Below are 121896 nucleotides of genomic sequence, written 5' to 3'. Positions count from 1 at the left end.
TTTGATATAATCCAGGTGCCTTGACACTGCTGTTTTTCTGTCCGTTTTGAAAATGGACTTAATAGAACTGATGTGCTGGGCTGGGCCATCAGACTGAGGTGAAGAGCTCCTAACCCGCCTCTATGATCAGAGGTTTCGAGTCTTCATTTCAATAGTGTGTGCTTTAGCACCCAGCCCAGGTAGGGCCTTGTATGGGTATCTAAATGCTGGTTTAAAGCACAGGTAGCAACTGTTTTCAGAACTCTGAAGGTCTAACAGGATGTCTGCATTGATTTAATATCTATTAAAATTCAAAGGTGGATACCCTTTGGGAGAAGGAGGAAAAGGAAATAAAAAATTCATTTCTCCCTAACCCCAAAACTGAGTTAAATTACTGTGGTAGGAGAGAAAGGGTTGCAGGAAGCCTAGTCCTGGGAGAACCCTGAACCTCACGTATTCCCCAGTATGTTGGCCAGATGCAGAATTGAGAGTTGGAGCCTACCAGGGCTGCTCCATAGAGTAGGAAAGAGATCCAACTTTGAGTTACAATTAGCACCTTCATTTAAGAACTCAAAGAAATGACTTTCAAACTCAAAAATGCATGAAAGTCCTCTGAAGTGTTTATTTAAAATGCAAAGACTCTGAAATTTCTTCTGCCCCCTTCACACAATTCTGTGTATTGGGTTGGCCAAAAAGTCTCTTTGGTTTTTCCCATAAAGTCTTAGGGAAAAAACAGAATGAACTTTTTGACCAACCCTATTATATGACGTAGGGCTGGGATTTTGTATTTTTAACAGGCAAACTAGGTGATTTCAATGCAGGTAGTTCAGAATCCAGCCTTTGAAAAAAACAAATTCATATCTAAAAAAGTAAGGAATACATGGATTGTAGACTCTTAATGGCACCAGTGTTGCAGAGTTCATCAAAGTCCATGTTTGGGTTCCTCTGCACGATCACCCTGTAATGAGCTGAGCCATGCCTCCGTCTCAAGACTATGCACACCACAGCAATCGTAACCTGATTGTCACCTCCTCTATGCACAAAACAGGAGATATTTATCTTTGATGTACTACTACCCGTTTTTATTACTAGCACTTTCTACCCTCTGAGTATATCTATTTCTAATAAAATGCCATGTCATCTGATACATGAAAAGTAAAGTGAAGTCGCTCAGTCATGTCCAACTCTTTGCGACCCCATGGACTGTAGCCTATCAGGCTCCTCTGTCCATAGGATTTTCCAGGCAAGAGAGCTGGAGTGGATTGCCATTTCCTTCTCCAGGGGGTCTTCCCGACCAAGGAATCGAACCTGGGTTTCCCGCATTGCAGGCAGACGATTTACCGTGGGAGCCACCAGGGAAGCCCTAGCCCCTCTCTTATACCGTATTTGTTTTCTCAGCTGGCTAACCAGGGTCATCAACAAGTCATGGTGAAGAATGAAACCCCTAAACTTCATCAACAAAGATCTAAAATCTTGCTCAGTACCATCAAATAGATCAGCTAATCTATCAGTTTCATTTTCTTCTTGGAGACATCAGTTCTGATGTCCTCCATCCTCTAATTCAGGGGTCCCCAACCTCTGGGATCTGAGGCCTGATTATCTGAAGTGGAGCTGATGTAATAATAATAGAAATAAAGTGTACAATAAATGTAATGCTCTTGGATCATCCCAAGGCCATCCCCCCTGCCTCATTCGTGGGAAAATTGTGTCCCACGATACTGGTCCCTGGTGCCAAAAAGGTTGGGGACCACTGCTCTAACTGCACTCTGGAGTGACTGCTCTCTAGGCATGCTGCTCGTCCTTCTCGTTACCCTGTGACAATCCCCAGCTTCCTGGATGCAATGTTTTCCACTTACTTGGTGTGGATCAGTGGTCTTCCAACTGGGATGTGTGCATGTATCTCTTCCAAAAGGTACAAAGGCACAGATAGTTTAAGGGAATCATTTTCTAGATCATTAATTCGCACATGAATGTGTATTAACAGTGCTTGTGAAGCAGCTCAATGCTGGTTCGTTCTTCTCACCTCTACATTCACGATTGCCCTTTGCCCATGGCAGAAAAGGAGCATCTCCCTAGTAGTGCAATAGAAATATGGCTTATTGCCCCAGGTGTAAATGCCTTCAGGATGCCAACAAAAGGGCATTTCTAAATACTAGTTTTATTTAAGGATTTTGTCTGTTCCACTCCTCACAATTACAAAAAAAAAAAAAAAAAGCAGAGCTCTTAAGGAATAGCTCCCGAGGACAAAGCAAAGAGCTTTTGTAAGATACATCCGTGGCTATATGGCACTTTGTTTCTTGTCAAGGCTTCTTACCATGAAAGAAATCTATCAAAATATGGAAGTAACATTTTTATCAAAAATAATTATACAGGCAAAGTATATATAATTAACGTTTTTATTTTCCTAACCCTTTCTGAGTAAATGAGCTGGACAAAGCACCTCCGAGTGAAAAGGTGACAGTTACAGCGGTGATTCCAGTAGCTGGGTAAAAAAGCTGATCCAAATCAGGTTTCCAATTATTTGCTTGCAATAAAATTAATCTAGCTGAGTTGTTAACTGATAAGTCATTAAAATAATATTTAACAGTAGATCAGTGTGTGATTTTTGGTGTTTAATTCAGAAGGAATTTCAGTGATATAAAAAAATCCCTTCCATTCATAACCACTTATTTACGCAAACAAGTTTTCTCAGCATTTATGTCTGTAAAGGCAAGAGCTAGGATTAAAAGATGTGGAATCCTTTGTCTTTCTAGAAATAAGAATTATTAATTCATGAATACATAAATTAAGGTGGGAGGGAGCCAGTCACCTCATTAAAAGAAGCATTTCTAGAAAGACTTTGTCTTTTATTTAATAAGTATTTATCAAAATATATAGTATTTATGTAACACTGTCCTAGAGAAGAATCCTCCAGGGTCCTGTCTGGAGGGTAAGACACGTGCTGGTAGCATTCTGGAAGTACAGTCAGAGAAGGATAGTGGAGATTTCATCATCACTACACTTGGTTTTGGTTCTTCCCACTCCCTGGTGTGTGTGAATCCAGAGCCTTTTCAGAGAGGAAACCTATCTTGTGCCAGAATCCAGAGGTGGCCTATATCTGGTGTCTCCAATTCCTGGTCCTTTGCAAATCCTTCACTTCACCTGTTCCCCACATCCATTCACTGGATCCCTCTCCCTCTGCCTGGTTTTTAGTATCTTTATTATTGCTCGCCACTTGGGTCCTGTGATTCTTCTCTGGTCCAGTATATGATTGCCTTACCCAGTATAGTGTGTGCCTTACACACAACCTGCTTCTTCCACTGGGTGTCTTTGAATGTTCATCACTCTGCCTCTTTCCCTTGCTTTAAATATCTGCCCAAACTCCCCTTTGTGAAAGACTTCCCTCACTAGACTCCACTCTATTCCATCAATGCAGTAAAAATAGGTCTTTGTACACAATCCTCCCTTGATCGATCCCTTACTGTATGTGACTTGGCTCAGCTATCACCTCAGGAAGCCTTCCCTGCCCTGCTAGTCAGAGCTCTGCAGTCCCTAATCCCTCCCATAATACCATGGACTCTTCTTCCTTGTCACAGGAAGAGTCCAGGCACCCCACTGTAATGGCCCATTTATTGGTCAGTCTTCTCCAATGTGCACCCTCCTAGAGGACCAGGCTCATCTCTGTATCCCCCACACCTCACAGGGCCTGGCATTTAGCAAGTCCCCAATAGTTGTGAAGTAAATATGTGATTAGATTAAAATAGAAAGCCATCAGACATAGAATCAAAGCTATGTGTTTCTCTGTTTGATGTGTTCTCATTTCTCCTGTGTGTATATGGCACAATACCTGGCACATGGTGGTCCAAAGCAAATACTTGTTTTATTAAGTTATTGTTACAAAAACAGAAGACAGGAAATAAAGTAAACTCACTTGGGAAAAACCCCTAAATAGGAAATTGATAGGTTTATTCGATTTTAAATATTTTCAGTCCCCTAAAATAATTTTCATTCTGTCAAGGATCTCTTACCACTTTCTTACTCTTTCAGAAATCTCTCACATCTTAGGAAAGAACTTAAACACCTCTTAAATCTGCCTTTAAAGCTGATTCAGAAAGAGCACATGAAGTTTATGGAAAATCAAAGCAGTAAACCTTTTCCTTTGTCTCGTATTGGTTCCCATCCATTTTCCCCCCTAATCACCAAACTCTGGCTTCCAGGATCAATAGCAGTTCAGGAGCCAATGTACTCATAAACTCAGATATGCAAGAAATATTTTTCCTGAATTCACTTTTGATTTTGAGTCTGCATACTGCAGGAATAATAAAAAACCTAGCCTCAGTAAAGCTGGGGTTTACACCTTCCCCCTTTCTCCCAGGTTTGCATATAAATTCCAGGGAAGCTTATGTAATACCACAATGTTAGCTGTCTGTGCTGACATATGCTGAGATGTGCTATAAGTTCCCTGGTCTGCAGGCATCAATCCACACAGTGTGCTTCCAACCTGTCACTTGTTTCTATCAACGTGGCACCTTTGGGCTGGTCTTTCTGCACTAACACCTCAGACACAAATCATTCTGCTGCTACTGCAGTATGCTGGAGCCTGGGGACCTCTGGAAGATGCTTAGACCCATTTATCTAAAGCAGAAGATGTCAAACTGGCAGCCCATAGTCACTCATATCTATATGCATGCTTTTTTGACATAATTGTATCAGTTACCTATCACTGCTTGACAAAACACCCCAAAACTTTACTGGCATAAAATATGTCATTCTATTTACTCATAATTCTGTGTGTCCACAATTTGGGCTGGGTTTAGCTGGTGGTTCTCCTGCTGGTCTCACCTAGGATCACGTATGTGTCTGCAGTCATCTGGCAGCCACACTGCTTCATTCACACATCTGGCAACTAGTGCTGGCTGTTGAGTGCCTGGACAACTCAACAAAGGCAACATGGTATAAATTCTTCAAGAATCTTATTTCCTTATGCCTGTATCTCTCTAATAAGAGACCCAAAAGTTATTTTATCCAGGTGGTATCTCATTCTCTTTGTCCAGATGGTATCTCATTCTCTTTGTCCAGATGGTATCTCACTCTCTTTGTCCAGATGGTATCTCACTCTCAAGGAGGCTAGCCTGCATGGTGGTCTCAAGTAGCAAGAAATGGGAAAATCCTAAAGCACAAGCATTTTTCAAACCTCTGCTTGTGTTGTGTTTGCTGTTAGCCAAAGTAAGATTCAAGGAGATAAGTTAAAGACTCCATCTCATGTTGGGAGGAGCAGCAAAGTCACATTGCAAAGGAGCATGTATACAAGGATGAAAGGAAATTGTGGGCATTTTTTACAATCTGTTACAATGGCTTCATTCATTCATTCATCCATTCACTTATGTAAGTTGCCAGTGTTTAAAAACTGGAACTTCATTTATATATCTTTAAAACTTACTTAGCCTACCTCACCCATTTACATGTTCTTCCTGGTCTGCTGCACTTGAGTTTACGATAATAAAGCCTGGTTTACAAGATTGTTTTTGTGCAATTAAATGAGGTAATGTCTGTGGGAAAATCTGGCATGACAAGCACTCAATATATGGTTTCTTCCTTCCTGAATGCCATTAGCCATGAAGTTGATACCTGACCATGGCTAAGGAGAGTAGCCAAGATGAAGGACAAGGGAGTCATGGAAAAGTGGCTGGAAAATAACCCTTGGGTCTCTTGTTAGAGGGATACGTGAACGTGAAGTCGTTCAGTCGTGTCTGACTCTTTGTGACCCCGTGGACTGTAGCCTACCAGGCTCCTCTGTCCATGGGATTTTCCAGCCAGTAGTACTGAAATGGATTGCCATCTCCTTCTCCAAGGGACCTTCCCAACCCAGGGATCGAACCCGGGTCTCCTGCATCATAGACAGACGCTTTACCTTCTGAGTCACCAGGGAAGTCAGAGGGATACAAGCATAAGGAAATAATATTCTTAAGGAATTTATAAGAACACTAAATACATTTGAGAAATTAAGTGGAACAACAGTAAATATCTAAATTGGCTTTAACTGGAGTGCTTCGCTCTGAACTGTTCACCCAGCTCATCCCTGGGAGGCAACTGTGGAGAGCTGCCCAGACCCGGTCCATGTCTCGGGCAGCTATGTGAAAACACCTGTGTCAGGGCACAGCTCGTTTCCTCTCTGCTCTCAGAGAGCGAACACTGCCGTGTTCCTTCCTGGCCTCAGTCAGGACTGAGTGGAGAAGCCTTTGCGTCACACAGCAAGCACTAACTGCCACAGTTCCTCTCACAGAGAGCTTTAAATTCTCTGCCTTTAGTGATGAGCCTCCTTCCCTTACCTGAAACAAATAACTGATCAACCTCTATCTCTGGTGAAAAGGAGACAGGCCTCTGCAAACTCTTTAGAAACAGCCCAGGTTTAATAAAAACCCAAGGCAGTTAGGAAAGCAGTTTGGGAACACGCATGCTGGACTTTCTCCCTAGCGTAGCCCGGTTAGGAAATGCCTGTGACTGATCTGAGTGACCTGCTGGCCAGTGAGCGCAGTGAAGAAGTGGAATAACACCCAGAGGGTGGTTTGCAGGAGAAGCAGAAGCATCTGGGCCTGGGTTTCCCGAAATCATCATACCTGCAGCAGAAGGAAAATGACTGAGTTGAAGGTAAGAAACTATCTGGCCAGTTTGCTGTCGTTTCTTCAGCCACAATTCATGGAAGCTTCTGAAAATTTCAGAGAGTCAGGGTTAACACTAACTTAGAGAGGCCCTGGTCCAAGCTACTGTGTTCAAGGCTTTGCCATAAGCATGGCCGGGGCTGGGGGATGACAAAGAAAATAGAGACAGTCTAATTCTCCATCTCTTGTCTTGTTCAGTTCATATATTGTCTTGGGAATCTATAGACCTTATAAGGGCTCTCCTCCACTATGGACAGACACAGTTCTCCCTGTGACTGTTTGCCAGTCCCTACTCTCACACACCTTCCTGTCGCTACAGTTTCCTGGACAGCCTCCAGCCCACCAGTTAGATATGTTTAATCTATTCAGATATTTTGAGGCTCACAATCAGCCCTTGACCAGCAGAAGTCCTAGCACTTCCTCTAGGAAATAATTCCTTATTATTTAATCTGCAATTGAAAAATATGTATGGGATTCTCCAGGCAAGAATACTGGCAAGGGTAGTCATTCCCTTTTCCAGAGAATTTTCCCAACCCAGGGATCAAACCCAGGTCTCCCACACTGCAAGCAGGTTCTTTAGCATGTAAGTCACCAGGGAAACTCTTCCTGAGCTCAGTCTTAAGAGAGAAGTTGAAATTGACTAACTTAGAAGGGGTCAGGGCTAGAAGAAATAGCAGGTGCAAAGGCGCAGCACACACAGACTCTGGATCTTGTTCTGAGATCCAAGAGTCAAATTTGAGTTGCTCCAGAGATAACCAAAGATGAGATACCAAGACATGGTCAGTTGTATGTGTTTGGAACTTAGGGAAGAGGGGAGAGCTAGGAGACTAGATATGTGTCTGTCTGTGTGTGTTAGTCACTCAGTCATGTCTAACTGCCCCATGGGCTGCAGCCCACCAGGCTCTTCTGTCCATAGAATTTTCCAGGCAAGAATACTGGAGTGGGGTTGCCATTTCCTCCTCAGGGGATCTTCCCAACCCAGGGATTGAACTCTTGTCTCCTGCACTGCAGTCAAATTCTTTACCATCTGAGCTACCAGGGAAGCCCAGGAGACAAGATACAGTAGGTCATCATATCAATGATGGTAGTTGAAGCCTTAGAAGAGGGGGAGTACATAAAAACTTTATTTCCTGATGAAAATCCTAGAGGAAGTTCAGCAGGATGAAAACATCCTTACCGTTTATAAATAAATTATATATAAAATCCTATCCTGCCGAAATTTTCAAGAAACTTAATATGCACAGCACCAGCACACCAATGTAAATTGCATGCTGGTCTTTGTTCTCAGTTTCAAAGGCATTCTTACCAGCCTGCTGTCTAATCTCTGCGAGGAAAGGTTAGCTCTAGAGATCACAGATCCAAACACAAAAAGCCAGATTGCATCATTCTAATCAATACACATTTTAAGTTTAAAAAAAAATCTGCTTTTATTTATTCCTTGTAATGGATATGCCAACCCAGAGCCTCAAATGAAATCATATTTACATAAAAGCAGCACAATTGGGGGAAGAAAATTCAAAGGATATAATAATAAAATTTAATTTTAAATGAACCTCACTATGTTCTAAAGTTTTTTCACTTCTACAAGTCTTGATTTCCTCATTTCTATAGAAAAGAGATGTTTAACAAGCAGACTTTGGGCCCCAGGACTAACTATTTTGATTTACTAGGTTTGGGTCTGTATTTAACAAGCTTTGGGGGTGATTCTAATGGTTAGTTGAAGATGGGACCCCCACTCTACATAATTATCGTATCACTTTCCTGTTTCTGTTGTAACAAATTCCCACAAATTTAATGGCTTAAAATGACTAAATTTATTTTCTTCTGGAAAATAAATTCTGGAGTTCAGAAGTCTAAAATCCGTTTCCATGGATTAAAGTCAAAGTGTTTAGCTGGTTCCTTTGGACAACTCAAGGGAAGAATCCATTTCCCTGCATTTCCAGCTTCTAGAAATGTCTTGATTCATGGTCCCTTTCTTCACCTTCAAAGTGCATCACTCTGACTTCTGCTTCCATCATCATATCACCTTTTCCTCTTCTGTCGTCAAATCCTCCTCTACCACCCTCTTTTATGAATATATATGATTACATTTAAGTGAAGTGAAAAGTCGCTCAGTCGTGTCTGACTCTTTTCGACCCCATGGACTATACAATCCATGGAATTCTCTAGGCCAGAATACTGGGGTGGGTAGCCTTTCCTTTCTCTAGGGCATCTTCCAAACCCAGGGATCGAACCTAGGTCTCCCGTATTGCAGGCAGATTCTTTACCAGCTGAGCCACAGGGAAGCCCAAGAATACTGGAGTGGGTAGCCTATCCCTTATCCAGCAGGTCTTCCTGACCCAGGAATCAAATCGGGGTCTTCTGCATTGCAGGTGGATTCTTTACCAACTGAGCTATTAGGGAAGCCCTGATTGCATTTAGGGCACACCCAAATAATCCAGGACATTTCCCCATCTCAAGATTCTTAATCACATTTGCCAAGTCTCTTTTGCTATATAAGGCAACCCTCACAAATTCAAGGGATTAAGACATAGATATGTTTGGAGAGCCATTCACTCTTCAGCCTAGTGCAGTTTAATCCACTTGCAATAATCGGCAAGTTCACCTAGCAATCTATAATCTATGTTCCCAACAGGGTTAACTAAAAATACTGGACCCTTTACAAAGGAGAAAAAGGTAGCTATAGTTCCATCTCTGCCCTGACTTCTCTCACTTTTCCTCATGCCCTGTAAAAGGAGGTGAGATACACCATCTGCTCATCCCATCAGGGTGTTATCCAGAATCAGATTCAGGCGAAAGCACCTCATAAAACTACTCTGACAAGTAAATCATATCCTGGGGACCAAGTGAGAATTAGAAATCTGTACACTAGGGAACTGCCAAAGAACTGACGCTACTGAAATGATATGGAGTTCAGTCATTTGTTCTTTAGAAGGGATGTGGAAAGGATGTGTATAATTCTCTTGGAAGGAAACAAAATCATATTTTTATGTTAGATAAAATTATTCAGAAATCCAGATTGAAGAAAGCATATAAATACACACACTTAATGTCAGATTTATTTATTTATTTATTTATTTGTATAAGATGTATTTGTATAGTCACTGAATCGGCTGGAGTTGAAAGCTTGGATTTTCACAGCCTATAGGAGCAGAGTTCAGATTCTGCCCTTGATCTCAAAGCCTTGGGAAAGCAGCTGCACAACACTGCTTCCTCCATTCTGATATATTCAGCAGTGAGGCACAAGATATTTAAAGCTCTAACAAACTCATCTGTAATTTTTCTCTCAGGAGATTTGGAAAACCAACTGGTCTGAGAATGACTCAGCAGTTTCCACCCTCCTCTTCAGCCAATGCCCCGCAGCTAAGAGTGGGAAACCAGTTCAGAACTCACACCTCTCTCCAAGCTGGGTGGCTCCGTTCCAAACCACCAGCTGTTCTTTCTACTTTCTTTTCTATTTTTTAAAGCAGTCTGAAGCGAATGCTTTAAAACTACACATAGTGAGTCTCTTTTCCTCTGTTTCCAATGTACAAATCACCCTGGACTCTGCTCTGAGGCCGGCAATTGCAAAGAATGAAGCAAGTTAATGAGCAAACCTACTCACTCCTGCCAGAGACCTCAGCTGTCTTACTCAGCACTCAGACCTGCCTGCCTCCCTTTGCAGAAACAACGCAGCAGAGGAACATAGTGAAGGCACTGTGACACCCTGTGGCTTCAGTCAAGACCGGTCTAAAATTCCATTCCACAGAGCTAAAGATAATCTGGAGTCATTACCATTTCTCAGCAGCTCAGATTCAATCCTCTTGCTGGTGAGCACGAGGTTCATTTAGAGAGAAGAAAATTGTATTCAGTGGAGAGTCATAATGTTGGATGGTCTCTGCCATTTCCCCAAAGAAATCATTCCAAACTACATGCCACTGCTGTTAACCAATCTGTGTGTAATATAACTCGCTGTTTTTAGTGCTGATAGATTTTCAAATATAAAAAAAATACTGTGTCTGGAGGCAAAAAGGAATAATTTCCGTTCCATTGCTTTCTAGGTTCTAACATTTCACATTTGATATTCCTTCCAAGTATGGGCAGCTGTTGCCCTGCTCCATGCTCACACGTGCAGGTGTATTCCATCAAGCTCACCCTTCTGCATGCTGCTGAGAACTCTGGAGGGCTTATCCTCCACCCACTTACATCCTTCTTATATCTCTTAGAGACTGTGCTCAGATGGTGGTATTTCACTCACTGAGTGAGGCTACACTTTCATCTTCATGGGCTAAAACTAAGTACATTTAAGAAACAACTATGGGAAGAAAACAGCCGTTTTTGATGTTTAAGTGAGAGAAAAGAGTGTGGGGGATTGATTCTAACCCTACTTGGGCTTCCCAGGTGGCCCTACTGGTAAAGAACCTGCCTGCAAATGCTGGATATGCAAGAGATGTGGGTTCAATCCCTGGGTCGGGAAGATTCCCTGGAGGAGGGCATGGCTACCCATTCCAGTATCCTTGCCTGGCGAATTCCATGAACAGGGGAGCCTGGCAGGCTGCTTGTCCATGGGGTCACAAAGAGTTGGACTCGACTGAAGCAACTTAGCACACGCACGCACGTGCACACACACACACACAACCCTACTTAGAGCAGAATACATACTCTTGCGTTGGCATAGGCTTCAAAGGGAAACTAAAACAATAGGTATCTATTGAGTACCTTCTATAAACAAGGCACAAAGCATATATAGAGGTAAACAAGATGCTGTAGTTCCAACCTTTATGGAGCTTATAAACCAGCAGAAAAGCCAGAGAGTGAACAAGAACTCACAAGTGTGTTAAGTGTTGTCAGAGTCAGTTTCAGGGGACCTACACACTTTGCTGAGAAACTCTCTTTCCCTCTCTCTGAACGTAAAGTAAACAGATGGCAGTCAGAATGCACTCCTTTGTGCCACTGAGGACAGATTCCTGTCTGACTCTTCTCCTGAAGGGTACCCATATCTTCAAATTTTGTTTTCCTGTATCCACATAGATGCAAACATATATACAAGTGCTCCGTATGTGACCCAGATGATATAGGCTTTTGCCTGCAGCCAGGTTGATTGGACGGCTTTTTCTCAAGGGTTTTGCTGTCAGATTGGATCCACACATCTCCTTGTAGCTGCTTGTTTCAGTGTACGGAGGGGGAGTGGAGCGCCAACCTCAGGGAGGATTCTATCTAGGCAAGCAAGATCTTACTAACCTGGAGTTGAGCCCATCTCCCCTCTCAGGAACTCCCTGATGGACCCAGAATTAAAGAACCTATTCTTGGAGTGGGACAATTAAGAACAAGCCCATAAATCAATTAAGTAAGTACAGCTAGGGGAGGTGAGTCCATGTAATATCCAGCACTCTTCTCCCAATCAACTGTGGGTCTTTGAAATTCATGCAGGGAAATTATCTGTCCTAAATGGGTCACATGCCAAGACATAGTAAAGATATGATGTATAGAACATGATAAACACATGTCCATAGAGAAATTTCTTACCTTCGTAGATAGTCAAATAGCAGAATACCCTTTAAGTCCCATTGATGGTGGCCTTTGTGTCTTGTCACATGCAGTACATTTCTGGATTCGGGAATGAGTGTGCCTCAGAGGACCCTCGCTGCCCAGGTGCCCTGCCAGAAGGACAGGTATGAGTAAATAAAATATTAATTAGAGAACTCTGAATTAAGGGAACATAATACCAGCCTTCAGGTCAAGTGCCTCTTCCCACCATAGCTATTGTATTAGCCTGTGAACTGTCTAAAAGTTTTACAGATTGTTAAGACAACTGGGATACTGAACAGCAATAATACAAAAATTAAAGTTGGATGATGGTTACCTATGGCAAAACACTTACCCCAAAATAAGTAAGACTAACTGTAGGGCTTTCAGGAGGATCCCCCAGGTTCAGGGTTAAGGGACTTTCTTATACTTCTTTGAACAGCATAAGACATGACAATGGGGAGAAAATAATCAGCCCTTGTTTTAAAATGTGTACACAAAGATATTCACACTAGTATTGGTTACAATAAAAACTATGGCAAACAAAAATTTTTCAAAAAAATTTGAAGACTATTTCATGGCATAAAAAACACTCATGATATATTGTTTCCTCTCTTTTAATGTGCTAATTATTAAGAAGACTACACATGTCACAGAATCCCCATTTTGGAGGGTAAGAATAGAAAGAAATATACTCATATGTCAGCATTGGGATATTTCTGAAGGGTGAGATAGGTCATAATTTATAAATTTTATACAATAAGTTTCCTAAAACATTATTATAAGAAGGATATATAGGTTGAAGATGGTCATGTGCAGTAAGTGACCCAGAGCATCCCCATCCAAGCCAGAACTTCCCCCACTGAGTTGTTTCATGGGAAGGTGGGATACCTTTCTGATGGAGTGATGTCATTTATTGCCTCCTTTGTTTTAGAATAATCCTCAAGTTTGCCCCTACAATCTGTATGCTGAGCAGCTCTCAGGATCAGCTTTCACTTGTCCACGGAGCACCAATAAAAGAAGGTATGGGAGCTATAACTAGTATTTAATTCTGCCTCCTATACTTGGGCCACAATCTCCCAGGGCTGCCCCAAATCCTGCTTCTTATAGACTGTGCCTTGGATCATAGTCAGGGAAGGATGAGTGTCATCTCCAGCTAGAATCAAGTGACTGTTGGAAGAGGTGGAGAGAACAGCTGCATAGAGTCTAGAAAACAGACATGTCTAGTTACATTTACAAATTATTGCTTGTACTCAGAAAAAAATGTTCCTCATAATCTGGACTTCTCCTAGGAATTGTCCAATTTTGTTTTACTTTTTTTTTTTTTAAATACTGATTAACTCAAAGTTACAGAAGATTCAGTGCAATATCTTCCTCAGCTGACTAGAAGTATTATGTTCTTTGGATGAAAATATTGGATAATCCAAGCATGGGTTAGATGAAAGGTCATGTATTATGGCCCCTTGTGGTTTGAATTAATAAGGTTTTTTCTCCTTGGAATTTGCCTTTGCTGGAAACCAGTACATTCATTAGCACAACGTGTCGTGTTCCCATGTCCTACAAGCCAGGTCAGTGGACACACTCCCTTGGTTAACTCCTATGGTGCAGATAAGATGCAGTAGGTGTTGTGATTTGGGGAGGCAGTTATGTGTTGTGACTTAAACAAGCCGTGTCCAGTTGCAAGAATTTCAGACCAGATGAAGGTATCTGCAAAGAGGGCTGCTACTTATATTGGAGATTGGGGGCAGAGGGTAGGCAGTCTTGTACAGCTTAGTGGAAGATGATTGGGTTTATCTCCAGAGAGTCTTCCTGAGAAGTAAATGAGACCGAGTACAAGAGCATCATGGACCACACAAATGATAGATTGTTCCCCTTACTGGTTAATCATGCCCACACTGCAGTCAGGCCTCCTGAGTTTAAATCCTGGCTCCTGCTCTTTCCAGCTGTGTGACCTCGGGCATGTCATCTACCCTCTTAGAGCCTTTTGGTTTTTCATTTGTAAAAAAGATAATAATAGTGCTTATTTCATAGTCTTGAAGAGGATTAAAGGAAAGAATGTATGCAAAGTCCTTAGCACATTGCCAGGTACCTGGTGAGTGCTCAGTTAACATTAATTACCTTAATCATCATTATTGCCACAATAACAGAGTGTCTCCCTTTAATGCATGGTATCCCTAAGAGGCTGTCAGAAAATTGAGTGGCAGGTGCTGTTATCACATCAATATCAATATTGCTTCTCTCTCGCTAGATTTGCAGATGAAGAGGGGAAGAGATAGTTTCCCATACTTGTCAAATCAGGATTAATTCTATCACTATTTAATCATCTCTCTCTCTCTGCAAGCCCAGATAGCCAAGGTAAGGTAAGCACACAGACAATTCTTGTCCATTCTAATTTATTACAGCCTGGCCTCCATGGCTATGTTCTTGACTTTATGACCCATTCACTAACGGGACACCTGGACTCCGAATTCTGCTGCCTGCCCCCATTATTCAGCAATATCTTCAGCCAGCAGGAGTAGAGCTCTGTTCCAGGAGGCTGAAAAGGAGCTGTTGGCATTTCATTAAGATGCTGGCACCATTCCCTGAATCAGAATTAAATCTCTGTCCGGGGCAATGTAGTGCTGCCTGGGGAGTTGTACAAACTCGGCTGAAAAAAAAGGACACTAGGCACGGTTCACCCATCTGTCTAGAACTCTTCAAAGGTATCCACAAGAGTTTTCTGAAAATGCTCAAAATCCCCAGGGGGAAGATGGAGCCAACCCCATCCTTGAGTGAGAAAGCCTGGTATTCCTACATTTAGTCACTACTCATCTAAACCACATGGAGAAGGCAATGGCACCCCACTCCAGTACTCTTGCCTGGAAAATCCCATGGATGGAGGAGCCTGGTGGGCTGCAGTCCATGGGGTCGCTGAGGGTCGGACACAACTGAGTGACTTCACTTTCATTTGTCACTTTCATGCATTGGAGAAGGAAATGGCAACCCACTCCAGTGTTCTTGCCTGGAGAATCCCAGGGATTGGGGAGCCTGGTGGGCTGCCGTCTATGGGGTCACACAGAGTGGGACACGACTGAAGTGACTTAGAAGCAGCAGCATTTAAACCACAGGGTTCAGGACCCCTCACCCCCACCCAAAAACTATCAGAGAGTATATCTATCAGGGGTTGGTTTTTATGATTAGTTAGCTGATCCTTTCAGTCCTGAGAAGGTGAAAGCCAGGACAGAGAACGTGGAAAATCTGGACCATCATAACAACCTAGATGATAGGGGTAGACAGATAAACAATTCAACACACATCTATTAAGTGAGCACCTACTCTACCAGGCATTCTTGGTACATAAACTCTGAATCCTGACAACAATCCTAGGAGATAAGGATGAGGAACATAAACTCAAAAAACTTGCCCAGAATCTTACAGCTGGTTCTAAGACACACATACGTGTTCTCAATTTTGTATACTACTAGATGCTAGCGAGGCATAGTTATTAGTAATTCACGGTCTGAAGTCCAATGCCTGAGATCACTTCACCTAGAGCTCGAGGAAACAAGAAAACTGAACAAATCTAGCCTGATCTCCTGAATGACTCAGTTTCAGCCCAGGTCACCTCCACCTCCTGAGGTAGACTGTCCTGGAGCTTAAAGGGCCAGAAGCGGTTCAAGCAGGTCTAATCTTCCATCGCCCCAGGTGGTATTCCTCTGCCTGCCGTACTCTGTCAGGGTAACAGCCTCTGAGAGGACGTGGGTCCCTCTTAGTGCGTTTCAGTGTCCCCCTCGACTTCTGGATGCTTCTCCTCCTGGTGTCCTTCAGGGTTCCCTCATCAAGATCATGTCTCACTGAAGCAAAGCTGTGTGTGTGTTGGTCACTTGGTCACATCCGACTCTTTGTGACCCCACGGGCCACAGTCTCCTCTGCCTGCTCACAATCTGCTCGGTCCATGGAATGAATTCTCCAGGCAAGAATACTGGAGTGAGTTGCCATTCCCTTCTCTAGGAGATCTTCCCAACCCAGGGATCAAACCCAGTCTCCCGAACTATAGATGGATTCCTTACTCTCTGAGTCACCAGAGAAGCTTGAAACAAAGCTACAAATGTGCTATAGGAAAATATGGATGGTTTTATAATTTTAGAGTACAGTTGTGTTAATTTCCTAAATCTCTTACAAATTAGCATAAAAAAGACAACCCAATAGAAAAACAGTAAAGAACTTGGGCAAGTAATTCACAGAAAAATTATAGGGGGCCCATAAACATATAGATTCTCAACCTTACTCATAAATAAAGGTAATTCAAAATAAAAATTAGATAGCATTTTTCACCTAAGGTCAAAATTATCCATAATACTGCATATTTGTAAAGATGTTGGTAATCAGCCACTTTCATTCATTATTGTTGTGAGACTAAAATGGTACAGCAATTTGGCAATTTTGCTTATTACACATTGGAAACATCTGAAAGAATATACAAGAAAATTGTTAAACAGTTCTAATGCCTCTGAGAACTGGTGCTGGAGAAACTAGAGGAGAAAGTCTTTCACCTTTTGGGACTTTTTAAATTGCTTGAATTATTTTTCTCACTGGCATGAATTAATTTTACAATTTTAAGTAAGAAAATTGGTTAATATTTCAAGACTGACAAAGAAACCACCTGTATTGTCTCAAACTGTGTGGGCTTCATTTTCCTCACTTAACTAGAGCCAGAGCAAAGATTAGGACCCAATGACATATATAAGCTAATGTTTTCCTGTGGGTCTGCCTGCACAGATATCCCTCAAGGTACTTTCCCTTCCTTTATAGTTGTCATTGGGAAAGGCAGTTCTTTCTTTGCCAGCGTGGAAACAACCGAGGGCTAGAGCCTCCAACTCTCCATTTGATGGGTAGAGCTGAAAGGTGAGAAGAGGCAGAGCTGTGGGCAACAGTGGCTATTAAGGAGCGATGCTGCATCATTGCACCTCACATTAAAGCCCACAGATCGTTGTGGACTTGAGAGTCTTCCTGATGGTGCTTCCTGAGACAGTCTGGGCATCACCCATAACATCACCCTAAGTTTTGTGTGTCCTTGTTTCCTCCCCACAGCTGGCTGTATAGGATTCTCCCTTCAGTTTGTCACAAGCCTTTTGAATTCATTGACCAAGGCCACATCACTCACAACTGGGACGAAGTTAATCCTGACCCTAACCAGGTAACCTGGTCCTATGAGTTGGAGAGCAAAGCTTTAAATATAAACATTTAAGCCTAACCTGGGTCTTTGAGAAATTAGATTTTTAAAACAAGTGCTACAGTGTATCTGTTCCTTTGCCCAACCTTGGGTAGGACTTTTGGAAGTGATTGGCCGTGCCTGTGCACATGTGTGTGTATAAGCTTTCATTTTTCTAGCTGCAGGAGCGCCCAGTGAATGAATGGAAATTATACAGGTTGGTGAAAATGCATCTACACATCTGCAGACTGGTGGATTTTCACCTAAACTGTCACCTGCAAACCTCCATTCCTTGCCTGAAAGTTGCCTTCTTTCGGTCTAGTGACAAATGGGCTTTCCCTCTGCGTATCATTTATGTACTGTGCTTTCAGTAACGAGAGACACCCAGCGCTATAATAGACTGAGCTCTTTTTTTTTTTAACCTTCTGAGCACCCGAGTGTATTCTCTTTGCTCCTGAGTTTAGGTACATGTCACCAATAACAAAAGGATAAGGCAGAAAGGAAAACAGACCTAGGTTTGCCTCCCTGGCCTTCTACTTAACCCGCTGTCTTTGACTGGTCAAGTCACTGTTCATTCTCTGAAAATCTGCTTGATTCCTCAACAGGTTGTATCTCAAATTCTCCAATTTCTCCTTTAGAGTTACAATGCTCATACTCATTTGTTTTAGATTAATTAATAGATCCAATGGCTTAATAACAGGACTCCATCATATCAGAAAAAAAAAAAAAAAAGGATGGATACCTATACTACTAAAGGATTCATGGTCAGGACAGAAATTAAACATTTATTGGATATTTGTTTTGGAAAGTTGAGAAGGTAATTGAACCACAGTAAGCTTTCTAATTCTTTTCTTATTCAGCAAAGAGAATCCCCAATTGAGTTTCTGATAGTTCTCTTAAGTGGAGCCAAATCTCATATTATACAAAGGAACAAGGTGGCTGTTAAATCAGCAAGTTAAACAAGTTCAAACCAAATCATCTCTGAAAAATCCCTCAACTCCCCATAAAGTATAAGATATGTGCTTTTGTGTGTGCTACTCTGTATGGTAATTCTTATGTACATTAAATTTGAGAACCATTGAGCTAAATTTGAAAACCATTGAGCATTAATTAAAAGAAAGATTGCAGGCAAAATCGTAGGCAGATATTTGGGAATTAAATCATGGGACCCTTAAGATAACTATCAGCCTGGTATATGGGGTGAAGAGGGGAGTTCCACTGTGCCTGCTGCTAATATCATTCACACAGTTATCCAAGACTTAATAATCTATGTACATCATCTTAGATGTGGTTGTGTGGGCAACAGTGGAGCCACACTTATGTCATTTTTGGGGGGTGGAAGGTGAAGTTTTAAACCTAATCTTTAAGGAAAATGTGAGTGTGCTGTGTAATACGCTCAGTAATATCCTTTTATTATATTGTATTTTTATCTCTATGACTACTATGATACTTGTTATTTGACATAAATGCAACCCTTCCTAATGATTATTTGGGGGTACAAGTGGCTTTTCTATGGAAGCTAACCTCATTCTGATAGAATTTTTCTGATTTTGTCTTATTATAAGAGTAAAATATATTTATAAAAACTTAAATGTTATAGAAATTAGCAAAGTAGAAAATGGAAGTCTCCCACCATCGGTGAGAGTCAAGTACATCAGTTGTGCATGTTAATTCATTATTGCATAAGTAGTTGGCACACACACATTCTGAGAGAGAAGTTTGAGGAAACTGCAGTTTTAAAAATTTAATTGAAGTACAGTTGATTTATAATGTGTTAGTTTCTATTGTACAGCAAAGTGATTGATTTATTTAGAATCCTTTTCATATTCTTTTCCATTATGTTTTATTATAGGATATTGAGTATAGTTCCCTGTACTATACAGTAGGACCTTGCTGTTTATCTGTTTTATATGTAGTGGTGTGTATCTGCTAATGAGGAAACTGGATTTAAAAGCCTGAGTTAATCCAGAGGCATCCAAATAGATGCATCGAAAGTTTCTGCTTGTTTCTAGTAGAGCCTCAATACACACTTGTTTCTTCCTCCCCTTCTCCATTTCCTTGCTTTGCATTTCTCCTCGAACTTGTTACCTTCCTCCTGTTCTGAATTCCTTCAAACACTTTCTCCACAGTGCATTTCTCCAAATGCATTTCTTCTCCAATATTTCTCCTGCTCATTTTTGACTCTGTGCTCACACAAATGGGAACAGATGTGCCCCAGAACTCAATTGTACTCTGAGTTGGACACCAGTTCCATCAACGTGGTGGTTTATCCTCCTCCGTCTCTGTAATCTACACCTGCCACCCTGCTTCCCTTGTCCTGATACACACCCTGGCTGTCCTTAAAAAATTTATCCTTTTGTCTTTTTGTTTACACCTTCTTGACAAGTTAATATCTCTTTCTAATTTTATGCTTCATTAATTAACCACACCAATCTGCATTCATCACTCCCCCCTACCCCCCAAAACCTCTTCCAAATATGTACTCCAGACTCTCACCGAGAAAGTCTGAGAAAATTATTTTTAGGTAACCATCTGACAGTCTTCCCAGCTGAAACCTGTACAATAGGTATGTCACCTGTCACAGACCCAATCCAATGCTTCATCAGCTTCACCAACTCCCTGTATTAGTCATCTCTGAGTGTTCGAAGACATGACAGTTACTTAATGTTTCCTCCAAGGGAGCATTTTGGGATAAGCTATCATCACCATCATCTGTGATTTCCTCCCAGGAAGATTGGAAATAATGTCCTCCAAGACTTCATTTTCTTTTAGTGTATATTTAATTAATCACCTAAGAATTAATGCAAACTTTGACTATATTTAGATTCAGCTGTGGACATAAATCCAAACCATTAATATCTCACATAAGATATATACCTAATTTTGTGCATCATGCACCTTCCTCTAACTTCTGGAATCCCAAAATTTAACAAACAAATATACATCCAATTTAACTGTGAGTTTACAGATTTCAATTAGCATTCCTGAATCAGCATTCCTCTTTACCAGTCAGAGTCCTTTAAAGTTTATCTTTGTTATCACTATAGCCCTAGCCCTAATGTCTTGACTGTTGGAAAATCAGACTATTGACCCAGTTAAGCCTCAGCTGAGGAAATTACCTATTAGATCTCAACCAGTATTATTTGGACCGAGTGAGAAATACTTCAAAGCTAGTAAAAGATCACATCATAAAACTCCCTCTGCCTCCAGGACACACGAATTATCATAACTGTTTCAAAACAATACATCCTTACAGAGTGTTTGATGTCTCATTTGTCATTCTTGGAGAAGGCAATGGCACCCCACTCCAGTACTCTTGCCTGGAAAATCCCATGGACAGAGGAGCCTGGAAGGCTGCAGTCCATGGGGTCGCTGAGGGTCAAACACGACTGAGCAACTTCACTTTGACTTTTCACTTTCATGCATTGGAGAAGGAAATGGCAACCCACTCCAGTGTTCTTGCCTGGAGAATCCCAGGGATGAGGGAGCCTGGTGGGCTGCTGTCTATGGGGTCGCAGAGAGTTGGACACGACTGAAGTGACTTAGCAGTAGCAGTTGTCATTCTTTAGGTTTCACTATTCTAAAAACCCCCTCCCACCAAAAATGTCTTGGATTTCCTGCCTCTTCAAGGTTTTTGCCTGTCATTCCTATTCATAGTGATTCCTTGAGAAAGTAATCTAAGCCCACTTTATCACCTCTATTCACTCCTAACCCTTTGCAATACAACCTGCCCAGATCACTCTGCTGAAAGTACTAATATGTGTACTTCCTTTAAACAACAATAATTGCTCCTTACTATTAAGTCATGTTCTATTCAAAACTTACATAAAAGTGTCAGTGCTTAATAATCGTACCAATGCAGAGTTAACTACTTCCAGTGTTTTGATTTCTTTCTTTCCAGTCTTCTTCTTTGCACATTTGCTTCTCCTGAAAACACCAAAGAGTGTCCAGTATATGACCCACAGCAACACTTTTGAAAATCCTCTTTCCCCAATTTTCCCTGGACTCCAACCCTCTTACACCACTCTCCTGAGCTCTTATCTTTCCCAAGCTCAGGCCGGGACCACAAGTACCTGGCTTGCCTCTGCCTCCCCCTACCTTGTGCCACTAGAAGATGTCAGAGAGTAGGTCCTCATCCACTTTTCACAGCACATGCACGAGCACACGCAGACAAAACTTTGATTCACATGGTGAGACTGAAGTTCAAGGATTGAGGGAGTGGGGATAAGCAAAGCAGAGTTTTCTGTAGGGAGCAGGTAAGGGACGTAAAAGAGGCTATGAATACTCTTAAATTAATGATGTTTTTAAAAAACTATATGATGTTGTCTTTCTCTAACTTCACTTAGTAGAGGTTATTATACTAATTAAATGTGTAATGTAAACTCTAATACAAATGAACTTATTTACAAAACAGAAACAGGAATTCTCTGGTGGTCCAGTGGCTAGGACTCCATGCTTTCACTGCCAAGGTTCAGATTTGATCCCTGGTCGAGGAACTAAGATCCTGGAAAACATGCATCATGGCCAAAAAACAGACTCACAGACTTAGAAAACAAGCAGGATGGGGAATAAGTTAGGAATTTGAGATTAACAGATACAAATTACTGTAATTAAAATATATAGATAATAAGGTCATACTGTAGAGCACAGAAGGGCTTCCCTGGTGGCTCAGTGGTAAAGCATCTGCCTGCAATGCAAGGGACACAGGTTCAATTTCTGGGTTGGGAAGATCCCCTGGAGGAGAGCATGGCAACCCACTCCAGTATTCTTGCCCAGAAAATCCCATGGACAGAGGAGCCTGGCAGGCTTCAGTCCATAGGGTCGCATAGTCGGACAGGACTTAGTGACTTAGCACGCACACAGTCATGCTCTAATACAATTTTACGTTCTGTTTTTTTAATGGAAACATCATATTTTATGCTTTGCCCCATGTCTTTTCAAACTCTTTTAATGTAGATGGTTTTTCATGTGGCATAATTACCCAGGACATGTTTATGAGATGATTCCTTTATTTTCAGGTACTTAGATTGTTTCCATTTTTATTAGTATAAATCATCCATGGCTAAACACAACCCTTTTCTCCCCAATATCCCCAAACCTGGAGTAGTTGACTTGCCTCTTTTCTTCCTGGAGCTCTGTCCTCTCCTGTGGTCTAGGACATCATGTAAACCTGCAAAACAGGCCATCTCCAGCGTCCTGAAATACCTCCTTGTCTCTGCCCTGTCTCCATTGCCCTCTTGGGGGAGAGAGAAGCACCTACTCTCCTGCTGCTCCTTTCCTCTTCCTTCTTGTCTTTCTTATATTCTCTTTCTTTCTTATCACCCACATCGGCCCCTCCCCTCTTTATTCTTTTGCTAGGGCTGCCTTTACAAAGTACCACCTGCTGGGTGGCTTAACCAATAAAGATTTGTTTTCTCACAGCCGTGGAGGCAAGATGTCTGAGATCAAGGTGTCGGCAGCTGGGTTTCTTCTGAGGCCTCTCGATGGGCTTGTAGTTGGCTACCTTCTCCCTCTGTCTTCATGTCATCTTCCTTCTGAACATCTTCCTTCTGAACGTTTGAACTTCCTCTTCTTATAAGGACACAGTAGGTTGGTCAGGGGCCACCCCAACAACCTCATTTTAACTTAGTCACTTCCATAAAGACCCTATTTCCAAATGTGGTTATATTCTAAAGTAGTATGGGTTTGGACTCACACATAGGAATTTTGAGGAGAAGACAGTTCAACCCAATTCGCCCTCTGCGTCTCCATTTTCTTTCCGATTATCAGTTAGTGATTCCCACTTTATTAGACTCTCTTTGCCTTAGAGGCAAATGGTTACTTGCTGTTGATAAGAAATACCCAGCTTTGGTGAACTAAGAAGAGGAATTCCTTGAGCAGCAGAGGGTTTTTCTAGCCCACTTCATTTCCCACCTATCCCCCAAATTCCCCACAAATATTCGTCTCTGCAGGCAGAAATCTAACTTTACCCAACATAATTACAGCCCCAAACTTGGTGTAACCTGTAGGCCATATTTCAGGAAGTCCATCCCAACAGTCATATTTGTAAGCCATTCTGCCTTCACTGTGGAACCTCATTTACACTCTATGATCTACTTCATCTTCCTCTCACTATCTTCCACATCTCCCATATTTTACTTTTTAAAATCTAACAAACATCATTCATTCCCATGACATTAACTATTACCTCTAAAATATGTTTTACAAATTTCTCCCCCAACTCAAAACCGCATATGGGACATTGCCATGAGTATGTCCCACCTCAACAGGATCCATACTGAAGACATCATAGTCCCAGCAAGACTTTCCTTTCTCTCAGGCTTTCTAGATCTGTTAATGACACAACCGCTCTTTCACACTCAACCTGCAATTACCCCACCACCACCCACTGCCCAGCCAGTCCTTGGAGTCATCATGAAAATTTCTTTCTCCCTTTACATTGAGTTATGTGCCATGCCTATAAGATGATGATTCCCATCTACATAAAAGTTACCGAGGTGACTTGTTGAAGACGTAGATTCCCCAGACTCTCCCACCCCAGAGATTCTAATTCAGTAGGTCTGGGATGATACACAGGATTCTCTCCAGATGATTTCCATGCAGATTGGCTCTAGACCGCACTTTAAGAAACATTGCCGTAGAATTTGCTCCCAAGATGTCTTTGGAATCTATGCTACTGCTACTGCTAAGTCACTTCAGTCGTGTCCAACTCTGTGTGACCCCATGGACGGCAGCCCACCAGGCTCCCCCGTCCCTGGGATTCTCCAGGCAAGAACACCGGAGTGGGTTGCCATTTCCTTCTCCAATGCATGAAAGGGAAAAGTGAAAGGGAAGTTGCTCAGTCGTGTCCGACTCTTCGCGACCCCAAGGACCGCAGCCTACCAGGCTCTTCTGTCCATGGGATTTTCCAGGCAAGGGTACTGGAGTGGGGTGTCATGTACTCTCCTTTCTTTTCTTAGCAGCACCTGATTTGGACTTCACTTCCTCTTACCTGACTGTTATAAGGGCCTCCTAACTGATCCATGTGTCTTCCCAACCCACCCTTTCCTACACCTACTGCCAGACTCAGCTTACTAAATTATTACTCAGAAATCTTTAAATCCTGCTGTTACCTCTCTCTCACTGCCCAGCCAATCAAATGCAGACTCCCAAGACAGGTGGTTCACTATTGTACCTTTCAAACACTTCTCTCTTCCATGTTCTCTACCCATCAGCCAACCTGGAACCGTCACCAACCTCTAAATTTTCCTACCTGGGTGCTTTATGCTCTTTCATCTACCTCGAATTTTCTCTACTTCCCTCACAAGTATCCACCCATCCAATCTCACCCATAATTTAAAACTCCCTTGTGGTGCAGCTGGTAAAGAACCTGCCTGCAATGCAGGAGACCTAGGTTCAATCCCTGGGTTGGGAAGATCCCCTGGAGAAGGGAAAGGCTACCCACTCCAGTATTCTGGCCTGGAGAATTCCATGGACGGTATAGTCCATGGGGTCGCAAAGAGTTGGACACGACTGAGTGACTTTCACTTTCACTTTCATCTAAAATACTACTTTCTTCACTGAACTCTTCCAATATTTTTCTCAGAGTATTTGAGAGTAGGAGCTACGTCTCCCTCATTTTTTTACAACCTGCAGTACCCAGCATATGCCTTCTTCCAGACAGTAGAATCCCTAGTATTTGTTGAAGAAGCTCCCTGATAGCTCCAATCCCATCCTCCTATAAATAGACTAGATTGCATTCCTCTAAATGCATTCACTGATGTTTGCCAACACCGCAGTGCACATTGCCCTGTTCAGCTCTTTTAGACGGCATGCTGGCTCTTTTTACAGTACATCTCCATCAACTTGCACTTAATTCCTTGGAAAAGATGTTGGAGCTATCTGCAAACCAGATTATTCTATTGTGTGTGTCTTTTATTGTTCATGTGTAAGAATGTTAAATATGCCCTGCACCAGGAATTATTCCTGAGGGAACATTCCTGTTTATATTTCTCTTCCAAAATCATTCCCAGTTACCCATTTCCTTGTTTTCCTATCATAATGTGCCCATATTGCAGGGTCTTCTCTTTGCCCAAGGGCAGAGACTGTCATGGTACCTAGCATAAAACCTAGCCTGTGGAGAGCGACAATAAATCATTTGAATAAATGAATATATAGGGATTGGACAGGAATACTGACCTTGAAGGACCTTAGCAGGATTTGGGTCCCAGGAGTTAGACTAGGCCGAGGCAACTCAGCCCTGGAGGAACAGTAGATAAGGGCCCAGATTAGAAGACCAAGTACAAGGCCATTAAAAGGAGCCAGAACCTGGGTTCAGGGACCATGGAGATCATGAATGGTTTTGGAAGCAGATCAAGACAGGCTGAGATTAAAGGGCTCAGGGTTTAGATTACTGAAGGAGGCTGAGAGATTGTTAGCATCAGTTTTTAGTAAAGAAAATTTAACTGCTCTGAACCATTCGTTTTGTTGCTATAAAATAGGGATAATAATAATGGAGCCCTAGAAGACTGTTGTGAGAATTAAATGTCATCTGACAACTATTTGTTGAGTGACTACTATGTTGCTTGCTCTATGCTGGGTGCTGAGTAAGGGATATAAAGCCCTTAGCTTTACACTCAAGGGCAAGGTCAAGTATCCAGGTTTCTGTGCATGAAAAAATGTCATCTAAATACAATGCTAGTTCATCTTTTTTGTCTTCTCATAAAAGACTTTTAAAAGTCTAAACAATTAATTAAAAAAAAAAACCTCTAAACAAAGTGATTTGAATCCTCTTTAACCATGATCTTATTACCTCTAAGAACTCCAATGAGTCACCCAAAGCCTGATTTCTCACCACATAAATTATGCTGCCATTTCCCTCAAATTCTAGGTTTTCCAAAGAATTTAATGAGCCACTGTTTTATTTTATCTCCCTCCCCAATCTTTCCTAGTCTGGGCTGAAACTCTCTGTAGTGAATTACCCTGAGCCTCACCTAGCCATAGCTGTTGCTAACAATTGTTTGTCCATTGTGATCACAACTGCATCTACAAGTTACTTCCAAATTCTTGGATAGATATTAGCAACTTCTAACAATATGTTTACCTCTAATCCACCAATATTGGTGAGAGTATCCAACTCATACAATTTAATTGAGTCCAGCACAACTTTGGAGGGACTCTCAGTGAAGCAAAGAAACCAACTGTGGGAGGTGATACTCAGATCATACTCCCAGTCTTCTGACTTTAGAAATACTGAGCCCAATTCTCTAGTTTCATTTACATTCCTGAGAACAAACTTCAAATCCTTATCATTAAATGTTACCAGATTCTCTTTCTCTTTTGATAAATTGAAAGAATTTTTACTTCTAACTTTAGTCTCTGTTTAAGATGCTTTTCAAGTTATTTTTGACCACCTCACTTAAACTAAGCAAAACTTTATTTTCCAGTAGAATTTGCAGAACACAGTTGCAAAATATGTAAAGTATTGACAGCAGTAAAAGGAAAAATAGATTAAATCCACAATTATAGTGGGAAACAGCAACACTTCTCCCTCAAGAGTTGATAGAACAACTGAACAGAAAATCAGAAAGGATATAGAAAAACTGTGGGGTTTCACATATATCAAGAATTGACTTTTATTTTAGAAACAATCTTAGGACTCTTAAAAACAATTTTCAATTTGCTAGCTATTGCCTGAATGTTATTGGACTTCCAAAAGTCTCACAGATTTGTTTTAGTCTTGTTCTTTGAGATATTAGCAATGTTCTCAGTGTCTTATACTTACTCATTCATTCAATCATTCAGTACAAATATATTAATATCTGCGATAGTCAAGATATTGTATTGGATGCTTCAGTGGATTTCATTGTCTTTGAAATGTTAATAATTGCATTCCATGGGGGGGGCTCTTTAGCAATAATATATAGTATGAATAAAATAAAACTGTTAAAAATTTATAGATTTACATTAGTTAATAAGAATGAAATGACTTTCCAGAAGTCACAGAATAAATAGGAACAGAGGGAGCAACAGAACCCATGTCTCCTGGGTCAGCCCAGTGCACAGTGCCCTTGGGCTGGCCTTGGATCAGAGAGTTTCTGCTCCACAGCATGCAGTTAGTCTGAACATCTGCGTTTAGCAGGAGATGTTTCCACTCTCTACTCCAGGGCTTCTTCCTGTTTGTCCTCTCCTCAAATTTGCCTCCCCATATTCAACATGATATTGCACCAAAACTCTTGCCTGAAGAAGACCCAAAACTGGCTTCTTCTTCTGGGTTTTGGGTTTATCAGAACCACCTTGGGGTCTTTATTATCGTTTGTGATATGCTGAGTATAGTAAATCCTTCCCATTGGGAAATCTAGAATGATGACTTTTCTTAGAGTCAGGATTCTAGATTGTATGATCTTCCAGTCTTCCTGGGTTACAAACTCCATGCTGCTACTGAAGAGGGAGCGGCACATAACAGTTCGTGATAGACCAAAACCTCCCTCAAGAAGCCAGTGGCACTTAGTTTTGGCCCTGGCTGATGTCAGGGGAATATCCTCCTATGTCCATGGTGCTCAACCAGGGGAAGTTTGTCTCCCAGTGACATCTGACAATGTCTGGAGACTTTTGGGGCTGTTTCAAATGGGGGAATGCTATTGGCATCCAGGGAGCAGAGGTCAGGGATGCTGGCAGACATCCTACAGTGCATAGGACAGCCCCCACAACAAAGAATTATCTGACACAAAATGTCAGTGGTGCCTGAGAGGAGAAACCTTTTCCTAGATTCTTGCTCTCAGGTCCCGCACCTCCTCCATGAAATATCATCTTTAGTGGAATTAAGCCTTTTCCTTCTTTCTGAAGCATGATTCCAATGTTTTTCAAAGCAACGTCTTACATTCTTTTAAGGTAGTCCTAGACTGTGACAATCCTGCTTTGCCTTTAAGAGATAAAGGCTGCTGTCTGACTGTGTGCATCAGAGAGGCAGGATCATCCCAGAGCCGCCTTTTCCACTCACTGTTTCCTCCCCCACCCAGCTGCCTCTCTGGAAATAACTCAATGAGCTGAACCCCATGACCTCCTGGTGGCCCAGCCTGGCTTGCCTTGACCAGGCACTGCAGCCAGTAGAGCCGGCCCTTGGGGTGCAGGTCCCTCCCTGAGATGTCCTGAGGCTGCTGGGGCTATCAAGTGCCAACCTGCCTGGGTCAGGCCTGCTGCCAAGTTGATTAATAAGTGCTGGGCTGATACTTCTAGTAGAGCTCAGACCTGCTGATTTTATTTCCCACTTGCTTAGATCATTTCATTATTAAATTAAAGGTTGTTGTGATTTAAACTGAACTGTCAGGCAGCCTGGGGACAAGCACAGGGTTTGGTGAAGAAACTGAACCCGGTACTGCACTTACTAAAGGCAATCTCAATTTTTTCTTTCTCTCAAAGAAATAATTCAAAACTCCAAGGGCTGGAAGTAAGAACTAGAACCTTCCCCTGCTGTGTCAGGAGCCCACATAGTGAGGCTGCCACGCCAGGAAAGGGAGCTGATTATAAATAGCTCAAAGAGCAGCGTCAGTCAAAACTCACTGATGTGCCTGAGCAAAATGTTAAAAAAAAATAGCTTCTGAAATAGGAAGCAAAGATTTTTTTTTATATTTTTGTAGTTTAAAATGCTAAGGAATGAAGACAGTATGTATACATATAGGTTAAACATTCTCTCTCTCACACACACACACACTCTCACACACACGCACTCCCACCCTGCATACCCACACAGAACCCAACTGAGCCCCTTTAAGGAAATGATGGATAAATTATTAAATTGAAAATAGCAAAATCACAAGTCGTCAGAGCCTCACAGAGGGAGCAGCTATCCTTTTTATGTGATTTATTTAGAAAGTCTATGGTTTCCCCTTTTGAAATAACTTTCCTGTATGTGTGCGTGTGTGTGCGTGTGTGTGCGTGTGTGTGTGTGTGTGTGTGTGTGTGTGTGTGTGTTTTCCCAGCTGCGATGGAAACCATTTGAGATTCCAAAAGCCTCTCAGAAGAAAGTGGACTTCGTGAATGTAAGTCAATACTATCCACGCCTGCCCACCACTCTCTTCTCTCCCATGGTGGGTGATACAGCCGCCTTCAGGCTGGATGCCAAGCAGAAGCAGCCTTGGAGGCAGGCAGCAGACAGAGTGCCACCCGCCTCTGCCTTTCAGGCTGGCCAAGGGAGGTCTTACTTACCAGCACCACATGGCCCCTGACACCACATGGCCCCTGACACCACATGGCCCCTGACACCAAAGGGCACTCATGAGCTGTTTACATCTCCAAACAGCCAGTGGAAATTGAGCATTTACTGACTTCAGGTTTCTTTGTTCTTGGCTAGAACAGGGGTTCTAAGCCTTTTTGTTCCAGGGACTCCTTTGATAGTCTGGAAGCCTGTGTTTTTTAATGCATAAAATAAATTACATAAAAGTACAAAGTAGCCAATTATATTGAAATACAATGATAAAAATATTCAAATAACAAATTTGGCTTGCTTTAGAGTAATGTATATGCTGCCTTTTTAATGCACTAAATCACAAGATCTATAAAAAGACCTAATAACTATGGTTATTAAATGTATGAGCATAAATGATATTTTGAGATATCTAAAACAACTATACTGTTACAGCCACTTCTAAAACCACTAGGGTTTGTTGCTTACATTCATTTACATTAATTCAAGGAAATGATAAATTTCAGTCAGAAGTTAGAGAAACACATATATCATTTTTTTTTCTCATCCAAGGTCATGAACTCTCCAAAATGGATCCCTAGATTAGAATAGCATCAACTCAGGGTGGCAACCTCGGTTAGCACAATGATGATTAGAAGTTCTGATTGGTAGTTACAGGTGCTGGGAGTATTGAAACATCTCTGCTTAGAGAAAGCATATGTAGGGGAAAGGCCAGGAGCTATAAGGAGGTGGGGCTCAAAGAAGCTGGGGGAGGGTTCTGTAGACCAACCTCAGTCTATGGCTCACTTAGGGAAGAGTCCAAGTACCCAGCCTTAGGCCAAACTGTTTGTATCCTATTAAATTCTTTATCTATATTAAATGCTCCAAGCCATGTGCAAGGCTCATCTAAATAGGCCCCAAACTTGCAAAATGAGTCAAAATACCAAAAGAAATCCCTCACCCTGGGTGAATTACGGATATCTGGAGAGCAGAGCTCCCTCCTTTCAGAAAGGCCCATGTGTTAAGGTCTTTGGGACTGTGGGTTATTAGCAGAGAGGATTACAGTTGGTCAGAATACTTTCCTCTACCCTGTTCTGGAAAGATTAGGGCTGACCCTATTTGTAAGCAGACAGCTGCCCACGTAGTGGCGTGTTATCTGAGGATCATTCATTGGGCCCTAATGCTGCATCCTTCCTCCCCAAGCTTCCTAGATGCCCGATTTTACCTCCAAAGGAAACTGTATTTAAGGGCGATCTTAAGCACTATACTGATAAAACGTCAAGTAATGAATTGATGTTCTCTAAGGTCAATTCTGATGGAGCCATTAAGACAATCCAGATCTGGGGCCATGCCTAGCAATGAGGGTGGACCGACATCTACAAAACAAGTCAGTCAATTCCAGGCTCCGCATAGGCAGTCTGGTCCCAAAGGGAAGACCCTAGTAGAACTTGCCTCTGATTCTCAGGGACCTATGGGAGGGCTAGCTGCATTCACCTTTCCCTCTTGTGCGGATCTTTCCCAGGGCCTGCACACCTTGTGTGGAGCTGGAGACATCAGGTCTAACAATGGGCTTGCTATCCACGTTTTCCTCTGTAACACCTCCATGGAGAATAGGTAAGTGGCTCAGCCCTACAGCAGGTCAGCCCCCTTCCCTAAGAGCTGCTGCCCAGAGGGTGAAGGCTGGGGGGTTGTTTTTGTTACTGCTTTTTTCTTTTAACCCCAGAGCAATCTTAATATACATTTTTAAAAAATGACAATAAATGAGCATTTCTATCTTGACTGACTCCTGTGACATAAAGAAGAATGTCCTGTGCATGTATGCTAAGTTGCTTCAGTCGTGTCTGACTCTGCAACTCCATGGACTGTAGCCCGCCAGGCTCCTCTGTCCATGGGATTCTTCCAGGCAAGAATACTGCAGTGGATTGCCATTTCCTCCTCCAGGGGATCTTCCCAACCCAGGGATCGAAACTGTGTCTCTTATGTCTCTTTCACTGGCAGGGGGTTGGGGTGTGGGGTGGTGGGTTCTATACCACAAGCACCACCTGGGAAGCAAGAATGTCACCTAGCAATGCAAGCAGAAAAGTAATAATGGGGCACTGAAAGCTGGAGGAGTCCAAGAAGCATTTAGGCTTTAACCTAAATGTCCTTAACTTCTAAGGTTCCCCAGGGCTGGTCTTGAGTCCAAAGTCATACTACCTGAGCAGCCATTAGGACTACCTGTTGGTGGCAGTTCAAACTGGCAGACTAATAACTGTGTAAGCTTAAAGATCCTGAATAGGAGAACTTACATGTTAGATTTTTTTTTCAATAAGAAAAACTTATATATAAAAGGTATTTTTCCTGTTTCTTTGGGAAGCAGAGTATCATAACAGTTTTGCCCACTACCTCTGGAATCAGACCACTGTGTTCAAAGCCCAGTCCATTCTTCCTGGCTGAGCAACCTTGGGCAAGTCATTTAACTTCTCTGAGCCATGAATCAGGGCCAAGATCATGGCCCTATGACGAGACACTAGAGATGTTCGGTGTGATATGAGGCACCTCCTCTCTCTCTCTACTTGAGCTGTTACATACATTAGCCTTCATTCATTTCCTTTTATTTTCCATCCACCCTCCTGCCTCAGAGCAGTCTTCTGCCTGGAATGTTCTCCGACATCACTCCCATCCCCAAGTCCCTGCCTAGATAATTTCTTCAGATCTCAAGTCAAACATCCCCTCTTCAGGAATACCTTGGCTGCTGCCTCAGACTAGATCAGGTCCATTATTCTTTCAGTCCCCTGAACTTGACTTTCATGGTGCCATTACAGTTTATGAGATGGTTATGTAATTGTTGGATTGCAGTCTGACTTCCTACTAGACTCTAAGGCTCCATGAAGGCAGAGATGAGGTCATTTTGCTCATCATTTTATGCCTAGCACTAAGCCTGGCACAGCCTATCTACTGAGCAATAATTTGTGCAGTGAATTAATTTGTCTGGACATTGTTAAAATAGAAAATCATAGGAATTATTCTATATGTTTCAGATGCTTTTACAATTCAGATGGAGACCTCTTGATTGGTGAGTTTTAAAGACTTCAGACCCTTTCATTGGTAATCGATCCCTAGTTATAAGCTGCTTATTAATTGTATACATATTACTGCCCTTTCATCTGTCTTATTTAATGTAGTCTACAGACTGAGGTGTAAAGGCAATTGGTGGTCTGGAAAAGATTCCTTGTACCTTCAAGCCCCTAGCCTATTTCCTGATCTCCCTGTCTTTACTCATTTCTTCTGGGCCTTTCTGATATGCAAGCTCTGGGCAACTTAAAAGAAATACAGGGTAAAATCAACATGTGATTAACTTATTGAGATAACTCTATTTGCCTTCAAACTTACCCAAGTAAAGATCATCTGTCATTGATATCTGCAAATTTGTGTAAATACAAATTTTCATGAAACCATCCAGATGGAAAGTCTAGTACGGATTTCTCTGGTCTCCTGATCCTTTTTTTTTTTTTCTTCCTGATTCTTTTTTGATGATCTTAGTACTGATATTTTGGAATGAACATTTTGATGTAAACCTTAGACATGCAAATGCCAGCTTCCTGCTGGAACTATCAGAGATGGGTCTTTTTCCATCCTATTTCTGGTGCCCTTTCTGGTCAAGCCACAGAACTGTGCAAATACAAACTCCTTATCTGGCAACCAAAAATAAGAAAAAAGCAGAGTCAATCTTTTCATTTATGCTTTTCTAGAAATAGCCAACTTAAGTTGTCAATTCTGACATTTTCCCCCATAAAACTCAATGAAGCACTTTTCATTTGGATTGAAAAAGCAAATGCCGCCCTTAAGCCTTTCACTCTTCATGAAGTGGTTCTTACATGAAAAGAGTTATTCACTGCTGCCTTGTCTTTTATGTTAGTTCCCCAGAAAGGGAAACTTCTCATTTACACCGAGTTTGGCAAGATGCTTGTTCAGCCCAACGAGATCTGCGTCATTCAGGTTGGTGATGTGTCCCCCTCTCCTCCCAGCTTTTCCCTAATTTGGGAGCAATCAGATGTTGCAGCTGCTGCTATTTCTAACTCTGAAATTTCTCTATCATGTCTGGGCAATGGGGAGGGAGTTTGAGTTATACAGAAGGCTCCCTGTGTAGAAGGATTAAGCAGGCTTCTGTGCCTACTTTGTTTTAAAATAGCACACAACCACAAAGCAAAGAGCATTGTCGATTCACTTTCCTAAATATTTATGCACACTCTGGATGATACTCTGGAGGGGACAGAAGGCAGTGAAGATGGATTTCTTTAAATTTTGGTGAAATCAGGGCACTGTTATCTCTGAACCCAGTGAGAGTGTAGGCTAGAATTGGTTTGGGTCACATATGTGATTGGAGGTTAACTTCTTTAAACTCATCTTTCAGCTGGTCACCTCTCCAACATAGCTCAGCAGACTATAGAATTATTTGTGCATGTGAGGTTGGCTGTAGCTCTTGGGCAGCTTCTTCATAACTATAGGTATGATTGGCGAGAGCACACCAGTGTCTACTTCCTGTTCCAGAGAGGAATGCGGTTCAGCATCGATGTCTTCGAGGAGACTAGAGGCTACATCTTGGAGGTTTATGGAGTCCACTTCGAGTTGCCTGACCTGGGACCAATTGGTAAATCATCAATGCAAGCTTCTAAGCCTGACTTGAAATATAGGACACAGATAATTGCATGAAAGTTAAACATCCATCTCTCCTCCTTATCTCACTCAAACTACAGCTTTCCTCTCTAGACAACTTCTTCTCCAGACCAAGTGTAGTTGGGAATTTCAGAACATATTAGAGTGCCCTGAACAATCATAGACTTCTTATTTCAGGCCTCTAAGTTCAGGGGCTCCAGGTGGTATAGTTGACCCATTTGATGAGATGATAGCTTCATTAATTAGCTGGTCAGTGCACCAGTCCATCAGCTTGTCCCAGTTCCCATGTTGTGCTGAGGGTAATGACCAGAACCACATCAAGGATGGCACAAGCCTCTTCCCATCACATACGTTCATAACAGAGAACAATCCAGCCCAACCCACAATAAATCTTTCTCTAGAATAGTATATAGACCATTGGAGAGCAAGACAATCTGTAATAGATTTCAGGTTATAGGTTATACAGTGTAAACCCTAGAGGATATAAAGTCTGGGTTTCTGTGAGCCAAGTTTCCAGGAACAGCTTCATAGCAATCATAAGATATGACTAATCCTTGATGGAAAGTTAGGAGAAATAAAGAGGAAAGGAGGAGAAGGGGACAAAAGAGGATGAGATGGTTAGATGGTATCACTGACTCAATGGACATGGGTTTGGGTGGACTCTGGGAGTTGGTGATGGACAGGGAGACCTGGGATGCTGCAATCCATTGGGTCGCAAAGAGTTGGACACACTAAGCGACTGAAATGAACTGAACTGAACTGAAAGAGGAAAGGGACCAGTTTAAGAAAAAGTGTACAAGTGGGAATGGATTTTGTGGATAGAAGAGAGACCATTTTCTTGTCAGTGGCTTGTGTGTAGACAATAAAGTGGGAAAAACCATAATAATGGCAGGGGCTATGTGGCTATAAAAAGGGGAAATGGACTGAAAGAAAGTCTATGGATGTCACATTCCTACTGAGCATCTTCTACAAAATCTACATACTTAGGAGTCAAAAAGTGTGCCTCACTCAGTGCTGTGAAGGAGCTGTAAGCCACAGCCTCCATGAGGCAGATGAAAACTTTCCAAAGTGAACCAAGGCCCCCTACCCCCGATTCTTCTGGCAAGCTGGAGGCAAAGAGGGCAGGATCTGAGAAGTGGAGGTGGTAGGAGGGGATGTTCTCAAACCATCTCTCGAGTGACAGGAGTGGTTGGGGAAACTGGCCCTTGGTTTCATCTTTGGCGTGTTTGCTGAAGGTGGTGGCCACACCTCCCAGCTCTTCCCTTTCCTTGTCAACAGATTTTTTTAGAGCAAAACAGGGACAGGCCAGCATGTGCCTTCTGGTCAGTCCCCTGGGGGATCCAGATAGTCAGAGACAGGCGGAAGGCAGCCGAGAGGCAGCTGGAGGCGCGGTGGGCCGCCGGTCGTCCTGCTCTCCAGCCGCTCTTCCCTCTTTGGTCTGCTTTCCCGCTGCTCCACAGCCAGCAGGGCCTCCAGGTGCCATGCCACATGTACCCTCTGGAAAATATATATAATTGGCTAACCAGCTGGGGGCCTATTTTTTTTTAACCCCAGGAGCTAGAAATGATAAAACACTCCCTAGGTCTCTCCTCTCAGAGTTAAATTATGTTTTTGCACTTAGATTTTTCATTTCTGGTCTTCTGATTTATTTGCTTTCTCTGGAGGGAACACTCACAAAGCAAAGGTGAGCAGGCAGGTCTCCCTCAGTGGCAGACAGATTTGTCAGGCTGCAGAGCAGTGTTGCAGACGTGGGCTGATTCTGAGTCCTGTCTAAGGAGCAGAGGCGTGCCTGAGGCTACAGTGTGTAACCTTCTCCTTCTCAAGGACTGTCGATGAGTTCTAGAGTTGTCAGAGTTTTATTAGGAAAAAAGCTCTAGTATTCTATCATATCTTCCCTTTTCCTCTTTTCTACTCTCTTCCTCTCTTCCCCTCCCGTCCCCTATAGTGGTGAGGTAATGCATGGAAAATGTTTATAAACCATATTCACTCTATTCAGGTAATGCTGGTGATATTTTCAGGATTTCTTTTTTCTGACCAAATTTCATGGGTCCTCCTCAAAAGGTACCAGACTGGGATTCCAGTGAGTCTTTCAACAAGGATAGCAAATTGTGGAATGGCTGTTGATGTGGGAGAAAGCCCTTTCTCTTTGTGCAACAGTGGCATCTTTCCTGTGTGATTTCAAAAGTGTCTAAAAGGCTTTTGGATCATTATATTCTAGGAGCCAATGGCTTGGCCAACCCTCGTGATTTCTTGATACCTGTTGCCTGGTATGAAGATCGCCAAGTGCCAGGTGGTTACACTGTGATTAATAAACACCAGGGCAAGCTATTTGCTGCCAGACAGGTAAAGTAAGTGGCTTGACAGGCAGGGGAATGAATGAATAAGTATTAAGCACCTTCTGATTGCCAGGGCTTGTGTTAAGTATTTATATACATTATTTCATCTTTACTACATCACTAAGATACTACAATAAGGTACAATATGCCCTGTTTGTAGTCATGAAAACAGTCCAGGTAGCGATAACTTGCCAAATGTCACAGTAAATGACAGAATCAGCATTCAAACCCATATCTTTCTGACTCCAAAGGTCATGCTGTTTCTATTCATCAAGCAATAAAAAACCCCACAATACCTAGGTCTCTATAAATGGTGAGGGAACATAATAGACAGGCAGGGAGGTACAGCCTGAAAAGGAAAATTAATTAATAGAAGTTCATCTAAGACTTATATTTGTCAATAGTCACCATATTTCAAACACAAGCAATGACTGATAGAAAACAAGCAAAACTCAGTTAATTAGTTTGACTTGGTTGATAGCACCAGACTGGTAAACTCAGGAGATAAGCAAAGGCATTATCTATAGCCATACCACCCGGACATGACCAATCTCAATTGATAAACAAAGGCATAGATAATAATAATTTTAACATAATAATATAATATGTAATATACATTATTACTTAATTTACTGGATATATAATGTCGTAGAATAAAGCAACCATATAATAAAAATAATCCAAATATCTATTCTATTTACTATTATTCATTTGATTTATTTTTGCCCATTTAACTTATTGCTTATATGTTGCTAAGGCCTGTTATTTTCTTATCTTAGTCGCAGCCAGTGCCTGCCCTCAGCACTGGAAACCCAGACGGTGGCCCAGATTGTCAAAGAATTGCTGGCATCCACAGATTCTCACCATTGTATTAATATTGTTGAAAAGGCACTACTTGGCCGTGTTTCTGCTGCACATGTGATCAGAGGCAGCTGTAGCTTAGGTACTGGAAGAATAGGGTCAGTGGCTTAAGGAGGACAGTTAGAGAGAAAGTGAAGCAACCATAGGATGATTCAGGGTGATATCTCTCCCAAAGGATGTTATTATTAAGTTATGCAAACAGAATCAAATCAAGAAAGAGTAATGTCAACTACAAACTGAGGAATCATAGCTATAAAAGTATTATGTGCTAAAATCACCCTTTCCTGCTTTTTCTTTTTGTCGATCAGGATGTCTCCCCATTCAATGTTGTGGCTTGGCATGGGAATTATACCCCCTACAAGTACAACTTGGAGAACTTTATGGTCATCAATTCAGTGGCCTTTGACCATGCAGTAAGTCTGGCCCATGGAGAAACCCTGGGGAGAGGGTACCTTTAGGTTGGAGAGGTCCACAGTAGACACCCGGTGTTCACAGATTCAACTTTTCCAGCATTGCCTTGGAAGCCAGAGACTTAAGTCATTTGTCATTGTGTTGACAGGAATTTGAATCATCTGCTGCAAGACTTCAGTGAAGGAGTAAATAACCTACCAGAGGGAGCTCCAGACTAGACACTCAGCATTCACCCTGCCACACAGCTCACTCACAGTAACTTTCCTTCATGGCTAAGAACACGATTTCTTCCTAGACAATGTATCCCAATAAGAAAACCAATGGCTAATGTCAGTGATGGAGTATTGAGAAAGGAAAATTCCTGAATTTGGAAATTTCTCTGTCCTGCTCGTATATACCAAAAATCTGCCTGCGCACTTCAGAGCTTCCACTCCTGGCTCTTTTTAGCTGAGATGGGACTGACAGCTCTCTTCTGAACTTACTCGTAATATTCAGTGCTTGAATTTAAACCAAAGAAATTCTAGAGTATGAACTTGGTCATATTTTTCACTCAGTCAGGGACTGCAAATAGGTCCCCAGCCTACAGTGCAGGCTCCCAAGAACCCACTTTCATGATAAAGTGCTAGTTCTGAGATCCTGGGGGAAAGTTCACTTTGCATAATAGATGAACTTAACCCACAAACTGGAGGGACAATTAGAGCAGAAGTCAAAGAACCAAAGACAGAAAGATTACTCTAAGCCAGTTCAGCTTACCTCTTGAGGCTCAAAACTACCTTTCTGAAAAGCAGCAACTTGATAAAACCAAGAGACAAGAAAATGAGGCATCATGCCCAAAGCAGCGAAAAAAAGGATGCTGAGACACTGAAAGTGCTTTTTTTGAGCCTCACTGCCTTTTAACAGTTTCAGATCATTTCTCATGACAGATGAAGAAGTATTCATTCTTACAGCATTAAGGATTTCTTGGCTTGCGTTTACACAGACAGTCTCCTTTGTACTGCGGCTATAGTCATTTTCCCAAAATTCAGACCTGATCTTTCTAACGCTACATTAGAAACCTTTGCAGGCTCCCTGTGGTGTAGGATTAAGTCTGAGCTTTGAAGCGTGGTGTCCTATGCTCTTCACCATCTGGCCCTGGACTTATTTCCCAGGACCACCTCTGCCCCTCTCCCTCCTGCCAATGCACTCTGGGCTTTAGTTTTCTTGCTTCTTAACAAAATCTCTGTGCATTTTGATGTCTTTCCTGTTTTCTATGCTTAAAATGCCTTTTTGCCTTTTCCTTCCTTTCCTTCCCCTCCTTTTCTTTTTTCCTACCTCCTTTCTTCCCTCCCTTCCTTATTCCCTCTCTGTTTCTTTCTTTCTGCATTCATTCTTCAGGACCCACCTCAAACATCACCTCCTCTGTGAAGCCTTCCCTGATCTTCTCAGGAACAGATAAGCACTCTGTACCCCTTTGGCTCTCCATCTACAAAGATAGATCGCCCTTGGCACCTTGCTGTGATTCTTCAGACACTTGTTTCATTACTCCTTCTGTCCCCGTCACACACACTTGCCGCCACCACCAGTGGTGCTGAAGGGCCAAGAATGGAGTTCAGTCGTCTTTGAATCCCCAGCCCTCACATGACATCAGGAAGCAGACCTGATCACACTGATGGCCATTAAATGTGAATCTCAGTCTTTCCACTGAAAGAGTCTAACGTTCTTTACAAATCATAACATTGTCCCTCAACCTATTCCCCTCTACACTACCACCACCCAGATGAGTGATGTATTAATATTTTAGGCCTGAGAGTCAAACAAGGATTAAAAAAAGCCATAAGGATACCGTCTAGAATCTCAGTAATTCCTCCAAAGAGATGCGCATCCTACATCTATCCCAACACTCAGATACTATTTTATTTCTATTTCCACCTCACTCTGAGCATCCCTTCTGCCAAGAGCTCCCTGCAGCACATGCCAGCTCCAGTCACTCTGACCTGAGGTTGGGAGGCAGGCACTGCCAGTTCTCAAATCCACAGGGTAGTACTTATATGAAATGGGGGCTCAGCAGTGAAAAAGCTGCTCAGAATCCGCTTAGCTACTGTTAATTCATTTTACTTCAAGCACAGCAAGAGGGGAAAGTCAGATGAGTGATTACTGCAGCTGGATGACAAGCCCAGACTTCGTAGCCTGGCCTGCAGTTTGATCAGAAGTTACAGTGTCGCTCGAAAACCCCTTCAGCATGGAGGATGTGTGTCATTGTCGGTCACTTCCCCTTTCATCGTGTCTTCAGGCTCTCCATGTCCTTCCTTTCCCAGGACCCATCCATTTTCACGGTATTGACTGCTAAGTCTGTACGCCCTGGTGTGGCCATTGCTGATTTTGTCATCTTCCCACCTCGATGGGGGGTTGCTGATAAGACCTTCAGGCCTCCTTATTACCACAGTAAGTCATTTGCCAAGTTACATTTGGGAAAAAGAGAGACGGCCGAGTGGTCAACATGACCCCTGGGGAACACTGCTTGAGGTGTTTCTAGAGGCAGGATGTCCTGCCCTGGCTGCAGTTCAGAATCCTGCCTCCCAAGGCCCAGCGCTGCTCCCTAGACTGTTAGCTTCTTAAACATCACAACTTGTGATGTTTGGCATCAAGTTGGCAGTGGCATGTTGACTCTGAGGAGAAAACCCTGTGTAATGCCTAGAGCCCAGTTCCTCTGGCCCCGAAGAGAGGCACAGAGGCTGGTAAAGCTTGAAGCAAGACATTTCTTTACATTTCAGGTGTAAAGGGAGGAGGATCTGTGGCCTGTTGTTGCTTAGTCAGTTGTTTGGGGAAAGTTCATTATCTAAGTCTGGCTCAAGAGCCAATAAAGTGTGCCTTCTCCAATGGTTTTGAAATGGAAAAGCAGATTGCAGTCCATCCCAGGGGATGGATCCTATTCTAGAAGCAGTTTCTGCAAAGCAGTTGTTGTCTAGAAGAGAACTTGTCAAATCTATTATTTTAATTTTATTAATATTATTTTTATTTGGTGAAAAGTGAAAGTGTAAGTCGCTCAGTCATGTCTGACTCTTTGCAACCCCGTGGACTGTAGCCAACCAGGCTCTTCTGTCCATGGACTTCTCCAGGCAAGAATACTGGAATGGGTAGCCATTCTTCAGGAGATCTTCCTGACCCAGGGATTGAATGCGGGTCTCCTGCATTACAGGCAGTTCTTTACTGGCTGAGCCACCAGGGAAGTTAAAAATTATTGACCGTTTTTTTATGACTCTGTAATAAGTTCTTCAAAAACATTAACACATTTAATTCTCATAACTGTTGTGAAAGATAGGTATCCTTATCCTCTCTTTCTTTTTTTTAAGAAGATGCAACTGAGCTGTGAAGGATCAAGTCCTCACAGCTAGTTAAGTGGTGGAGTCAGTGAGGTACAGGTGAAGTACTGGACATGAAGACAGCCTGATGCCAGAGCAGACAGTCATGGGCATTAATGGATGTCCCTAGCACAGTGCCCAGTGCATGACATGCATCCAATAAATATTTATTTAGTAAGTGAATGCATCACCAAGCATGAATAAGGTACCTCATGGAGTACTTAATGAAGGTGGCATTTTTAATTGTGCAGCAGCTAGCTATAAATTCAACCTAAATGTCAATGTACAATTCTCCTTTCTGGAGATTGCACTTTTGTACGCAGAGTTCTGGAAAGACTCTGAGGTGCATTTCAGCTGTGCTGCTGCTGCTAAGTCGCTTCAGTCGTGTCTGACTCTGTGCGACCTCATAGACGGCAGCCCATGAGGCTCCCCCATCCTTGGGATTCTCCAGGCAAGAACACTGGAGTGGGTTGCCATTTCCTTCTCCAATGCATGAAAGGGAAAAGTGAAAGTGAAGTCACTCAGTCATGTCCGACTCTTAGCGACCCCATGGACTGCGGCCCACCAGGCTCCTCCGTCCATGGGATTTTCCAGGCAAGAGTGCTGGAGTGGGGTGCCATTGCTTTCTTTTTTTTAAAAAAAAAAACCCTTTCTTTAGTAAACCTCAGCACTTTCTCTCTCTCTCTCTGAGGCTTTTCTCTATATGTGCCCAGGTGCCAGGGCTTTGACTAAAATGAGCAATGTAGGTGTTTGCAGAGGGTGGAGGACAAAGGCCTTCAGAACGGAAGAAGGTCACTTCATGGTCAAATGTCAGCATCGCCTTTTTCAGGTGACATCAGCTGAAAAGGATGCAATTGGTTTAATGCTTCAGAGACACCAGATGCTTTGTGAATAGAGATATAACAAATTTTGTCCTTCCTGAGAAGTATCACAGCCATCAAAGCCCATCACATGTCCTAACTGTTCTCCTCCTAGAAGCTAGTCCCCAAGAGGACCTGTCGTCAAGGCGAGAGGCTTAGTCTGGATTATAGTCTGGCCCTCGCATACTGACCCTTGGTACTTCCCTAATTCACATAGTTCTGTATGGAGGGGCTGTACGTGCCAGAGGCACTGGTTTTCAAATTTTAACAAATGTCAGTGCCACCTGGAGGGTTACAATATAGATTCTTTGGACCCACCTTCAGAATATCCAGTGTAGGGCCTGAGAATCTGTGGGTTGATTTTTTTGTTTTTTGTTTTCTAATTGGAGTATAATTGCTTTCCCATGTTGTGTTAGTTTCCGCTGTACAATGAAGTGAATCAGCTAGATGTATCCATCTACCATCTCCCTCTTGGACCTTCCTCCATGATAATTTGCATTTGTAACAAATTCCTGAGTGATGTTAAGGCCTCCAGCTGTTCCAGGAACCACACTTTGAGAGCATTCAGTTCAGTTCAGTTCAGTCACTCAGTCGTGTCTGACTCTTTGCGACCCCATGAATCGCAGCACGCCAGGCCTCCCTGTCCATCACCAGCTCTTGGAGTTCACTCAAACTCAGTGATGCCATCCAGCCATCTCATCCTCTATCGTCCCCTTCTTCTCCTGCCCCCAATCCCTCCCAGCATCACAGTCTTTTCCAGTGAGTCAACTCTTCACATGAGGTGGCCAAAGTACTGGATTTTCAGCTTTAGCATCATTCCTTCCAAAGAACACACAGGACTGATCTCCTTTAGAATGGACTGGTTGGATCTCCTTGCAGTCCAAGGGACTCTCAAGAGTCTTCTCCAACACCACAGTTCAAAAGCATCAATTCTTCGGTGCTCAGCAACTCTCACATTGATACATGACTACTGGAAAAACCATAGCCTTGACTAAATGGGCCTTTATTGGCAAAGTAATGTCTCTGCTTTTGAATAGGTTGGTCAAAACTTTTCTTCCAAGAAGTAAGCGTCTTTTAATTTCATGGCTGCAATCACCATCTGCAGTGATTTTGGAGCCCCCAAAAATAAAGTCTGACACTTGAGAGCATTAGGGGATATAAAAATCCCTTATTAGCAGAATGCTTAAAGAATGCTAAAAAATTCCCACTATCAGAGAGTTGAATTAGTTGGTATTGAGGTGGAACCTCGGAATCTGCATTTTGAACTAGCGAGTCAGGGGTTCTGATGCCGGAGCTCTACAGATCACACGCTGAGATATGCTGGCCTGGGGCTTGTCTTCCCCATCCAGGTTCCCTACTCTGCTACAGCGCTCAACCCACTGAATGACTAGTTTGTAATTCAGGCTGCCTGAAATAAGTGACCTCATGAAATACCTCGTATAACTTCTTTTTTTATAAAGAACTCTGAAATAAATTTGGCTCAGGAGAGACAGATCTCAGAAAGGCTTGATTGCCCTGAGTTAGTTGGAAAAACCACAGAACCCTGAGTTAGAAATTATTTTTTACCAGAGACATTAAAAATAATGCTTTAGCAATAATCAAAATCTTTGCTACTTTGATGTGACTTTACAGAAGTGGAGAATGATTTCTGTAGAAATATTGCCTCTAGTCATCTTAATGCACCTTAGCCAACTGGATTTAGCATTAATCAAAAAGGCAAGGTCTACCTTCCCACTGTCCTTTGAAATATAGAAGATGATGTAGAAATGTCATCACCACCTCACTGCTACCTAAATTCATATTCAGATCAAAGCTGAATTCAGTCTTGCTCTCTTCTGAAAATTAAGCCTTGAAGGTGACCCTGAGGGCACATACTAGATGGAGGAGTATGCCAGAATATTTAAGTCATGAGCAGAACTGCTTTTAAAATGTAGACACTATATGCAGATGGTGATTGCAGCCATGAAATTAAAAGACGCTTACTCCTTGGAAGAAAAGTTATGACCGACCTAGACAGCATATTCAAAAGCAGAGACATTACTTTGCCGACTAAGTTCCGTCTAGTCAAGGCTATGGTTTTTCCAATAGTCATTTATGGATGTGAGAGCTGGACTGTGAAGAAGGCTGAGCGCCAAAGAATTGATGCTTTTGAACTGTGGTGTTGGAGAAGACTCTTGAGAGTCCCTTGGACTGCAAGGAGATCCAACCAATCCATTCTGAAGGAGATCAACCCTGGGATCTCTTTGGAAGGAATGATGCTAAAGCTGAAACTCCAGCACTTTGGCCACCTCATGCAAAGAGTTGACTCATTGGAAAAGACTGTGATGCTGGGAGGGATTGGGGACAGGAGGAGAAGGGGATGACAGAGGATGAGATGGCTGGATGGCATCACTGACTCGATGGACGTGAGTCTGAGTGAACTCCAGGAGTTGGTGATGGACAGGGAGGCCTGGCGTGCTGCGATTCATGAGGTCGCAGAGTCCGACATGACTGAGTGACTGAACTGAACTGAACTGAACTGAACAGATATGCTTACAGTTGCTTTTCCCCCTCTATTTCTGCTTCATGGAGAAACAAGTAGTGCTATAATCTGGGTCTTGCATTTTCTGCAGGGGCCTGCAGCAACATTTTGGGTTCTGGGCAAAATAGGTACGACTGTTTGGGCAGTTCCACAAGGAAGAGAAGGGGACAACAGAGGATGAGATGGTTGGATGGCATCACCGACTCGATGGACATGAGTTTGAGCAAGCTCCAGGAGTTGGTGATAAACAGGGAAGCCTGGTGTGCTGCAGTCCATGGGGTCACAAAGAATCGGACATGACTGAGTGACTGAACTGACTGACAAGTATTTTGGCACTTGGCTATATTCACACGTAGGGAAGAAGAGTGGAGTATTTATCATGTCAAATGTTTAGCTTTGCAAGGTTTGCCAGTGCCATCCATATCTCTCTACTGTCTATGATTGGCAGTGTCCGCACTCTTACAGGACTGACTATCATTATGAGGAACATTAAAGACGCTGCCTCTTACTCATTTCTATCACAGTGCTTAGCACAGTGTCCATATACGCTGGTTAGATGGATAGGCAGATGAATAGGGAGGGGAATGGGCAGATGAATGTATGGATGCATAGATGGGTAGGTGTTTTCAAGGTGTTGTATTTCTTTAATTCTTGCTCTAAATAAAATGCTTTGTTTAAACAAAAATGTGAGATAGAAAGAGTGGGAACATGGTGATTTTTGTCAAATTTTGTTGATTCCAGGAGGCACAACTAGCACCACTATACTCAACTTACATGAAAGCAAATTTCCAATTGACTTGGGAGAACTTTCTAATACCCAGAGTCTTCAGTAATATGATAGGTTCCTTTGTTGAATAGAGCGCTTCAATTCACAGGAGGCATGCAGGTAATTTGTCAGGAATGATACATAGGTTATTTCTGTATTGAGTAGAAGTAGGGAATCCCTTGGGCTTCCCTGGTGGCTCAGATGGTAATGAATCTGCCTGCAATGCAGGAGACCTGAGTTTGATCCCTAGGTTGGGAAGATCCCCTAGAGAAGGGAATGGCTACTCACTCCAGTATTCTTGCCTGGAGAATCCCATGGACAGAGGAGCCTAGCGGGCTACAGTCCACGCGGTCACAAAGAGTTGAACACAAATGAGCAACTAACACTTTCACTTTTTTTTCATGGATCCCTTCTAGTATTAAGATTTTCAGGTTCTATGAAGAGAATGTCAATGGAAAAGGAATCAATCTAAGGAAGCATTTTGGAAAATGAAAGAATAAGATGATATTAGATTCAGATACAGAAGATATTTGTTAGAATATATAGTATTTATGGATTAGATATATAGATAATAAGATTTTTTTCACACAAATTATTATTTGATAATGGACTCCAGGTCCAGGGTTCTTTCTTTATATCACATTTCCATCAACACATATACACACAAACATACACACACACACACACACACACACACACACATACACACACCCTGCTTTAATTTTCTAATTTGTAACCAGAAATATGGTGATGCCCTGTACTACTGTAAGGCTATTTGGGAAGGAATTCAGATCTGGGAAAGTGGTTAATTTTTATATGGGGCTTGTAATTTTTATATGGAGTACCTTCACTCTTTATCACAATTTGCATGTTAGTTATTATTAAAATTCTTGTTTGGGGCCTACATTTCTTTAGATCTAGCATAATTTCATTCAGACAGTGGAACCTAAGACCTCTGTTAATCTACATAGCCATGGAGTAGAGCTTTTCATGCCAAGAATTCCACACTAATGAATGTTTGTGGTCGTTTTCCTGTCTATCTGTGTTCTTTATTATTTCTATGAAATTTTATGATTCTCCTCTCTTCTTGACATTCTGTGGAAATAATGTTTGAGAAGTCTGGGTGTTTGGGGTCCTTGCCTTGGATAATAAAAATACTGTTTCAATTTTCCCAGGGAACTGCATGAGTGAATTCATGGGACTCATCAAAGGTCGCTATGAGGCAAAGCAAGGTGGATTCCTGCCAGGGGGAGGCAGCCTGCACAGCCCAATGACTCCCCATGGGCCTGATGCCGACTGCTTTGAGAAGGCCAGCAAAGTCAAGCTGGCACCTGAGAGGATTGCTGATGGCACCATGGTAAGCAAGTTAGATATCAGGCTCTAGTGGCCTCTGGGACCCCCAACCTTGTTGCAAGGAATTGCTATTTCTATTTCTCCAAAGTCACAGAGAAGTCTAGAGAGGAGAGTGTCTGTATGTATGTTCCCACCTGTGTATGCACACACCCTTGTGTGTATACTAAATGCCTGATGTGTTAGGGTAAAAAGAGCTTTGTACTTGGAGTCAGGTCTAGGTTTGAATTCTAGCTCTTGGTTCCTGTGTGACCTTGAGGAATTTACGTAACTTCTCTGTGCTTCGTTTTCTCCATCTGTAGAAAAGGTAGGGCATCCAGTGCAGCTGGTGGCTGTGATTTAACCCTGCTGACTGCGCCACACTGTTCAGACAAAAGGGGGGACATTATTACTACTGTGTCAGGAGTCTTCCCTTATCTGTATGTGGCCCTGTATGTATGTATGTGTATATATATATATATAATATAATATATATATACTCTGTCTCAGAGTCATCTCCTGCTTTTTGAAGTCATCCTCCAGGACCACAGCAGCAGGGTTTGCAGCATGTCACTTATAGCTGGTTTCTCAAGCCCAGGAGGGTCAGGAAGCCTTTGCCTGACTATAGTCAGGGCTTGTGAGCAGCAGTTCTCTCCCTTTCTTTTGCTCTCCTTTGTAAAGGGATGAAACTGATGGGATTTAAAAGCTATTTTGTATTCCTCCTGTGTCATGCTGTAAACATTGAAACTGAACACAATTGCAGTTGGCTGCGGTACTTGATTTCATTTTATTTTTGCATTCTTGGAGATAGAGTTTATGAACCACAAGGAGTAATTTTATGCGATATCATATGCAAGCTTGCTTTACATTTTTAAACCAATGCCTTCAATGTTACCTGACATTAAAATCAATAGCACAGACCGGCCTGACTCCATGCCCAGCTTGCAAACTACCTAAGCAGAGAGCTTATCTGCCCCTCTACCCAACGCAACAGATTGCTCTCAGGCCCAACTCAAGGACCAGAGTCGATGAAGCTTCAGGGGCAGGGTGTGAGTCCCATCTGCCTGACCTCAGCTCTGTTTCCCCTTTCAAGGGCCTCTGCAGTTTCTGTAGAACACTTTCATCTCTGTGAGAGAGCTCTATGAGATATTCATCATCTTAAGCTACTACCTCCGAAAGTTCCTGGAGGTACACAGGCTATCGCATAGTTACCACTTGGCAACCTTGAATGCCCAACCTGGCTTTGGATAATGTTACCAGGGAGCAGTATTCTGCAACAGTGAAGCACAGGACAGGGCTGTTTTTATGAGGAACAAGACTTTGGGTCTCCCTCCCCGTTTCCCATTATGTAATTTGGATCCAGGATCCTCCATATGCCTTAGCCTTATACTATTTTGGAATAAATTAACTTTATAATACTGCCTTCATAGCTCAGCTGGGATGGGGCTTTGTTAGTCCAGTCAGACAGGAAGTCTCCTAAGAAGCAGTTAGCAAAGAGACAACAATAATTATGTCCATAATAATGATCTTTATATCTGAATAGTGCTTTATAACATGCCCAACACCTCACATCAAGCTTGTCATGGGAAGTCAAGCAGGGACCATCATCTCTATCATTTTAGACAAAAAGAAGTTAGTACATATTAGAATGTATACCAGACATTAACAGAGGTTCTCTGAGTTGTGGCACAAAGAGAATTTTTATCATCCTTTTGTCCATCTATATTTTTAGAATTTCCAAATATGAGTGCATAAGAATTGTAGGTTTTTGGGGTTTTTTTTTTAAGCCATAATTGGTCAGAAAATCAGCAGTAGGTAAAGCTGGAATGTCAAGGATGCTCAGGGCCCTTGCATATTCTTTCTGTTGCAGATAAAACCTGCCTGAACATAGAAGGACACCCACCATTCAGAACCTTCCTGGACAGGGCTTTTAAAAGTGCGACAGCCATTCCTGCTCCCTTCGTCCTGTCTCCTCAGTCTCTCTTTTCCTTCTTTTTCCTTCCCTAGCCTATCTCTTTTCAGAGTCCTGCAAAAGAAAAGCTCAAATCCCAAATCTGCAACTTCTCATTACTACCACCTTAGACAGTCACTTCCCAGCTCTGAACCCTAGTTTCCTCATCTGTTAAATGGGAATTATGTTCTCCCTCACATGAACATTGTCTGATGGGTTCTAGTCCATGGTGTCTTAGAGGTTCAAGTGTCTGCCTCTGATGCGGGAGACCTGGGTTCGATCCATGGGTTGGGAAGATCCCCTGGAGAAGGAAATGGCAACCCACTGCAATATTCTCACCTGGAGAATCCCATGGATGGAGGAGCCTGGTGGGCTACAGTCCACCTGGTCACAAACAGTCGGACTGAGCGACTTAACTTTTCACATGGACATAGCCACTGTAATGGCTCCTGAAAAGAATAATCCCAGGACTCTCCCACCTCTGCCCTTGGATCTAGCAAACTTAGCTCCGTGGTGCTACAAAACAATGTGATGCTTATGTGCCCAACTCCAGTTTGGTAAGAATAAAACTTGAGTGTCAGAGAAGCTGAGGGTTTCACGCAAGCTATTACCCACTTCTAAGTAGTAGGATCAGAGTCAGAACCCAAGGCTTGAGTATTTTCTCCTTACCATGCAAGCACATGTGATTTATTACTCAAAGAGTCTACCTACCCATATCTTTTCTCTTAACATCTAGTCAAATGTGTTTTATTATCCACCTCACTTCCTCTTTCTTGTCTCCATTTGCATTCCCTACAGGCATTTATGTTTGAGTCTTCTCTAAATATGGCCGTCACCAAGTGGGGGCTGAAGACCTCTAATTGTCTGGATGAGAACTACTACAAATGCTGGGAACCTCTCAAGAGCCACTTCACCCCCAATTCCAGGAACCCTGCAGAAACTAATTGAAACCGGAGCATGATGCCACAGTTGAGAATGGATTTGTGTGATTTCCTTCAGAATCTCATGCCCTTTGGCGGTATTCGGGGAGGGAGTTGGTTAAAATGGGAACTCACTGTTTCATAGTCAAGGAACTTAAACATTTTTAGAAATGTATTAAGTTCTGTCAGCTTAATTACTCAATAAATACTTGCTGGTGTTCCGTGAAAGTTTCAATTGGTCATAATACAGGCATTGACGAAGCAGACCCAGGGTGACAGGGAAAGGGGGTCCACGAGATTGGACCAGGTGATTAGGCTCTCCCGGAGTGAGAAGACGGGCAAAGAACGGAAAGGAATGGGAAGTGGGGTTTGTCACTACTTTGTAGTTTGAACACATTTCCCTCACTTTGTTGCCATAGTAGCAGTTTTGATATGCTGCTACCAAATTTTTATTTAACACTGCAAAATGAGAGTCAGCTATGTGTTGGGGCCTAGGAACTGGGGTTGCCAGATAAAATAAGATATTCAGTTAAATGTGAATTTCAGATAAATCATGAATATTTTTTAGTATACGTCCTGTGCATTACTTGGATATACCTATACTAAAAATTATTTGTAGTTTATCTGAAATTCAAATTTAACTGATATGCCTCTTCCCCCCCGCCCCTCACTGCACAGCATGGGATCTCAGTTCCCTGACCAGGGATCGAACCCTCACCTCCTGCACTAGAAAGACAGAGTCTTAACCACTGGACCCCTAAGGAAGTGCCACACTTGTGTTTTCATTTACTAAATTTGTCAATTCTACGAGGATATGGAGGTCAAGAGATAAGCATGGTCATTGCCCTTACAGAGATTATAGACAGGGAGACAAAATACACAAACAAAATAATTGCAAATTGAGAAACATGCAAAGAAGAAAACAAATAGGAACTGAGATGGGAATAACGAGTGGGATGGGGACGCCTTTCTTTAGGTCTTTGATGAAGTGACATTTAGCAAGACCTAAAGGATAGGACACCTAGGGCTTCTCTGGTGGCTGAGACAATAAAGAATCCACCTGCAATGTGGGAAACCTGGGTTTGATCCCTGGGTCAGGAAGATCCCCTGGAGAAGGGAATGCCTACCCACTCCAGTATTCTTCCCTGGAGAATCCCTTGTTGCAGAGTCCGACAGGACTTAGCAACTAAAACTAAGCATGATGTACAGGTGCTTTGGGAACTGGGAAAGGATAGGAAGGAGCAAGTCATAGGAAAGGTAGGGTTGCTCTGGGGTAGGGTGGGGAAAAGGAGCATTCCAAGAAGAAGCCTTGTGAATTTAAGGGACTGACGGGAGAGTGAGTGTGGGGAGCCCAGGACCAGGCCATTGCAATAGTCCAGGCAAAAGACACCATTGTCCTGGGCTAACGAAGTGACAGCAGGGACCTAGGGGATAAATCCATGAAAGCTTTGGACTAGACCTGAAAGAACTCGCTAGTGGACTGGACGTAAGGGGTGTGGGAAAGAGGAGTTGCAGATGGGGTGGAACTACTGTGGGTTTCTGGCAGTGGCATTTCTTGGTCTCAAATGGTGAGGCATTTTAGTAGCTGATGTGCCTTCCCAATGTTCCATACCATATTAAGATGTCTTTATTAAAAATTAAACATTATAAACTAGTAAGACAGTTAATATTTTTAAATAAAAAGTTTTTAAATTTTTATTTATTTGCCCAGCATATGGGATCTTAGTTCTCTGGCCAGAGATTGAACCCATGCCCCCTGCACTGGAAGTGTGAAGTCTTAACCACTGGGCCACCAGGGAAGTCCCTAGATAAATTTCTAAATTGACCACTACAGCAGGTGGCCAGTACTCACGGAGACCCCATCAGTGATCACCATCCTGTGTTGGCCAGCTGCTTCCAGTTGCCAGCAACACACTCACAATATTGCCTGAGGCCCAAACCAGAACAAAAGTTCTGAGGAGTGAATGGCCCTGGACACAGTCCTCAACCACCAGAGTTGAAATTAGTGGATAAATCTGCCAGTTCTCTTGTTCCATACCTCTGAGGCTTGTGTTCAGCTGGGGTTCCTGGCAACTTTCAGAATGATTAAGCTTCACTGCCCAAAGTGGCAACTTCTGAAAACATCCATTAGTAGCTTCCTTGCCTCTTACCTACCCACTCCGCTGTAGTGCTTGCTGGAATCTTTTCTCAAATAACCCCAAACGAAGACAACCCCTAAATGTTTCCAAATTCCAGCGCTTACGTAATGAGCTCACTCTAGCAGTGGCTCAGCAGTAAATAAAGTGAAAGTTAAAGTGAGGTCGCTCAGTTGTATCTGACTCTTTGCGACCCCATGGACTGTAGCCTACCATGTTCCTCCGGCCATGGGATTTTTCAGGCAAAAGTGCTGGAGTAGGTTGCCATTTCCTTCTCCAGGGGATCAAACGTGGGTCTTCCTCATTGCAGACAGACACTTTACCATCTGAGCCACCAGGGAAGTCCTCAGCAGTAAAGAATCCACCTGCAATGCAGGAGGTGAAGGAGACTCAGATTAGATCCCTGAATCAGGAAGATCCCCTTGAGAAGGAAATGGCAACCCACTCCAGTGTTCTTGCCTGAAGAATTCCACGGACAGAGGAGCCTGGCAGGCTACAGTCCATGGGATCACGAGTCAGACACGACTTAGCAACTCAACAACAACCCTCCTCTTATACACAAACCTAGACTCTCACCGATTTTGGTTCACTCTGTTAGTGTGCTGGCAAAACCTTTCTAGAGCTAAAGAAACATTCTGGGTTTACATCCATTTAGCATCCAAGCCCATGTACTTTATCTCCCTGTTGCTGGCAGCAGCTTGTCAGCAGGAGACAATATTTCACCCAGGCCAGGCTGTTCACACTAATTAAAAAAAAAGATATAGTTTCCTTCTGTTGTGCTTCAGATCAGCTAGAGAGATCTGTATCATTTCCTTAATTCTCTACTCTTAAAGATTCGTTTCTCTATTGTTCTCCCAAGGAATAAGCCATCTGTTTGCTTAGAAATTTAAAACTCTTTTTAAAAAGAAAAAAAAAGGCACCCTGATTAGGTTTCCTCCAATGACAGGAGTTTTCTGCTAGGTATCCTTGACATCTTTATATATTTTCCTGTTAGAGAGAATGCCACAGAAGTCGCCCTTCTTTCTCTTTTTTCTTTTTGGGAGACTTCTCAGAGCCCAGGCTACTGGCAGTGGCTCCAGACAATGGTTCACAATAAGGTGATTTTGCATCCCTCACCCAAGACACCTGTCAAAGCCTAGACACATCTTTTGTTGTCACAACTGGGGAGGGTGTTACTGGCATCTGTCAGGTAAAGGTTAGAGAAGCTGGCAAACATTCTACAGTGCACAGGCCAGAGTATTATCTGGTACTGAATATCAGTAGTGTCAGGGTTGAGAAGCCCCACGGTGGTTTTCATCTTCGCCTGTACATTGGAGCTCCTGGTAGTTTCTGAGACTCCAGGTGCCCAGGGTGTATCTCAGATCAATTAAATTAGAAATGCTGGGGGTGGAATCCAAATGAGAATTTTCTTGAAATCCCTCAGGTAATTCCAACGCGCGGCAAGGCAGAGGGCCACTGTTCTATTAATAGAAACTACCTTAAAATCAGTATCCAAAACATTCTGTTTGCCATCTTTGATTCTGGTCCAAATCTGGGCTTCTTGGGTCTACAGAAAGGAGGTGAGAAAGCTCCCAATGTTTCAGTAAACATACATTGAAATGGAATAGGATGGGGTGTGTAAACAAGCAACGACCCAGGAGGAGAAGCCACTATTAGGCAGTGGTGGGAAGGGCCACTGCCTGCCTCCAGAAAGCACACACTTTGTTGACCAGATGGGGCACAGAGAGAGATGGAGGAGGAGAGGGAAGGTAGGAAACCGAGGGCCTAGATGTGAACTATAAGTTAAAAATTAATGTGTGGTTTCTGTGTTGTAATTTTCTAGAGTGATGCAAGAGTTATTACTTCTGAGTTTGAAGCAAGTTCTGCCCTTCCAGAAAGATATTTCACTGCTAAAATGAAAAAAAAAAAAAACACAGGCTTGAGAGCTGACATTTAAATTTCTTTGTTACATTTAGTAAACAGCTAGGCTTCAATTTGATAGAATCAACTTTATATAATTGTGTGACAATCTGAAGTATATCTAAAATTTATCCTTTTGTGAGTCAGTGTAGTACCTAATTAAGAGGGCAGATGCTGAAACCAGACTGTCTGGATTCAAATCCAGGCACAACCACTTGTTAGCTATGTGATTCTGAATGAGTTATTAACCTTTCTGAGCTTTTGTTTCCTCAGCTGTAAAATGTGGATAAAGATAATACTTCATGAGGAATTCTGACTTTGGAATCCAGATGGTACTTATAGCTGAATGAGTTTGAGCAAGTGACTTAACCTGTGCCTCACTTTCCTCCTCTGAAAGAAGGAAATGATTTATTTCATAAGAATTTGGTGGGGGGTTTAAATGAGACAATGGGCTTCCCTTGGGACTCAGTGGTAAAGAATCCACCCACCAGTGCAGGAGTTGAGAGTTCGATGCCTGGGTCAGTAAGATCCCCTGGAGAAGGAAATGGCAACCCACTCCAGAAATCTTGCCTGGGACATACCGTGGATAGAGAAGCCTGGTGGGCTACAGTCCATGGGGTCTCAAAAGAACTGGGCACGACTCAGTGACTAAAACAACACAAAATGAGACCACGCTTTGACAGCACTCACACTGCTTTTGGCACCTAGTGAACATGGGCAGATTTAGATATTGTTGTTATTATTGATATTGTGATTCAGTGAATACTTATTGGTTTCTGCCTCAGCGAGGCTATTGTGTGGCCTACTATAGGATATACTGGAATGAGTAAGCCAAGGTCCTTGTCCGTAAATAACTAGCTTTTAGCTGAGAAGGAAGGCATGCACTCTTCTAATGCAATAAGTAACAGAAGCCCGAAGTGCAGAAAATTTAGAAGTACATATTGCCTTTTTCCATCATCTTTTAGATCTGAAGAAAATCATATTGAATTTCAATTTAAGATCTCAACAGTGCGTATTAATAGCTCAATTAAAGTGAAAGCTAAGACAGAATCTAAAGTGCCTTTGATATAAGTAGTTCGCCTATGACTAACTATAGAGCTTTTCCTGGAGGAGTCTTGCCTAACCATGTGGGCCTTTGGACTCTAAATAGCCTACTCTAGGTATTTTTAAAATCTAAAATTATATCACAAGCTTTGACACAACCCACTGTAGCACTATAACAGTGATACCTCACAAAATAACCAAGTGTGTGCAAGTCTAAATTCTATATAGTCGCTGGAAGAGAAATTTAGCAAATGGGGCAGTTTTGCTCATTCATGAGCATTTAGTGTCCTTATTTTGGATTTTATAAATAAAATCTGAACAATTATATTTTATAATAAATAAAAGGACATGGTATCAATTAAGAGTGCATTCAATTGTAAATGAAAATCTAACATTAGTTTAACAACTAAGACTTTATCTCATATAAGAAGTCTGAGGTTGGCGGGTCAGGACAAGGACAATCATAACATGAAGTTAGTTGGGAGCCAAGTTCATTCTGGTTTTCTGCTCTGCTATTCCTAAATATTTCATTTCATCCCCAAAGAAAGGCAATGCCAAAGAATGTTCAAACTACAGCACAATTGCACCAACCTCACCTCTAGCAAAGTAATGCTCAAAATTCTCCAAGCCAGGCTTCAACAGTATGTGAACCATGAACTTCCAGATGTTCAAGCTGGATTTAGAAAAGGCAGATGAACCAGAGATCGAATTGCCAACATCCGTTGGATCATCGAGAAAGCAAGAGAGTTCCAGAAAAACATTTACTTCTGTTTTATTGACTATGTCAAGCCTTTGACTGTGTGGATCACAACAAACTGTGGAAAACTCTTAAAGAGATGGGATTACCAGACCACCTTACCTGCCTCCTGAGAAATCTGTATGCAGGTCAAGAAGCAACAGTGAGAACTGGACATGGAACAACAGGCTGGTTCCAAATCGAATAGTGGTGCTGGAGAAGACTCCTGAGAGTCCCTTGGACTGCAAGGAGATCAAACCAGTCAATCCTAAAGGAAGTAAGTCCTGCATATTTATTGGAAGGACTGATGCTGAAGCTCCAATACTTTGGCTACCTGATACAAAGAACTGGGTCATTGGAAAATACCCTGATGCTGGGAAAGATTGAAAGCAGGAAGAGAAGGAAACAACAGAGGATGAGATGGTTGGAAGGCATCACCGATTTGATGGACATGAGGCAACAAGCCCTGGGAGTTGGTGATGGTGAGGAAGGCCTGGTATGCTGCAGTCCATGGGTCACAAAGAGTCAGACACAACTGAGAGATTGAACTGAACTGATTCTTGGATATGTCTTATCTTCACCTCACTTCCATGTTCTAGGTCAGAGGAAGGGAGGAAAGGAAAAGGGTACAGGGACAGAAGGATTTCTCTTTGGGAAATGTCTTTTATTGAAGAAAGCAAGCCCTCCCTAGTAGATTTCTCTTATGTCTTCGGTTCAGAACTGGGTTACACATCTATCCTTAGACCAATCCAGGTTCATTCCCTGGAGTGGGATCATGCCCACTTTCTCTGAGAACCAGCCTCATAAATAAACCAGGGTTCTATTGGAAGAAAAGGAAGGAGAGTGAGTGTTGATGAGTAAGAGCTGATGCCTGCCATGGATACCTTTTTATGAGAATTTAGCAAGAATAACATGAGAGGTATTGGTTTTGAATCAGATATTTTCATGTGCAAGCTCCAAGAAGAGATAAATCTTCTAATACTTGCTTTACACAGAAAATGCTCCAAATATCTGCCTGATTTCTCTCCAAATACATCCTTATTAAAGGTACAGAGATTTCCCAATACCCTCTACCTTCAGTTATGCATAGCCCACCCCATTATCAACATCCCCCACCAAAGTGGCATGGTTGTTATAACTGATGAACCTACATTGATACATCATCAACAAAAGCCCATAGTTTACTTTAGGGTTCACTGTTGGCGTTGTACAGTCTATGGGTTTGAACAAATGCATAATGACATATATCCATCTTTATAGTGTCCTACAGAGTAGTTTCACTGCCTTAAATGCTTTGCCTATTCTTCCTTCCCTTAGTTGCTTCCAGATTCTGACCATTACGAATTAAGCATCTATAAACATCCATATGCAGGTTTCTGAGTAGGCCTAAGTTTTCAACTCTTTTTGCTAATGACAAGGAGTATGGTTGCTGGATCACATGGTAAAAGTATGTTTAATTTTGTAGGAAACTAACAAACTGATGAACTGCTGAAGTGACTGTATCATTTCACATTCCCATCAGTAATGAGCAACAGTTTAAGCAGGGTTCTTGAAGAATTGGACAAGTTGTTGTTCCTATCCAAGCCTTTTCTATAGAGTTAGGCTGTGAGACTAGCAGATCTTTAACAGTCCTTCCAGCTCTAACATTCTGTGTACCTGTGAATATGCTAGAAACCCTAAGAAAGTGCACATGGGGGTCCTTGCTCTTGAAGGCACCATCTATTAATCCCTCCAGGCTGGACTGGGTGTCCTTTCCCAGTATCGGGCTTCTCATAACATCTATCTTTATCCCTTTCAAAGAATTGGTTAAAAATTTCCCTCTGAAGTCAGGTTGCCCAGATTTCAGTTCTATCTTAGTCCTTATTAGCTAGAGGACTTGAGTAAATTGTTTAACCTCTCAAAGTCTCATGATGATGAGATTTAAGGTATCATTTTAGTGATGATTTTTAAGTTATGTTGGGAGATATGTAAAGCCCTTACTTTATCTTAGTGCCTGGAACACAAGTAAAAGTTTAATAAATGTTGGCTGCTATAATGGTTCTCCATTGCGAGTTCCTCCAAGAAGCAGCTGTATCTTTATACTAATATCTTCAGTGCTTAGTAAATGACTGCAACTCAGTAAGTATTGATATATGATCAATGCAGAGGGGACTTGAGGGTGAGTATCCTACTAGAATTTAACAGGACACAGGCTCCTCCGTCCATACCTCCAAGAAACCAACCATCTCTAGAACCTGAAGACCAACAGCTGCTCCTTTTCCTTGTGGTCTGGCATTTGTCTCTCCTCCTAAAGGTCCTGATGGGACCAAGCTGCCTCTGGACCACTCTTGCAGAGCATGATTTTGGAGCAGAAGCTTGGGGTACAGCTTCTGAGACATGGCACTGGGGTTACTGAAACCCTCCATCTCCATCTACCTTCATCCAAGCTACTCCATATAAAATACCACTCTTTGATACTGTCTCCACCTCACATAAAGAATAAAACCCTTTTTAGAAAACTTTAATTCATGCGAAACATATAACATAAGTAGAAGAAAGTGTTTAACTGTGCAAATGTAGTTTCATAAGAAGTCCCATCTCCCACCTTTTCCTCCTACTCACAATTGTTTATCAGATTGCAGTCCTTGAGTCCCTCCTGTGTCGATTTCTGGAGCAGCCTTAGCCAAGTTGCCTCTTTCTCCCATCCCTAAGATTTTTCCACAGCCTAATTATTAAATATGAGGAATGATTTAAATGTGATTGGTGGCAAAGAATCGACCCTACAATGACAAGGTGATAACTCCTTGTGATTATAGGAGAAATAAATTTGAACTCTAGTGCAAGTTTGCTCAAGAAATCTCATGTTGCACCAGCCATCTGTCTCCAGGGGTATTCAGAGATCAAATGTCAGACTTTCAGCTTGACTTTAATCTTATAAATCCTGAAACTTGGCCATAAGATCGCTGAGTCTTCTAGGGATGATGGTTTCCAGGTGAGTGATACTGCTCGTTGTCCCTCCAGGCCACAGTGGGTATCAGCAGAAGGGGTCATCTCTAGCTCAGCTAGAGAAATGGCAGTAAACAGGCAGCCAAAGAGGGAATTGTTGGATATGTTACAATCCTAGTGATAGGGGACAAATGGGTCCTATAACAGAAACATCATAAAACCCTATTTGTCCACACAAAGGTAGAGAGTGGCAATGAAAGCTTTGGAAATTCAGAATCTTTGAATTTGCAGGATTATATTTTTACTAATTTAAAAATGCTGTTCATATTTTTAAACCACACATTTGATTAAGACAGATTCTTTATTTTTTTTTAATTGGAGGATTACTTTACAATATTGTGATGGTTTCTGCCATACATCAGCAAGAATCAGCCATAGGTATACATATGTCCCCTCCCTCTTAAACCTTCTTCCCACCTCCCTCTCCATTCCACCCCTCTAAGTCATCACAGGGCACCAGCTTTGGGTTCCCTGTGTCATAGAGCAAATTTCTACTGGCTATCTATTTTGCATATTATACAAAGTGAAGTAAATCAGAAAGACAGATTCTTGTTCAGAACTCTAATCTCTTCAAATACCCCATTAATGATCCTGAAGAATATAGAGATAATCAGTACCCTGTATTTTCCCCGAAGTTATGAGAAGACTGTGTGCCATGAATGAGAAAGAAGAAAAATAAATCACGGGCTTAACCCAATGGGATTTTGATCAGAGCACAAATAATCTTTTTCTTCAGGAAGGATCCATAATAAAGGGTAAAAAAAAACATAGTACGTAAACAAACCAGGCTGTTAGAGAAGCAATATTGTTTCAGAGAGAAGAAGGGATGTCATACAAGGATAAGGAATTATTAAGAAAACTGGCTCCTCACGCATGAGCATAAAGGGGATCTAATAGAGATAATATATTTAGAATCTCATAAAGCTTTTGACAGGTTCACATCGAAGTGAGTCATCCTGGGATTGGGAATGGGTTGCTTTATCCTGCACTGAGAACTATCTCAAAAATTGAAAACAATTTCCAGCCTAAAGTCTTATAACAGCCTGGTACTGGTCATCCTCCAGCCTGTTACCCCAAGATGAGTTCCTCCAGGATCCAGAATGATCTTTCAGGAGTGCAAATTCAATAAGCTTACTCCTGCTTAACACCTTCAAAGGCTTCCACTGTTTTAGAAGTGCTTTAGAGCTGAACATGCTGCATGTTTGCTTTTTCAGTCTCCCTGGCAGCTAGAACTCACCCACATCACCTAAGCTCAGCCACTCCCATGCCCTGGATTCAGGAGCAAGTGATGGGAAAATACGGTGGTCTTGAGGAACTCTTGCCAGTGGCTGTACTTGTAACAAACTTGAGTTCTTGGGCTCACAGAGGCAGCTTACCCAGTGCGGGCGTCTATGCCCAGTGCCCAGGGCTAGCGGCATCAGTCAGACACGTGGCAGCACTGAATGCTCACATAAGGTGACAGCTTCTGAGTGTGATTTGGGGCAGTTTATAATGATAAGAACACACTGTTGAGTAATTCTCAATGTTAAACAATTGTTTAAAAAATTCTGCCTATGTCTTTCTGGATACTGCCTTCTTATTCATTATTGGTGTGCTAGGTCTTCCTTGCTGTGCATGCAGGCTCTCTCTAGGTGTGGTGATCAGTGGCTACTCTTCATTGCAGTGCATTGAGATGGCTTCTCTTGTTGCGGAATACAGGCTCTAGACACAAAAGCTCAGTGGTTGTGGCATGTGAGTTTAGTTGCTCCGCAGTACATGGAAATCTTCCTGAACCAGGGATTGAACCTGTATCCCCCGCATTGGCAGGCAGATTCTTATCCACTGTACCACCAGGGAAGTCCTACTGTAAATGTTTTTCCTGTAACTAAGGTGAATTAGAATAACTCTCAGAGGAAAAAAAGATTGGTTTAATTGAGGATTAATATCTTCACCTGTCTAAATCTTAAATCACTAAGAAGACATTTTACATCAGAAAAATTTGGCAGTGGATCTGAGCAAGCAAAGAACAAAATAAACATAAATGGACAAAAATATATGAAGTTATATTATACTTCAATATTATGGACTTCCCTGGTGACTCAGATGGTAAAGACTGCCTGGAACATGGGAGACCCAGGTTCAATCACGTCAGGAAGACCCCCTAGAGAAGGAAATGGCAATACACTCCAGTATTCTTGCCTGGAGAATTCATATCTCTGGACAGAGATATGAAGTTATATTTAATAAATGAAATGCAAATTGTTTTCATTAATTAAGCTTAAAACATACTTTTAAACTCAGAGTTTAAGTTATAATAATAGTTAACACTCACCAAGACCTGAATATGTGCCACTGTTCTAAATATTTTATAATAACTCATACAATGAGTTTAATAAAAATATATTACTAGTTTATCCATTTTAAAGATAAGAAAACAGACTTTAAATATATTCCAGGTCACTTAACCAATAAGTGGCAGAGCAGGGATATAAAGCTAAGGAGGAAAAAAAAAAAAAAAGCTAAGGAGGTCAGGGGTGCAACTCAAAGTTCCAAACAGCCAGCCCCCATCGTTAGGTGTGGTTCAAAAGTCACCTTATTAACATAAGACACCTTCTTCTGTTATCTCACTTAGGAAATCCCAAGGATTTTAGGAGTTCTGTGCCAGAAACACAGACTGAATATATACTTATTATAAATCATAGAACTAATGTTAACAGGATTTCACTTTAATTTGAAGTCATTACTAACTCCTGGCCATCTGGGGTTTTTTGTACTTCAGAAGCAGTAGATAAGAGAAAAAAAAAAATGGCTATTTATACTAGCAGTACTAAATGACCTTGATTACAAGGAACTAGGGTTGTCATTACACAATGGGGGAAGAAAGGGATACCCCTGGCTCCCAAGGGATTCACTGGCTCATCTTCACACTTCCATGCTCCATGAGGAGTGTAAACAGGCAGCTGGTGCATCAAAGGCCTGAAGATGCTAGAGTAACTAAGGTTCTGGCCTTTGGTGACTCGGGCAAGCAACCTAGATCTGCTAAAGTGATGGCCAAGAGAAGTGAAATCTCGAGAGCATGGGGAAGGGAAATGATTATCAGCTAGGGCCTCAACCAGTCTCAACTGTGGACAGCAGCTTGCTCCACCAGCCCTCCTGTGACACTGTACCTAACCACCCCTTTGAATGACAGATTCAGTGTGTGCACAGAGCCAAGCTGTTCAGAGTGGAGGAGGAAATCCTATGCCTCTTGTGCCTGCTTCAATTCTGCTTGACCCATCTTCTCACTCCCATTGCTGCTGCAGCTTTCAGCTGCCTGCAAGTGTGACAATACTTCACCTCAGCTGCACAGCATGTCACCTGCTTTCTGCCCTAACCTTCCTTCATCCTCCATGAGATGCCTGTAAGAATCGTCGGCCCGCCTGAGGCTTGCTCACACCTGGCAGTACAAGAGAATTAACTGCATGAGACAACTGTGGACCAAGAGGGAGAGGGATGACTGGTATTCTTTTTCATGTCTGAGGAAAACCTGTGTCCATTCCATAGTGCTCCTCAGAAAGCCCCTATAGGAATTAAGCCCATTACCCTCAGGCCAAGAGCACACAGTTCATGGGTTTTCCCTCAATCCCTGTTTCACTCTTAGCAGTCTGCCCCTTGTTCTCTCAGATCACTTCCTAACATAAAAAGTCTGTACAAGCTTTTCTCTTGGGCTCTGCATTTTGGGGGTATTCCAGGTTCATATGAGGATCAAATGAGAGAATAGTTGTAAATATGCTTTGAAAACTAAAACCAATACACTCATGTAAGCCAGCCCCATAGAGCATGCTGTTCCCCCTACAACATTTGATTTTACTTTGTTCTCACAGATGAAATTGTCATCCAGTTTCAAGACTGAACTACAAAGCATGGGGCAACTTTCACTGAGCAATACTCTGTTACTTCATTTTCATCTTAAGAGGTAGTAGGCATTACTATCTCCAGGCCATGGATGAGGATGTGGAGGTCTGGTATTCCAACTGCTAAGCTCAAGCTAAGATTCTAGCCCAGATCTGACTTCCAAAGACCATGCTGTGTATCATTTTACTTCTGTTCTTCAGCATGTCCTCCACCCTCCCTGTCTTCTCCCTAACAGTGGTCCCCAATCTAGCCATACCCAACACATCTTACCCTTTTGTGTTCCTGTTTTGCTCTGTCAGCCCCTGTGATCTTCAGAGCCGAGATCAAATGCCATCTTCCTACACAGAACTGCTTCTTCATCAGCTTGCCTACATCACTTTTCTGAATCAATATTTTTTCTTTAAACCACAAGGTTGTAACTGTTCTGCTGCATTTATGACTGGGGCTGGAGCCAGACAAGAGCTTAGGTCTTAAATAGTACTAGATACATAATAAGCACTCATATAATAACTGTTGAATAAACACTTGTCAGGGTGTGTACTTCTAAAGCACAGGGCCTAAGTTTGTCCTACTGACTGCTATATTCTCAGCACGCAGCACAATGCCTGGCTTATAGCAGACACTCATTTGCTAAATGACTGAATGAATGAACATGAATCTGTTTCTTCATTAAACTGTGAATTCTTACAAAGTGGGATTCCACAATGTTCAGCAAATGTTTGCTGAATCCAAGTAATATTAAGAAAGAAAAAATATTTATTTAGTGATTAATTGATTTATTTAAACAATAGTACATATAGACATCATTGTCAGACTTAATACGAGATGTTAAATGTTCGATCCAATTTTCCTTCCTGGATAAGTTTTTCTTTCCTATCCTGCACAAACAGGAAAAAAAAAAAAAAAGTACATTAAAAACAATGCATTCTGGTACAATTCATGGTGTAACTCTGAAAAACAAGAAGAAACACTCCCAACCTAATTCCAATCTCTCATTGTCTAAAGTCTGCACAGTATGACTGAGGAAGCAATAATGTGAAGAAATAAAGGGATAGTAAGAAAACACTCCCATTGAAAAATATCTATATTACCCCACCAAATAGCATACACTGAAAGCAAAAGGCATATACCTTCTGGTAAGTGTGGCCTACCTTTCTGTTAAGCAATAATTTATCAGATAATGAAAATATATATACTCTAACAGGAGAGTGGATTGACCAGTTTAAGGCAGAGCTATTAACACATTGGTGGGCCCCAGTGTAGATGGCAACATGAGGCCTGTGGGCTTGGGTTGGGGATCTAGTATCAGACTGGTCTAGTGTCAAAGATAAGCTTGGCTTTCTATGCAATCACATACCCAGGCGTCTGATGGCAGTGATCCCCACCACAGGCTGCTTCTGCTACTCTATTGTTGGAATATCAATGTTTTAACATTAACTCACACAATGTGACCAATATAACTGAAATTCATGCAGAGCAGACAGGGAACATACAAAGTGATACATGTATTCTGCTAATATGTAACCCAATAAATATATCTTTAAAACAACACCTAAAGGTTAATCAGAATGGAAAATCTTAACTTCTGTACATCTAATGAGAAAAAAGCAATTAACTTTTTAAGTTATTTCTGTATTCTCTTGTTTAATATACACAGGTGGTACAGTGGTAAAGAATTCGCCTACCAATGCCAGAGACAAAAGAGACAGAGGTTCAACCCCTGGGTCAGGAAGATCCCCTGGAGAAGGAACTAGCAACCCACTCCAGTATTCGTGCCTGGAAAATTCCATGAACAGAGGAGCTTGGTGGGCTGCAGTCCATGGAGGTACAAAGAGTTGGACACAACTGAGTGCAAACACACAAACACACACACACAACTTCCTTACCTCATCTAGAATACACCAGGAAGACGCTTCCATGAACTAAGTTCAAGTCTTACATATTTAAAGGGACCAGTTCATTATTTTAAATTCTAGAGCAGCCACTAATATTAAATTTGAAAGACCAAGAAACAACTGCGGTTTTTAAGAGGGAATATTTCTACATGAGTTGAAAGGATAGAGCAATAAAACTAAACATGTAAATGAAACTTCTGGTTTTTAATTCAGTTGGAAAGCGATAAAGGTAGGAGAAGATAAAGGGAAGGTAAGAAGGAGGAGTAGAAAGCCAAGAAGGGAATTATCAAGTGAGAGAGAGCTGCAGCCTGCACAGCAGGAACCTATCACAGTCACCAAACACAAGGTTCCAGTACTTACTCTGTCAGTTTTGAAAACATAATACCAGAAGACGAGGGGCCCAATTCCGAGCAGAGCTCCTAAGAGGGAGGTCTTGGTATTGGGTCTGAAATTGGGATAGACATTTGCTGATCTTGCATAGGTCCAACGAATCAAGGCAGGATCTTCCTAAAATGAATGAAAACAAAAGATACAGGAAATGAAGTTCCACACTGAGAAGCAATCTCATCAGGACTTTTGTTCTGGAGCATAGGAGACACCCTTTCTTCTCTCCTACAGTTAAGGGTATATCTCAAATATTCCTACATAGCTTCAGAGAAGATCACACATTTCTAGCATTTGTTGACTAATTTCCTGATGATCCTGTTCAGAATTTAAAACACTCATATTATCCTTCAGCTTTCCATTGATTTAAGAATCCTAATCATTTTAAGCAGTCAGAGAAGGCACTTTTTTTTTTAATCCTTTTTTTTTTCTATTTTTTTCTGGATTGTTTTTGGCTTCACTGCCTTTCTTGAAGTATGCAGTATTTCCAATGAAGACAAACAGATTTCATATGCTCTATCATACTGTCAACTTTGTTTCCAGGACCCTTTCTAATCTACACCCATGCCAGTCTCTCCAGGCTACAAATAAAACTGCAGGAAGGATGAAGACTGAGGCAGGCTAACTCTGAACTTAAAGGTTTTTGAGCTGCCTTAGCTGGTATTTTTAGGAGCAAAATTATTACATTTCATACTATTAAAATGGTTTTTCAAAAGGATAAAGTTGTTAAAAAAAAATAATCAGATCGTCTCGGTTAAAAAAAGCAGTTGTGATGTGAGGGCTTAGTTAACTGGCAATATGTGGGTTCTCAGTTCCCCAACCAGGGATCAAACCCAGGTGCCCTGCATTTGAAGGTGGATTTTTCACCACTATACCACAAGGGAAGTCTCCCATGGTGATATTTTAAATGAAACTGTTTGCAGAGACAGTAAAGAAGGTGAAGACACAAGATACAGGTTCAGTAGGACGTGTGAGCTCTATACCTGAAAGAACAAAATATCTGTCTATTCTTATATCTATCCCTTCCAGGGCACACGCCAGCTTGGCTTTTCTCCTAACTCTGGCTATTCCCTTAGTCTCTTTCTCTCCCTTCCTACTTCTCTCTCCAATCTCTTAAGGGTGGACCTCAGACCCATGGGTCTTTCCTATCTACATTCACTCCCTTGATAATCTCTAGTCATATGGCTTTACATATCCACCTATAGGCAATTCAGTGCAGTCGCTCAGTCGTACCTGACTCTTAGTGACCCCATGGACTGCAGCACAGCAGGCCTCCCTGTCCTATAGGCAGATGACTCCCCAAAAGTATGACTCCAGCTCTAGACCTCTAGCCTGAACAGGAGACATAATATTGCACTCCCTGCTCAAGGCTGACTTGTTTAACCAGTAAAAGAAAAGTAAAAGAAAGTGAAGTCGCTCAGCCATGTCCGACTCTGTGACCCCATGGACTGTAGCCTACCATGCTCCTCCATCCATGGGATTTTCCAGCCAAGAGTACTGGAGTGGGTTGCCATTTCCTTCTCCAAGGGATCCTCCCAACCCAGGGATCGAACCCGGGTCTCCCGCATTGTAGGCAGATGCTTTACCATCTGTGCCATCAGGGAAGTTTAACCAGCAAATGTGATGCCAAATGTGATGTATCCCAAACCGATTTCCCAACATGCCATTCCACCTCCATCCCTGATCCTTTCACACTCTTCCCTATCCTGGCAAACTGCAACTTCATTCTTCACTTCAGTCAAAAACCTGAGAGTTATCCTTGAGCCCTCTCCCTCTCTTACTCTATATATCCAATCTACCAGCTAACCTGGCTGGCTCTACTTTCAATACATAACCAGAAAAGATCATGTCTTACCAACTTCACTGCCACCACCCTTGCAGCCACCATCAACTAAGAAATTAGAATACTGCAACAAGGTCCTAGTCTCCCTGCTCCTATTTTTGCTCTCCCATAGTCTCTTTTCAACTAAGCAGCCAGAGATGTTGTTAAAATATAAGTTCTGATTATGGAACATCCAACTTAGAAAAGTCCTTTCAGTGACCTATGAGACCTGGTGTGATCTAGTTCCAGGCACCTTTCCCATCTCATCTCTTCCTACTCTGCCCTCACCTTTCTCTATGTTAATCACAACAGTCTCTTCAGTATTTGGGAGATTAATGAGGCACACTCCTGTCGCGGGACCCTTGTACTTGCTGTCTCCCATACTAGAACGCTACCTTCCCAGAGAGCTAAGTGGCTAGCTCCCTCACTTCAGTTTTCTGAACTCTTCAATGTCACCTTCTAAGTGAGGCCTTTCCTGAGCCTTTCTAAAATTATAGCTGCTCTATCCCTTCTACATACACACACCCCTAATCCCCCCTTCCTTGCTTTATTTTTCTTCTCATCACTTAACCACTACTTAACACGCTAAACAATTTAATTTTTTAACTTATTACTTGTCTTCCCTCTGGAAACAAAGCTTTATGGGGACAGGAGTCTTTGCCTGTTTGTTCTCCACTGTCACTACAGTATCTATAAGAAGGCCTGGCATGTAACAGACTCTAAGCAATTACTTATTCACTGAGTAAGTCATTCTTAAAAGATTAGGCAAAGAACTTGGATGTACTGCTCAATATATAACAGTCAGGCATTAATTTATTTAGGGGCTTCACAGGTGGCACAGTGGTAAACAATCTGCCTGCCAAGGCAGGAGACACAAGAGACACGGGTTTGATCCTCAGGTTGAGAAGATTCCCTAGAGTAAAAAAGGGCAACTCCCTCCAATATTCTTGCCTGGAGAATTCCATGGACAGAGGAGCTTGGCAGGAGGGCTACAGTCCATGGGGTCGCAGAGTGGGATATGACTGAGCACGCACGCATTTACTTAACAATCAACGACGCTGGTGTAAAACCTGTTTTACATGGCAAAACTATAACTGCTCTGGGTCACAGAACTGGAAAAGTGAAAATCTGGAATTTAAATCTCAACTAGGTCTGACTCAAAAACTCTCTTTGAGAGAGACTTTGCGAGAGACTCTTTTTTTAAAAACTACATCTTACTATCTAGCATACCAAACCCAAGCACGTGAGTATGTATATAATGAATATCTCTCTCCACACCTTCTTCCAAGTGAAGGAGGTTCTGGCTGGAGACAATATAGCCAAACGTAAGAAGATGCTTTGGGTTACACGGACTACGGTTCAAATTCTGCTCTATCACTTGCCAGTTGGTATCACTCTATGACATACTTGTCCTTCCCATCTGTAAAATGGGGACAGTAATAGAGCTTAACTCTTTGAATAGCTGTGATATCTGAATATCATTCAGAAAGAGTTTCAATAGTGCCTGGCACACTGTAAATTCCCTTCAATCCTCATAACTTCCTAAAATTCCTACAGAATACCAATGTAATTGTTGGGAAAAGTGTTTTAATATCATATCTGACATCATATTTAAACAGTTCTTGTACAAAAATTATCTAAAAGCATGCTTGTTAAATAATAATACCCTTCAATTTACTGGGCATGTGCCAAGAGTGTTATACAGACTATCTCATTTAACCTCACAAGGATCTATAAAGAATGTACTAACATTTCCATAAATGAAAATTAGAAAACTAAGTTTCAGAAGGGTCTGGGATATTGTACAAAGTCATTTAGTTTGCCAGTACTTAGACCCTTGGCATTTGACTCCAAAGCACAGAGCTTCAGTAAGCTGTAGCCTGTTTGGGTCTTTAAAAGATACAAACTTAAAAATCACTATATTCCCATCAGGAGAGAGCAGTATTGCCTCAACTGTGAACTGAAATGTGGAAAACAGCTAAAAAAAAAAAAAAAAAAACACCCCTCTCCCCCCGACATTTTCTGAACACTCATCACAAGCCAGGAACTGTGCCGGCCGGTCACTTGCCTTATCTCGTTTAATCCTAAGAGCCTCATAAGATAGGAAGTACAATATTATCCCCATTTTTCTGGCAGGAAAACCGAGGCTAAACAGCAGAGTTCAACAACTTTTTCAAGATCACTCAGGCGGGAAGTGATCTAGCCGAGACTCAAAGCCAGCCAGGTGTGAATCCACAACCCGTCCTCTTTACCACCAAACATCCTGCCCAAGGTCAAAGGACTAATGAACCTGCCTGCTCTCTGGGCCTGGAAGAGGACCTATGTCTAAAATATTGTTCGGCAATGGTGACCAACCCGCTGCTGGTCCCCCTGCAGGTCTGGGCTGAGCAGTCAGATCGGACCGTCCTGACTCTGGCCCCTCGATTCCCACCCACTGGCCCCTCACTCACGATAACCCCTCGGCGACTAGGGTCGTTGTACTGAAGCTGGTATTCCCGTTTAAGCCGGGATCTTATGGCCAACCGCTCGGCTTGTGCTTTCCGGGTTTCAGAAGATATGTCGTATTCAGCTGGGTCGAGGGTAGTAGGTAGGCTGGCCAAGCGCGATGGCTCGTACTTGGGGAACGACATCTTGACGACCCGGCGCAAAATTGCGCTTGCGCGACTCCAAGGCCCGCCCACTTCAGTCTGACCTTCGTCCCGAGGAAGTGCGCCTGCGCGTTAGCCAGAGGTTGAAGATGGAGTTAAAGGAGTTGAGCTAGCTTCTTTCCTCAACCTTCCTTCCTCACTGTCCTGGCCCTCTAGTGGCAATCTGCGCTTGCGCAAGGTACTTGCCTCGCCTTCCCCCACCCCTACTTCCCTCCTCTCAGTTTCAGTTCAGTTCAGTCGCTCAGTTCCCGTCCATCACCAACTCCCGGAGTTCACTTTCCCTCCCCTACCCGCCTCCAAATCTGTCGCTTTTTTGGAAACAGTGTCAGACTTTATTTTGGGGGGCTCCAAAGTCACTGCAGATGGTGATTGCAGCCATGAAATTAAAAGATGCTTACTCCTTGGAAGAAAAGTTATGACCAACCTAGATAGCATATTCAAAAGCAGAGACATTACTTTGCCGACTAAGGTCCGTCTAGTCAAGGCTACGGAGAAGGCGATAGCACCTCACTCCAGTACTCTTGCCTGGAAAATCCCATGGACGGAGAAGCCTGGTGGGCTGCAGTCCATGGGGTCACGAAGAGTCAGAAAAGACTGAGCGACTTCACTTTCACTTTTCACTTTCATGCATTGGAGAAGGCAATGCAATCCACTCCAGTGTTCTTGCCTGGAGAATCCTAGGGGCAGGGGAGCCTGGTGGGCTGCCGTCTATGGAGTCGCACAGAGTCGGACACGACTGAAGCGACTTAGCAGTAGCAGCAGCAGTCAAGGCTATGGTTTTTCCTGTGGTCATATATGGATGTGAGAGTTGGACTGTGCAGAAGGCTGAGCGCCGAAGAATTGATGCTTTTGAACTGTGGTGTTGGAGAAGACTCTTGAGAGTCCCTTGGACTGCAAGGAGATCCAACCAATCCATTCTGAAGGAGATCAGCCCTGGGATTACTTTGGAAGGAATGATGCTAAAGCTGAAACTCCAGTACTTTGGCCACCTCATGTGAAGAGCTGACTCATTGGAAAAGATTCTGATGCTGGGAGGGATTGGGGGCAGGAGGAGAAGGGGATGGCAGAGGATGAGATGGCTGGATGGCATCACTGACTCGATGGACATGAGTCTGAGTGAACTCCGGGAGTTGGTGATGGACAGGGAGGCCTGGCGTGCTGCGATTCATGGGGTCGCAAGGAGTCGGACACGACTGAGTGACTGAACTGAACTGAGGAGGCTTATCTAGAGAAGGACATGACAACCCACCCCACTGTTCTTGCCTGGAGAAGCCTGTGGACAGAGGAGCCTGGTGGGCTACTGTCTATGGGGTCGCACAGAGTTGGACACAGCTGAAGCGACTTAGCAGCAGCAGCAGCCTTATCTCTACTGACAAACAGAGCTTATTATGTGAAGTTGAGCTAGCAGAGACGGAACATAAGGATTGACTGCGATTCTGATTCATGTGGGTTCATCTCTGTAATCTGGGACAAGTCACTTTCCTCTTGTTTATCCTGGAGATAATGACCCTTATTCTTTCTACCTAGCAAAATTGTTGTGAGAATTAAAATAAAACAGTGAATAGAATGCCAACATACTCTGCAAAACTCAATTTCTTATCCAAGAAAAAGAAAATAATCTTTGCTGTACGTTGCCATGTTCGATCCATACAACATAAGCAGAAGAATGTTTTTCATTGGCGTAGAATGATGTCTAATAGAATGATGTTAGAAATATTCCCTTCCTGACTGTAGGTCAGAAAAGAGGGGGACAGGTTATTGAATAGACCTCTGGAAGACACAATATCTTAGTTAAAATAGTAAAGCCTCAAAAAAAAAGTTACTGAAGCCTCTTAGGTAAAATTCCTAGCACTCTTCAGGGGCTAAGAATAAAAAACGTTCCACAGAGGTATGAAAATAACCATCGGGGCATTGTATCTTGCTGTGAAAGATGATTTGGGGAAGAAAGAAGAGTAACCTAAAAGGAAAAGTTCTCCATCCCTACTGTCCTTCTCTTTCCCCAACTATCACCAGAAAAAAAAGGGGGGGCAACTTCAAGTTGTATGGCAGGGTCTTTGTGTACTAATTAGATAATCCTTTGGAGAAAACAGGTGAGCAATATTTCCATAACTCAGGCAGGGAAAGCTGGATCAGCTTGGGTGAAACATCTGGGGACATGTAGGTATGTTGAGAAATGGTTGCTAAGCAGAGAAAGGATCTAGAAAATGCTGGCACTTTAAGTGATGAGGAGCAGCGCTGCTGTCAAATTCAACATTTTAATACTGTTTTAAAATATTTATTAAACACTCATTGCATGAAGCACACTGCGCACTAGTCAGTCTTAGTCAATCTTCTGGGCTCAGTGAAGAAAACACAGAAGAAGTGAAGGATGAGATGTTTGTCTGACTTCAGGAGCTGAGGAGCTGACAATCAGTCGGTACAGAAAGAACAGACGGAGTATGATAATATTTGCTAAGCAGTTTAATGTCCAAATGAATATGGAGCAAAATGGGCCCAGGAGAATACAGGCTGGGGGAATATAGAAAAAAAGAAGCTTGAGACAAATCACTCATACTCGATTTTAAAGGAGCAGGGGGAAAGTTCCATTTTTCTAAAGTGTTTAAACAGATTAAGAAAATAAAAGCAAAATGAAAAGAAGGAACAGGTTGGAAATTCTAAAGACTGTGTTGATAGCTTCAAAAACCTTTGTTAATAGATTAGACCCTGAAGAAAGAAGGGCATGTAGAAAGAAGAAAGAAGTACAGTGAGTATAAACTAACTGACTAAGTTTTTTAAAAAGACTTTAAGGTTAAGAGAGGAGGAGAGAGAAACAGAATAAATTTCATCATTTCATTTGGATGAGTTAAGGGGGTTATCTCTACATTTGCTTGATTACCATAAGGATCTCTTTAGATGATTTTTAAAAATATGAAGACAATGGCACCCCACTCCAGTACTCTTGCCTGGAAAATCCCATGGACGGAGAAGCCTGGTGGGCTGCAGTCCATGGGGTCACGAAGAGTTGGACATGACTGAGCGACTTCCCTTTCACTTTTCACTTTCATGCATTGGAGAAGGAAATGGCAACCCACTCCAGTGTTCTTGCCTGGAGAATCCCAGGGACAGGGGAGCCTGGTGGGCTGCCTTCTGTGGGATGACACAGAATTGGACACGACTGAAGCGACTTAGCAGCAGCAGCAGCAGGGTTTGTTCTGCTCTTGTACACTTAGAATTGGTCTGGCAGTTGTAATTTTTACAGCTTCCTGAGGAGATTCTTACAATATTGCGTGTTTGAGGAACACAAAAATAAATACAAGAGGCCTTCCTTTTCCCAGAAATGGCCATCTTAGAATTAATCTGTTTACATTGGAGACATGGATTCTATAGTGAAAGAAAAAAATTGTTTGGGATTTTATCTTGAAGCAATGCAACCAGTGAATTTATCTTGTATTTGTCACCTTTTATTTTCCAACTGTGTGCTAATTCTGATAAATGAAGTGTTAATTTGTGGGGATGTTATTTTTATGTACCTCATTATTCTTCACTGCATTTTATTTTTTTGTAGTAGGGCCATATTTGCAAAAATGTTGGAGGGCTTTGTCTAGTTTTCCCAATGCTCTCTCTTCATTCTTTGAAACCAAATTATTTCCTTTTGAAGCATTGATGTCATCATCATTCTTATTGATTTTTCTTGTTTTCATTTGTTACCTGGTTCAGCTCTAAGATCCTCCTGTATTAGTGACTTTGCATGTGGACCTAGCAGTTCATCAACATCACTTTCATCAGTTTCATAAAATTCCACATCTTTTGCAAGATTTACAATAGATTTCTATTGCATTTGAGGACTGGATATTTTCAAATGGATGACCAAGACTTTGATGGGGTAGATGTAGGCACTAGGGTTAGCAAATGAAATAATTTCTGTGAGTAACAATTTCACAGGTGGTCATATCATCAATGAAAATTTTATGTTTTGAAATTTTTTACTTCTCTAAGAAATCTAATAGAATTTATCAGAATTTACTACAACGTGGATTACAGAGATAAGTACATGTGTCTGTACTTGGTCAGAAGAGAGTGGATGAAGTGGTGAAGTGCAGAAGGAGAGAAGTACATGTGTGCAGAGGTGGTTAAGCTATATAAATGGGGCAGGGTTTCAGGGAGCAGAAGGTGGACAGATTAATACAGAAAGGGTAAGAAGCAGATTAAGTTCCAGCTTGCAATAGTATGAAGAATGTTTCTTCTCTTAACTGGGTAGGATATTATGTAAATTTGTGAATAAATTCTTCACTTTGTGTTGAAAGTAAACCCAATGCCCAGAGATTTAGTTGATCGGTGATTAATAGCAGTTGACATTTAGTGAGTATTCTCGATTATTATTTTTTAAAATCTTGTCCTACATTAAATGTTAACAAAGGATATACTGACAAGTGAATGAAAGGTCCTCTCTTCACAAGAGCCCTCTCTACTACCCTGGGAAGGACCCTCAAAATGTGTTCAAATGGTCATTCTGTTTTTGTAAAATTAGAAAAGGAAAGCTATTTGAATCACAGTTTTCTAAGACTGCCATCTCTCTCCTCTGTGACTTCCCCCTTCTGTAACATTTTTCACCTGTTGGGTAGTATTGCAGTGACCTTAGCTATTTGGGGGATCTTGCCCACAAAAAGTGGAATTTAGTAAGATATGTTTATTTGATTCGCAGTTATGCCAAGTGGAGTTATTAGTAGCCATCCAGGTAGAAGATGTCTTCCAGGAATACTGTCATCACCTAGTGTGCCATGAAGGTGCAGGATTAGAGTTTGTACTGTGACATAAACTTGCCCTGTGAAGACTGGCCCTGGAAATAATGAGGGTAGAGGAAGAGAACAAAGTTTGAAATAAACAGAACCAGAAGCTAATTTGTAGAAAATGGAAGAAGATACCTCCCCTCCGGCACAGCTCCTTTTCCCCCAAATGGTATAAACTTCAAGCCCCATCAAGTTTCTTGATGGATCTTCCTGTTTGTCAGTCTTGTTTAAGGCTACAAGGAAGAGACTCATAATGCTACGTGAATTAATTTAATTGCATGGAAACCAAGGAACATGAGGGTAGCAAGAAAAGTCATCTCTTCAAGAGCTGCATAGCATCCTGGGAACTTGTTTTCCAAAACTGAAATGAACAGCAGTTCAAAGAATAAGTAAAATACTCCAGAGTTTTCAGCATCCCACCTAAGCTTTTACTTAGCGTTTACTCTTCCTTTAAAAGAGGGTATTACTGAGTCAGTTTGACACTATTCAATCTGAGTTACCCCAAAGCACCACATGGGAGGTTGTCTTTCATTGTATCCAGCTCATCTGTGGTTCTTTGACTTGGGCACTGTCTGAATTAGATGTGAATAAGATTACACAATTATTTTACCCTAGCAGATACACCTAAGTCAAAGAAGCTTATCATATTTGGAAAAGACTCACATAGTACTTCCATCTTCCGAAGTAGATTGTATCCAGAAGATGATTTTAGACTACACAGCCTCTTACAAATAAACATCACTTTCTACATATTTCTATCATAGCTTTTTAATAAGTCTTGCTATCATGGAGCAAATCTCTCCATTTTATTATAGTTCGAAATTGTCTTAGCTACTTCTCTTCCCTTTTCTCTTTCAGAAGAATTTTAGTATTAAACTGTCAAGTTCCATGAAAAAATAAAAACTCCATTGGGATTTGTGTTGGAATTGCACTAAAGTTGTAGCTTGACTTGAGAGCAAACATCCTGATAATATTGTATCTTCCCATATGTATTCATTAGTTAGGTCTTTTATTTCCTTCAATCATGTTTTATAACTTTATCCATAAAGAATTCTGGTCTCTTCTTTTAGATTAATTCCTGCTCCATTATAGATTTCATTGCTGTTGTTAATTGTTTATTTTTCCTATTATATGTTCTGAAGGATTGTTGCTGGTATATAGTAATATTATTGATGTTAGTATGCTGATCTTAGAACCAGTATGCTTGCTCAAGCAGTACTATTAGCTTTTCTATACATTCTGAATAGTCAGTCATTATCTTATGAAAATAGCCGTCTTGCCTTTTCTTATCCAAGTTTTATACTTCCCTTTTTCTCTCTTACTGCATTAGCTTTGACCTTCAGGACCATATTGTACAATAGTGACAGCAGTGAACCTCCTATCTCGTTCCCAGCTCTAATAGGAAATCTTCTGTTAGCTCACTGTTAGATGTTTGCTGTGGGTTTGGTAAAATCTCTCTATCAGATTAGTAAAATTTCCCTTTATTTCTAGCCAAAAGTGTTTTAAAATAATGAATGATTGTTTAATTGATCAAATGCTGTTTCCACCTTTCTTGAGCTGTATGTTTTTTCTCTGTTAATTTGTTGAACAAGGCAGAAAACCTTGGTAGGTTTTTCTGATGTCATGTGATTTTGCATTCTAGAATTAACTCTACATCACGGTCATGTGTTTTTTTTTAATATATTGTTGAATTAAATTTATGAGCATTTAAAATGGAATTTTACCATATATGTTCATAAGTGAATTGGCTCTTCTTATTTTGTTTTTATCTACTTTTGGTAATATATTGAAATGAAATGAGTTGGATATATTTCCTTCTTTTTTTTCTTTTAGTTCTCCAAAACATTTTGTACAAGACAGGAACTATAATTCTTAAAAGCTTAGTAGATTATCTTATAAAATTGTCTGTGGCTTCCATATTTTTTCAAGGAAGACTTTTGGCTTTCAGTTCAATTTCAGTAATTATTATTGGTTTGTTCAGGTTTTCTTCTGGAATCATTTATCATAATTTACATTTTCTCAGGTATTTTTCTTTAAACTTACTGCCATAGTTTCTCATCTTACGATCTTTTCAGTCTCCACTGTCTTTATAATTATGATCCTCTTTTTGCTTATATTACTATTTATTTATTGCTTCTTTTTATCTTTCTCAATGTTGTTAGAGTTCTGTCTAGTTTGTCTTTTCAGAGACCTTATTTTTCATTTTTAAAATTATTTCTAATCAGTAATTTTTCCTCTTATTTCTTCTATTTTTCTTGAGATTATGCCAATGTTCTTTTCCTGGCTTCTTAAGCAGAATTCTTATCTCATTTATTTTTGTTTATGTGTGTTTTATAATTTTTATGCATGTAATTCTGTATATTTTCATTTTAGCATCATCTCTACAAGTTTTACTAGCATTTTCATCATCATATAGCTCTGAGTATTTCATAATTTCCACTATGTTTTGTCCTTAACATGTGATTTAGAAATGCACAGGATGTTTTGCTTTGCCTATTTTTTTATTGTTAATTTCTAATTTAATAGCATTATTGTCAGATAACTTTATATAATATTAGTCCTTTGGGACTTCATATGTGATCAGATTTTTGTTCAGTTTGTTTTGTTTTTTAACACACCAGTTTTTAAAGCTTTCTATTTTATAATGGAGTGTTGCCAATTAATAATGTTGTGATAGTTTCAGGTACACAGCAAAGTGATTCAGCCCTATATATGCATGTATCCATTCTCCCCTATCCAAGCTGCCACATAACATTGAGCAGAGTTCCCTGTGCTATACAGTAAGACCCTGTTGGTTATTCATTTTAAATATAGCAGATAGACCATTTTTTGAAGTGTAACCTACATATGCACGTGCTATATATATATATATATATATATATAACTGTCATAAACATAACAGAGTTATGGCTCAGCCACTAGAGAATTTGCCTGCAATGCAGGAGACCCAGATTCAATCCCTGGGTTGGGAAGATCTCCTGGAGAAGGGAATGGTAACTCCAGTATTCTTGTCTGGAGAATTTCATGGATAGAGGCACCTGGTGGGTTACAGTCCATGGGGTCACAAAGAATCCAACACGACTGAGTGACTAACACTTTCACTTTCATGTGAGTACTGAGTTGCTTCAGTATTGTCCAACCCTTTGCGACCCTATGGACTATATAGCCTGCCAGGCTCCTCTGTCCATGGGATTCTCCAGGCAAGAATACTGGAATGGATAGCCATCCCCTCCACCAGGGGATCATACTGACCCAGGGATTGAACCCACGTCTCTTGTCTCCTGCATTGGCAGGTGGGTTCTTTATCACTAGTGCCACCTGGGAAGCCCAATCTACATATAGAAAAATGCATAAATCGTACATATGATAGTCAATGAGTTATTACAACGTGAACACACCCCTGTAATTGCACAGTTGTTTCTTAATTGAAGTATAGTTGCTATACCTTATTATGTTGCAGTTGTACAGTGATTCACAATTTTAAAGATTAAATTCCACTTATAGTTATTATAGAAATTATAAAATATTGGCTATATTCCCTGTGTACACATAGTCATTTTTATAATAGTTCTGGTGTAGCTTTAAAAGAAAGCATATTCTGTATTCACTGAGAGCAAAGTTAGATCAGGCTCGTTAATCATGTGGTTTGGATCTCTCATATCTTTGTTCATCTCTCATATCTTTGTCTGCTTGATCTGTTTCTAACATGGAGGTGTGTTATAATCTTCCAATGCCATTGTGGTTTGTTAATTTCTCCTTGAGCAAAATTGGAACACACAGGGTGAATTGAAGGTGATATGAAAACGTTTTAATGTGCATGCATCTGTGCATTGTTTTTACCATAAAGACAAAACAGTTCATACATAAGGGTTCGCTCACTCCATCCATTTATTGTGCTGTATACAAACCAACCAGAAAAAAAGATTTCTGCTTAAAATATACAGGGCACTTAGAAACACATCTGTCATGTAGACAGATCCAAAAGCTTATGAATATTACATTTTGCATTTCTCTTCTTCAGAGACATCTTTTCATCCTAGTCATATATCTGTTCTTATTCCTAAAGTCACTTACATAAGCACATATTTGTACTTGAAAGGAACAATAAGTTTCCTACAGAGTATAAGGTGACATTTTCTTGCAGGTTGTCAGTTTAACATAAAAGAGGGTTAATCCTCTTACCTGAGGCTGTGTCGTGCTTTCTTCTTGGGATAAAGTTCTGCCCTACATCATCTTTTGCTCGGGAAAAGCAGTAGCCTCCTAGTTGGTTTTCTTGTATACATGCACACATGCTATGCTTGCATTTTTTTCCCCACACAGCATCCAGTTGTTGCTGTTCTGTCTCTAAGTCAGGTCCGACTCTTTGGGACCCCAAGGACTGCAGCACACCAGGCTCCTCTGTCCTCCACTGTCTCCCAGCATTTGTTCAGATTCATATCCATTGAGTCAGTGATGCTATCTAGCAGCCAAAGTGACCTTTTAAAATATGTTATCTCTCTCACCTCTTACATGACTTCAAGATCCAGTGAGGTGTGCTCCCTACCTCTTCAGCTACACCATGCTCCCCTTCACTGTCTGTGCTCCAGCCACACTGGCCTGCCTTGAGTTCTTTTCTTCCACAGGGCCTTTCCACATATTTTTCCCTCTGCCATAAACATTACACTCCTATTCATCCTTCAGAACTTGCTCAATTCTGTATTCCCTCAACTAACCAACAAGGTCAAATTCTCCTATGAGCTTTCGTAGCACTATAGACGTCTGCTTTACAACACTAACTACAATCCTAACTTTATATTTGGTTTTATTTAGTTAATCCCTGTCTTTCCTCCCCCCCCCCCAACACATTAGAATGTAGACTCTTCAAAGTCCAGGCCCACATCGGGCTTGGCTCAGCCTGTATCCCCACACCAGCACAGTGCCTGGCACATCATCGCAGTGGTGAATGAATAAATGATCAGTTGTCTTTCTTCACTTCAAAGGGAATATATGAATGAAACACGCTTACCCGTTTCTTGCTGTCTCTGCTTTTATCCCATCCTCACTTCCACACTATACTCCATGCTAATCACTTCACCCCCTTCTGCTCACAGCCCCAAATTAAAAATTCCTGTCAAAACCCATAATGGTCTAGTAATGTAGACTTTTACTGAAGATTTTGCGTAGTAACAGAGGAGGGGTACATCACAAAGCAAAATGCCTCAACAATGCCCTTTAACATCTCTGCTTTTCCCCCTGGTCCTTATTTCTGCAGCAACTTTCTCATCCCTCTTCTTTTGCCCCCTTGCCACATCTGCCCTGGGAGGCCTCCCAGCAAGCTACCTTGTCCTCTACCTGCCTCCAGGTCTAAACTCAGCAAAACAGAGCAAGCCATAGACCAAGTCACAACTCCTAGAGTCCTCAGTTTATAGCGCCTCTTGCGTTTAAAAAAAAAAAAAAATTGGAACAGAAAGTTCCAATAAAAGTCCAATAAAAATTCCAATAAAAGTCCCTTGTATAATTTTTTTCTCCTTTTCTTGATGATCTTCTTTCCATCACTGCCAGCCTATGCTCTCCCTGCAGTCTGTGGCCAACTGAAATATTATATCCATCAAGGTCCACTTCAAATACCCAATTTTCTGGAAGCCTTTGCATAAAACGCCCAAGTAGAAGTGATTTTTCTCTTTCCTAAGTATGTTTACTACTTCTTTTACTTTACTTATTATAGGCAATGTTACAGTTGTTTTTATCCCCCTCTCCTTTAAGACCAAGTTTGGTTTCTTATTCTACATGTCCCACTGGCTCAGGACTCTGTGTACAGCCCGCTCCAGTCCTGCTTAGATTGTAATTAAATTGTTCATGTCTTTTCTTACACTTTAGGAAAAGCCTCTTCAAGAAAGAGACTAAATTGCATGTGTCCAAATGACAGCTAATATTTCAACGTTGGAGTCACCTAGCAGAAACAACTCCTTGCTATAAAGGAACTCGGTAGATATTATGAGTGACTGCAGCACAGCTTTGGTTTAATAGTCTTGGAGAGAACTTCTCTCTCCAGGTAGAAAATATAGCTGACGTTTTTGCCTGGGTTGATTCTAGCTTTCTAAAATGCAGCACCAGTCTGGCCCCTGAAACACTATCAGAGCCCCTAAAAGAACTAGAGTCTAACTCTTACAACGTCTTTAAAATGCCAGCAAAAAATGTTGGTGTACACATTTAAGCTCTGGAGGTCTAGAGAGAGACCTGTTGCTAGATGTCTATATTTTGCTACCTTTAGTGTGATCTTTAGTCACCTTGATCATGCAAAAGGGTTGGAGGCTCAGTGATGAGATTGCTTCATGTATATATGGCTAACTGAGGGTAGCTAAGATATAACTTACCATCACTTAATCAAATTTCCTACCAAATTGTGTTTATGTTCTCAACATGAAACCATAAATATCTTTAGCTTCTTATTCTTATTAGCATCTTCATTACTCTAGATTAAACAGCAATAAAAAGTAAAATGAAGTTCTTTGGTTTATTTTTTAACATTTTTCCATTCCAAGAGTAATACATATCATTACAGGAAAATTTAAAAATAGAATAATAAAAAATCAAAAGATTTTTTTAAATGCATAGTTCTACAACATAAGGACAATCCCAAGATTTTTTGTCATCTTTTTCCAAATTTTTTCCATGTAGAGGATATTTTTAAAACATTGTCATCATGCTATAGATATAGTATTCTGCTTTTGCACTTGAGATTTTATGTAAGCATTTTTCTTTAGTCTCTATTGTGGATAATAATATCCATAATATTAAGGATATATAAAAGTCCAACAAGAGAAAATAATTGGAACTTACTTTATCTCATGTATTTAAACTAAAAAAAGAAGAAAGTATACTAAGTACTTAAAAAACACTGATTTTCCAGACATCTTACACTTACTCATGGAGTTATTTGCTTTTTTCAATTCAGTCTTTGCTTCTTATGCCCTGTTGGTTGTTCCAGACGTTGGGCTCTTGTCCAGCTTTCCTGGCATCCTCTATCAGTCCCATGATGCTCTGAGGTAAACAAGCTCAATGCCTCCTTGACACGCCCCAGCCTGGTCTAGGAACTCTTATCATCCTGTCATCCCTAACCAAAAGAGTATGCTTCTCATTTTTCTTGGTTTAGGCTCATTCTGTGCAGAAGCAATCAATTCCTGAAAAATCAATTCAATGGGAACTAGTTTGTGAACAATCACTTAAGCTCCTGCAATTTATCATCCCATGATCTTTAGGAAAAAGACCTGACCTCTCTAACCTCCATTTTCTCAAATGGATCCCTAGACAGAGTTTTGGAGAGAAATGAGATCATGCATTCAAAGCACCTGATGTAGGACCATTGTGGTAGGGGCCATGATAGAAAACGGTTAGATAGCATCTTCCTCTTTGGAAAATGGGGGGAAAGATCAAACAGGTGGCAAAATATATGGTGTTCTACCTCTGAATCCTAGTTTCTTCTCTCTTTTAAGATCCAGCTCTTAAAAAGTCTATTTCTTAAAAAGGCCAGCCTCCCTTGTCTTCTAAATGTTCTAAAAATATAAAATCAAATCAAAGTTTTAAAACACACTTTTGTGGTTGTTTTTTCACAAGTGGTAAAAACAGTTGGATGTAATATCCTCCCAGAGCCATCATTAAAATATCAGGGTAACTTCTGGGTTTTTTTTATTATTATTATTGAAATCTTCAAATATACACAAAGGAGAAGAAATGGTACGATGAACCAATCCCATGTACTCATCCCCCAACTTTTACAATTTAAAATATTTTGTTAGTGTCATTTTCTCTATCCCCTGCATTTCACTTTTGTTTTTAATGGATTATTTTAAAGCAGTCTCTAACAGTGCTTTGTTTTATCCATAAATACTTCAGCATATATTTCGAACCATTAAGAAGGTTTTTTTCTCTACAGAACCACAATGCTATTATCACATGTAACAAAATTATCAATAATCTCAGGAGCACTTTAAAAATAGGATTCTGGAAAAAGCAAGCCAAAGGAATGAGTAATACAGAATTTCAAGCACTCGGGTAAGCAGTTTGGAAAGATGCTTTTGGCAAAATGGGTACTTTCACTCTTGTAAATGACATCACAGAACCAGATGCTGCCTTCTCCTACATATCCAAAATTGGATCTTCTTATCCCAGAATGTATTCCCTAGTTCAGTTCGAGGCATCAGCTACCATCCAGGAGCTCAAGTTCAAGATCCAGAGTCCTTGTGTCGTCTTTTTCTCTCCAGCACTCCATTTTACCAGTTTTGAAGTCCTAAACCTCAGGGTGAATATTGCTCATATCCATCCCCTCCTCTCCAATCCCACTTCTGCTCCTTTTGAACCCCCATTATCTATCTCTACACTGAGATATGGAAAGGTCTTCTTTTGAGTTCCCCAAACAACAGAGCCTGAGACAAGGATTTGGGTGTAGGTAATACTTTGGCCACCTCATGCGAAGAGCTGACTCATTGGAAAAGACCCTGATGCTGGGAGGGATTGGGGGCAGGAGGAGAAGGGGACGACAGAGGATGAGATGGCTGGATGGCATCACCGACTCAATGGACATGAGTTTAAGTGAACTCCGGGAGTTGCTGATGGACAGTGAGGCCTGGTGTGCCGTGATTCACGGGGTCGCAAAGAGTTGGACATGACTGAGCGACTGAACTGAATTTATTCTAGAGGTAATCTCAGGAGACCTAGGACTCAAGTAGGAGAATGAGACAGGGAAGTGAAAGAAGCCAGTGTAGAGTGTGTTATCAAGCACTACACTACAGAACACACCTCAGAATCATCCCAAGTGACAGGCAAGGGAACTGGGATATTTATCCACCATTTCTCTACCTATCAGCGCTTAATGGCTGCTCTCAGGGGCAAGAAGTCCTGCACTGTGTAAAGGCTGAGCATGCTGCCAGTCAGAAGGCAGAGGGTCACAGACCTTCAGTGCACAGTGGTGAGGATAGAGGGACGTGGCAGGGTACTAACAGCGCTCAGTACATCCACCTCCCTCCTTGCTCTCTCCCCACACAAAGGCCACAGGTAACTTTCCAAAGTGCAAATCTGACTCTAACACTTCTCAATTCAATAATAAAAAAAAAAAGGGTATATGGATGATACTAAAGAACAACCTTGTTCATTTCCCCTGATGGAGGTGACTGTCTGGAGTGGTACTTAACCATATGATCCTGAGCACTTTTGGCATACCTCTGCATGGGGACAAGGTTTCACTTGGAGTTTGAATCTCAGTGAGTCCAGTTGTGAATTCAATGGAGAGAGAGAGCTTTATTCATATGTTTGTCATTTAAGCCTTACTTATTTACAGAACAGGTTGGGAGGGGAAGGGGCAAGTGATTGCTTCTTGTTTGGATTCTGCTAGTGTAACCATTTACCTCTCAACAGTTTTCCATAATCCTTCCCAGCAGCAGAGTTCCTCTTTTCACCGATGCCACTGCACCAAAGCTATCATGGCAATTCTTTGTTCTTCTTTATGCAGTCACATTATCTGGGAATCTCAATGTGATCTAAAGCTTACGTAACTTCTCAAATGAGTCAGCATGCTCATCAAGAAGGCAGCATGGTAGATTGGAAAGAACACAGCATTTGGTGTCAGATACAACAAGTCCAGTTCCTGCATCTGCCACTTCCTGACAGTGTGTCAGACAAGTTATTCTGCCTCTCTGAGCCTTGGGATCTTCCTCTTAACAAACAGAGAGCAGAGTCCCTACCTAGGAGGGCTATCCTAAGGATTAAATGAGGTAAAGAACACTCAGTGTGATACATCAGAGACCCTGAACCAGTGTTCATCTGCCCCCATCCTCCATCCTGATTTTACATATCTGGTGGCAAGTTCTTGAACCTTACTGCCCTGCAGTGAGTGAAAAATGCTGATTTATCTTTGTCTGCTTTTAGCAACAGTAGATGAAAGTCCAGATCAGTTCTTTGTAAAGGAAAACTGCTCTTGCTTCACTCTGGGCAAAGCAGCCACAATTACATTGTATGTGAAATAAACCCATACCAGAAAGGGTAGAGAGGCTCTAGGAAGGACAGGGCTGGCACGGCCTGATCCAGCCCCAACCGCAGCGGCAGCCAGAGGTCGCTGGCGTTGAGAGGCGACTTTGTGAGCACACAGTGAGACAGACGGCCAGAAAGACAAAATGCACAGGAGAGGGTGTGAGGCCCCCTCTGCATCGGAGCTGTGAGAAATAGTGTAGCAGAATGCCTTTCGCCAGAAGCGGCAGCATGCGGATGAGGGTACTGCTGTGCCGGCCAGAGCTGGGACTGTTTTTCCAAGGTGCTTGGAACAAACAGCTCCGAGTTTAAATAAATAAATAAAATCCCAGTCAGCAAATGAGCATGGTTGTAAATGCTCTTCCCTGCTGGTCGCAACACTGTTGGGGCAGGATTACCAGACAAGCTCATTTCCAGCATCTTTACAGCCAGCATAATACATAGTTAGCAGTCAGCTAGGGAAAATATTCATTTTTAAGTGGTGATAAGTGAGTGTACTGTCCCCGTAAGAACAAAGAAACCTCTAAAAAGGAAAATCAAGAGCTAATCTTTGAAGGTAGAAACAATAGAACAAGGAAGGTTCTTTCAGATCATTCTGAAACTGAAACAACATTCAAGCTGTTCTGGTGATATTTAAATACTAAAAAAATAACAAAACCTTTTCTTCAAATAAAATCTGATGCAGACTCTCCCCTCGGGAGGCAAATAAAAGGGCTGGTCCTCTGAGTAGGGCTGGGAAGGAAGACAGAGGGCAGCGTGGTTCTGGAGCCCCAGCCTGTCTCACTTTAGGTTTCTCTGTGTGGCCCAGATCCTGAGGCCCCACTGACTCCATTGTGAAAATCTCTAGTCTAGTCCACCCTTCATATTGTACAAAGGAGGAATTTAGGCTCAAAGCTGAGACATGATTCATCTAAGGTCACCCAGCAGAATTGGGACTAGAGCCTAAACCTCTTGATTTTAAGTTTCTTGCTCTCCTAAAAGCCACGTCCCCTTTAAAAAAAAAAAAGGTGTCTTTAAAGATAACGTAACCTCATGAAATAGCTTGTTAAAGTAACTGAGAAAGTCAGAGGCATCCAAGTATAAACACTGGCTTTGAAAGAGACCCCACTCTGTCTTCTTGTCTGTTGGACCCAAGTGCAATTTCTTATTACACTTATTTTAAGATCTTTGTTATGGCAGTCACAAAATCCTAGGAGAATTTCTAAATTAATGGTCTTTTAAGGCAGGATAGGTTTAACCACTTGTGCCTTCTAGAAAATAACCAAACAACAGCTTAGTGTTTTTTAATTAAATATATATATATAGGCATGATAAGAAGGGGATCTGAAATGCAGGGTGGATGGAGATGTCCAAATCGAAGTGCTCACACCGCGGAGCACAGGCATGTCAGACTTCTGATCCTCTTCTTTTTGTGAGACCCTGGACAAGTCACAACCTCTCTGGACCTCAATTTCTTTTTAATCCATAAATAATTAAATCATCTTAGTCACTAAAAGTTGGTATTCAACAGAACCCGGACTTAGACCTTCCCAGGGCTCTGCGTCAGCCAGCACTGTGGCCGTTTCGTGTACAATATAGATCTTTGTCTTTAAGGCTGAGGACCTGGCCCTATAATTACTATAGAAGACAGAGAAGCAGCAACGTGGAGACCACTGTGGGATAAAAGGGAAGAGGGAGGAGGAAGGCAGATGGAGAGGAATGCAAAGGTTCCTTTCATGCTTCAGGGACTAGATATGGGTCAGTACCCATCCTGTACATATATGTGATACCTATTACCCTGAAGTTCTCTAAATGGCAAGACAAATGGCATAGGTAGACGAAGAAAGGTCTATAAGACCATAAACTGAAATGTTAACAGTGGTTTTTTTCTGCGTTGCCTGATTGTGAATGCCCTCCACTTTTGTTTTTTCCTTCCTTCCTTTCTCCTCCTATGTATTTCCTTAATTTTGTACCGTATCTGTATATATTATTAGTGTCTCCCCAACCTGAAGGTAAGCCAGATGACTGCAGGAATTTTTGTCTATTTTGTTCACTGCTATATTTCCAGTGCCTAGAACAGTGCCTGGCATTTGGTGCTTAATAATTATTTACTGAGTGAATTAATGAGTGTATAATTGAAAAATTATATAAAAACAGAAAAATCAGTGGAACAAAATAGAGATCCCAGAAATAAATCCATGCAAACATGGACAGTTGATTTACCACACAGGAGCCAAGAATATATAATGGGGAAAAAACAGTCTCTCCAATAAATGGTGTTAGAAAAACTAGACAGCCACAAGCAAAAAAATGAAACTAGACCTCTGTCTTACACCATTCAGAAAAATCAACTCAAAATGGATTAAAGACTTAACTGAAACCATAAAATTCCTCAAAGGAAAAAAATAAGATGTAATTTCCTTGTCATTGGTCTTAGAAGTGTGTTTTTTTTAAGATCTGACTCCAAAGGCAAGGGAAACAAAAGTAAAAATAAACAAACGGTACCATATCAAACTAAAAAGCTTCTGCATGGCCAAGGAAAGCATCAACAAAATGAAAAGTCAGCCTACTAAATGGGAGAAGATGCTTGCAAATTAAATCATGTATCTGATAAGGAGTTAATATCCAAAGGATTAAAGAAGTCACATAATTCATCAACAAGAAACAAAAGAACCCAATTTAAAAATGGGCAGAAGATATGAATACATTTTGCCAAAGAAGACATACAGATAGCCACCAAACATATGAGAAGATACTCAACATCAGTAATCATCAGGGAAATGCAAATCAAAACCACAATGCAATATCACCCCTGTTAGTAAAAAGACAAGAAACAACAAGTGTTGGAGAGGATATGGAGAAAAAGGAACGCTTGTACACTGTTGGTAGAACTGGAAGTTGGTGCAGCCACGGTAGAAAACAGTATGGAAAGTCCTCAAAAAGGAAAAAAAAGATTGGCACTACCGTATGATTCAGTTATTCTTGTAATTTAGGGTATTATCTTAAGACTATTAAAACACTAATTTGAAAAGATGTTTGCACCCTATATTTATTGCAGCATTATTTACAGTTGCCAAGATATGGAAACAACTTGTGTCTATTGATGGATGAATGGATAAAGAAGATGTGGTGTGTATGTATATACACAGCTTGTCTTCAGAAAGACATTGTGTCTTAGAACCTTGCATATAATCATTTGGCCAACTCCATCATACACACACACCATGGAATACTATGCAGCCCTAGAAAGAAGGAAATTTTGCCATTTGCAGTAACATGGATGGACCTAGAAGGTATTATGCTAGGTGAAATAGATAGAAAGAGACAAATACCATATGATTTCACTTATATGTGGACTCTAATAAAACAAATAAAACAAAAACAAACTCACAGATACAGAGAACAGACTGGTGATTGCCAGTGAGGAAGGGGGTTTTGGGGGAGGGTAAAACGGGTGGTGTGAACCAGTTGTATGATGATGAATAGTAACTAGATTTATGAGAGTGATCGCCTTGTAATGTATACAAATATTGATTTATAATGTACACCTAAAATTTATACAATGTTATATACCAAATTTGGGGCTTCTCTGGTGGCTCAATTGGTAAAGAATCCACCTTCAGTGCGAGAGACCTGGGTTCGATCCCTGGGTTGGGAAGATCCCTAGGAGAAGGGAACAGCTACCCACTCCAGTATTCTGGCCTGGAGAAGCCCATGGCCTTTACAGTCCATGGGGTTGCAAAGAGTCAGACACGACTGAGCGATTTTCACTTTAATATACCAATTTTACCTCAATTAAAAAAGAAAAATAGTGTTGTTGTTGTTTTAATTGCAGGCAACTTATATAGTGTCTTAAAGTAGTAGCAGTGACTCAATTCTTTTGGACCATGGCCCACAGTAAAAAGTGTATTTTAAACTGTGACATCAGAATACATAAATCAACACACATATATGACATGTAACAAAGATTTCACTAGCTAACACTTTATTATTGTTACTCGTGATGATGTATTCAGGTCTTTCTCATTTACCCTCCCAATAACTCCTTGAGGATAGGGTTCTTAGCCTCATTTTACAGAGGATAAAAGTGAAACTTGGAGACGTTAAATAACTTGCCCCAAATCAGCAACTAGCAGAGTTGGTTTCTAATGAAGACCTCGCTGATGTTAACCCCAAGGTTCCTCCCTGCAACACGTACTGTTTGGGGTTTCTAACCAAAGCCCTGACCCATTAGGTGTCACTTTAAGCTAGGAATGTTCAATTAAAGATAGTAGTAGCATGTGGTAGCAAATGATAAAGTTTACCAGTGGGTGTATATAAGGAAAGAAGAAGTAACATTTTTTAAAATGCAATATTCTAGGCATTTTATGTTACTCAACTTAGTCCTTCCTACAACTTTCAAATTAGGTATCTTTTTTTTTTTCATCTAACAGATTTGAATGCAGAGAGTTTTATCAACATTTTAAAGATAAGTATTTATGTAGCTATTGGACTGTAAGCTCTCCAAGGATAGAGACTGACTTTCTCATTTGTGTTTCTATTGATATCTTCACTGCCTAACAGTGCCTGGACATAGTAGGAGATCAATACACATTTCCTAAAGGAACAGCAGAAGGAAATAGCCAAGTGTTAGATCCAGATCTGCCCAGCTCCCAGATCTAATTCTTTTTACTTCTGAACTCATAATTTATTAAAAACAATCGGTATTTGGCCTGTGACTTTTTAACTCCGTACTTACTGCATAACTGGAAGTGTTATGAGCTCTGGTTCCAATGCCTGTTTGAAGCTCTAGGTACATAATTTGTTACTGAGTTCCCATCTCTTGACTGAATCTATAATTAAGCAGGTTTCATAAGACATACTTAGACATAGTCCCTGGTTCCCTAAAATGCATTAACGGTCACCCAGAGGACAAGACTTGGAGAAAAACACAGGGCTGGAAAATATTTACTATATTCCAGTAACATTGTTCTCCTTGGTCACAATAACCAATTATAGAACAGGAAGGTGCTTTTTCGTTTGTTTGTTTTAAATTAGCAAACACAAATTTTAAAATGCATACACTCTCACAGAGTTTCTTCACAGTGCATCTTAGAAGTGAAACAAATTTTGACTCACTAGCACACAGTGATATTAACATATTACAGTTTCTGTCCAGGAATTGAATAAAGGTGATAAATGAAAGGTAAGTCAAGCATCCTGTTCTAGAAGGATGTGCTTAGGTGTGCCTGGAAGCTTGCCCTTGCCGTCAGGACTCAACAAGGCAGGTCCAGAGATCTATGAATCGTCTTTATCTTCTGATGAAGAGTGGGTGAGTAAAGTCATTTCTTCCTATCTTTCTTGCTCACTCATGTGTTGACCACGGCTGTTGACCATGGCCCCAGGCATCCCAGGGCATTTCACTGCGGCTTCTCACCTGTGTGCTCATCTATTTCTTCATTCCTCCTCTTTTTTCAAGTATTAACTAAGAGTTCTTACAGGCTCAGGTTCTTCAAGGTGCTGTGGGGGCAACAGGAAGAAGAGAGCACAGGCTTCTAGACTCTGCAGGCATTACTAATAATATACCCGGAACGCAGGATTGACTGTGAGGCCCCCAGAAACTGAGCTGGTGACTTAACTATCATCACCTTCCTTCCTCACCAGCTTCTGAGAGCTTGGGAAGTCTTTCCTATTACTGCGGCCTGAAGAGTGTGATTCTCCCTTATTTCTCTCTGCGCAGGGGTCACCGTGACGTCAACACAAAGGTGGCCCTCTCGCCTTGAGTGAAATAGCACCCATGACTGCATGATCAGAGAGGTGTCAGCCCTTTACACGTTAGTCAGCTGGAGAAGATGCAGGATTGGTTTACTTTGTGGATAATTCTCCCTGCTTCCTGCAGTGAGTTTGGCTACCTTTATTTTCAGTCTGCACTAAATCTGCTGTTTTCATACAAAATATGTTTTAGCTTGAGGGGAAGACTGTCTCTCCTAAAATCACATGTTCTCTTTATATTCCCCATATTTCCTGCTCTAAGTTTCCCTCTAGTAATTCTGCTCAGCTCAAAAGCTTGTTTAATTTTTTAACTGAAAAATGTGTTTACTTGTTTGGCTGCGCCAGGCTCTAGTTTCGGCCTGCAGTATCTTTGCTCTTCACTGTGTCACGGGAACTCTTAGTTGCTGTATGTGCTCTCTAGTCCCCTAATCAGGGATCGAACTTGGGCCCCCTGCATTGGGAATGCAGAGTCTTAGCTACTGGGCCACCAGGGAAGTCCCCCAGATCTATAATTTTAAAATGTCATTTGTTTATTTATTTGAGTTACACTGGGTCTCTGTTGCTGCACATGGGCTTTCTCTAGTTGCGGAGAGCAGGGGCCGCTCTCTAGCCGTGGTGTGCCAGCAGCCCGTTGCGGTGGCTTCTCTTGTTGCAGCACCCGGGCTGTAGGTGAACAGGCTTCAGCACACGCTAGTTGTGGGGCAAGGGCTTAGTAGTTGCCGCCTGCGGGCTCTGGAGCTTGGGCTCAGTAGTTGTGGTGCTTGGGCTTAGTTGCTCTGAGTTGCAAGTGGAATATTCCTGAACCAAGGATCAAACCTGGTTTGATCCCTGTCCCCTACACTGACAGGCAGTTTCTTAACCACTGTACCATGAGGGAAGTCCCCCCCAAAATCTTTTTTTTAATAACAGTTTATTGAGATATAATTCACCCTTTTAAAGTACATAGTTCAGTGGCTTTTAGTTTATTTGCAGAGTTGTACATCCCCATTGTCTATTTTCAGAACATTTTTATCCCCAAAGAAACTCATTAACAGTCGTTCTCCAGTCGTCCCTTACCCCAGCCCCTGGCCACCACTAATCTATTTTCTGTTTCCATGAATCTATTGCAGACATTTCATACAAACGGACTCAAACAATGTGCAGTCCTTTGTGACTGGCTTCTGTCAATTAGCATGAAGTTTTCCAGGTTTATCCATGTTGTAATGTATGTCAATCCTTCCCCCTTTTTGACTGAATAATCCATTGTAAGGATAAACCACATTTTGCTTAGTCAATCATCAGTCAATAGACACTTGGGTTGTTTCTCCTTCTTTCAGCTATAGTGAATAATGCTGCTTATGAACATTCCTGTCCAATTTTTTGTATGGACATATGTTTTCAATTCTCTTGGATATATCTAGAAGTGGGGTTGCTAGGCTGGCTAAAATCTTAAATAAACATTTCTAATGGTCTTCATTCTTATCTGTTTCCCAGGGAGCAGGTTTCTCCATGCTCACTAAACAAAAGGGAATGACCAACAGCAGGACCTTTTTCACCAAGTCCTGGAAATAGCACCTGCTTTTCCAAGTCAGACACAAAGCCCAAAGATCTCCACTGTAAACAATATGCGGCTCCAAAGGGCTGTGGCAGACGAGGATTGGGACAAGTCACTGCAGTGACTCACAGTTAACAGCAGCTTGCAGCTGCCAGAGGAGTTATGTGGAAAAAACCTTTTCTTATAAACAAAGGAACGTTTCCAGTTATGTCATTCTCTGCTTATAACTGATTCCTTGAAATCTAGTCCTTCATAGCCTGTCAAGGATCTTGGACTGTGATCTCTGATGGTATCTGTAGCATGGAATAAGCAGTTTACAACCTTGGAATCCTAAATTGCCCTTTCCCCACCATCCACCCACTGCAGGTTCCTGTTTATAACTGAAGTCTGCCCTCTGCTGGTCATAGGCAGCTCAGCCCCACACCACTGAGCTGCTTATAAAATCATAAAATCTTCTCCAGGAACATTTTGGAAATTGGTACAATTTATTTAGCTATAGCAATACGGAGAAATGACATCTGCAGAGCATACCTCTTTTATTTTTTACTTTTTGATGTTTGTGGGTTTTTTCCTTTATTCAATAGTAGCAGGACTGAGCCAGTTCCAGTTATATTTATGAGCCACTCTCATCTGTGATAAATAACCATTATTTGTATTTATGCAGTGCCTGCCCAGGCCCTTCTGCTCCGACTGACTCCTGAGTCACTGAAACACTTTCCTATGGTAGGAGTGGACAATGGCTGTTCGAGACAGGAGGTACTGCAATTTACAGGCTGTCAACTATCCAGTAACTTTCCAGAGGTGGTTTGTAGACTGAGTGGTGAGTAGAGAAAGACCCAGAGACGGACTCTCCTCGTGTTCTGTGGGGTGCCCCTTGCCCTGTTAGAAGGCTTCAGGGCATCAGGGATCCCAAGCAGACATGGCAATCCTTTCTTCCTGTTCCTTTCACCCAGGCACTCTGGCCCAGACAAGCACGTGCAGGAGGACATGAAAGGGAGGGAAGGAAGCCAGAGCCCAGAGACCACAAGAGAGTGTGAGCAAAAGTCTGAATCAGTGAGAAGGGGAAAGGAAGGAGCTGGGGGAAGGGAGGCGGGTGAGAGAAAGAAACAGTGGGCAAGGGCAGAGCAGGGGACTAAAGCAGGGCCTCCGTTTTTCTGAGGGCTATTCACTGCTTTCTGCAGTGCAGTTCACTGTACAAATCTGTTCAGTTTTTAGTCAGCGAAGAGAATCCTTTCTGATATTCCAGAGTCTTTGAAAACAATGCTGTGCTTCTGACCTATTGTTTTGGAACATTTATACTTTCTGTGTTAAGAGAAAAACAGCACTTTTAGGAAAGAAAAACAATATTTAGAGATGGTTTGGATTTCTAACCTCTGAGTGGAGGGACTGGGGGAAACAAGGGCTCCTTATTGTGAGCATACATCCTGGCTAGAGGTCTGGAAATCTGTCCCACCCTCCAAGGTGATCCTCAAGTACAGCCATAGTGGGGGCCCCACTCCCCACCCCAGGGAAACCCTCCCCACATGGGTCTGACTACCCCTCTCAGTCTGCTTGGGACAGCAGAAGCTCAGGCTCAGGGTGTAACAGAGATCCCTGTGTCCTGTTCTTTCTCTTACCCCCCATTTCCTTCTTGCCTCTTCCCTCACCTCCTCACCTGGTCCTCTGGACTCAAGTTCTCTTCTCCCACATTGCCACTCTCCAGATGTTGTGACTTAGAACTTAAGCATTTTAGGAAAGACAGAGCTCAGCATATTCTTATAAGTGGATGGTGCTGCCCCTTTAAAATCCACCTGAGGGGGAGGTGGTGGAGAGAAAGAGAGAACCAGGTCTTCTGTCTTTCCTCCTAGAGATAAAGGTTATTCTTAGTAAGATCAGCTTGGCACTGGGGAGACATGTGCCCTCCCGTCCCGGGAGCTTTGCACATAGCAGTTCTTCCTCTTCATGCAGACGGAGAGAAAGAAAAGGAAAAAAAGAGGAAGGAGGTGTCATCACCGCTGCCCTGGTGGGCTCTTCTCAGGATGTACTTTGGAATGCAGGTTCTGGTGGACAGAACTGGACAGGGGCGTGCCCTCAGCCCTACCCCAGAAGGCCAGTTTTAATTCTAGCAGTCACTTTTGAAGCGAGAAGACTAAAGGTCAAATGAGTTCCCTTCAGGCCTTTGCAGAGCACTTTGTATGTGGCACTTGTTTAATAAACGTTTGCTCAGCCTCCTGCTTGCACCCTCCTTAGGAGGAGTCTTCTAGGACTGCCCTCATTGGGCGTAAGGACGACTGTAATCAGTCAGGGAATTCAAGCCCTAGTATTAGCTTCGGAGAACCAAGAACTTGAGAAATAAATTTTATAAAAAGGAAAAAGTGAAAAGGGTGGGTAAAGCTGGAGAAAACTTACGTAATCCGCTTCCACTTTGGACCCAGATGGTGACATTCTGCAGAGAAGCCAGTAGGGGGAGCTCGGGCAGTGTATCAGAACACCAGCGCCCGGGTTGCCAGGAGCCAAAACCTCCGGGTAAACAAAACAATGAACCTTTGTAGTTTCTCTTAGGTTCTTAATCCTGGGAGGCTCAATCCGAGCCCTTCTGATTTTCATCCTAGGGGACCCAGCTAGCTTCTAGTGGAATACTAACTGGTCCTGGATGTCTTAAAAAGTCTCTCTCTTTTTCTCCTTGCTTTCTCTCTTCCTCTGTTTCTAATTCCTTTTCTCAAACTCTTTCAGTATCTCTTTGTCTGTATCTTCTTCTGCAATTTCCATCTTCTCTGAAGATATCTTTCTGCCTATGCTTCCTTCTTGTTATCTCTCTGTGTCATCTTAGGCCCAGTAAATGCTGTGTGTCCTGTGTGCTAAGTCCCTTCAGCCCATGTCCGATTCTTCACAACGCTATGGATCGTAGCCCGCCAGGATCCTCTGTCTGTAGGATTCTCCAGGCAAGAATACTGAAGTGGGTTGTCATGCCCTCCTCCAGGAGATTGTCCTATCCAGGGATCGAACCCATGTCTCTTATGTCTTCTGCATTGCAGGTGTATTCTTTATCACTAGTGCTGCCTGGGAAGCCCCTAGTAAATGTTAATAAAAAATAAATGGAGATGAAGCCATTATAACTGAGCTCTGAAGACTGCAATATTTGGCACACACAGAAAAAATTAATTTGAATATATTGTATACAAAAATTAAAATATATTGTACAGCAAAAGTGGCTGCCACCACTTACAGTTCAATCGCGTGTTTTGTGTGTATCTGTCTCTGTCCTGCAGACCTGCTGCCCTCACCAGCCTGCAATTCTCTGTTGTTCATTGTCTGCTGCCAAGCTGCTGCCCACCTCCCCCCAAACCATTGACCTGTAGGGGTCATCTCCCTCCCTGAGCAGCCTAACAAGGTCTTTCAGGTCCAGAATAGTTATACCTCTCTCTAGTGACACAGTTTGTTCTTCCCTAAGTAAGACCCAGCCCAGAACTCACTGGAACTCATAGAATTGGGAGCTGAGGGACTCCAGGTGAGAAAATGGGGAAGGACTCAGCTTGCCCTCTGTTTGAAACCTCTTGTCCTCCAATATTCAGGTGCTCTGGCTGGACTTGGTCTACTCTGCCAGAGTATTTTTGCTCACAGTGACTTTCTCTTGGAGAATTTCTTGTCTTTCTCTCTAGACTGACACTTGGGGACCTCTAGCTTATCACACAGTCTGTATGTATCTGACACCCTTTAGGACACAGAGTTTGCATTCTTTTTCTGGGTTTTTGGGCCCTAGGGACTCAAGCAATACAACTGAGTGTGTGTTTTAACTTTCCAGAACATCTCATGGCAGTCAAGACGCACCTCTAGTATCTTACAAAAGGATGCTTTGCCTGGACTCCACAGAGGCCCTGTGAGGGTCCTGAGCATGTATAGTATGCAGATGGCTCTGGGCAACACCGCTCAGCAGGCATTGTCTCATTTCCAGGCCCAGATACTGTGACTGTGATTGGTAGAGATGGAGGTGGGAAAGTGTCCACCCCATTTCTACATTTTGTGCTCTCACCCTTGTTAGGATGTATCTCCCAGGATCCACCCTATGTCCAAGTCTATCCTGTTCTATCCAGGTTCTCATTATTTTTCAGACCCTAATTTGATATGTCCCTGAGAGGCAGGTTCTAACATTTGATCTGGTAGGACATGAGACTCTTTAATCTTGGCACTTTAACTTTCTTTAAGCCTCCTGGAGCCAAGGAAAGTGGTGGTGATATGATCTGATCATCCCTCTTCCTGCTCACTATTTGGTAACCATTATCATCTCCTAGTTCGAGACCTGTTTGGATCAAGTTGAAGACCAAAGTAGGGAGTAGGGGTGAGATGTGCAATACAATCCAACATTTAAAGGCACTAACCACTTGCTTGCCCTTGCTATGCCCTGACCACACAGAGAGGCTGAACAGGACATAGGCCCCTTCCTAAGGGAGTGAATGCTTCAGCTGGACTGGCCCACTATGTCTCCAGACAGAAATCAAAATGAAACTGCTGCAGAAAAACCCAGTGCTGCAAAGTGCTAACATCATCAGGCAGGTTGCCTCTGCAGTGCAATCCATAATTTCTGTGACTTCCAGAACCAAGAGGGCTGTTCTATGACTTTCTAAATTAAGCTTCTGCATTACTTTGAAAACTTAAAAAGCGTTCCTTCCCACAGACACTGCTCCCAAATTAAACACTTTGTGCTTGTGCAGCTGTTCAGATGTTAGTGAATTGAAGATGGAAAGGTTCTTAAGAAGGGAAGGGTGGTGGGTGCCTAGAAAGGAGAAGCGAGCACAGCAGGGGTGGGTTTTTTTTTTTTTAGGGGACTGGATTGAAGAGCTGGGGGTCAGGTAGCAGGGATTATATGAACTGAAGATTATAGTCAACTGAGTACATAAAATGTTTTTTAAATTATTAGGTCTAGATAAGTATAGGTTAAGGAGATGCATTTATTATGATCAAGTATTTCAAAGCATGATTTTAAGCGGAGAACTTGGTGAGTGGCTATTCCCTACCTCTAATCGGTAGGAGCCAGAAGGAATAAACACAAATTGCTAAGGTGGTATCTTAAGGTTATTGCGAGGCCCACTTCTGAAGACTGAACAACAGCTGAACTAGAGTGGGTCACAGAGATTGTCTGGGCACTGTCCTCTGGAGGCCTTCACTAAAAGAAGCAGCCTGTGTTTCCTACAGTGCTGCAGGTGACATTTAGCACAGACGTGGGCATGACTTGCAGAAGCTGGTCTCCAGGTTCTCTTCTAGATTGGGAGAGGAATAGAATGCATGTAACATTAGAGGCTTTTAGCAAAGAAATGAACAGATAAAAGGCCCAGTTCCCTCTGGTCCACCGCTCACCAATATGCCGAGGCCCCTTCTATCAAGCCACCCTTGTGTCATTTGTTTCATAACTTGTGCCTAGATCTTTGCCTACAAGAATGTGCGCTATTTTGGCAAATGGTTGTTCAGAGAGCTCTTGCTCACAAAACTTGTCTGCAATGTTTGGACTGGCTACCAGGGCTCTCACGTTCCACACATGCTGGGTCTCTTCCAGAGAGGCAGCAGTTATTTGGTGCTGCTGTTATCTGCTCAGTCTGTTTCCAACAGACTCCTCTTGGAAACCATTTTCACAGGGGTCGGCTGAGTGGTAGGGGTTGGAAACAGGGGTTGGAGCTGAGCAGAGTGAAGAAGTAAAAAAAATCCACAGTTAGCCAGATAGTATCATCCATGCGCTGAGGAAGTAAGAGCCCCAGCCTGCAGCAAACCGGGCCCCAGGGGCCACAGACACAGAGAGAAGCACTGGACTCTGGCTGCTCCCCCAGCGGTTCCAGGGCAGAGCCCTGAGGGGGCTGTCCTCTGGTCTTGGCTGTGCCCCAGATTAGCTGTTGTCCCTGGGCCACTTAACCTCTCTGGGTCTCAATTTCATTATCTGCAAGAGAAGAACATTTGTGCAAACACCTCTAAGGTTCCAATAAACTATGTTCTGTCATTCCGTATGGACTTGTGTTTGGGTTTTAAACATTAATGATACCTTTTACCTATATCATGCTTTATGATTTATAAAGAACTTTCACATACTTATCTCATTTGATCCTAACAGCCATGCCATGGGATAAGTAGGACAGAAATGATTCTTCCTGTTTTCAAGTTTGAGAAACTGAGGATCAAGGAGCTTCAGTTCAGTTCAGTCACTCAGTCGTGTCCGACTCTTTGTGACCCCATGAATGGCAGCATGCCAGGCCTCCCTGTACATCACCAACTCCCGGAGTTTACCCAAACTCATGTCCATCGAGTCGGTGATGCCATCCAGCCATCTCATCCTCTGTTGTCCCCTTCTCCTCCTGCCCCTAATCTCTCCCAGAATCAGGGTCTTTTCCAATGAGTCAACTCTTCACATGAGGTGACCAAAGTACTGGAGCTTCAGCTTTAGCATCATTCCTTCCAAAGAAATCCCAGGGCTGATCTCCTTTAGGATGGACTGGTTGGATCTTCTTGCAGTCCAAGGGACTCTCAAGAGTCTTCTCCAACACCACAGTTCAAAAGCATCAATTCTTCATAATTGTTATCACACAAACAGTAAGTGAAAAGCCAGGACTTCAGCCCAGGTCTTTTAAGTTGAGCTAAATTCTTCATTTTTTTGGTGGGGGAGAGGGGGTCATCCTGTGTGCTTTTAAAATCGAGTAATTATGGATCATCTACTAGAAAAATGAACTTGGGATTTTTAGATGCTTAAACTCAACATGGGCTCCAGGTAAAGTCCTCTTACTGTCAACCGCCCTATGAACTCACAAATGTGTGAATGCCTTGCTTCTCTGATCAGACTGTAAATTCCTTGGAGGTTCAGGCCATGTGTTTTCTCTTCCCTCCTATATTCCTTCAGTAAGCATCACAGAGCCAAGCACCTAGCAGGGGCTGTTGTATTGCCAGGAGAGAGAAAGCAAAGTAAGACTATGAAATACATAAGTGGGACAGATGTCTGTTTCCACATTTGACCACTTGTCCTACCAGAACTGTTATCCTTGTACAAGTTCTGCCCAAGATAGTTACGTGATTGCCATATTATTCCTTGCGTTCTGTAACACAGCACAGTGTCCCCTGAGAGCAGCAGCCATATCTTTCTCCTCAGCAGATTTCCCAGGCACAGGATGGGCTCACAGTTTCAAAGAGACATGGCCTCAGTGGTCTCATGCCCCAGGAACATGATGTAAGTCAAAGCAGCAGGCTGGCTGCCTTAGGTGGGGGATGGAGGTGAGTTACTGGGTGGGGCGGGGGCTGCTCTGAGCTAAAGCTGAGAGTGAAAGGGGTAATGAGGCAGAAGTAGCCAGAGCATCTGAGGAAAGCTGCCAAGGACATCTGGGTGCTGAAAGGAAGGAGTGCCTTCTGCCAGTGTAGGGGGGTGGGAAGGCCAGGGGAATGAATCAATAGGGCTGAGCCCACAGCCTCTGTGGGTTCTCTGACCACGTGTGCACACTTGACACCAAGCCTCAGTGAAATTTTACTTCACATCCCTAGACCTCCACCCTCATCAGTGACTGTGACTTCAGTCCCTTCTTCAGGACTGCAAGGAGGGAACACTCAGTGAGAATCCAGAGGCAGGGACAATTGACTTGATAAACAGAGATGGCCCCAACTTAAGACCTTTGCCTCATTATTACCCTGACATCTCTTCCTTATCCTATTTGCCAAATCCTTACTTTCGCAGATTTGGTGGAGAAAGAGAAGGATTCTGAGATTTGTAAGCAGGACCACTCCCAGTAAATGAGATCCTCCCATACCCTAGGGACTGACTCAGTTGAGCTCCACTGGCCACTTAACTCCAGATGAAAGAAGTCTCTGTCTGTCCCCTTGTAGCTGCCTAGGACTTCACTAAGAGAACACTCCTAGGGTGATAGACTATTAGAGATTAACAGGCAGCCTAGAGGTTACATATTCATCCAACACCCTCACTTACAGATGAGGGCACTTAAGAGCATGGTGATGACATAAGTGTTCAAGTCACTTAGGAAGTTAGTAAAAGAGCCTGGACTAGAACCTGGAAGTCTTGACCCAATACCAGGTTAGATCATCTTTCTTATCTGACACTGGCCCTTTGAGATGCCAAAAATCTCCAGCCAGGGGCAACTCTGAGCAACCAAGCAAGAAAGATCTGAATTTACAAAACTTCCTTGTGGAAGCACCCGCTCTTTAGGAGACTTTTTTCTTTCAAGCCATAGAAATCTATTTTTATTAAATAAATGTGTAACTTGGATTAAAGTAAGTAAATAAAATCAGTATGATGGCATAATACACAGCATTTACATCAGTTTTGAGTTTCACAACAAGATCCAAGACAGCTGTCTTTGCATAAGAGTTCAAGAAAGTTCAAGGCTTCCTTTGTGGCTCAGCTGGTAAAGAATTCCCCTGCAATGCAGGAGACCTGGGTTCAATCCCTGAGTTGGGAAGATCCCCTGGAGAAGGGAAAGTCTACCCACTCCTCTGGCCTGGAGAATTCCATGGGGTTGTCCATGGGGTTGCAAAGAGTTGGACTCTTTGCAAAAAGTGACTTTCACTTTCACTTTTTTAAGAGATCAGTCACTTTAGGAGACTGTTTATGTTACAGCCAGGACTGGGCACCCCGTCCCTGCCTCCCTCCAACTGCTATTCTACAAGCCTTTCTAGTGGCCGAGGCTGCCCCTTCTGGTCAAACACAGCACCTGATCTCATCCTCTAGTCCGACAGTCCTGGTGCCTCATGGTGGTGGGGGTGACACCCTGTCAGATGAAGAAAGGTGGAAGCAGAGAGCCTTGCACACAGGCACTTCATAAATGTACTACAAGCGAATAACCAAGGTTCCAACTCTTCTGCACTCCGTTTGGCTCCCCACTTCCAAAAGCATCCAGCAGACTTATGTCCAACCTGCGGATTAATCATGTCAAATAAACAGATATTTATTGAGCTACAATCGGGAAGGCAGCCTACCAGGTGCTGAGCTTTATACAAAAACCGGCCTGAGTCCCTACCTTCAAAGGACTCACAGGCCAGTTCGGGAGTCCAGGTGAAATTATATGTGAATTATATCATAGGCAGCAATATAAGTGCTGTGAAGCAACAAATGGCCGTACGCAAAATGGCTGGGGGAGATACTTCGTGTATTGGCGTACAAAAGAAGAGGACACTGTGAACTACACAGGCCAGGGGAGTTTATGGAAAAGGGAAAATCTGGTAAGGACTTTAAAGGATGGGAAAAATTTAGAGGAATTTGGAGAGAAGGGATGAGCATTTCAGAAACTGTAAGAAAAAGTACAAAAATAGAAAAATGCAAGTGTACTGAGGGTAGTGAGTAATAATAATCATAATAATAGACAATGCTTATCATGTATCAGACTCTTTTCTCAGCAACTAACATATATTCTCTTGCAATTCAAATTATTTCTATTATTAAGCCATTTTTACAGTTGAGGAAACTGGGGCATAGAAGGGTTTAAGTAACTCACCTAAGAATACAACCTCTAAGTGACTGAGCTGGCATTCCAGCCCAAAGGCTGTATATCCAGCCACTGCTTTGTATAGCTCTCATTATGTCTAGAGGAATTGATTTGTTGAAAAGGTATGTTGGGGAAAAACACAGAGGATCCTGATTTTGTGGGCAGCAGGGAATGATTAAAGCTTTCTAAGTAAGGACGTGGATCTGGATTTAAGTTTTTAAATTGAGATATACACAGGAAGAGGCTTCCCTGGTGGCTCAGATGGTAAAGAATCCGCCTGCACTGCAAGAGACCCCGGTTCGATCCCTGGGTCAGGAAGATCCCCTGGAGAAGGGAATGGCAACCCACTTCAGTATTCTTGCCTGGAGAATTCCATGGACAGAGGACCCTGGTGAGCTACAGTCCATGGGATCGCAAAGAGTCAGACACGACTGGGTTACTAACACTTTCGCCTTCATACACAGGAAGAAAATCCTAAGGAGATATTCACATAGGAAAAAGCACAGAGAAATATATTAACTCATACATTTAGATGAGTATTAACTCGTCCATTTAATAGAGTGTGTTGTCCAGAGTTACATCTGGTGGCCTCTCAGATCTTGAACTACCAGATAATCAAATCCATGATTGATGGCACCAAGGGAACAGCCAAAAGGTAAGAGACCTCCAAATCTACCCAGGCATGTGTTCAAAAGCTAGAGACAGAGATATGCTTGGAGGAGGGTGTATAAAGGGAAATAGGAGGCATCTGGGTCAGAGAACAAGTGAGAGATCAGCAGAATGAGCTGGGACCTCACGTGTATAATTCACCAATACCTTAACCATGATTGGATCAAAGCTTCTGGAAGAAGAAAAAATACTGCCAGCTATCTTCCTGAATATTTTATAATAGCATGTAATTTCTTCAGTCTTTTTCTTCAATTTACAGGCTGAAATGGAAAATTATTTTCATGCACAGAACGCTATTTCTGTCTCTCTTTTTAAAACTCAATTTTGCTAATATGTTCTATCAAAGACTGTAAAGCTGAATTTGCTCTCATGACCATCCCCTATAATGAACGTGGGACAGATGAAGTAATAAGACCTCTAAAAGGGTGGGAATTGAAATGAGAGCATCTTTTCTTTTTTCCCTCAAGGAACTGATGTACAAAGGAGCCTGCTCAATTCAATGAAGTAAAAACATTAGGTAATTTGAATCCCGAGCAAAGATTGGATAGTTGTCTTGGATGGGACTTTGGGAACAGTCACAGGAGATGAGGCATCATCCTGGTCTTTAGGGAATACGTGGTTTGTATGAGTGTTGTTTGGCCCCTGAGTCACAAAGCAGGGGTTGAAGAGTTGTCCTTGGTCTGGGTTCCAGGCGAAGTTATGTACTTACCCTTGTAAACTGCAGTATTCAGTATAAGCATTGTTGCAATTTATGGCCACGCCTTCATGACCCCACTTTTGGAAATGGGCTCCAAGTCTGAGTTCCAAGCAGCTGTTTTATGTCCACCCACAGGAAAGCAGCACATACATGGTGTGGGGGTGGTTTGAGGAATGGTCTGTGAATGCCCAAATCTTGTTCTCTTGAACATGTATTGTTTGTTTGAAGAATGAGTTAATTCATTTACGTTCAAGTGAGGGCAAAAAAACCACTCTAACATAGGGAAATCAAATGTTGTGTAGCATACCCTCTTCAATCACATGGCACTGAGAAACCGCGGCTGTTAGTCTCTTCTGCATTTGCTTTCTCCTCAGCTGCTATTTTTGAGAAGACTTAAACTCATGCCTTGCTGCTGCTGCTGCTGCTGCTGCTGCTAAGTCGCTTCAGTCGTGTCCGACTCCATGCGACCCCATAGACAGCGGCCCACCAGGCTCCCCCGTCCCTGGGATTCTCCAGGCAAGAACACTGGAGTGGGTTGCCATTTCCTTCTCCAATGCATGAAAGTGAAAAGTGAAAGTGAAGTTGCTCAGTCGTGTCCGACCCTCAGCGGATGGACTGCAGCCCACCAGGCTCCTCCATCCATGGGATTTTCCAGGCAAGAGTACTGAGTGGGGTGCCATTGCCTTCTCAGAAGCTCATGCCTTACATAAGTCATTTCTGGCTGAGGCTGTCATAAGGGGTTTGGAAATGTCACATTCCCAGACCCACATTCTAGGAACTAAGTCATTACTTTTGGGCTCCTCTGTTGACATAAATTCTTCCCCTTCAGCCAGATCTGGAATATTTGGCACCAATAGCAAACCTGGGCACCTATGTGGCTCCAGAGCTACAGTTCTTTCTGTGTTGACTCTTCTGTGTATGTTGGCCCAAGTCCCAGAGGTGAACTGCTATCCTGGTTTCCTCTCATAAATTCTGACTGACTGCTCTGCCTGTATTTCCGCTTCTTCCTCTAGCACGAGGTACTCTCCCCAGTTTCACCCATCCTCATCCCTTCTTTCTGCCGGCTGAAGTTACCTGCTGTGCCAGGCCATGGAATGACTGTGTCATAGGACAGGCACATTTGCCTTATTGGACACTCATATCATTTCCTGTTCACTTAAGTTGGGGCTTCCCTGGTAGCTCACATGGTAAAGAATCTGCCTGCAGATGCAGAAGACCCAGGTTCAATCCCTGCGTCTGGAAGATCCCCTGGAGAAGGGAATGGCAGCTCACTCTTGTATCCTCCCCTGGAGAATTCCGTGGACAGAGGAGCCTGGCAGGTTACAGTCCACGGGATCGTAAAGGGTCAGACACAACTGAGTGACTAACCACTTCATTGTTTTCTGTTCACATAAATCAGTGTATCTCAGGAAGAAAGGTACCAGCCTCTAGGAGATGCATTGGAAGCTCTAGGGAGCACTTTTGATTGTCGCAGTAATTAGGAGGGGCACTAGTAGCATTTAATGAGTGGAACCAAGGGTGCTGGCTGTTTGATCTTGTGCACCAACAAGTGTCGTGTGTCCTGTGCAAATGTCAGAGGTCACACTGGATATTTGTGTGGGGAAATCTGCTTGTAATTATGTGCTGTGAAATTCAATTCCATTTTACTTGGAAACACAAGTTACTTTTGTATATTTTAATATACACTGATTTTTCTGTAAATGCCACTTAAGCCTTTTTAAAGGAAGAGAAGATGGCACTGTGTTTGTTCAGAACTTTACCAACAGTATTCACAATTTCAGAAAAGCATTTGGCTGCCAGCAGTTTCACTATTGTGATTTGAGTTGCAGCAAACGTGTCTCTATCTATTACATTAGTCTCTGCCACATTCACTCAGATTTCAAAGCAACTGCTTCATTCTACCTCCTAGCTAGTCTTCCCTAAATATTAATATACTCCAATACATATTAGTTAGTTACAAATTATTCCTCTTCTATCAATAATTTATCTTCATCATTAGGACACTGTGTTGACTTTTAGAAAGATGTGTGTAGGAGGTTTCCCTGATGGCTCAGTGCATAAAGAACCAGCCTGCTGTGCAGGAGACACGGGAGACATGGGTTCAATCTCTGGGTTGGGAAGATCCTCAGGTAAGGAAGTAACAACCCACTCCAGTATTCTTGGCTGAAAAATCCCACAGACCGAGGAGCCTGGCAGGCTACATACAGTCCAGAGTGTCCCAAAGAGTCTGACACTACTAAGCAACTAAGTACGTATAGGAGGTTAATAATTCCAGATAGTAGATAGGACCTAACAAAACATTCACTTGAAAATAGGTCATTGGCTCCGATGGGGTTAAGAATCCTTGATCTAAGTGGCTACTGTGGTACTGTCTATGGAAGGCAGCAAAGGACTGAAGATGAGGTCAGCGCATTCCTGGAAGGAGGCTGTAGCTGCCCCCCAGGGTTTGCTGTAGCATCCCCTTGAGGAGCTGAGCACTTTCCAAATTCCAATGTTTATCCTCATCAGGTTTCCAGAAGTTTTCAGAATCCAAGGTCACTTGAATTACTCAAATCCAAGAAGTTACTCATAGCCAAAGTAGAAATTTATAATGGAAGACATTTCTTCCCAGGGACTGAAAGCTTATGTCCACTGCCCAGGGCAGCCAGTCCCAGGATCAGAATGAACACAGATGCTGAGCACAGGGCACACGGGATACTGTAGAGAGATGAGAAGAGGCACTCCTGTTCCACAGAAACCACAAAAGGCAGAATCTCTCCCCTGCACAGGGCTCGGGTGTGCACTACCATCTTAAGATGCCTTGGGGTTTTTATTTCCTGTCGTCCACACTGACCGCTTCCCATTCTGCCCACACCCTCACCCACCTTCACCCAGTCTTCCCCCAGGCGATGGGCAGTTCAGTTGATTATCTTCTATGCAATGGCATTCACATTCTGGACCTGCCTTCCTCTGATTACATCCAAATTTCCTCCCTTGATTGGAGTTTCATGAGGTCCATGCATTTCAGTCTCTTGATTTACTCCCACAGGTGACTAATCACAGCCATTGTCTGTGGATTTTACTATTGATAGCTTAACTCTGAAGGTGACCTTGTGTCCCTGGTTTCCAGATTCATGGAGAGGGAGACCTCCCACTGTTGCTTCCATATCTGGCCAAAACTGATGTCCAAAACGAAGACTTAGCCTCCTTTCCTGCTCTGCACCAATCCCTATAGTTGGCAGAGTTCTCCTGATCGTTATCTCAGTTTGATAGAGAATATTCCATAGTGGCTCAGTGGTAAAGAATCTGCCTGCAATGCAGGAGACACAGGATTGATCCCTGGGTCAGGAAGAGTCCCTGGAGAAGGAAATGGCAACCCACTCCAGTATTCTTGCCTGGAAAATTCCATGGACAGAGGAGCCTGGCGGGCTATAGTGCATGGAGTTCCAAAGAGTCAGACACGACTAAGCAAATAAACAGCATCAGCAACAAATTCCTTTCCCACTCCAGCTTCCCAGTGACTCCCTTCCACTTGCCCTGTGTGACAGTTTCAGCACAAATCAAGCGAGAGACCACTCAAATTATAACTGACTATGAATCAGAAAAGATAACATGGGCATCAGGATATTTGGTTTGGGGGAGATTTTGTTTGTTATTTATTGTTTTTGAATATATAGTAATTCTACTCATAGAGACTGGTCAAAGATGGAATGATGAGCTGATTAACGGAACAGTCTAGTTAATTAAGAGATAGTATATATAACATAGATGAACAATGATTTTTGAAGAAGTATTAATGAAATACAGTTCATTGAAAATGTATATTAATTATGGTAGAGTTGTTTTTTCATGGTTCAGAAGGGAAAAGCTCAAGGAAGTGTGCTTGTCCCCCGACCCCCACACCATTCGTTTTTACGTTACAGACTGAAATGATGTTTCCTCAAGCTTCTCATCTCAATCACCTGAATCCTCTCAGTCCTTATCAGTGTTCTCTGTGCTCCTTGACTTCCCAAAGAGAGAGAAAGTTGAATCTTTCAGTAATATTTCCACATCAGTAAGAATCAGTCACTTTAACCTCTTTGCAGCTTCAGCTCATTCTTGTATCACTTTCAGTAACTTTTTTGTAAAGAAGCTCCCCTAACCAAATCAAGAATTTCTGTTACTGTATTTCTGTAAGGCTTTAATACTGTCCATCCTTCTTCATTAACAGAAGATACAATAAACATAGCACAAGCTCATAGCTTTCTCCAAGAACTTTTAAATATTGAATAAACACTGAATTGAAATTTAAGTGTAAGAAATATTTCAAAGTGTACATCATTTATTCATCCATTTAAATATTAATTAGATGAACATTTATTAAACATCCATCATGTGACAGACACTGCTTTAGGCACTGGAGATACTAAGATAGCAAGTCATGATCCTAGCTATCGAGGAGCTCATAGTTTAAAAGAAGAGAGACTGATATGTAAAAAACATGATTTTAACTCAGTGAAATAAGTACTGCTGTGGAGTTTGCTGATGATCAGTTGTGGCATAAAGGGACTAAATGATCAACTCTACTTTTAAAAAGGTGCTGCTTAGAGAACAAACTTATGGTTACCAGAGGCCAAGGGTGGGGGGAAGGGATAGTTAGGGAGTTTGGGATAGACGTGTACACAGTGCTATATTTAAAATGGATAACCAGCGACTGTATAGCACAGGGAACTCTACTCAATATTCTGTAACAGCCTAAATGGGAAGAGAACTTTTAAAAGAGTAGGTAACATGTATATGTATAACTGAATCACTTTGCTGTACACCTGACACTATCACAACATTGTTGACCAACTTAATCCAGTATAAAATAAAAATTTCTTTAATTCAAAACTAAAGATTACAAGGTACACAGAGGAAGATGCTTATAATGCATTGTGAAGGAGAGGTAGAAATTTTCCCACCAGATAACAGCAAAGAGAGATGTTACAGAAAGATGGAAGAGCATGTGCTAATGTAGAGAGGCAAGTGAGAGTAACTGTTACTCGTTCCCAGGAACTGGGGACTGGAAGCAGTGTGATGGGACAATCCCTAAGACAAGCCCTCATGAGACAGGGACCGAAGGGCTAGAGCCCAAATGGTACTGAATACCTTGATAAAGGGTTTGGATTTCATTCACTTGGCAGGATAGTAATTGGGTGCTAAATGCAGAAGTGGTACAATCAGATCTGTGGTAAGAAGACTATGATCGATTCCATGTGGATGGATACACGGTAAGACTAGAGGTAAGGAGCTGCTAGAGACAGATGAAATAGTTGGCTGGCTACTGGCGATTCATGATGTTAGAAGGCATTTGGTCCATGAAGGTCAACATTTCCTAGATCTCTTCAGGTGGAACCATGCGGCTAAAGGAATGTGAGTAAAAGTGTGTAGGGCATTCTAAGCTAAGGTGGTTAAGTGAACCTACTTCATACTGCCTTCCCTTCTGCAGCAGCCCTGAACACCTCATGAAGATGGCTATGCCATAAGATGGAAGGAACCTGGATCCCTGAGTCAGAGAAGAGAGAGCTACCAAGAGAGCCACCCAACCAAGAGCACATACCCTGAACTTTGCCCGCATGCTAAGTCACTTCAGTCATGTCCAACTCTGTGGCCCTGTGGACCATAGCCCACCAGGCTCCTCTGTCCATGGGATGCTCCCGGTAAGAATACTCGAGTGGGTTGCCCTCCTCCAGGGGGTTTTCCTCACCCAGGGATTGAACCCGTGCCTGGCATGTCCTACGTTGGTCCTACATTGGTAGGTGGGTTCTTTACCACGAGCGCCACCTGGGAAGCCCACACGGAACTTTATATGAGTAAAAAAGTAATTTGTGTGTGTGTTTAGTCTCAGAGATCTAAATACTGTTAAAACTGTTAGATTACCCTCATCCAACTAATCTGACTAATACAGGAGGAGTATTAGGAGATGTTTGCAATATTTAAGAAAAGATAGAGACTTTCCACATTATATGCTGAAGTATAGGATCCTGTGGAGAAAATAAGTGGAAGATGGAAGAAATGGGGATAATAATTTTGGATAACATCAAGAAGGCAGAAGGAGATAGGATCCAGAGCACAGGAAGCATTCGCTCCTTCAGCAGAAGGTGTAAGGAGGGATGGCTCTTCATTTAAAACAGAAGGAATGGCATATCTATAGGTGAGCAGTAAGAAGCTGCCAGGTTTTCTCTACGACATAAGAGGTAAAGACATGTGCTGAGAGAGTGAAAGGATAGCTGTAAAGGTTCAGTTCAGTTCAGTTCAGCCACTCAGTCATGTCCGCCTCTTTGCGATCCCATGAATCGCAGCACACCAAGCCTCCCTGTCCATCACCAACTCCCAGAGTTCACTCAGGCTCGCGTTCATCGAGTCAGTGATGCCATCCAGCCATCTCATCCTCGGTCATCCCCTTCTTCTCCTGCCCTCAATCCCTCCCAGCATCAAAGTCTTTTCCAACGAGTCAACTCTTCGCATCAGGTGGCCAAAGTACTGGAGTTTCAGCTTTAGCATCATTCCTTCCAAAGAAATCCCAGGGTTGATCTCTTTCAGAATGGACTGATTAGATCTCCTTGCAGTGCAAGGGACTCTCGAGAGTCTTCTCCAACACCACAGTTCAAAAGCATCAATTCTTCGGCGCTCAGCCTTCTTCACAGTCCAACTCTCACATCCATACATGACCACAGGAAAAACCACAGCCTTGACTAGATGGACCTTAGTCAGCAAAGTAATGTCTCTGCTTTTGAATATACTATCTAGGTTGGTCAGAACTTTTCTTCCAAGGAGTAAGCATCTTTTAATTTCATGGCTGCAATCACCATCTGCAGTGATTTTGGAGCCCCCAAAAATAAAGTCTGACACTGTTTCCACTGTTTCCCCATCTATTTCCCATGGAGTGATGGGACCAGATGCCATGATCTTCGTTTTCTGAATGTTGAGCTTTAAGCCAGCTTTTTCACTCTCCTCTTTTGCTTTCATCAAGAGGCTTTTTAGTTCTTCTTAACTTTATGCCATAAGGGTGGTGTCATCTGCATATCTGAGGTTATTGATATTTCTCCCAGCAATCTTGATTCCAGCTTGTGTTTCTTCCAGTCCAGAGTTTCTCATGATGTACTCTGCATATAAGTTAAATAAGCAGGGTGACAATATACAGCCTTGACGTACTCCTTTTCCTATTTGGAACCAGTCTGTTGTTCCATGTCCAGATCTAACTGTTGCTTCCTGGCCTGCATACAGATTTCTCAAGAGGCAGATCAGGTGGTCTGGTATTCCCATCTCTCTCAGAATTTTCCACAGTTTATTGTGATCCACACAGTCAAAGGCTTTGGCATAGTCAATAAAGCAGAAATAGATGTTTTTCTGGAATTCTCTTTCTTTTTCCATGATCCAGCGGATGTTGGCAATTTGATCTCTGGTTCCTCTGCCTTTTCTAAAACCAGCTTGAACATCAGGAAGTTCACGGTTCACGTATTGCTATAGCCTGGCTTGGAGGATTTTGAGCATTACTTTACTAGCGTGTGAGATGAGTGCAATTGTGCGGTAGTTTGGGCATTCTTTGGCATTGCCTTTCTTTGGGATTGGAATGAAAACTGACCTTTTCCAGTCCTGTGGCCACTGCTGAGTTTTCCAAATTTGCTGGCATATTGAGTGCAGCACTTTCACAGCATCATCTTTCAGGATTTGAAATAGCTCCACTGGAATTCCACCACCTCCTCTAGCTTTGTTCATAGTGATGCTTTCTAAGGCTCACTTGACTTCACATTCCAAGATGTCTGGCTCTAGATAAGTGATCACACCATTGTGATTATCCAGGTCATGAAGATCCTTTTTGTACAGTTCTTCTGTGTATTTTGCCATCTCTTCTTAATGTCTTCTGCTTCTGTTAGGTCCATACCATTTCTGTCCTTTATTGAGCCCATCTTTGCATGAAATGTTCCCTTGGTATCTCTAATTTTCTTGAAGAGATCTCTAGTCTTTCCCATTCTGTTCTTTTCCTCTATTTCTTTGCATTGATCACTGAGGAAGGCTTTCTTATTTCTCCTTGTTATTCTTTGGAACTCTGCATTCAGATGCTTATATCTTTCCTTTTCTCCTTGGCTTTTTGCTTCTCTTCTTTTCACAGCTATTTGTAAGGCCTCCAGAGACAGCCATTTTGCTTTTTTGCATTTCTTTCCATGGGGATGGTCTTGATCCCTGTCTCCTGTACAATGTCACGAACCTCATTCCATAGTTCATCAGGCACTCTATCTATCAGATCTAGGCCCTTAAATCTATTTCTCACTTCCACTGTATAATCATAAGGGATTTGATTTAGGTCATACCTGAATGGTCTAGCGGTTTTCCCTGCTTTCTTCAATTTCAGTCTGAATTTGGTAATAAGGAGTTCATGGTCTGAGCCACAGTCAGCTCCTGGTCTTGTTTTTGTTGACTGTATAGAGCTTCTCCATCTTTGGCTGCAAAGAATATAATCAATCTGATTGCGGTGTTGACCATCTGGTGATGTCCATGTGTAGAGTCTTCTCTTGTTTTGTTGAAAGAGGGTATTTGCTATGACCAGTGCATTATCTTGGGAAAACTCTATTAGTCTTTGCCCTGCTTCATTCCATATTCCAAGGCCAAATTTGCCTGTTACTCCAGGTGTTTCTTGACTTCCTACTTTTGCATTCCAGTCCCCTATAATGAAAAGGACATCTTCTTTGGATGTTAGTCCTAAAAGGTCTTGTAGGTCTTCATAAAACCGTTCAACTTCAGCTTCTTCAGCATTACTGGTTGGGGCATAGACTTGGATTATGGTGATATTGAATGATTTGCCTTGGAAATGAACATCAAGACAAATATAAAAAGCAATTTCTGTGAAAACAGGAGAGCTGTGCAGAGATATTTAACAAGCAAAAGGCCACCAGCCCACATAGTTGAATAAGTCTAGCTCATCATTCTGGGTGGAGGGAGCAGATAAGTGGGTTTTAGGATTGATCCAGGGTTGAAGAATTGCAGAATAGGTGTAGTGCAAGAACAAAGGAATGGTGGAATTGGCTTAATAATTTAGGATAGGCCTACCTGCAGAAACCAGGGCCCCAATAGTAATTCAGTGGCTTAAACAAGATAGGATTTTCTAATTCCAGGTGCAATAGAGTATTCTGCATATGCCACAATGGATGCAGCTAAAACAAACAAACAAACAAAAACTTGAACATAATATACAGAGCAGATTTTTGAGGACTCTGAAAATTAAATTGTAGTTGGTAATTGGGGAAGAGGACTAGAATTTGAAGTACCATCAAATTGGTAGACAGTTTATCATCATTTTCCTCCAATAATCAGCACAAAACCTGAATGTGGGCATCTGCACAGAGGGAGCTCCAGGAGAAACCCTCTAGCTCTGGCTCAAAGAGCAGGGAAGGGCCTCGTAATGCTCAAGAGAGTCAAGGAGAGCCCTCTTTCTTCTTTTCTCTGTTTTCTCACACCCCAGCCCCTGAGAAAGCCCATGATGGCAATGGCAGTGCCTGTAGTGACAGCTGGACCTGCAGGATCCTGAATGCTGAGGGAGGGGAACTTGCCTCTCTGATCAGAGGAGCTGTGATCATCTGTGTAGGACAGACTCCTGTTGCTTTTTATCTTCTCTCTGTCCTCCTGCTGGTTGACCCTGGACATCAGTGTAACTGCAAAAAGATGCAACAGAGTGAATAAAAATAGCTCCAAATCTCTGGTTGGAAAATTTCAGGTAACCAAAAAATGCTAAAGAGATTGTCCCAGGGAGAGGATTGGGAAAGCAGGCCCATAAAGTTGCCTATGAATTCTTGGGCTCACTTCTAAGTGCATACGCCCATGGCCATGCTGACCTTAAAGAGCATATAAGTCTAAGAACTGAACTACAGGACAGATCACCAAGGTTTCAAACTAGCCACTGGGTGGTGCACATGCAAGACAGATCTGAATAGCACTGTTTTGAAATCAGGTTTTGAAATCAGCCATCACACTGAAACCACAGAAAGTTGGTCAGAACTTGTACCTGAACCCAACTGGGTCAATTATCTGTTAAAACAAATACCCATAATCCCATAACACAATATTCAAAATGTACAGGATACAATCTGGAAATAATCAGCATACAAATAACCAGGAAAATCTCAACCTTGCATGGCAAGAGACAAATAAGAGATGCCAATGCCAAGATGACATGCAAGTAAGAATTATCTAATGAAGACTTTCAAGAGCAACTGTTATAATAGTGATCCAAAAAGTAGGGCAAATGTTCTTAAAATATAAAAAGCTAGAAGGTCTCAGCAAAGAAATTGAGGATAAAAGGAAGAAACAAAGGGGAATTTAAAAAGCATAAGACAAAGAAAAAGCTGAATGGGCTCAACAGTAGAATAGAAATAGCAGAGGAAACTGTAAATTAACTTGTAAACCAATCAAAAGAATTTACCCAAAGTGAACAACAGAGAGAAGAAAGTTGGTTTTGTTTTGTTCTGTGTGTGTGTGTGTGTGTGTGTGTGTGTGTGTGTGTGTGTGTGTGTGCGCGCCATGCCTCACAGCTTTTGGGATCTTAGTTCTCTGACCAAGGATTGAACCCAGGTCTTCAGCAGTGAAAGTGCAGAGTCCTAACTACTGGACTGCCAGAGAATTCCCAAGTTTTTTTTGTTCTTAATGAATAGAATTTCAGATATCTATGGAATGACACCAGAAGATCTAACATTGATGATGTCAGAGTCCCAGAGAAGATGAAAGTGCAGTGTAAAAAAATATTTGAAGAAATAATGGCTAACCTGTTCCCAAATTTTGTGAAAGACATGAATCTCTAGGTTCAAGAAACTCAGCAAACCTCAACAGGATAAACCCAAATTAATCTATGCCCAGACACATTGTAAGCAAACTTATAAATTAATGGCAAAGTGACCAGAGAAAAATAACACATTATTTATAGGCAAACAATAATTCAAATGACTGTGGAATTCTTATTAGATACTATGGAGGACAGAAGAAAGTGAAACAATATCCCTAAAGTGAAAAAAAGAAAAAACACTGTCAAATCAGAATTCTATATCCAGCAAAATGCCTTCAAGAAAAAAGGTAAAATAAAGACAGTCTCACTGAAAGAAAACTAAGAGCCAACAGACCTGCCCCAAAATAACTGCTAAAGGAAGCCTTTCAGAATGAAAAAAAAAATAATACCAGAAGAAGAAAATGGGATATCAGAAATGAAGAGAGAGCAACAAAAATAAGTACATAGGTAAATATGCTCTTCTCTTTTTGAATTATTAAAAATACTTTCTAAAGCAAAAATTAGACAATATCTGCTGCTGCTGCTTCTAAGTCTCTTCAGTCATGTCCGACTCTGTGTCGGCAGCCTATAGACGGCAGCCCACCAGGCTCCCCGTCCCTGGGATTCTCCAGGCAAGAACACTGGAGTGGGTTGCCATTTCCTTCTCCAAGACAATATCTAGAGCTGAACAAAAATGAAAATACAACACATCAAAATTTGTGGGTGCAGTTAAAGCATTGCTTAGAGAGATATTTATAGCATTAGATGTTTATATTGGCAAAGAAGAAAGTTCTCAAATCAATAATCTAAACTTCCACCTTGAGAAAGGTGAGCCTTGATAAGATGAGTCATATCAACCCCAAACAGCAGAAGGATGGAAAAATAAAGAGAAGAGAAAAAGCAATGAAATTTAAAACAGAAACCCATTAGAAAACTATCGTGAAGCAAAAAACAATAAAACTGATAAATCTTTAGCCAGAAAGAGGAGGAGACAGAGGGGTGTGTGAAGCAGTGGGCAGGGCTTGCCAGTATCTGAAATGAAAGAGAAAATGACTATAAACCCTACAGACATTATAAGAATATTAAGGTGATACTATAAAGAACAACTCTACACACAAAAAATCAACAACTTTCATTAAATATACTAATTTCTTGAAAATTACTATGATATATACTAAAGAGTTAATAGATATTAAAGAGATTGAATTCATGGTTTTAAATCTTTCAAAAAAAGAAAGCTACAAGCCCATATGATTTCACTGCTTCACTTGGTTTCATTTGCCAAATGGTTAAAAAATAAATAACATTATTTCTACACAATTTCTTCCAGAAAATATAAGAGGATGGAACACTTCCCAACTTACTTTATGAGGACAGCTTTGCCCAGATACTAAAATCAGATAAAGATAATACTTGGAAAGAAAACTGCAGACTAATATAACTTAGAAACACAGAAATTCCCACAAGATATCAGCAAATTGAATCCTGTAATGTTTAAAAAGAATAATATACCACAATCAAGAGCACTTATCCTGGCAATGTGATGTTAGTTCAATATTTCAAAATCATTCAGTATAACCCACCATACTAATATCAGAAGACAGCATTAAGAAAATGAAAAGGTAAACTGCAGGTAGAAAGAAAATATTTGCAAAACAATATATGTATATGATAAAGGACTTGTATTCAGAATATATAACTCTCAAGACTTCACAAAAACACAAAAGATCTAAGCAAACATTTTTCCGAAGAAGATATGCTAATGGTCCACAAGCCCATGAAAAGATGCCAGAGGGGTAACTGAAATTAAAGAGACTGATGATATTAGGCCTGGGTGAATATGGAGAAACTGGTTTTCATACATTATAAGCAGGAATGCAAAATGGCATAGCCACTTCAAAAATCAGTTTGGCACTGCATGTAAGTACCATACAGTCCAACCTTTTCATTCCTAGATATTTACCTAATAAAAGTAAAGCTACGTACTCATACAACTTGTATACGAATATAGCATAAACATTCATAATAACCACAAATGGTAACAATACAAATGTTCATCATCTAGTGAATGAATAATCAAAATATAGTATGCCCATGCAATAGAATATTACTCAACAATTAAGAGAAATGAACTACTAATGCGTGTAACAGCCTGGGTGAATCTCAAAAGCATCATGCTAAAGGAAGGAAACTAGTTGCAAAAGTATTATCACACTATATGATTCCATTTATATGAACTTCTAGAAAAGGCAAAACTATAACAACCTGAAGCAAATTAGTCATTTCTAGGAGAAAGAATGGACTGCAGAAGAGAGCTTTTGGTGGGTGATAAAGTGTACTGAAACTGGATTGTGGGGGGCTGCCTGCATGACTCTGTACATGCATACATAAAATTTACCAAAATTTATCAAACTATTCATCTAAAAGTGGATGAATTTTATTACATGTAAATCATGCCACAATACAGATGTAAAAATAAAAGTGAAGGTTAAGTAAAGTTGTTTCCAGAAAAACAAAACCTGAGAGAATTCAATGCCAGCAGCTGTAAACCAAAAGAAACACCAAGAAGTTCTTCAGGTTGAAAGAAAATGGTCTCAGATGGAAGAGCACTGACAAGGGTAAACATGTGGTTAAAAATATAAGAATGCTAACTGTTTACATCAAAACAATAATAATCACATATGTAGAAATAAAACACATGGAAACAATAGCACAAACTGTGGGAGTGTGACAAATGCATTTTAACTGCTGCAAAGTTTCTTGCCTTACTTAGAAAGTGGTAAAACCAAAAGTATTCATTTAAGGCAGACTACAATACATCAAGAAGGCATATTGTAATATCTAGCCTGTGTGCGTGTGCTTAGTCGCTCAGTCATGTCCAACTCTTTGCCACCCTTTGGACTGTAGCCCGCCAGGCTCCTCTGTATGTGGGAATTTTCAGGCAAGAATATTGAAGTGGGTTGTAGTTTTCCCCTTCCAGGGGATCTTCCCGACCCAGGGATTGAACCTGCATCTCCTGTGTCTCCTGCATTGCAGGTGGATTCTTTACCTGCTAAATCTCTAGGGCAACCACTTAAAAAAAACTATGTAAGAATGTATAACTAAAAATGGGATAATAAAAAAATGTTTCCATACTCCAAAAGAAGGCAAAAAATTAGAAATAAAAGAAAAAACACAAGAGGACAGATAGGAGAGAAATAGCAAGCATTAGATTTAAACTGTATCATTAACTATTAATTATTTTAATGTCAATGGTCTGTGAGCTGATTAAAAGACAGTTTGCCAGACCAAATAAAAACACAAAGACCAGCTATGTGCTATTAATCAGAGCCACACATTAGATGAAATGATAAAGACTGAAAAATAAAAGGGTAAGAAAAGCTATCCTACCCAAATACTAATCAAAGTAAATCTGATATAGTTAAATTAATATCAGACAAAGTAGATGCTGAGGTTAGAAGTATTGCTAGAGATTAAAGGGGACAGTTTATAACAAGATATTTAAGAATATTACTCATTTCTATCTTCCTTTCTTTCATTAAGTGCTATAATTATCTAATAACAGAATAACTGTATTCAGGTAGGAGGATGATTCTAAAATGCTTTGTCATTTCAAGCACAAAAATATGATAAAATCATATTGCTCATCCATGCATGCCCTTAGACTTTTAAGAGTGACAGCTGTGAAAATGTTAGGACTATTACATTTGCTGATCACCAAAGATTTTATTTTACTTCTGCCTATATAGCATTAATGTGCAGAACCACTCATTGCATCTGTCCTATGTAATAGTCTGCTTCTTTTTCCTCTTTATTCTTCTGAAGTCACAGATAATGAACTCACTCAGAAAACAGGAGTGAGTTAGCAACTGCCAAGATAGACCAGTTTCATTAGCTTCAGGAAAATGGTTCAGGGGAAAGACCTTCATCAGCTATTATGTCCTGATGAGAGTTCAGTCATTACCTGTCTTAAAAAAAAAAAAATAACTTAAGCTTTGAATTCAGCTGTTTTCTTCTGGGCATGCATCTAGTTTCTAGTGCACCCTTAAATAGAAAGTAATAAATGTAATGCTATAGAACTTTGTATAAATGTCAGGTTCTGTTATTATTTTTCACCAAACTAAGAATGCCATAGTTCAGAAACTACATATGGCCCAATGAGATGCTTTTGCTCATAAAACCATTTGGTTTCTCTCAGGGAGCTGAAGCCAGCAGTAGAGACACTGTCTGAACGTTGAACCAGGAGCTATTCAGGTCAAACACTGTGGAGGACACACAGAATGTGTCCATCATTCAGCGACTTCATTTGAACCAGAACCAGTAACGAAACAACAACAAACTGGACAATCTGTCATTTCCAAGCTTTGATGTCTTATAAGCTGGTGGAGATAAAATTCACTGTAACTGTAGGCACACTCGAACTGGAAGAGTTGAGGTGTGGCCAGGGTGTAGGGCCCTCGGAGGAGTGAGTGGTTATCAGAACGCAGAGGAAGCACCCTTTGTGGAGAGGAGCTAAGACTTTTGGTTGATGGAGCCTGAGAGAGCTGGGGAGGGGAGCATAAAAACCTTTGCCTTACTCTCCCTCTTTCTCACCTCCTGCCAATAATCTCTATTGGCCAAACACAGCTGGAACCAGCAAGCAAGCTGGTGCATTCTTTGTGGGAACAGAGTAAAATGGAGACGTATATAGAGAGGATACGGAGAAGGCAATGGCACCCCACTCCAGTACTCTTGCCTGGAAAATCCCATGGACAGAGGAGCCTGGAAGGCTGCAGTCCATGGGGTCGCTGAAGGTCGGACATGACTGAGCGACTTCACTTTCACTTTTCACTTTCCTGCATTGGAGAAGGAAATGGCAACCTACTCTAGTGTTCTTGCCTGGAGAATCCCAGGGACGGGGGAGTCTGGTGGGCTGCCGTCTATGGGGTCTCACAGAGTCGGACACGACTGAACTGACTTAGCAGTAGCAGCAGTATAAAGAGGATATGGAGGAGCACAGGGAAGCCATCCGGCACAGGGGCTGTTGCAACGGTCTAGATAAGAGACCACCTGCGAGCCTGCTAAGTTGCTTCAGTTGTGTCCAGCTCTTTGCAACCCTATGGACTGTAGCCCGCCGGGCTCCTCTGTCCATGGGATTTCCAGGCAAGAATACTGGAGTGGATTGCCATGCCCTCCTCCAAGGGATCTTACCAACCCAGGGATCAAACCCATGTCTCTTGTGTCTCCTGCATTAGTAGGCATGTTCTTTACCACTAGCGCCACATGGGAAGTCCAAGAGCACCTACTGAATTTGAATCTCAACTCTGCCATAAAATGTGTGCTGTGTGACTTTGGGGAAGATACTTAATTGCTCTGAACCATAGTGCCCTAGTCTTTTAAAATGAGGTAAATATACTCAGCTCACAGATTATTTTCAGGATAAGGTTAATGTGTATCATTTCGTGCCGTTCCTGCCACACAGTATGTGCTAGATAAATGCTAAGTTATTTTCCCTTCTTCACTGAACTTATTATCTGCTTGCCTCTTTTAAGCCAAGCCTAGAAATCTACTTTCTTTTCAACATTAGCATGCTTTAGAAAGATCCTCTTATTCATAAAGACGCTGGGAAAGTGTCAGGATCATTCTTATGTCAGATACATTACTGCAGTAAAATTGTTTTGGATCAGAATGTTATTTAAGCAGAAAAACATTTAATTCTTCAGAAAGAATTACAAGGACTAATTTGGCCTTTAACAAATAATTCAACATAAATTACCACCTACTTCCCAAAAGCAGCAGTTTATGTTTCCCTCGTAGCTCAGTTGGTTAAAAGCCTGCTTGTAATATAGTAGACCCGGGTTCAATTCCTGGGTCAGGAAGATCCACTGGAGAGGGAAATGGCAACCCACTCCAGTATTCTTGCCTGGAGAATCCCATGGACAGAAGAGCCTGGCAGACTACAGTCCATGGGTTCCAAGATACAGACACAGCTTAGCGACTAAACTACCACACCGGAAGCAGCAATTTTATTTCCTAGGACCACTGGACACTGGCATCAGCTGTACCCTATTCTTTTGTGTCAGATAATGAGATACTCTGCATGGAGAACACTTAACTGGATCGCTGTTGAGTGAATCTCAGAAGACTTGCTGTAAGCCAATTGCCTATTCCAAGCATCTGAAGAATATTTTTTGTTGTAAACCTCACAGCAGCCTGCCAGGTCGTTTCCATGTTCTGATGCAAAGTCTATAATGTATTCCTAGAATCATCTAATGTTTTTATCGATGATCCCTCAGGCTGAAATGTTTTCTGCTGTTTCATTCATTCGGTGTAACTCTAAAACAATGATGGTTGCCTGCAGGCTGGACCATCAGAGGAGACTGGACCATGCTCAGGCTACAGGCTTTCCTTGTGGGCTGCTCTGATGACAGGGAGGAAAACTGAGGGTGTTGAGTGCAGTATTGAGGAAGGCCCACAAAATGATAATTGCATGTGCATCTGCTTCTCCCTTCACTAAGCAACTTCACAGCCATTAGGCTAGTTGAGGTGGGTAGGACAATTACTTCCTTGCTCTTTACAGATGAGAAAACTGACTCCCAGGATGTTAACTAGTTTGCCCAAGGCCTTCCAGCAATTTGGGTTGACACAAGGGTTGGAATATAGGCCTTCCAGTTCTAAAGAACTTGTTCAGGGATGAAAAAGAAAACTTACATTGCAGAGTCACTGTTGACTGCCTGTTCTCTGTAAATGAAACAAAGACCGCCAGAGCTTTAACAGTAAAAAAAAAAAAAAAAGAAGAAGAAAGCAAAGTTTATTTCTTTGACAAGAACACACTAATCAGTTAAAAACAGAAACAAATTCAGTGACTATTTACTTAGAAGGAAAAGTCAGAATTTTGTAAGTGCTTTACAAAGATTCAAGGTGGTTATGCCAAGTAAGCATTGAAAACTACTTCTTTGGATAGAATGGAGCCTGACCCTAGGTCTTATGTGATTGATTTAACAAGCCCCATTGTTCATTGGTCTGGAGAGTCTGAGTGAGGGCTCTCTAGAACTTGATGTTCCTTTTTCAGCTTCAGCCAGTTACTGTGGTTAATTATAGTATTCAGAGTTTTTGTTTGTTTGTTTGTTTGGGATTTTTGATGCGGACCATTTTTAAAGTCTCTATTGAATTCGTTACAATATTGCTTCTGTTTTGTTTCTTTGTTTTGGCTTTTTGACTGACAGGCTCATGAGATCTTATCTCCCTGCCTAGAGATCCAACTGCCACCCTGTGTGTTGGAAGAAGTCTTAACCACTGGACCACCAGGAAAGTCCCTAGCATTCAGTTTTGGCATCTTCTCAAACTCTCAAAATCCTCAAATATTCACTGGAATTACACAGAGGGCTTGCTGAGGCACAGATTGCTGAGCCTGCTGCTGCTGCTGCTAAGTCACTTCAGTCGTGTCCGACTCTGTGTGACCCCATAGACGGCAGCACACCAGGCTCCGCCGTCCCTGGGATTCTCCAGGCAAGAACACTGGAGTGGGGTGCCATTTTAACCCCAGAGTTTCTGATTCAGTAGTTTGGGCATAAAGCCTGTATCTCCAAGTTCCCAAATGAAGTTTTGTGGCTATCCTAGGGCCATGATTTGAGAACATCTATCCCAGACACATGATGCTATAGAGAGTTTTCATTTTATACCTCTCTAGGATCAAGCTACCAGATGACTCCCTCACACTCAGAAGGGACAGAGGTCTCTCCTGATAATAACCTTTATATTCCCCTTACAGGAGACCTGCCTTTTTCTTCTATCAGTAGGGAGCCTTTTTTTATGGGGGCAGAATAGATAAAGAAATTGCTCGTGGAATCTAAAGTCAACACAACTTCACACCACAAGCTTTATCTGTTCATTTCCCTTCATGGTAGGGAATCAGTACTGAATTATTTGACTAGCTTTTTTTAAAAAATAGCATTACATGCATTGATTCAATCTCATTACCTTTACAGTTTGCTTTTACTACCTTACCCTCTCTGATCAATAATCACATTTTTCCACCCTCATAACCTTTTCCCATCTGATTTTTGATGAGCATACAATCTGATTTATTTCTGCTGCAATTCAGCCTTACAGTTCTCCAAGCTTACAATTCTCCTTTTACGAATCCAGTCTTCTCCATTTACACCTTCATTGTTCCTGTGTTAGGCACATATTCTAAGTAAACAGTAGTTACTTGTGTACCTGTTTGTGTCTTGCAGTGGACTGGTGCCTTCGGAGAGAAGGAGCTTACTAGAAGGCTTTGTTTTCCTCATACCACTAGTCCAGGCCCTACTATCAGTTCAGTTCAGTTCAGTTCAGTCGCTCAGTCGTGTCTGACTCTTTGCCACCCCATGAACTGCAGCACGCCAGGCCTCCCTGTCCATCACCAACTCCTGGAGTTCACTCAGACTCACGTCCTTCGAGTCCGTGATGCCATCCAGCCATCTCATCCTCTGTCGTCCCCTTCTCCTCCTGCCCCAAATCCCTCCCAGCATCACAGTCTTTTCCAATGAGTCAACTCTTCGCATCAGGTGGCCAAAGTACTGAAGTTTCAGCTTTAGCATCATTCCTTCCAAAGAAATCCCAGGGTTGATCTCCTTCAGAATGGACTGGTTGGATCGCCTTGCAGTGCAAGGGACTCTCAAGAGTCTTTTCCAACACCACAGTTCAAAAGCATCAATTCTTCGGTGCTCAGCTTTCTTCACAGTCCAACTCTCACATCCATACATGACCACTGGAAAAACCATAGCCTTGACTAGATGGACCTTAGTTGGCGAAGTAATGTCTCTGCTTTTGAATATGCTATCTAGGTTGGTCATAACTTTTCTACCAAGGAGTAAGCATCTTTTAATTTCATGGCTGCAGTCACCATCTGCAGTGATTTTGGAGCCCCCCAAAATAAAGTCTGACACTGTTTCCACTGTTTCCCCATCTATTTCACATGAAGTGATGGGACTAGATGCCATGATCTTCGTTTTCTGAATGTTGAGCTTTAAGCCAACTTTTTCACTCTCCTTTCACTTTCGTCAAGAGGCTTAAGGGTGGTGTCATCTGCATATCTGAGGTTATTGATATTTCTCCCGGCAATCTTGATTCCAGCTTGTGTTTCTTCCAGTCCAGCGTTTCTCATGATGTACTCTGCATATGAGTTAAATAAGCAGGGTGACAATATACAGCCTTGACGTACTCCTTTTCCTATTTGGAACCAGTCTGTTGTTCCATGTCCAGTTCTTTTTTTTTTTTTTAAAGGGACAACATTTATTCCTTTTTCAAATGTTACAGTAAAACCAGGTGGAAGAGAAAGGTTTTAGCAGTTAGGAAAAAAAAAAAAAGTACAAATCTGGGGTTTGGCCATTAAAAGTTAAAATAAAAAGTTAAAAAAAAAAAAAGACATCATTAGAAAGCAGCTTCCGGGCTATTTTTCAAACCACACTAGCTGAACTCATTTTTTCCCTTCACTAAATGGATTTT

The 121896-nt window shown here is 41.9% G+C and overlaps 2 protein-coding genes across 2 annotated transcripts; one reads left to right on the top strand and one right to left on the bottom strand.

Annotated features, from left to right (window-relative positions):
* HGD (homogentisate 1,2-dioxygenase) lies at positions 6443–49650 on the top strand. The gene is made up of 14 exons (XM_005674989.3): positions 6443–6606; positions 12197–12268; positions 13057–13145; positions 17193–17298; positions 29271–29330; positions 30996–31087; positions 32494–32528; positions 33372–33451; positions 34004–34103; positions 36348–36472; positions 37635–37739; positions 40032–40158; positions 46398–46579; positions 49301–49650. Exons 1-14 carry the CDS (start codon positions 6592–6594, stop codon positions 49448–49450), a joined length of 1338 nt encoding a protein of 445 aa, XP_005675046.2. The 5' UTR covers positions 6443–6591; the 3' UTR covers positions 49451–49650.
* On the bottom strand, positions 62850–68956 carry NDUFB4 (NADH:ubiquinone oxidoreductase subunit B4). The gene is made up of 3 exons (XM_005674988.3): positions 68646–68956; positions 64350–64496; positions 62850–62972 (listed from the first exon to the last, which is right to left on the bottom strand). Exons 1-3 carry the CDS (start codon positions 68823–68825, stop codon positions 62910–62912), a joined length of 390 nt encoding a protein of 129 aa, XP_005675045.2. The 5' UTR covers positions 68826–68956; the 3' UTR covers positions 62850–62909.

Source organism: Capra hircus, chromosome 1, assembly GCF_001704415.2.
Source record: "Capra hircus breed San Clemente chromosome 1, ASM170441v1, whole genome shotgun sequence".
In the NCBI taxonomy this organism is placed as follows: Eukaryota; Metazoa; Chordata; class Mammalia; order Artiodactyla; family Bovidae; genus Capra; species Capra hircus.
This window is presented reverse-complemented; position numbering and strand designations above follow the sequence as displayed.

Bases quoted from the DNA above. Each gene is read 5' to 3' on its own strand.
- HGD (XM_005674989.3), top strand. The intron at 12,269-13,056 runs GTATGAGTAAAT...CCTTTGTTTTAG, and splicing joins GTGCCCTGCCAGAAGGACAG to AATAATCCTCAAGTTTGCCC. The intron at 29,331-30,995 runs GTAAGTCAATAC...GATCTTTCCCAG, and splicing joins AGAAAGTGGACTTCGTGAAT to GGCCTGCACACCTTGTGTGG.
- NDUFB4 (XM_005674988.3), bottom strand. From the start codon at position 68,825: ATGTCGTTCCCCAAGTACGAGCCATCGCGCTTGGCCAGCCTACCTACT. The intron at 64,497-68,645 runs GTGAGTGAGGGG...CATTCATTTTAG, and splicing joins CTAGTCGCCGAGGGGTTATC to GAAGATCCTGCCTTGATTCG. The intron at 62,973-64,349 runs GTAAGTACTGGA...CTGTTTGTGCAG, and splicing joins ATGTTTTCAAAACTGACAGA to GATAGGAAAGAAAAACTTAT.